The sequence below is a fragment of the Ambystoma mexicanum genome, chromosome 6q (assembly GCF_040938575.1).
Source record: "Ambystoma mexicanum isolate Mex_15411 chromosome 6q, UKY_AmexF1_1, whole genome shotgun sequence".
Lineage (NCBI taxonomy): Eukaryota > Metazoa > Chordata > Amphibia > Caudata > Ambystomatidae > Ambystoma > Ambystoma mexicanum.
In genome coordinates, this window is record NC_090937.1 from 532,589,662 (window position 1) to 532,733,840 (window position 144,179).

Below are 144,179 nucleotides of genomic sequence, written 5' to 3' on the forward strand. Positions count from 1 at the left end.
AATATTTAGAAAAAAGTGCAGGCGCATTTGCAAGAACATTTGCACACAGGCTCTATCACTCACAACCCCTTACATTCCAACCACCAGCCTTTTCACAGCCGGCCCTTAATTTATGATAGACATTTTCTAGCAGCACATGAGGACGAGGCATATGAAGGAAAGCAGACTATGGACAAACACTGCAGTAGTAGACATGATGATTAACTATACCTTAATGCACTAAACATCCCCTTTCTGTCATAGTTGCAGGTGACTTGCAAACAAGTAAGAGTAGGGAGATGAAATACTGACAGACGAAACAACATAGCCAAAATATTTCTGCATAGCACCTCTGCTAAACCTGACCTAGTTTCTAGTGCTTGAATTATAAGAATAATGTATGCAAATGTCATTGTGGCACCTCAGGTAACTGCTCTGTAGCCTCAGACCGCAGCAACCTTCTTATATAATGCGAAACATTTATTTGAACCTACTAGATTTACATGATGCAAGGGACAACCCATATGGCAATGGATGAAGTACTGGGTACCTACTGGGGGAAGCTATATAGTTGATGGCAAGTCTGGTAGAGAATTTGAATGGCTTAGAATGCACCACGACATGTGTGAGGGTTCTAGCAACATATAAAGGAAGTCCTTTTAGACCACCATCAGGGTCTCTGCGGGCATGTGGGGAAACGGAAGACTGATTTCCTTTGTTCCGACTTCAATAATCCAGGGGCAAGTGTCTTGGAGGGGTACAGTCTAGCATGACTGCACCCCTCCAAGACATATGCTTGTCAGAGGCTCGCCTCTGCATACGACTCCTCTCTGTTCAATTGAACTTCCTTGTTGCTTTGTTCATGCCGGCGTATTTCAAAGGGAATTGTTGTTGTTCAACAGCTGCCAAGCCCAAGGTGTTTCCAGCATTACCTTGAATCAAAGATATACAAGCTATGTCATTCTGTTTTATATGCCACACCGAGATGTCATGTGTTTTTTCCACTCCCATATATGATGACAGGGTGTTCCTTATAGAGAGTTCCTTATAGGAATTGGAGTCCTTGTACCCTAGAGGGGAGCCACTCCCAGTGAGGACTCGCTTTCACAGACCCCCTAGGAAGTGTCTTGCCTAGCAGCCTCACCTACCAAGCCTCAAAAGGGGTAGCTCCCCACTGAGAATTAGGGACACATTGTCCAGCTTTGTCACAACACCCACACTAATCAATCACTGCTGCATTCACTCACATCATGTTCAGAAAGACGCTGGTGGTGTTATTGAGGCCACATGTTATTACTGAGTCCTGAAGGTGGAGTGTCTCTAGAGAGAACTGGAAGAATTCCCAATAAATGACCCAATTGAGACATGCTAAAAGACATCATGTATGACCAGAAGCCAGTGCAAATATTGTTAGAGGGAGGATAGGATCTATGCCAGGGTCAACATATTTCTTAACACTCTTGTTTTTGCCCCTAATTAGTGGATGATTGCAGGCCAAGCCCCAATGTTGTTGTCCCTCCTCTCTTCCACCAGTTGCTATCAGACCGGAAATGTCACTTGTGTGTCCCATGAAATTGATTGTTAACATTGCTACCACTGCTCTACCCTTGTCTCCAAAAATATTTCAGTTACCAATGATAGTCAATGATTTCCAATCAAATTGATGTTTGGCCACGACACAAAGCTATCATCTGCAGTCACTGATAGTGTGGTTTTGGAGGTAGGGTAGCCAAGACTGCAGCCTTTGTTTTCAAGCAAGTGCTCAATCAAGCACGCCCATTAAAACATTTAAACCTGATCAACAAAGGACTACAGTTCAGAGGCTGTTTTTTCTCAGCAGCTGTCTCTAGCATACTTCTTTTCCACTTACAACATGTAACACTGATAACCAATGAGTCACTTACAATTGCCAGGTATTTGTGCACTCCTGCACATGAGAGCTTTTACATTAAAAGACATGATGACCATATCTACTCACATTATCAGATGTATTGCCGCTGCACAGCAGAATATGCTGCTGTTCAGTATTTCCAAATTGTAGCATTAGCAGACAAGCAGAGCATAACTGAAAAAATCAAAACTCATTTGTGTCCCTTTTTATGTGATCTTGCATAATGCACACATTGTTACACCCAAGGATCAGCAACCATTGGCGCACCAGATGTTATCGACCACAATTCCCATTAGCCCATTAGCCCATTAGCCCTAACAAGCTTTGGAAAAGGAAAGTGAAAGGGAACTTACAAGTTGTTGTTAAATAAAATCAGAAGAGCCTAAGGGCCCGAATCATGAAATTATTTGCATGGGAAATCAGGGATTTGCGCACCATTCTGCATGTGAAACCCTGTTTATCAATTCATGGAATCAACTGCATGTCACTTTTGCATAACGTGCAGGGACTTTGCACATGCTTGGCACTTATATGCCAGAGGTTGAGTGCCTTGCATGAGTACCATGCAGAACGTTGACAAAGCCTGTGCAGAGGGCGGAGTAGGTGGCGGAACTCAGAAAATGAGGAAGAACAATGGAAAAAGTGTGTGTTATGAGTGACAGTCCGCAGGCAGTCCACAGTATGCCCACAAATGTGCACAACAAAGAAATTCATGGATGTGACCGCTCAACCTCTCGCCTGCAAAATGCCCACGCAAATCCCTTCATCTCTCTGCCAGCCGGAGGCTGGTGTAAGAATACTTGTGCATAAGAATCTCAGCTCGGAGGCGGGTTTGCTTGTTGGATTTAGGTGTGCCTGTATGCAGTGTAGTGTGGTGCTGGAACGGTTTACGGCGATCGCATGTTTTCAGAGTTTTACCCAAGTTACAATACAACATAAGCATGGTGTCAGGGTGCCTCATTTATGGGGGGACCCCAAGTAGGTGACCCATACACTGTTTGAAGGGTACGTGTATTTGCGCTTGGGGTGCATGCAAAGGTAGCTGCTTTGGCTGTGTTTCCTTTGCATGGGAGCGTGTCAGGGGTGTTCCAGCCACGACTTGCATATTCGGTTACTTTGCGCAGGAAATTTCATGAACACGGCGGGCATGCATATTTTATTCTGCACGCAGGCTTGAGCAGTGTCGTTCCTGGTGCGTGGCCTTTGCAGGAAAAATGTGCACTTTTCCATGAATTGGGCCCTTAGGTTGCAAAAAATAATCTCTAATGAGTATGGTGTTTGCTTACTGTACATCATTGTTCATACTTTTTTATTTAATTTACTGTGTTTAACACAAGATAAAGTATACACAATACATAAAACAACGTATTACAAAACATCAATTCATCATAAAATACATACGAAATATCTTCACTAACTGATGTTCTTAAACAAACTCAAGGTTCAGAGCTTTCTCCACTATTACTCAAATTCGATATAAAGCAGCCTGTAAATGCACCAAACCCGAGTTTAAACAATAAAACCAAACATACTTGTAATGTTCTTATACTCTCCCACAAAAACTCCCAAATTACACATGTATACGCTTCCAAGTTGTGTATATCTTGACATTACCTGTCCAGGGGATTACAATATATGCAGCAATGTACATATCCTACAAAATCGTTTTTTAACCAGAAGGCTCTGCCTAGGTTCAATAATCGACATAACTGGGAGCTGCTTGGTATGGAATCTTAATATTAACCCTCTTCTTCCAAATCAGGTGATTGCTTAAGATATTTTTGAGGTGTCAAGAATGTAAATGAAATCCGCCCCACAGTTTGATATGAAGTTCTCTAAATGTGAGAAATTAAGATTCCAATCCCACAGCCAAATTATTTTATTGATAGAATATTTAAACACATACACGTCCTCCCTATCCTCGCTATTACAAGCAACAGGGGACCATTCAATAGTTATTTTTTTTTTGTAATGTAAAATGAACCCCTTTTTTTGGGTTGCTTGTCATAGCACCATGCCAGAAGAGCCAAGAGAGGACACTTGGTGGAATTTACCACCTTCAAATCTAACTTTCCTCTGCGTTTCAGAGCCATAGGGCCTCATTATAAGGCTGGCGCTCCCGGAATGAAGGGGGCTGGTACAGCACCGGCCCCCTTCATTCTGGGAGCGCCGATTACAAGCTTCCCTTCGCGGTCCCGGATCGCACGCGTGCTTTCCGGGTCGTGCGAGGGGAAAAGGGAGGCAATAACGGGCCAGATGTAATCTGCTCGTTATTACCTCCCTGCCCATTGCCATTGAGCCCTATGGGGGCTCAAATGGGAATGGGGATGGGTTCCTGCAAGGAGGAATTACCGGGTGTCCTATGTCGGAGTAACCCGTTAAGTCCCCATTGCAGGAACCCAGTAATGGAGCCCGGAACGGAGGCAGCCATGGAGCTAATAGCTCCATGGCTACCTCCATTCTCGTAATGAGGCCCATAGTCTTCAAAGAAGTTAAACCAAGTTTCAGCCTCAATATTTTCATGGGCACTGACCCGAGAAAGATTCACCAGTCATTTCCAAAAACGACCCTCCAGAACATTGAGCCAGTCACAGTTGGGCAATGCCAATGCCTCCAGTTCATACAATATGGCCTGGAAAAAACACTGTACATAAAGTTTCCTGAGGCTAGCCAAACTATAACCCCTCACCTACCATGCAAAGTTGTAAAATAAACCTGTCAACGGCCCCGCCTTCCTGGATTTCGTAGAGAGCAATTTGGCGTAATGTCCAGAAAGGCCTAGTTCCAAACCCAAGTCGGTATAACTAGTAACATATTCTATAACTTGTAGATCCAAAATAAGAGGCAGCTTTGATATTGATTGGAATTAATACAACATTGCTTCAGTTTTATCATAACTGAACTCAAGATAGTTCTCTCTGGCGTACGTACCTAGAGATTTTAGAGATTTTAGCATGCCTGTAAATGTATGATCCAATTTGACCAAATCATCCACATACATTAAGGAAGACACCTGGACCTTTCCTAGCTTTGGTGGACAAAGGAAGGCTCCATTCAGTCTTTGCGCTCCATCGGCCATACACACATTGAACAACATAGGGGTCAATAGGCATCCTCGTTTTACCCCCTAAGCAATATTTATCCAATCTGTAAAATGGCTGATTCTGTCTAATATGACTTGCAACTTCGTACCTCTATAAAGAAGTATAAAGAAGTATCATGATCTGTCAAAGATAGGCGGTACACCCCATACCCTCCAACTTACGCCAAAGTCGGGCCTGGTGAACTTTGTCCAACATTACTTCTGCTTATTAAACTATCGACTAAGTGCAAATTATGTGAGGTGGAACAACCTTGATGAAATCCAGTTCGAGATTCTCCCAGGATATGGAAAGTATCAGCCCACTGCTGAAGTTCACAGAGGACCAAAGATGCAAATAGCTTCCCTGTGACATCCAATATGGAAAGGAGGCGTTACTTTGATGGTAACGTATGCAAACATTTCTTATAGATTGGGATCAAGAATTCATTGCACCAAGACTCAGAAATAATTCGAGACTGGCAAACCTTATCGTACAATATCTCCAAAATAGAGGCTCTTTTTTAAGACGATATTGGCCAGTCCATTAGATCTTGGGGCTTTAGAACTTTAAAACCCTCCCACGCACAATGTAAACCCCCAAACAAATATGTCTGCAGTTTAAGGGGACGTTCAGTGCAGGGCAATGACGTGCAAGTTTCAACTGCTACCTACACTTTTATTTTAAAAAGGAAACCATTCAGGAACAGTTTCTTTCCAAAATAAAAGAATAGGAACAGTAAAACGTAAGAAAAAAATAATACAGGAGCATCGCCCCAAGCTGCCCCCACCCAATTCGACTACGGTTTGGGGGCAAACATAAAACTGATTTACATATGGTTTGCCACCATCTGTTTTTCCGCATACAGGTTCAACATGATGAAATGGAAGATTGTCCAAAACATCGGTAGTGGGTAAGATGAATTCAAAGCCTTACATCCATCAAATGTACAATTTACACCACTCTCCCCCCAAAAAATATATTTTGTATGTACTAAAAAATGTTTGTACATATTATTATGTAGGTAAATCCTTAGAATATAACATGTATCTGCGATTTATTTTGTAGCTCAAGCTGTTGAAGCAGCTGCTGGAGAGGTCTGTGCGCAAGCTGCAGGTCAAATGGTTGTTACTTTGATGCCAACAGCTGCTAGTAAGCTTAATCCCTAGTGGTGCTTTCCCCAGTCTCCAAGCAAGCACAAGTGTCAGCTGCACGCACGTGGCATACGTGTCATCTAGTGTGGGATGGAGAAGGGAAACCTATCCGTGTGTGGTAGACAGCTCTCATCTAGGCAAGCACACCTCGTTAGCGTGCCACGTTTGAGAACCCACATCACACACTTTTAGCAGGGTCTGCTGGATCTCGATCAATGTTGGGTGTCCCATCCCTCAGTGGGTCCCAAGGAGACTAACTCTCCTACAGTACCACATGTGCCAGCACCAGTGCCCTTTGGAGAATCTATCACAACACACTGACTCCGGCCATTTCAAGTTCGACTCCAATACCAGTAGCCCAGCACCAGCAGAATGGAGCAAACAGGAATTATTATATCCCAGAGATCAGAACACAATATGATTACTTGTGGAAAATCTCTCCCATCCACTAAATCGTAAAGTTACTATTTCTTTCCAAGACTTTAGAAATGTTTTTGAATGTGCTTCCCTCTGACTTAGTTCAGTCCATTCCATGTTGTTACCTTTATAGCCAGGGCCTGCAAAGACTGTGCCAGTATCATCATAATCCCAAAGGGCGGGTTTAATGGACATGTCTTTGGGGCCAATTTCTGGCAGTCAGACGAGGCAAACTCATTATACAAATTATATTTCTATTATTAGAAAGCTTAGACAATGAAGATTGCCCATGCTTTCTGCACACGTCAGTCTTGATTCTAGTAAATCCAGTCTGCAATGTCGTTCTGTGCTCCTGGAAGATACTCCACTGCTACCACTATCCGGTGCAATAGTGCCAGAAATCCTCTGCCAGCATTCTCGACTTGGTACCGCCGAGCTTGTTTATGTATCGTGCCGCTGAGATGTTGTCCATCTTCAACAGCATGCAGCACTGTCCTCTCTGCCTTTGGTGAAGGCCTGTACTGCAAAGGGACCTGCAAGTAATTTGAGACAGTTTATGTGTAGCTGTAACTCATCTTTGGAACATTTTCCCCTTGTCTCTGCCTGCTCGCATCTGGCCCCCATCCTGCCCTGCTTGCATCAGACTCTATTACTAAGTCTGGAACGTCGCCGAGGATGGCTCAACCATTCCAGGCCTCCATATTCTGCAACCACCAGTGCAGCTCTGTCGTAGCTTCGCTGTCTAGGCTTATCTTCTGGTGGTATCCTAGCCCCCCTTGCAGGTGCTTGATTTTAAGCCGCTGTAGTGCCCTGTAATGGTGTGGGCCTGTGAAGATGGCCTGGATGGAAGCTGCGAGCAGCCCCACTATCTTGTCTAGATTTCGAAACGAAATTACCTTCTTCGCTAGAACCGCTCTGATTTCCTTTTTGACCGCTCTCACTTTGTGACTCGGGAGCTCTAGAGTCGCTCTCAAAAGGGCTAGCATAAAACCCAGATATTCAATCTTCTGGACTGGCTGCAGCTGTGACTTGTCCAGATTCACTAGAAACCCCAGGGAGGATAACATAGAGAATATCCAACGCATGTCATTGGCTAGGGGGGCTCTGTCTGCTCTTAGCACTAGAATATCGTCCAGATATATTATGATCCAGATCCAGATCCCTCTCTGCCTTATGGCCGTGGCCACTGGTCTCATCAGTTTGGTAAACGCCCATGGCACGGACACGAGACCGAAAGGTAGGCACCTGAAGCGCCACAATTCCCCGTTCCAAAGAAATCGCAGGAATCTGCGATGCACTTCCGCTATAGGTATTGTTAGGTATGCATCTTTGAGGTTGAGGTGCACTACCCAATCTCCTTCACCTAGAAGGTCTCTGAGGAGATGGATCCCTTCCATCTTGAAATGATTGTATCTCAGCCATTCGTTTAGGGTCTTCAAATTGATAACCAGTCTGACCTTTTCCTTTCTGTGAACGAGGAACATGTTGCTGATGAACCCCAGTTCTACCCATGTCTCGCGCTCTATAGCATTCTTCTGCTGCAGCTTTATCAGCTTGCTTTGGAGCAGTGCCGCTTCTTGCACCGGCCTGTGGATCGCTTGAGGTTCCTGCCACTGAATGGGGTCGCCTAGGAAATCTATGCACAAACCTGCTAATGCGCGCAGCACCCATGCATCGCTGGATAAGGTATGCATGCGCTCAGAAACTGGAGGGTCCTGCTCCCCACCGGCGCACTGGTTGTACTCACCGCCAGAGGTTCCGGGTTGCCTTTATGCTCCTCTTTGCCTGCGTCCCCTTGAGAATCTCGCTCTAATAGGGAAGAAGGCGTCTTGCTGCCTCCCTTCCCAGTACTGGGCCGATGACCATGGGTCCTGCGATGGAAGGCAAAGCAACCGGACGTCTGACCCTGCTGATGTCTGCTCCTGGCAAAAACTCGCCCAGGGAATATCCTCCTTATAGAGCTCTCTGCTTTCTAAAGGGCAGAGTAGGTCTTTATGACTGAGTCATTTCCTTCACAAAAGCTTTGCCGAAGAGAAGCCTCTTGGTTCCTTGACCAGCTTCATAGGATGAGAGGTCCCTCAATTTTGAGTCGATCTTTAAAAAGTATGCCTCTCATCCTCTCTGACAAGAGGCCACAGTTTGCATTCCCCAACAAACACACTGCACACTGCGCCCAATTGGCTAAGGCGTGGGGGTCTACTGGGGTCCCGGTATCCTTGGCCTTCTCAGCAAGGTCCATGATCTTAGCCAGTGGCCCGGCTAAATCAAGGATTTTGTCCTGGCATCCTTTCCATGCCCTGTCCACACCCTTCTGGACGTCTCTGGAGGCCTTTGTCACAAAGGTGAACATTTTAGTGTCAAGGTCGGGGGTCTCTGATAATTCATCAGGCAATTCTGGACAGGGGCACTCTGCCCTCATTCATGAGCGTACTTCCTTGTCCAGAGGCTTTCTTACATGCTGCGGCATGTAGAACGCCACTCTGCTGAAGGCACCCACTCTGAGGACTTCAGGTGCCTGATGGCTTCTGGGTCGAATATGTCATTCGTATCCTCCTCCTCTTCGAGGGTCGGTGCGGCTGCTGCAGGGTGCCCAGGGAGGTCCTTGCCGTCCTCTCCTTCATCATCGGGTGACTAGCCCTCATCTATGTCCCATGAATTTTTCGCCCCTGGGGTATGGGGTCTGATCTGGCGCTCTGCTGTCTTCGCCAGGAAGACCTTCTTAAGTCTTGCGACTGGGTCGTCTGCCTTCTGGGGGTCAGAGTCGACCTTCCTCTCCTTGCTCACGGGGGGGTCAAAGAGTCTCTGCTCTTCCGAGCTGTACACCCCTGCTCAACCCCTCCCTGGGGGTATCTATCTGACGTACCTTCAGCTGGGCTAAACATCCAATTCTTCCTGGAGGATCTCTGGTCCCTTTTTAGCATCCACGCTTGCAGCAAGTCCAATCTTTGAGCAATTGGCTGCACGCCTTCTGAGACTGCTTGGGACAGCGAATCTCCAAACACCTTTTTAAATATAGGCGAAAGCTCTGTTTCTTGTGGGGAGGGCTCTTCCTCCCACTCCTCTTTGCTATATTCTGGTGTTGTGGATTGATCCTCCCTATATTGAGCCATGATGCTTTGTGTTGGCAGAGCCAACTGTTTTATGCCGGCTGAATGGGCTCACAGTATGCAGCAGCTTCATTGTATGGCTGCAGGCCTTCTGGGGTCTTCTGGGGCACGAGATCTAGATGGTGCTGCTGATTGTAGTGTCTCTCTGCAGCTGCAGCACTATAACTAGTCACCAATCTCGTTTTTCCACCTTTTTATAATCAGGGCCACACACCCTGCAGCTCGTCTACTCGCCGCGGGGAAACAGCGCGAATGAACTGACGGCGCGGGGAATTTTGGGAAGGCTTGTGGAACCTCCGCTCCCCTGTGTCCTAGACGCATCCAAGACGTTGTGGAGCAGGCTGCCTCTCACCAGCGAGTGAGCTTGCGGTTCCGGCCCCGCCTCCACGCTTCGAAACTGAAATGCAGAACGGTTTAGCTTGTGCGTTCGCGGCCACTGGCAATTGGGAGCGGCGTTGACTGTGCTCCTTCTCATCAAGCCATGAAAGACAATATCAAAACTTGCATATTACGTGAGCACTGCGCTAGTATATTTACATATATTTATATATACGGCTCAACAAATATGCGCCACACTAATATATATATATATACGTATATATATATATATATATATATATATATATATATATATGGCTCAACACATACACGCGATTCCCTCAGAATAGCCTGAAGTACTATAGGAAAAGAGAATCACTTAACTGACATATGGAAGCAAAAAGAAAGAGGAAGGAAACCAGACTTGGGGGACTCTAATACAGGTAGCAGGCACCGGATAGATGGAAGGGGTACAGCCTCAGGACTACCTAGCAGAGAGAGACTCATCGGATTTGCAGTTTTTGGCAGTTGGAGACATTTCAGACTGGAGTCAAACCTTTAAACTTTGGGAGTTTCTCCTTTTGCTGCCCCAAACAGAAAAATGTGTTAGTTTAAATGTTTGAAATTTGAAATGCTGGATTGGTGGCAATAAAGACAGGAAAGCATAATGCTTGCCTCCTGTCTTGTCATAGAATTGTAAACTGGATATTTCTAAACTGCATATATCTCTGTCTATTAAAAAAAACGGCTGCCCTAGTGTTCCCGGTTCTGGGCTCTTGGACAGTGACCTTGCTGGGTACTTCCACTTGACATGTGATTAAAAATGTTGCAGTTTTGGGTATCGAAAACTGCAACGTCGAATCCGGAAGATGGCAACGTATGGAACGAGGACGAATTTTCTTAGTTTCGGGTACTTGGCAGACCCAGTTGCCGCGTTTGCATTTCAATTAGAAAAACGAGTTGCCGTTGCAAAGACACAGCTTCCCGCCATCCAGCAGATTCTCCACAGTGTACATTGACACCCGGATTAGGACTTTGGGATATATGCTTTTAAAACAGCACAGCAGCTAATGGGGCACATGACCTAGCCCTGCCCTATAGCACCAAGAAATGAAGATTTTCACCTCTTTGCGCAAATATCGCCTTTACAGTGTCCACTGGTGGACTGTATGAAGTGTCAACTTAGACTATCTATCAGATGGTAACACGTGGACTGACAAAGTTCTTTTTTGTGGATGCATCTGTAATAGAAAATATGTGTAGCAAATTTACCTTACGCTATTACTTGTATTTCATTGTTGATAGTATGGAACTCTAAAGCACCCTGTTGAGGGGCTTGGCTTCTTTTATCTATCTTATAATCTATCTATATCATAATCAACAACATAGACTTGACCATCTTGACAGCTCCCTGATGAATTTCCCCACACTTGGTTTATACCCCTTTTTTGTTTGTTGGAAAGAAACATGTTGGATGATTTTGTGTTGAGAATGGTGTGTATGTAGCATTTTTAATGAAAGAATGAAATGTTGTTTGAAAAAACCTTGTTTGTTTGGTTAAACAGCTGCGTATTTGCACAAGCACAAGACACTTTATTTTGCAAATACCTTAGACCCTAGAGGGCAGTTACTTTGTCTAGCCCCTTACACCTACAAGACTGACTGTCTGTTCTATGTTTTGCACTGATGTTTTTTTTATTGGTGGAGCTGAAGAACAGGAGGGGCAGAGTAGAGTGGAAGTAAACCACACTGCTCCTTTTTCCAGAATTATTTTCTGTCAGTACAATATTAATAGTGTATTGTGTTGTTCTTTGTTTTTTTATATGTGTTTGACTTATGTACATCAATAAAAATCATGTATTGTTTTAGTCTGTTGACACTGCCTGTTAATTTAATGAAATAAGGGGCAGACTATCATCCAATAACATAGTTGGTCCTGAGGTTACCTGTGTGAACTGGAATCAAGATGCCCGTTTGACCCTAATGTTGTTCACTAAAGGTTGTTGACCTGTTGAGGGTTGGTTGAATACAGCTTTCTTTACCTTCTACCTCCTTTTTGTGTTGTTGGCAGTTTTGGGTAATTCATTTAGCCTGGGACTGCAGGATCAATTATTATTGTTCTCTGCTTTGCAAGATACCTGTAACATCTGATCCAACATGGCATCCCATTCTATCCCAGTCTTCCACATCCAATGACCTAGCAGGCATGGCGCTTTTCCTAACATCGCCATGTTCTTCAATATTTTGGGTTTTGCATATGCCATCAACATAGGGTTAAATATGTGCTATATGTTCTCGTACATATTGCCCTTTAAGGAACACTCCTAATATACACCATTTCTAAGACCATAGTCCCCAACCAACCCACTCAAATGCTGGATACTATTTAGAAACACCACGGCCACAGACCATAAGCCAGTTTTAATTTGTATGTATATTTAGAGTGTTGACTGGTCTGATTACTAATGAATTTTTTTCAATTTACTTCCAGTGTGTGGGTTATTATGGTTAGGAGAATACAATGTCAATATCAAAACAAGACCTTTGCCCAATTACCTCTTCACCTCTATCTACAGCTATTTCTAATTTGATGGTTATCGATGATGAAAAGTGTTCAGTCAATCATGTTTTTGATCGATTTAAGGTTGGCATTTCTACTGATATTGATTTTATACCAGCATTGCAGCTGAAATTGTAAATACCTACACCATCCACTCCTTGGTTTACTGAAGATCTTAACTGAAAATGCCAATTAGTTAGGTGTATGGAGTATATGCGGCATGCTGCATTGTCAACTAAAGCTATTCGAGTTTTAAAACAAGTCCATAGGTGCTACTCTACTTATATTTAGAGCAAGAAACAGCTGTATTTCTCTAAGGCAATTGAAGCTGCCCACAATGTAAAGCCCTCTTTTCCTTAGAGAAAGATATGACAAATCCATGCAAACCTAATCACCAATCACTATCAGAAGATAAATGCTGTAGATTTTCACAGTTTTTCTCCAATAAGAATCTTAATTTTCAGGAGTAGGCTCCTGGAAGTTGATCCTGGGAATCCTGTTGTACTAGGTTTAACTGAGGCAATCTTGGATACCTTTGAGAGCATTGATTTACGTAAGACTAAGTTGCTAATTCATAGAAAATGTGCTAAGTCCCTGCAAACTACATAGTGCCATAAACAACTTTGCGCCAACTTGTGCCTTTGAAAATGTGTGCGTGTTCCGCGTATTCATGGATTCAAAAGCACAAAGTAACCCGAGGTGCAAAAAAAACAGTTTGCGCCAGGAAGGCTCAAAACATGCCACCATGCAAACAAAAACTTGCACCAACAAACAACCTTTCTGCCAGACCTTGCCACGCCATCCAGCACCCTGGAAAAACTGAGTACTGTACCCCGTAACTCAAGGCAGCACCTGTGCAAAACTGTGTACTGTCCCCTGTAACTCAAAGCAGCACCAGTGGGTCTGCAGACTATCATCCCTAATGTCAAGAGGCACCCCTAAACCCAGGGGCCTATAAACTATAAACCACCACCCCTAAGTTGAAGCAGCACACAGGCGAAACCGCAAACCATCTCCTGCAAGACAAGCCGGCACTCCAGTGATCTGTGGATCCTCACTCCTAATTCCAAGCGGCACCCATAACTCCAAGCATCACCAAAACTGCAGAACGTCACCCTTAAGTTCAAGTGGCACCCCAGTGAAACTGAAAACCATCTCCCACAAGGCAAGCCAGCACACTGTCAGATATAGGGACCATTACCCCAAACAGCAAGCAGCACCTAAACTGCAAATGGTCACCCCTATCTCCAAGTGGCTCCTACACTAAATACTATCACCCCAAACACCAAGCAGCAACTAAACTATGTGCCATCACCCCTAAGATCAAGCTGCACCACAGCTAAACTGCAAACTGTCCCCTGCAAGGCAAGGCAGCACCCCAGCAAATCTGTGGACCGTCCCCTCTAGCTGAACGCAGCACCCTAGAAAAACTGGGACTGTCACCACTAGTTTAAAAGCACCTAAACCTATGGCCTACACCCCTAAGTCATAGCAGCCACCTCAATTCCTGACATCACACCTAAGCAACCTGCTTTAGTCCTGAGACCACCCTGTAACCCCATGAACCCTGCCAAAAACCCCAGGCAGCCCCCTGCTGGTACACCCACCTCCAAAAAAACCCCTGATTTTCTGTAGAACCCCAGACAGCCCCCTCAAGTCCTGACACCACCCTTCACCCCTCACCTCCCTGACCTCCACCACAACCCCCAGGCAGAACCCTGCTAGTACACCCCCTCTGAACACCCACTGATATACACCACAACCCCTAGGCAGCCCCTGCTAGTACTCCCCCTCCCAACACCACCTGATCTAGACCAAAACCCACAGTCAGCCCCATTCTAGTCCCCCCAAAACCCCTCCAAGCTTTGCCACAAACCCCATGCAGTCCCCTCAGGTCCTGACACTACCCCTCACCCCCTGACCTCCACCGCTTCCCGAGGGCCGCTCAAGTGCTGACACCACCCCTCACACCTGATCTCTGCCATAATCCACAGGCAGCCTCCTGCTAGTACACCCCCCTTCCAACAACCCCCTGACCTCCACCACAAACCCCAGGCAGCACCCTCAAGTCCTGACAATGCCGCTCTCACACCTGACTTCCAGAACCCTCAGGCAGCCCCCTCAAATACTGACACAACCCCTCACCCCCTGACCTCCACCACAACCCCAATCACCTCCCTGCTAGTACATTCCCCTCCCAACACCACCTGACCGCTGCCACAACCCTAGACAGCCCCCTCAAGTCCTGACACCACCCCTCACCTACCTGACTTGCACCACAACCCCCAGGGAGCCCCATCAACTCTTGACGCCACCCCTCACCCCCTGATGTCAGCCACAAACCACAGGCAGCCCCCTTAAGTCCTGACAACACCCCTCGCACTGTGACCTCTGCCAAAACCCCAGGCAGCCCTCTCCCAACAATCCACTGACCTCTGTCACAACCCAAAGGCAGCCCCCTGCTAGTACACACCCCTCTTAATAACCCTCTGATATCCACCAAAACCCCCAGGTATCCTTCTGCTTGTCCACACACCTACCAGTCAAATATGGAGAAACAACCTGCCGCTACCCTGCCACATATCCACCAACGACACACTCAACTGGTAGCATTGATGTTGAATCCAGGACTGTAGCTTCATCAATTACTTTGTGGTTCTCCACACTCAGCTGTACATCAACAGGAAAGCATACTGTTGCACCGCCTACACTTCGAGCACTCCATGTTCATGTGATATAGTAATGCTATGCAAAGCAATGTGGCATGTGAATAGTGCTGTACTGACATTGCAATTGCTTCAAAATGCTGTAGCAGAATGCCCTGGAGGACCCAAGTCTGAGGAATCACTGTTTGGTTTGAGTCATCAAGAATGCCTGTGTGCATTTCAGCCTGTACAAAGATAGGTAAGTAGGTCAGTAGGTAGGCAGGGGTGGCAACATTCATGCCAGTGGCCCGAGCCTCACAGGTCTGTGGATGTGTGATGTGAATGCTGTCAGGGAGTGTGCAACTCAAAGATACTGATACCGTGTCCAGCTAGCATTCTGGTGGCAGAGGTGTTGCATGATTTGATTTGCAGGATTTGACAGCAGGTAGTGGCTGATTGCAGATGTGGGTGGACGTAGCCTTGGAGATATACAGCGAACTCAAAGTGAGTGCACATATGCTTAGGGTAGCCTACTAATGCACAGTGAACACCCACAATGCACATTACCCATAACAGAAAATGAAGTGGCTCTTCCACATTGATAAGCAAGTGCCAAAGGAACACTGAACCATCAGTGAACCGGAAAGTAATGCAACATACAATAAACTCAAACTCCAGCAGAAAAATTTGCAGAGGTGAATGAGCTGTCACCAGATACAACACACAAATTAACCAAGTTGAACATTTGGCAATGCACATGATACATCTCCAATGAGAGTCCCAAACACAATCATTAAATATTTCACACATCACCACAACTAACCTAGCAAGCACACCATTAAACATACACAAAAAACCATCACTTCAACAACACCATCACACCAACAATGAAGACACAGTGACCCTGCACAGGGAACGGGATCCGATAAACATCCATTACCACCTCACGTCTTCTAATGGCCACACTCCTACAAGTGAAATGCATGTGCACATGTCCAAGTCCATTAAAAGAATGACAACATGTCAAGCACTGACAAAACACACAACATTAACAAAAAAACATGAACACATTCACCGATGGAGTACAAACCCAACCATGCCATATGACTATCACACACACACACACATCCACACCAGGTACAAAATTGGACAACCTGCCAATATTTCAAAGAGTACAAGTAGGCAAACAACACATGTGCATGAGGAACCTGGCAAAAATATCTATCCAAAAGCAATGCACCTCCACACCTTTACAAGAGCCCACGCATACATATCCAGCAGGGATGTGTAAGGATATTTAGCAAACAGCACAGAGTACAGCGCTACTGCACAAGTAGCAACATTTTTTTTGCAGCACCACCACAAGGGTGCGGTGCATTGCTATATGGGTTAGCAGATTAACAAGGAAAGACAGACTATTCAGTCAAAAACGATTTTAACATATAAGATGCAAATCTATTTTTACAGTTAAAAGCACACGTGTTCATTTAAAAATGCACACTATTTTTCACCTGAAATGCCTATATTGCTAGAGACACATTTGAAAATTAACAGCTAACATATTAACCATTAACCTGACTAATAAAACCTTATTTTAATATAAATCACTAATAAAATGTGTTCTCTACTGCAGAATTAGGCATACTTTAAAAACCATTTAAATGAGTGTGCAGATTTTTTTTTCTTCTCTTCTCTGCCTGATTATCCGTGTTGTTGTGCACAGTAACGGCAGGAAGGAGGAAGTCAGATTTGCAACAATTGCAAATGTATAAGCGAAGCTATTGTTGAAGAATAGGAGGATGAGAGATGATGGATTTCATTGGAACACGTCATAAAGAGGGCTGAGAGGAAAGTTTTAGTGGGCAGTAGCAGGGAAAAAGACAGGCAGACATCTTTCTGCACTACTGGGGAGAAGACCTGGCTGTGGGGGTGTCCTGCTGCAGTCGAGACTGGGGAAAGCTGAAAGAATTACCTTTCCACTGGCAGAGGCAGTCCTATCTGAAAAAGCTGAGAATTCCAGGCAATGACCCCGGCTTGAGAAGGCAAGCGTTCCTTTTTGCTGGAATTAAGCCAAGAGAGCCACATTCACAGAGAGAAGCCTCTGAACAGATAAGGTAATTACCTAACTGGGGGAGCTGTGTGTGTGCACGAAAGTATGCAGTCAGTGTAGAAAAATGAAAGTCCCGTGCGTGTCTTAATCAAGTGCTAATGTTGCAATTTAAGTTCTGTTCTCCGCCACTATAATTGCAGTGTGTCATTGAAAATGCTTTGATTGTTCCATTTTATTGCTGTAAAGAATGAGATCATGTCTAAATGCAACTTTTATAATACAGAAAATATTTGAAAACAGACGGGTGGTTTATTTTCTATTTACCATTACAATGCCAATGATGTGGGGAGATTTTTAAACAGTGCAATGGTCATTTTAAGACAGATGTGTGTATGTCAGAATCAGTATGAATAATTGTGAGTGACTGTAGTATAACTTGTTGGAGGTACATGAGCCAACGGGAAGAGAGACTCTCTGAACATAGCTCCCTACCGTATATAAGGTAGTGGAAATTACCACAAGACTACCACATATAGCTCTCTGTCGTAAATAAGTCAGTGAGTTTGCCCATGGTGGCGCACCAACACTATCACTGGAAATTGTGGTATCTCTAGAATGCAGGTCTGAGGTCTCTCTAGTGATCACACGAAAAATCTAAGCTAAGATAAGGGATTCTGGACATTGGGGCCACAAATATAACAAGGGAATTATGCTCACCAAAATACCACCAACCACGTATACCAAATATGCAGGTCTGGGTGCTGAAATAATGCATGTCCATTGTATTATTGTTGCACATGGCCAAATCTGAATACAAAGAGTGATTATTGCTAAGTTATTTTTCGGCGGTAATAAAATACCGTCAGGCCCCAAATCTCCATAAAATACCCTACATATTTATGGTGCGTTGCAGGCCGGGAAAGTGATCATAGAGTACCTACTGGGCGTGGCAAGCGTGTCTCACACTGCCATTTGCACATTAAAGGGAACCCATTTTATAATAGCAGTGTGCCACTAAAAACGAATTTCAGAATGTCACAAAGGGAAACCACATTCTCAGATCTAGTGCAATATTTAGAGGCAAAGTTATTTGCACATGGGAATTGGTCTTCGAACAGTACCTTAGAATGGAGTAACCGCATTCAGGGTGAGGTGCAGAAAGAAAAACTAGACAATATTTTTGCAGAAGGCAGCATAATTCAGGTCTGCCTTACAAGATTATTGAATGCAGCCGATAAAAGTGCAGAGAAAGACTGTTTAATACGGCTATGCGGCAAAATATGGTTTATTTTAAACAAGTCCCTGCGAATGCAGGAGAATGATACTCAGCTAATTAACAGGTTAAAGACTGAATTAGATGGGGCAAATAAAAATCAGGAAATGTTGAGAGCAGAATTGGATGTATGCCAAAAAGACATGCAATTAAAATGCAGAGACTTTGATACTCAGTTATCCAAAAGCAAGAAACAATTTGAAGATAGTGAGCAAGAATTGACACGCTTAAAAGCCTTAGTGGATCACATTAGGCAGGATAAAGATGAGGTTGTTTCAGAAATGCAGATTTTACAAAAAGAACATTGCGAAAAAGAAGGTGATCTCCAGAGTGCAGAACAAGAAATGATTAAAATGATCCAAGAAAGAGACAAGAGAAATAAAGAGTTCAATGAATGCCAAATGCAAATGTGCGATATGCAGGAGGCAATTAATAAAATGAGTGATGAAAATAATTATTTGCATGATGAAGCCAACAGACTCCTTAAAAAGTGTAAGGACTTAGAACAGCAAATGTGCATTCCCAGGTCCCAGGAGAGGCGGCAGGGTACCACATTCAATGGAGTGGAGGTGAATTCTAGCTCTGCCCAAAGAGCTAGTGCCCCAGTGACTGGGCCGGTGACTGAACTTGGTTGCAGCGCCCTTGGGGGATTTGATACTCCCATTGGGGGCAGCCACCAATCTCATACACCTGAAAACAGGATTGAATCACAAAATAGTGCAATTCCATGCATTGCAACAAGTAGCCCCATAAAAATAATGAAATCCATTAAAGCCCTGATCAAACCATTTAAAAAGGGAGGTGAATGCTGCATTGAGGATCACTTAGAAGCGGTGCATGACATTTTTAAAGCGCTCCAGATACCTAAGGAACAGTACAGACAATATTTTCATTTAACTTTAGATGCCCCGATGGCCAGCATCATAAGGGGATTAAATGAACAGCAGAATATGACATGGCTGGAGTTTGAAAAAGAAATTAGGCGTCATTTTTCTCCTTTTCAGTCATTACAGGAGGCAAAGAAAGTCGCGTACACTATTACTGCTGGACCTAATACATCACCTCGCCAATTTTTACAAGACTTAAAAAGAGCATTCTCTCGCTTTGATGTATCTTTTGACTCAAATTCCAATGAGTTTAAAACCGCATACTTCTATGGGCTACAGAAAGACATCATATCCCAATTGGTCCGTGAATTTGACCGTGACAAGTCCCTTGAATGGATTGTACATCAAAGCACCAAGCTATATGAGGTACTCTATTGTCAGGGTAGAGAAAGTGATAAAATGAAAGATACTAGGCCTAAATCTAAAGAACCCTCAGCCACAGTAATGGAAATCAGGTCAGCCAAAATGTCCCTTGAGTCTGCTCAAAGCCAAGGTAAAAATAATGTGACACCTGAACAAAGGGGTAATCAACAAAGATCGCCATTTCCTGTACCAATGTTCCAATCACATGATCCTAGTAATAGAGAGAGCTACATCAGCCCTAGATATTTAGGAGATAGACCCCGGGTAAGGTACCGGTCTGATATGGCAGGTATGAACAATAACCAGAGACAAAATCAAGATCAAAGAAATGATGGTCCCTACCAGTCATTGGGGACACAGAGCAGATTTGATCCCAGCACCATGATATATGGTAATCAGGATAGGCCCCGATATGTGGATCGATTTACTGATAATGGAAATCAATATAGGGGCCAGTACCCACAATCTGAGAGACAGGACATGAAGCAAAACGTGAACTACAGTCCACGCCAGTACAATGATTCCCCACCAGGGGACTATAATCAAAGGATGGGTGCAACCCGCTCCCCTCCACAAATGAATCAAGAGTTCAGAAACCATCCCAACCGGTATCAATCACCTGAGAGGTATCAGAATAGATCCAATCAGGGGGAAAACAACCAATATCGACCTAGGCCACAGAAAGAGGATCCTAGAGAGGTGGAAAGGTTCCAATGCCTTGAGGCCCAAGTGAAAATGTTAGCTGAGCAAATAGGAAAGCTCTATACAGCGCAAAAACAACCTTCCAAAGAGGGGGCTGATGGCCATAGCAATGACCGGGGGGCTTCCGAAAAGTGACTAAGTACTCATGATAACTGCAGTGCCAAAATGACAGATTGCTCTGATATAACTTTGCATAACGACTCTGAGATGACTAATGGATTAAAAATGAAAGTACCAGTAAATGAAATTGTGATGGAAAGTGTAAATACTTCTAAAAAAGAGGTACGGTTTAACTTAGAGCTAAATAAAACAGTAAAGATTTGCACAAATGAAAAAGAAACATTAGGAATTCCAAAAGAACAAAGGGACAGATTTAAGAAAAATGACTCATGCATGGGGAATACCAGTGAACAGGGAGTAAGTGGGGATGCCATAGCTCCTTCCCTGGGCAAGCAAAACAATGACCAAACACAGACAGAAAAAGGAAATACTCACAAGGAGGGTACAAGTCAATCACCTGAAAAATTCTTTGAGCCACATATTTTTGAAGAGGCTGAAAGGGCTGGTATTATACTAAATGATCACAAATGCACAGAATTAAAAAATGACAAATTGCTGAATGATGTTGTGACACATGTTCAGTTGGAAGGTTGTAATGTGGTCTCTGATGTTACCCAGATGGATGGGCGAACGGTGGCCACACTCCAAAAAACCTCTGAACATGGAGAAATGAATAAAATACCTCGCACAGAAATGGGTAAAAAGGAGGGAAAAATGTCTTTTCATTTACCAATGTGCTTAGCCAAAAGTGAAAAAGACCTGAGAAAGGTGAGCCCTGAAATCAGTAAGAATTCACATTTCTTATGTGTATTAGAGGAAGTTGAGGACAGATATTATGCACCCATCACTGTAGAAGAAAAATGCCACACCTTTGCTATGATTGACACCGGCGCACAGGCCACAATTATGTCCAAGGAGCTGGTAAAGAGTATCAATGAAGGGAGGCCTCCACAGAGTCAGATCACAGTGAAGGCAAATCAAGGCCCAGTGCATAACTTTAATGGGGAGGAGGTGCCCATCATAGGTGTAACTGAGGTTGACATAAAAATAGGAAAGCACAGAATGAAACAAGAGGTATTGATCACATCTATTTGTGAAATTCCATTTCTGATGGGGACAGATTGCCTGAAAAGATTGTCTCCTCTCATAGATGGGGTGAATGGAGTGCTGTGGTCCTTAACCAAAAAACCATTGAGGCCTAAGAAACTAAAATCACAAAACAGCAATATAAAAGAATGTCACACCGTTGCCAAAACAAATGATGCTGTGGAGGTATATCTCCAGAATAGCTGCATACCTAGTGTCACTGTTATATTAATGTGTCAAGACAAAGATCAGAGCGACAATGAAAAACTACCTGTACAAATATACTTGGACCCAAGGAAAGATTGGCAGACTGCCATAGACGAACACACATTACGTTTCTATTTAAAAGAGAATACATGCAAACAGAATATTGTTCCTAAAACAGATTCAGAAAAACACATTACCACTCTGGCAGAGATACACATGGAAGATGAGCAACCATGGGTTCACGCTGGTATAAATGATTATCTTAAAACAATAAAAGCCACTTTAGCGCTTGAACATGAAAGGAGTTTCATTAATGAGAAATTGTTGCAAAAAATTATGGAGAGGGAAGAAATCCCGAAATTTAGGATTAAAAACCAATATGTTTCTGGGTTGGACAGTCCAGACTTTGAAAACCGAATTACAGGCAGATGCATGCTTAAAATTAGCATTGGGCAGAAAACAATTTACCATAATGTATGGATAGTGAATGGAGCACAAAATGAATTTTACATGGGCAATGACATCATGCACAGAATGTGTATGGTGTTAGATTTCCTTAATCAAAAAATATGGTCACGCCTAGGTGGGCCGGCGCCTGAATTTGAAGACAAAAGAAGGGCTTATCATTGTGCACAACTAGTTCCTTATGCAGTCGAATTACAAATGAGGAAAAATACTATTGTTCCTGCATTTACAAAACAGTTTGCAATAACACTGAAATGCAAAAATGGACAGCAGATGAAAGGCTCTGATGCATTTGTATGCCTGAATGAATCCATAAAACAGCAAGGCCTGGATTATGAATACATTCCATTGGTAGACATTGGTGAAGGATCTGTAAAAATCATGGTAAATAATAAAGGTTGTCAGGACATTCATTTAGAGGAAAACTCCCCATTAGGAATGGCCATACAAAAATCACATTATACGGCAGATTTAAATAACATGGTGATTGGGAATATTCCTGAAAAATATGTAGATGCCAAGGGCGAGTTGCCAGAACACCTGGACTCTCAGCCCAAAGGAATATTTAAAATTCATTCTGTGTATCCTTATGATTCCAATGAGACAGTGTGCTGCCATCAAGAGGATTGCATAATATTTAATTTAAATGAAAATGAAACAGGAAATCAGCCCATTGAAGTGGAAGCTGATATGCCAAAATATTTGAAAGTGGCAGCTCTACAAAAAGACACAGCCACACAGTTAGAGGAAAGCGCTGAGATTCCTTTACCAGAAGAGTTTCCAGAATTTTCCAGAATGGTAGAAGAGCAGATCTCCTTAGCGGATGCATGTGACAGCGATGAGGATCGACGCAATCTGAGGGAAATATTTATGGAGTTTAAGGATGTATTTGCAAAAGATGCTTATGATTGTGGTTTAACTGATTTACATGTGGCCACACTACCAGAAGGTTGTAGCAGAAATCCAGTGTTTGTACGCCAGTATAGACTACCGCTGGCATGTTTAGAATCATTGGCAGAGATTATTAAAAATTTGGAATCACGGGGAATAATTAGGCCCATTCATAGCACATCCAATACGCCTATTTTAGGTGTGTTAAAGCCAAATGGTCAATGGCGGCTGTGTGCAGACTTAAGAGAGTTAAATAAAAGAGTACCAGTATCTAGATGGCCACTACCATTCATTGATCAGGGCCTAGCTCAGATACATGGTTCAAATGTATTTACCACGTTAGATCTCACATCTGGATATTGGTGTGTGCCATTGGCAGAGGAGATACAACATCTATTTTCCTTTACATTTGACAGGACTCAATATGCCTGGCTTAGAGCTCCGTTCGGGTACATCAATAGTGGGAGTGAATTTGGCATATTTTTGAGAAAGGCCATGCCAGATGCAGCGGAAAGAGGGACAATAGTTTATGTGGATGATGTCTTGATAAAAAATGAAAACCTTAAAAGCCATTTTGATGAAATAAGACATGTGCTTGGCCAATTGCAGAAAGCAGGCGCCAAAGTATCTTTGCAAAAAGCACAATGGTGCAAGAAAAAAGTGAACTTTCTAGGGCATGAAGTGACTGAACATGGGCTAAATCCACAAAGGAAGAAAATAGAGGCCATACAAAGATTAAAAGATCCTAAAAATGTGAAAGGAGTAAAAAGTTTATTAGGGATGACAGGCTATAACAGAAAGTTCATTGAGAATTATGCAGAAATCACTCAACCATTGACTAAACTGCTTAAACTAAATACTCCCTGGAGATGGGAAAGAGAGCAGTCTGATGCAGTGGCTAGATTGAAGGAATGTCTTGTAAAGGCACCATGTTTAGCATACCCCATAAAGGACAGGGATTTCTTTATAGAAATAGGCTTTTCTGAACATTGTATGTCAGCAGTGTTATCACAAAAACACGATTTGAATCACAAAACCATTGCATATGCAAGTAAGGCATTTTCCCAAGTTGAAATGAAATTTAATGAATGCGAAAAGGCCCTATTAACCACTGTGTGGGCGCTACAACATTTCCGCCCCATTGTTCAGGGAGAAAAGGTGATTATTGAAACAAATCATCAACCTTTGCAATTTTTAGAGAGTAAAAGAATTAGATCAGGCAATCTAGCGCAATCCAGAATCACTTCATGGACACTGGCATTACAAGGTTTTCCCGTAGAAGTAAGATATGGACAAAATAAAAAGAGCCCAATTGCTCAAGGGTTAGCTGACTTACATGACTGTGCAGCTGAACAAATAACAAATGAAATGGATGTGGAAGCTAGTTTACAGGAATTTGAACAATCACCACACAAAGCTTTTGATGAAAAAACATGCAAGGATTTGCCAACTGTATATGTGGATGGTTGTGCTTTTCACATTGAAAATGACAGTAATAAACAATTAGTGGCAGGAATAGGAAATGTCTGGTTGAAATGTGAAGGCGTTCCTAGTATAGGGATGAGGATTGGAGATAGGAGCAGTCAGGTGGCGGAATTGGCAGCCATCTATAAAGCAATTGCTACTGCAGTTGATAAAAAGTTCAGTGAAATTGTCCTGGTGACTGATTCTGACTATGCACGGAATAGCTTTGTGGAGTATTTGCCTGGTTGGAAAGCAAGAGGCATGGTTACATACAACAAAAAGCCACTTAAACATGGAAAAATGATACAAGCCATAGACAAATTGGTGTCAGAAAATAATTTAACAATATACTGGAGAAAAATTCGTGGGCATTTAAAAACACCAGGAGAGGATAAGGAGGGAAATGATAAGGCAGACCATCTGGCTAAGATTGGGGCTGTGATGGGAGAATTGCTACCTATTGATTATTTAATGGGTGAAATACAAATTGATGCAGTCACACGTTCTAAAGCACCAAAGGAGGTAGATCAACCGGTGGTGCAGTGGAGTCATGACACGCCAGACCAAGATTTGATTGAGGCACAAAAGAATGATCAAATTTTAGGAATCTATTATAATCATTTGATAGATCCTGAACAAAATCCTTTAACAGAAAATGATTGTATGGGAAAAGAAGAGTTGAGGGTGTTATTAAAGAACAAAACACGAATTAGATTACAGGATGGACTCATGATTAGAGAATCCATAACAGGGCAAATACAGTGGGTAGTACCCCTTTCATTCAGAGGACTAATGCTACACCATGCACACGATGCCATAACTGCAGGCCATAGAGGTTCACAAAAGACATTAGAAATACTAAAAGATTATGCTTACTGGCCACATATGTCCCAAGATGTGGAATTATATACTAGAGGATGTCTAGTATGCGCCCAATTTAAACCTGCTTCACCAATGCATAGAGCACCATTGATGAAAAGAGGCCTAACTCTCCCATGGTCAGATTTGCAAATAGACTATGTAGGTCCTTTAAAAAGGTCGAGCAGGGGACACCGTTATATTTTGAGTGTGGTATGTTTGATGTCCAAGTGGATTGAGTGCATTCCTGCACCAGATTGTAGTGCGCAAACAGCAGCCACATTGCTGGTGAACCATGTGTTCTCAAGGTTTGGGTTGCCACAAAGAATTGAGTCAGACAGAGGAAGTCATTTCACAAGTACTCTAATGAGTAAGGTATGGAAAATACTAGGTGTGAAAAGGAAACTACATATCGCATATCGGGCGGCGTCTTCAGGTACAGTTGAAAGAAGCAATAGGTCTGTTGTGGATATTTTAAAGAAATTTGTGGCAGAAGCAGGTTCCAGCTGGGATTTGCGTTTACCATTGGTTTTGATGGCAATCAGGTCGACTCCTGCCAAAGCAACAGGTGTTAGCCCCCATGAGGTCTTAACAGGTAGGAAAATGGTGTTACCACAACACCTACTATACAGAACACATGAGCAAACTCTAGTGAGTGCATCCACAGTTCATGAATATATTGATGAACTGAGGAGGCATTTGCAACATGCATTTGCTTTTGTGCAGAGAAATCTGGAAAGAGCTGCTGACAGTGCTAAGTCATATTATGACAAAAAGACATCAGTAAAGGAATACAATGTAGGGGATCAGGTGTACAAGTTTCATTTTGGAAAAAGTAAACAGAAAAATTCTAAATTTCTGGCAGCCTGGCAGGGGCCATTTCGAATTATAGATAAAGTCTCTCCTGTAGTGTATAAAATTTTGAAAAATGAAGGTGAAACAGCAATAGAGCAGTTTGTCCATGTAAATCAAATCAAACCATGCCATCCCAGACATGAGATCAGGCAGCTTGAGCATGTGGAAACGGATAGAGTCCCTTGAGAAAATAAATGGGTGTGATCAGGAGGCAGTGACAAAGAAGTTAAAAAAAAAAAAGTTGATTGTTAGGATGGCACATAAACACTGTAATATATGTGAAAATATATAATATAAATAAATAAATAAATAAATAAATAAATGCACATATAACGGAAGCTCGTGGTTGGTGTGCAGAGAGAAAGTGTATTAAATATTGAATGCTGTTTTATATGTGTTTGTTTTCTTTTAACTTGTGTTTAATTTCAGAAAAAAGAAAAAAAAACGAAGTATTTTTACCAAGCATGTTTTATTTTTGGCAAAAGGATGAAGTTAGTATTGTGCTATGTACTTAATCTGTTTATTTTCTATTTTGATTTAGACAATTAACATTATTTGATCGGAGGTTCCGGGATCAGAGGCCACGGGAGACGATGGAGTCCTGGAGTCCCCTGGATGAAGACCAAAAGATGCCTGCCTCCAGGTGGAGGTGAAGACAAAATAACCGGAATGCCAAAAGAGATGACTACTGTGGATTCAAGATTGCCAAGATGAAAGAGTACTCGAATGAACCGAATAACATCGCTGGTCGGGACATACCAAAAGAGACAAAACAAAAGTTCCGGCATATGAAGTTCCACGTATTTATTATTTTAATTATTTATTTTAACTTGTTATATTACTTATTTGTTTTAGTTAGTTGTTTTATTTCATTGTTTTTAATTGACTTGGAAAATTTAAACTTAAAGTAATGCCACTTCCACTGAGAAGGCAAATGTGGAACATTTTATGGACTTATGGACTCAGATGAAATATTGATTGCAAATTTTCATTGATGCACATGAATATTCATTTTGTTGGATTGATATATTGTATAAAAAAAAAAAAAAGAACAAGTTGTTTTTAGGAATTGGCTTGGATTATAGCCAAGTTCTAAAAACAAAAGGAGGGTATATGTAAGGATATTTAGCAAACAGCACAGAGTACAGCGCTACTGCACAAGTAGCAACATTTTTTTTGCAGCACCACCACAAGGGTGCGGTGCATTGCTATATGGGTTAGCAGATTAACAAGGAAAGACAGACTATTCAGTCAAAAACGATTTTAACATATAAGATGCAAATCTATTTTTACAGTTAAAAGCACACGTGTTCATTTAAAAATGCACACTATTTTTCACCTGAAATGCCTATATTGCTAGAGACACATTTGAAAATTAACAGCTAACATATTAACCATTAACCTGACTAATAAAACCTTATTTTAATATAAATCACTAATAAAATGTGTTCTCTACTGCAGAATTAGGCATACTTTAAAAACCATTTAAATGAGTGTGCAGATTTTTTTTTCTTCTCTTCTCTGCCTGATTATCCGTGTTGTTGTGCACAGTAACGGCAGGAAGGAGGAAGTCAGATTTGCAACAATTGCAAATGTATAAGCGAAGCTATTGTTGAAGAATAGGAGGATGAGAGATGATGGATTTCATTGGAACACGTCATAAAGAGGGCTGAGAGGAAAGTTTTAGTGGGCAGTAGCAGGGAAAAAGACAGGCAGACATCTTTCTGCACTACTGGGGAGAAGACCTGGCTGTGGGGGTGTCCTGCTGCAGTCGAGACTGGGGAAAGCTGAAAGAATTACCTTTCCACTGGCAGAGGCAGTCCTATCTGAAAAAGCTGATAATTCCAGGCAATGACCCCGGCTTGAGAAGGCAAGCGTTCCTTTTTGCTGGAATTAAGCCAAGAGAGCCACATTCACAGAGAGAAGCCTCTGAACAGATAAGGTAATTACCTAACTGGGGGAGCTGTGTGTGTGCACGAAAGTATGCAGTCAGTGTAGAAAAATGAAAGTCCCGTGCGTGTCTTAATCAAGTGCTAATGTTGCAATTTAAGTTCTGTTCTCCGCCACTATAATTGCAGTGTGTCATTGAAAATGCTTTGATTGTTCCATTTTATTGCTGTAAAGAATGAGATCATGTCTAAATGCAACTTTTATAATACAGAAAATATTTGAAAACAGACGGGTGGTTTATTTTCTATTTACCATTACAATGCCAATGATGTGGGGAGATTTTTAAACAGTGCAATGGTCATTTTAAGACAGATGTGTGTATGTCAGAATCAGTATGAATAATTGTGAGTGACTGTAGTATAACTTGTTGGAGGTACATGAGCCAACGGGAAGAGAGACTCTCTGAACATAGCTCCCTACCGTATATAAGGTAGTGGAAATTACCACAAGACTACCACATATAGCTCTCTGTCGTAAATAAGTCAGTGAGTTTGCCCATGGTGGCGCACCAACACTATCACTGGAAATTGTGGTATCTCTAGAATGCAGGTCTGAGGTCTCTCTAGTGATCACACGAAAAATCTAAGCTAAGATAAGGGATTCTGGACATTGGGGCCACAAATATAACAAGGGAATTATGCTCACCAAAATACCACCAACCACGTATACCAAATATGCAGGTCTGGGTGCTGAAATAATGCATGTCCATTGTATTATTGTTGCACATGGCCAAATCTGAATACAAAGAGTGATTATTGCTAAGTTATTTTTCGGCGGTAATAAAATACCGTCAGGCCCCAAATCTCCATAAAATACCCTACAGATGCAACATCCATCACACACAAGGAGCATACACACATGTATCCCAGCAAACATCACAGTAACAACATGACACAACATGACACACAAAGTGAGGCCCCAACCCACATGGATGTCCTTGGACTCATGCCCTTGGTGGACATGGGAAAAGAAAACATGCACATGGACAAAAAGACTGCAACACATGTGAAATGACAGACATGAAAGCTTATGTTTTATCTATTTACACACAAACAACGTGAAGGGAAAAATGTCCATGGTTGAAAATAAATAAAAGTCAAAAATGAATCCTAACACTTAGGAAATATGTACATTGGCAGTTGGATAGCCTGATGGCATGTTGGCAAGGGCTTCCACTAGGGCTTACTGAACAAAACAACATCCCCTTCCTGTGCGTGGGCCTTTGTACTTTCCTGGAGGTCTTGCAGGGTGTCCAAAAACTCCTCCTCTGCCTCCTCCACTTCCCTGCAGGACTCTCCCCAGGATGTCAGCCCGCCCCTTGCCATCTACTCATCTGCCTTGCCCCATGTCCTCTAAATGGCCACATGCCTTTGTGTGCTGCCTCTCCACCTCCTTCTGCCTTGCATTATGCACCCTGGCCAAAACCATATTAACCAGCTGGATCCAGACCCCCTGCCTTAATGTGTGCACTTGTGTGCTGTTTTGTCTCCTCTGTGTGGCGATGCCCTGTAAAATCCACCTGCTCACAGCCACCATCTGCTGCTGCCTGGGAGTGAGTGCTCGATGGCTGGACTTCCTCCATTCAGATGACAGTCAACGTCGGGGGAGTACGGCACCTGCACTGCCCTGAAGTGCCTGCTGTTCCTTCATTGCCTGTTTCTGTGTGAGCATCAGGGCAGGCTCAGTGACCACCTCTGCTGCTGATTTAGAGACATGGGCATATCCATACCGGGTGGTTGTGGGACTGGTGCACAGGGACCCTTGGTGGGAGGTGGCAGAGAAGCTACAGTAAAGGCCAGCTGGGCCACATAGCAGGAAGTGGTGGAGGGGGACATTGCATGGGCCAGTCTATAGAGATCACCCAGGAAGAGTGCAGTCATCATCCTGGCCATGGAAATGGACATCTGCTCGTAATGCTGTACAAGATATGTGTGATAAACCTGTACAACATACCAAATAACTGCCATCCGCCTGGCAATACGAGCCAGTCGGGGTGCACTATCGCTCAGATGGCCTCATGGCTGCAAGTGGGGAATTGGTCTGGTTGGAGGCATCACAGAAGGTGGTCACTGCTGCAGCAGATGTCCCAGAGACATGAGGTTGTGCAGACAGAACCCTCTACAGTGGACTGCATATCCTCATGCCTCAGGGCCAAGGGGTGCAGCTTGAACATCCTCAATAAATATCCCACTTTATCCCATCGGTTGGCCTGCAATGGACTCCTTCACCACATCCACCCCCAACACACCAGAAGCCCCCAGAGAGCCCTCCACCCAAGTTGGCTCCTGTGTGGATGCGCCCTGTGCTAACACTGCTGAGGAGTCCCCGACAACAACAACCTCCTCAGAGTTACCCGCAGCAGCCTCGCCTGATGGAATTTGCACTCCCACAGCCATATCACTCTCTGAAGGGGAGGTCTCAATTGTGTCTGGCTGTGTTTTCCACCTGGGTCTGCAGGCCCTGTCCCTGGTCCTCTGCTCCACAGCACTGATACTGCCCTCCTCACCAGCTGCAGCAACTGTGGAAAAGGGAACAAAGAACATAGATATCAGTCAACAGTGACAATGCATGTGTCACATACACCTCAATAACAGTACCTTGAATTCAGCATCATTCAATCATCAACTGACACACACCCGCACACATGCAATCAGCATGAATACTGACAAAACACCTGTAGGCACAATAATGATTCACCTTCTAGAAAAAAAAATCAGACTAGTGAATCCAAAAAAGAACGTCAGCTAATATCCAAATCCTATAAACTCGAAGAATTTACCCAGAAAGCAAATTCCCTCAACCTCTGCATTTCAAATACCACTTCGAATAGCAGAGAAGTGTTCTCCATCATTAAAGAATTAGAAACACCCATCCCTCGTCCAAGCATAGCCAAAGTGAGTAAAGTCCAGTGCACTACCATCCAGGACGCACTGGCCTCCTAAATAAATACTCTTCAAAACAAAATAGCACTGCAAAGAAAAGCACCCATTATGGATCCATCCCCCCTGGCATTGACAGATACTACAGCAAATATACCTGAATTCCACTTCATCCCATTGAGCACTGACCTGGTGCTAAAAACCATAGCTTCCCTTCAGCCCTCCAATTGCAAATGAGATAGTTTCCGTACCCTTATAGAATATCAAAGAAGCCTGTGCAACCCCTCTCCTCAAAAAACCCACCTTAGACCCCGCCAGCCTCACCATCTACAGACCCATCACCACAGCCCCCTTCCTCCTCAAAATCATAGCCAAAATTGCCTATACCCAAGTCCAATCTCACCTCGAAAATAATCAGCTACTAGGGGAAAAACAATCAGGTTTCCGCCCAAGACACAGTACCGTGACAGCCCTACTGGATCTAAAAAAACAGATGGACGCCATTCGGGACTAAGGGAAACTATGCATCCTGTTACTACTCAACCTGTCCGCGGCATTTGATTTAGTGGACCACAACAAATTGGTATTACCCAAATTGTTCAATTACAATTGTTTGAATTAACAATTGACCGAATTTAAAGGGTCACAATTGACCTTTTCACAATTGACCGAATATATATATGTATATATATATATATATCGGTTTGGTAATTACATGGGCACGTTAGTGGCCATGTAGTTATGGTTAAGTTGCTGTTTCCATAGGAAGAGCACTTTTTGGGCGGCTTATAACTTCGCTCTCCCTGGACGGATCCTCACCAAACTTTGCAAAAAAAGTAGTTGGGTCACTCTGAATTTATTTGCAAAGTTTGGTGAGGATTCGTCCAGGGGGGGCAAAGTTATAGGGGGGGTCCCAAAACTTTTTTTTTTTGCATAGACTGAATGGGAAAAAAATTTGCGCACGGCTACAGCCCGAACCGCTGGACGGATTTACACCAAATTTGCGGCAGGAGCGGCGGCCTGGTCCCAAAAGCGTGCTTTTGTAAATTTGGTGTAAATCTGTCCAGTAGTTTTTTTTAAAATGACTAAAATGTAAGGCAAAAAAATTAGTGATATCTGCGTTCGCTTCGCGGACGGACTTCTCTGTTCGCTCCGCGGACAGCACCCCGATTGGCCCGTGGGCTTGCGTCATGTCCGTGGACATGCAACGTGTTCGCTGATTGGACGGCGAGGGGCGTGGAGCACGTCAGATATTCTGTGGCGCCCGCCATCTTGTATTCGCAGTCGACCGCGTACAGCGCAGTGAAACGTGGATAAAAAATTGTATTTAGTGCCGTGTGTTGGTGCGTAAGAGTGTTTGGGGAGGGTGGGGGAGTATGAGATAGGTTCAATGCTTTGTTTTTTTATGTGCTAGACGTTTTTGTTGCGTTCGATTTGTCCGCGGAGAACACGGCTGTTCTGACATTTTGTAAATAAACTAAATGGTGGGGTGTTTAGAGGACGGAGTATGTGTCATTTTTGTTCGCAAGGAAGGTAAAAATGAGCTATGAACACTCGCGGTGTACTTAATTGTTCGTAAATACACAAACTGGGGGTGTCCTCAGGACGCTGTCCGTATTGTAATCTGTCTAGTTGAATGTGTTCTAAGAACACTCGCAGTGTCCCGAAATGGTTGCAATTACACAAAATGGGGGTGTTCTGAGAACGTTGTTTGTATTGTTCGTTGTCAGGGTGAAAGTGTTTTAAGAGCACTCCTTTTGTCCGCTAATAGTACAATTTCCTAGGGGCGTCAACCGACGTTTTGTTCACTAAAGAAACGATAAATCCGGCTGGTGTGCGTCGACATTATGTGATAATCCTATGACTGGCGCTATTGACCTGGCTGACTTGCTTTTGCGACACTAAATCATATCTCCCGCCACTAAGCCTGATATTATCAAAGCATTCATATTCCCCACCTCTCTCCGTGACGTTACAGGGTGCGTAATGAAACGCGCCCAGTCGTCTCCAGTACTACGCGACTTTACACAGAACCCGGAAGACAACACACATTATGTCACAACACAGCGCGCCACAATTCAGAATATGAAACTGTGATTTAAAAGCAAAGAGCAAGATTGTAAATGTTGTAAAGTACATTTATTTGACATCAAATGTTTAGAGAATATTCAGCAATTTGCATTTGTCTTTGTTGTCGATCTGCAAAAGTTCATGTTGAGACACGCGATGGTCCTTTGCGGTACAGAGAGTGTTAGATCAGGTTACAACTCAGTGCGCCACAATTCGGAATATGAAACTGTGGTTTAAAAGTAAACAGCAGGATTGTACACTTGGTAAAGTACATTTATTTCACATGAAATGTTTAGTGAATATTCAGCGATTTGCTATTGTCTCTGCTGTCGATCAGCAAAAGTTTATTTGGAGCCGCGCGTTGTTCCTTTGCGGTAGATAGGCTGTTGGTTTATGATAAAAGCAGTAAATGGTCTCTCTGATAATCGGAAGGTTGCTCCAACAACGAGCCATTAGACCACCGTATTGGTTGGTATGTTGTTTGTAGCCGCTAGTACTGCGTAAGGGCACATTGGTCCTTGGCGATTGTCCCATAAAATGGTGAGGGTCATGAAGTTGCATATTTGGACTTGCACCTGGCAGTTGAAGACCCCATCCGCTGGAGTCTGTAAATCGTGACATAGACAAAACGGGGCCACGTACCTGTTTTAAAAAACATAAATTAATCTCACCAACCGATCTTTATTAAAAATCATCATTTTATTTATTAGGGCGTGAAACTATTTGCTATCGAAGATAGTGCAACAGAGTATGTTAATAATAAAAAAATAATATTTTCCAATTCATATAGCGCTAAGAACTGTGAGGTATCTAAGCGGTGCCTATTATTAACCACGGTGTGAGGTGCTCATTTATCGACCACGGAAGGATGAAAGGCTGAGTTTGGGCTTGCCTGGATTCGAACTTGCGTTAGCAAGCTGTGCACGGATGTCAAAGCGAGCGCTGTACTCGCTGTGCCACTTGATAGGCTACAGTAAAGTGGCACAGCGAGTAGAGCGCTTGACCGCCTATAGACCGGTTAAATTATTTCTATTAACCCACTCTGTGTCGTCTGCCTTTTTCAGAGCCCTCTAAACGACAGGGGATCAATTCGGCGGTGATAGTACGCGGTAGAAAACATTATGCCACTTTCAACGAACAAGTTCAACTTCAGCGGTCTTTAATGCTACGCTATTGTAATTATATTTGGTATAAAGTAATGTAAAGGGTTACTTACAGTACAATTGCAATTTCCATTGTCTACGAGTGGTGCAGTCCGAAAAAACGACTCTGCGTGTGCCAACGATCTTTCGCCTAGTGATATAATATGTAAAAGTGGTTTCGTTTCAGAAATTTCATCTTTATCTTCTCTTACGTTTTAGCAACACTCCTTCAAGAGAAGTCTTTCATCACAATCTCTGTCTTTCAAGGTCAAAACACAATACAACCTTATAGTCTGCTTCGTGAGCCTCTCCGGGGCCCGAGAAAAAAATGAAGCAGCTGACCTTCACTGTGAACGAGCATAAATTCTTACTTTGCAACATTCTGTGTAAAGCCATCTGTAGAAGTTGGTTTTTGCACGCCATGTTGGTATATTGTTTGCGTGATATTAAAAAAAGTTTGTTTAAAGGACGTTATGGTTCTAAGTACAGCCGAAAGACCCCTGAAAATAGCAAGTTATGGTAAGCTATGAAAAATAACTCGTGCCAACACCATGCACTGCTAAGACTAACACCCAGGACATCAAAGATGACATCGCAAATGTCATTGATGAAATCACTGATGACATCACATGTGTATGTACTTTTCATGGAATTTGTGTACTAGGAATTTTCATTATAATGTTCCGAAAAAAGTGTCAAGGATATTGCAATAAATATCATACCGTTATTAGTGCTTTGAACGATGCATTTATATCAATAAATAGCATTGTATTATGGGGTTCTATGTAGTATACTCAGCTGCTAATGGAGAAAGATAGCATTGTGTGCAGAGTACAAGATAAAAGTATAATATTTGTAATGTTAATATGTAGAATAATGAAATGATAATTGTACTGAAATGTTGGAAAATTCACAAAATGGGGGTGTTCTGAGGACGTTATTCGTATTGTGTGATTGCTTAGCTGTATGCAATGAGGGAATGGTACAGAGAGTAAAGTGGACGCCGTCCGCGGACACCGCGGCTGTTCGTGGATAGGGCGTGGTAAATCCGGGTTTTTCCAGAAAATCCAACATGGAAAGAAGACTGTACGGATCAGCCAATCAGATGTCGAGGTTGTGGATTTGTGTTGAAAGAGACTGTGTGTGGTGAATATGGCAGAAGTGGAGAAAGTCAGGGTGTTGGTGCTCGGAGATATGTTTGTGAATGGTTTACAGCAGTACGCTGAATGCAGGCATGTTGCAAAGAACTTTGATGTCAAAGGAGTGGAGGTGGTGTGGAGCACTGTGCCTGATTGCAATGTACAGGGAATTGTACAAGTTTGTGCGCATATGGCCACGATGAACAGTCCGCATGTGGTAGTTTTGCACTATGGTGCTTTCCATTTGGGCAACGTCAGTGCCCCTACTTTGTTGGCTGATTTGGAACGCTTGGTTCAAGCCGTAGTGAAGATCCTTCCAAATGCGAAAGTAATTTTTTCTGGATTACTACCTAGGGCAATATGGGATAATAGTTCAGTTTTTTGTCCTCAGCAAAACATTGCTAGGTGTGTCATCAACCGAGGCATGTGTGCCTTCATGCTTAGAGCTGGTATGTTCTTCTGTAACAATGAGAATATTGATGCCAGTAATGCTGTTAATTTTAAAGAGGATTTCATTTCTTTATCTTTTACCGGAAATGCCTTTTTATTTTGGAATGTAAGGGTTGCTTTGGAGAAGGTTATGTGAAGATTTTAGGAGTAAAGTAAGAAAAAAACACAAGAAAAAAAATATAAAATAACAGGTGTCTGTCAAGCACCTGTAAAAAAAAAACGGCTCTTTTTAGAGCCAACTTCAAAGGGGAAATGGGGCACACTATTTAAATTTACATTCACCACGCTCAGATTTTCGATGTGTCCGCGGACATGGCGGTAGTCCGCGGACATGAAAATCACTACGAGGGTGTTAGTATGTTCTATGTTACATGTCAGGGATATTATGGTTAAGTTGTGTTACTAAAAACCTATGAAATTCAGTGAAAAAAACTTTGTTAAAGGGACGTTATGGTTAAGTTGTGCTACTAAAAACCTATGAAATTCAGTGAAAAAACTTTGTTAAAGGGACGTTATGGTTCCAAGTAAAACCGAAAAACCCCTGAAATTTCGGCAGTTATGGTAACATAAGCAACCATAACTCGCGCCACTGTGCACTGCTAATACTAACACCCAGGACATCAAAGATGACATCACAAATGTCATTGATGACATAACTGATTACATCACATGGCTGGCTCTCCCTTTTTATCCTTTAGTGACATATCGAAGCCCCATAGTTTTCTACAGTAACAGTCAGAAAGTAAAAATTGAAAAGGTACTATATTTGTAGACTTGGGTTCCTGTCACATCATATATGAAACATGTACGTAGCGGAAGATACAGGCTTGAAAGAGAGGAATCCTTTCTGTGCATGAAGATAATCATTATGGTATCAGCACTTTGTCATAGTTTTATTTTTATTACTCTACCTTCCCTCTATATGCTCATATTTGTATACATTATAGTCACTCTCCATAGAGTGAATGGGAAAAAAATTTGCTCGCGTCTGCAGCCCAAACCGCTGGACGGATTTCCACCAAATTTGGACCAGGAGCAGGGGCTTGGTCTCGAAAGCGTGCTCTTGCAAATTTGGTGAAAATTCGTCGAGTAGTTTTTTTTTTAAATGACCAAAAAGTAGGTAAAAAAAAATTAGTGATATCTGTGTTCGGTTTGCCGATACACTTCCCTGTTCGCTCCGCGGAAAGTGTCCTGATTGGCCAATCGTCTTGCGTGATGTTCACGGACATGCAAAGTGTTCGCTGATTGGACGGCGTGGAGCGTGAAGCACGTCAGATTTTTTGGTAGCGCCCGCCATATTCGATTCGCGGACGTCCCGGACAGCGCGGTGAAACTTTGTTCAAAATGTGTATTTTGTAGAGTGTGTTGGTGTGTAGGAGTGTTTGGGGAGGGTGGGAGTGTGTGAGATAGGATGAAAGTTGTGTTTTTTATGTGTTAGACGTTCTTTTTGTGTTCGATTTGTTTGCGGACATCACGGGTGTTCTGAAATTTTCTAAATAAACTGACTAGGTGGTGTTCTAAGGAGTCAAAATGTGTCTGTTTTGTTCGCAAGCAAATTGAAACTGTTCTAAGAACACTCGCGGTGTCCGGGGAGTGTTTGTAGGTGGTGTCCTGAGGACGCTGTCCGTATTGTTCTCTGTCAAGTTGAATATGTTCTAAGAACACGTGTGGTGTCCTGAAATGTTTGCAAATAAACAAAATGGGGGTGTTATGAAGACGCTTCTAAGAACACTCGCGGTGTCCGGGGAGTGTTCGTAGGGGGTGTCCTGAGGAGGCTGTCCGTATTGTTCTCTGTCAAGTTGAGTCTGTCCTAAGAACACTCGCGGTGTCCTGAAATGTTCGCAAATAAACAAAATGGGGGTGTTCTGAAGACGCTTCTAAGAACACTCGCAGTGTCCGGGGAGTGTTCGTAGGGGGTGTCCTGAGGATGCTGTCCGTATTGTTCTTTGTCAAGTTGAATGTGTCCTAAGAACACTCGCGGTGTCCTGAAATGTTCGCAAATAAACAAGATGGTGGTGTTCTGAAGACGCTTCTAAGAACACTCCCGGTGTCCGGGGGGTGTTCGTAGGGGGTGTCCTGAGGACGCTGTCCGTATTGTTCTTTGTCAAGTTGAATGTGTCCTAAGAACACTCGCGGTGTCCTGAAATGTTCGCAAATAAACAAGATGGGGGTGTTCTGAAGACGTTTTTGAGAACACTCCCGGTGTCCTGGAATGTTCGTAGGGGGTGTCCTGAGGACGCTGTCCGTATTGTTCTCTGTCAAGTTGAATGTGTCCTAAGAACACTCGCGGTGTCCTGAATTGTTCGCAAATAAACAAGATGGGGGTGTTCTGAAGACGTTTTTGAGAACACTCCCGGTGTCCTGGAATGTTCGTAGGGGGTGTCCTTACGACGGTGTCCGTATTGTTCGTTGTTAAGTTGAGAGTGTTCTAAGAACTTTCGCGTTGTTCTGAAATGTTCGTAGGGGGTGTCCTGAAAACGGTGTCCGTATTGTTCGCTGGCAAGCTCAAAGTGTTCTAAGAACACTCACATTGTTCGCGGACATTAAAAGTTTCCCATAGATCATAGTTGAAATGTTTGACTCTATGGATGTGATATGCTGCGGTGGTTGTTGCCAGGGCATAGAGTCTTGGGTGCATGGCACCCAAGACTCTATGCCCTGGCAACAACCACCGCAGCATATCACATTCATATTTGTTTATAACTTTGGGTGAAAAATAAATGTATAAGGAACAAAGGTATTAGATACTATGAATGTGATGTGCTGCTATGGTTGTCCTTATTATTGTATACTTACTGTTTGGTCTAGTAATGGGAGTCCATGTTTTTTTTCTTCATTTCTGTTATAAAAGAAAATAGCATGTTAGTATTAGTATTTTGTAATGACTTATTACATTGTATAAGCAATATACTTTTATTTTTTTTTACCCTCATATTTAGTAGAGTACAAATCAGAGTACTGTGCAATTTGCTCAGTTTCTGTATTTGTTGCTAAAATCATTGGGTCTGTGGGAGAAAAAAAAATCCATGTTGGATTTAAAAAAAACCCTTTTTCTGTTATGCTACAGTTTATTTGTTTGTTTGTTTTCATTGTTCACATGTTGTTTCTGGCTAATGCTTTATACTTTGCTTTGTTGTATTTCTTTTGGAACAGTAACAGATTCTTCATTTGTTTTGATATTATAAAATTTTGGAGCAGTTAGATACCAAATGGCATATTCTAACTGTCTATTTTTTTAATATATTGTAGTGGTTTTCATTTACCTATTTGGATATTGTTAAATTTTGGGACAGATAGATACCAATTGGCGTATTCTAACTGTGTATTTCTTGGCCTAATTTAGTGGTATTCATTTATCTGATTAGTTGTTGTAGAATCTTTGAGTGTTAGATAGCTTTTGGAGTATTCTAACAGTTTATATTACTTTAACACACATTTATAATTTTGGGACAGTTAGATACCAATTGGCGTATTCTAACTGTGTATTTGTTGGTCTAATTTAGTGGTATTCATTTATCTGATTAGTTGTTGTAGAATCTTTGAGCAGTTAGATAGGTTTTGGAGTATTCTAACAGTTTATATTTTTTAACACAAATTTACTTAAAGGTTTAAATACAGTTTATTTATCAAATTTTGGTTTTAAGAACATCAAATAAGCGTTTGTAAGATTTGCTGGTAATCTCTGCTTTAGAGTAATGGTACTATCATTGCATTCAAACCATCCACATTTCTTTTTTATGTATGCAGTCTAGTGCCCTGAATTGGTTGTGGCTCCTGCGTGGTAGATTATACCTATTGTTGTGAAGGTTTTCTTACCAAGTGATATTTGACCATGTGTGAATCCAGTCAGCTTGCAGTTGTTTTTGGTACCATCTGCATTGTAACGTAGAAGCATTAGTATTAGGTATTTACTATGTGTTTGTATTACTAACGTGGAGCGATTATCTGAATTGCAGGTAGAGCATAATCTACCATGGTTTGCATTTTGTACTAGTTGCTGAAATGGAATGGATTCACAATTTGGTATTGATATATATATGAAGCGTTCATTGGGTATTTCTTCTTGTGTCACATTGTTGCAGAGAGTGCATGTATGTTTCCACATGTATGAAATCTGAAAGATTTCATTCATGGGTATGTTTTTGTTTTCCAGTACTTGTAGTAAGTACATTAGAAATTCTTGTGGATCTTCCTGTGAGTTTATAGTGAATTTCACCCTTCCAGCACAGTAGTCCAATTGTCGTCTTATTCCAAAAACACTATATGTGTTGTCAGGATTGTTTGCTGAATTTCTGTGAAGTACTAACATTTGCAAACACAATGGGTTTGTACTGTGTGAGTAAATGTTGTCAACAATTGGTGGTAATTGAAATAGAATATTCATTGCTACATTTGCATAGCAACTTACACCAACTATATTTGAGAATTTAAATGGTCCAGGTAGTTCTGTATCTAACTGCTTTTTTTGGAGTTTGTCTTCCTTCTTTAAAGAAGTACCTGGTTTACTTTCTCTAATTGATTCTTTTTTGTTTGTGGTACTTGATGGAGTATTAGTTTCTTTTACTCTCTTTGGAGGATTTCCAGTGACGTCCTGTTGCATTTCAGTTTGATTTAGTTTTCTTTTACAACGTTTTAGTTTTTGTGGAACAGAATATATGTTTAGATGGGGAGTGTATAGTGAGCGAAGTCTATTATATTCTAAAATGCAAGGAATATCAGCGTTTACTTTACTTGCATCAAAGTTGATTAGAAATAGACCGTCAAGTGTACGTAAGCGTGATAGTGCTACGTAGCTCATGCCTTCTTTAAAGACTGTGTTACCAATATCTATCATTGCTTTGTCTAGGGTAAGACCTTGTGATTTATGAATTGTGACTCTGCGTATGCAAGAGTTAGAGAAAAATTGTTCTCTGCGTACATACATATCTTTGAAGAGAAGGAATCTAGCTGTTGAGCGTCCTATCCGTTTTACTTCTGAAAGTTTGTCAAAGAGTATATTGACAAACTGAATTTTGTTGTCACGTGGGTATGTTTGAAAGCCAACAACTGTACCCAGTGCTCCATTAACTAGTCCTTGGTCCACGTCAAGGTTACGTTTAAGCATTACTCTGCAATTTAAGGATAATTTTAACATCTTTTCGAAGCCTGCTGTGTTTGAGATTGATTTTTCTAAATTATTTAGTCTTGTTGTGGCTTGGTCACACATGGGTAGTGTCATACCATGTACATCTAGTTTGTCTGTGGCGCTAATTTCCATTATTGTTTGCATTTTTTTACTTAGCATGATTTCATTGAATTTGAAACAGCTTGCAAGAGTTGTCATTAAGGACATACAATTGACATTTTTGTGGGCTAATTGTTCCATAACATCTGTAGCACATGCATTATCGCCATAAAGTGCATTAATGTGCCGGGTTTTCAATGTTGCTTCTGCTTCTGTAGAAAGTATACCAACTCTCAAACTTTTTAAAATGTTGGCATAAGTGAGATCTGCAGATTGGCGCATGTTTTCTGTTAATTCTCTGTATTGGAAATGTTGCCAAAGGTTGACATTTCCAATGCTGCCAACAGTTTAACGGCAGAGTTTGTGCCCTAATGTTTTAAAAATAGGTTCACCTTTTACTGGTGTTAATTGAAGCAGATCTCCAAAAACAATAATGTGTTTTCCTGCAAAGAGCTCTTCATAGTCTGTTTTGAGTACTTCTTGTAATCTGAGGTGAATCAAAGCTAACATCAGGTTGGAGACCATGCTCACTTCATCTATTAGTAGCATTTTCATTTGTTTCAATACTCTGCAGAATTCCATTGCAGCTTCTGCAGAAAGTTTGTAATAGTCTAATTTGTTCTGGTGTTCTACTGGTAATAGTAGTAATCGGTGTAATGTAACACCACCTATGTTGTAGGCAGCTAAACCTGTGGGGGCAGTGACAACAGCTGACAGTTTGTTGTTTGTCAATTGTTGAAGGAACTTACTAATGATTTTGATTAGGAATGTTTTGCCAGAACCAGCTTCACCACTGACGTACAGTAGTATAGGTTTATAATTATGGCAGGAACATTCTTTATTTTCATGTTTTACACCATGTGCAATTTGTTGTGTTACTTCTTGAAAAATGCTACTTTGCTCATTGTTTAGTTTTGATTGTAGTATAGTTAAGTCTTCCTTATCTTCATACTGACACATGGGGTTTTCTACTTCTATCATAGCTAATTCTGCCTCATTTGTTATTAGTGGTTCTCCCAGTGGTTCTTGGCTTCCTGTTACAGAAGGTTGACTACTGTCAGGAGTATCCTTATCTAGTTGAGCTTGGAGTTCTTCTTCATGTTGCTGTTCATTGTGCAACATTGTTTTGTACTGTGTAAAGTTTAAATCAGTTATAGTGCTTTCATTTGCTTTGAAAGCATCCTCATATGAGTCATAGTTATCTAGTAATTGTTTTTCTTTTCTCCATGGTTTGAAGAGTTGTAGCAGGGACATGTAATATACTTCTTTATGTTGAGGAGTCTTCAATGACAATTTGATATGATTAATTAAATTTGCCTTCACAGTCTGTCACTCTATATTTACCTTTTTTTTCATCGGGTTTCACATTATTTTTGTATGTGTAGTTTTGGGCTATTTGGTATAGACACATGTTTTCCAAAGTATTACTTCTGTTTGGGTAGTATGTGTCCAATAAATTGTTTTTTAAAATGTCTTGGCTGTTGGGATCATGTTTGGCTATTGTTTCTATATCTTCATATGATTTTAGAACTCTTTTTCTAGATTTAGCTGGACCAAGACTTAGCCATACTATATTTTCAGATTAACCATACAATGAAGTACCAGTTAAACAATCAGCTGCTTCATAAGATCCACATTCTCTATGGGTGAGCATTTTTATGCCAAAGCTGTATAATTTCTGAGATACTGTTTTATCTGATGACAGGTCATTCCAGAGGTCTTGGAGCTCTGTCTTTTCTGTTTTATTTAAGTATGCTGTGACATATCGTGCAACTGCAGTAGAATTGTCTGCAATGTACTGAACATCTATGTTTGCATTCCATAAGTGGGCAATGATTGCATTATAATCATTGATATATTTATCTTCTTCTTTTCTTTTTATGTAATATGTATTTTTAGGTGACTTTCCTTTAACAGTATGTCTAACTGAAGACATGAGGTTGGTTACTTGACCTGTATTTGTAACTGGTCTAGGGAAACCAAATCGGCATTTGGTGTAGTATTTGCCTTTGTTTTTGTATTTGCGACGACAATATTTTCCACATTTGTGTCTTTGAAATTGTAAAATTTGTGCATGAAGATCACTATTTGTGGCTTCTGATGGAATTTGACAAGTGACATATTTTTCAATAAACTGTAAAACAGTGGCATCACTGTCTTGACCAAATCTAGGAGCATCTTTAATCCATAAAAGCATGTGGATATGTGGTGCTCCTCTGGCTTGGTATTCTTTTCTCCAAAAGAAGTGTTGCACTTCTCCAAGGGGAGGAACAGTTTTATTACAAATAAAATGTAGCATAGCAATGAAGCGATGGTGAAAATATCTTGAAACATTAACAGGATCCAAAGAACAAAGTTCTCCAGGTGTTAGAATATCTATGTTTGTTTTGTTTTTATTTGATATGCGTAGGAAATCATGTAAATCTTCCCATGCATATTCTGCACAACTTAATGTAACAAACCAAGTGGGTGGGCCAGGGTTTCTGATCATACAACGTACATCTCCATGACATCGAAACCAGTACTCTTTAGTACCACGCATATTTGCTAATAGATTTGTAATATTTGATTGTAAAACCTCATCCTTTTGTTGCACTTTCTCTAATAATTGTGTAGCTGTCATATTTTGAAAGTGTGATCCTGATTTTAATATGTGTGCAACTCCTTAACATAAAGTTGCTAGTTCACTTTCAAAGAGTAGGTGGAATATGTATTCCACATTTTGTCTAAATCTGGGATCTTCAGAATACATCCGTAATGAGCGGTATTCTGAAGCTGAAATTTGAATAGGTCTATCATCATATCTTCCTCCTTTGCCAGTTGGAAAGAGTAGAGGAAAAGCATGTGCTTCTATACTTTTTTCCCATATACTGATTGGCGATCCTTTTGTTTGACGCATTTGGTAAGTTTCCAGTACATCTTGTACGGTGTCATTACAGTGCAAAGGATGAATTGTATACTGGTCTAAAGTATTTGATATTGTAGCAGGATCTAGTAGCTCAAATTGACCAGCTTCTTGTGTTTCTTGAATTATTTCAGTTGTATCTTTCAAGTTTTCTTCAATATTAATTTCTTTGTAATATTCATTATTCTCTTTAAGATATTGGAAGGCTTGTCTAACTTTATATAAATCTACCAGCTGTTGCCATATGTTTTTGTCTTTTGTAGGTACTCCATTTACTAATATAATTAAAGATTGGTGCATTGGACGTTGCACTCCTAGAGTATGCACATTTTCTTTTAGATTTAATGGTAAATAAACTACTTTTCCACTAATGCCTTTTACCAATTCAGAGGGAGGTCATTTTGCTGTTTTTGGTTGAAGGCGTATTATTGCTTGAAATGGGTGCACTGTTTGAATTATGATGCTCTCATATAAATTAAGTTGTTGTAGAGGTTTTGGTACTGGGTATAATTCCAAATTATTTGTGATAGTACGTGAAGGAGTTTGGTTGTTGTCAAGTTTTGTGGTGCAATAACTGCAAAGTATTAAGGGCTCAGTTATTTCATATTTGTTTTCTGCTAGAAGGTAGAGAGCTAATTCAAACCATTTAGAATCTTCATTGTCTTCTATTTTGTATGATAGGTCCACAGTTTTTGTGTTACTTTTATAAAAAATTCTACGGCAACATACACATACATGGTTTGGTACTTCAGCTGATGTACTTTTAAATTTTAGTATTTCTTTTTTGTATGTGTTTAGCAAAAGGTTGCCATGTGTAGAATTGTTGCTTAATTGGTTTAAAGCTATTTCATTCTGTAAATGGCTTTCACTTCCAAAATATTTTTTCTGGATATAGTGAATTTCTTCAAGTAGGTCTTTTGCTGTACCATGTAGAAGGATGTTATTTAACTTTGCTAGTGCTAAAGCAGGACTTTTAGCATAGTACAGTTTTTAGACTAGATTTCTTATAGTTGAATGATGTGTTGATATCCTTTTGAAATCATGGAAAGTGGTTTTACAAGTAGGTCCTGTAATGCAGGCCAATGAATGTCCTTGTAGTCCTGTGTACTTGCGCACTGGACAGGTATCTATATTTTGCAGTAATTTAATTTTGATTTTGTCTTTGCTTTTTACATATTTATTGAGGAATTGGTGTAAAGATTTGAAACATTGTTTGGGAATGTTACACATTGACGTGCATGGCCATTTGTACACTAGACGTTCTGATTCAGTTGAATGGAGGGGTAATTCTAAGTTTTCAGGGCATATTTTTGTAAGGAGTACTTCTTGTTCCATTATGGTATTATTCACTTTTTCATTACCTCGACCACTGCTATTTATGGCAATTGTATTTGTTTGCTTTTGTTTGTACGCTTCTTCATTAAAATATGGTTCTGTGCTCGTAGTGTGATTCCATTCACCTCAGCAGATACTTAAGAAGTTCTTTCTGTTGACATTTCGCTTATTGAGAAGTCTTTTTTGTAATATAGTTATTACTTTTGTTAGTGGTTTCATTTTGTTTAACAGTAAAATAAATACATTTCTTTTGAGAAGAATTGCACTGTCCATCAATGCTTCTAAGATTAATTTCCTACGATAGGTTCTAAGCTTTGAACCTGATTTCTCTCCTGTTTTTATAAGATTTTGAAGGACTTTGTGACGGTATATTTTGGCTAAAATACTTTTCTTGGTATGTTTACTTTGCACTATATTAAAATTTGAAGAAGTACTTTTATCTGTACTGATAGCTGATTTTCTGTTAATTGTTTTTTGGTTTGTTTTACATTTTGATAGAGGAAGCAAAGTTGTTGTACTTGAAACTTCTTGTGTTTCACTAAATGATTGTATTAGCTGTTTTGTTTCAACTTTTTTTACAAATTCTGCTAGAGATGGATGCTTATGTTGGACTCCTTTATTTTTATTTGCTCTAATTTTGCGTTGCTTTCTACAGAGTTGTCTTTTGGTAGGCATTCTTTAGGGTCTGTTGAAAAAAATAAAGAAGATATGTGTTGGGGTGTTCTGGAATGTATGTGTGCTGTGTGCATGAGTGTTTGAGTAAGATGATAAAGATGTATGTAATGGTGTGTGATTGTGCATTGGGAACTAAAACTAGTAGGGATAGGTATTCTTGAATTTATGTGTCACTAAACTGGGGTTCAGATGACAAAAAAAAAGTAAGCTAGTGGTGTGGAAAAGTACAAATAGTAAATCTAATGTATACAATTAAAACAGTTGTTTGTACTATAATATGAAAATTGTAGTGGTTCAGTTGGCTAATTTGTGTGTCCAAAAATAGAAATTTGTGGGCCATTCTGGTTGTAAATCGCTGTTTGCGACATGGAAATTTTTGGACAAAATGGTACAAAATGGTACAAAATCTCTGGTATTAATGTTATAGTATATTTGATTAATAATATAAATATGATGGTGATATTTTACTTACTTTATTTTAAATTAACAGGTAACTGCTTAGTTTTTCTTTCTTCTTCGAATTCGGCTGCTTCTTTTCAGGAAACTGGTCTTCACTGCAACTGTAAAAGCTTCAAATTAGTAACTTTGTTTGTATATGGCACTGTTTTTAATTTAGATATTGATTTTTTTAATTGAAATCCTCAGTGCCTTCTGTAAAACTATTAAACTAATTTATTTACATAAGATACATTGCATCAGTTCAGTGTATATGATATGTTCTTAATGAACAAATTGTATTGAATGACTAACTGTAGCAAAAATAAAATATCTTTACTATGTCTTGTGAAATTTATAATATATTAGTGAATACCACTATTTCTGTTAGTAAACTGTTCTAGGTAATAGCGCCTCAATGTCATGTCTAATTTAAAGTAATTAAGTAAATAAATAAATAAAAACAAAAAATATGAAATTGTATAAGTATTTTTATAAAGGTTTAAACATAGATTGTGTTTGCATGCAATTTTGTTTGAATATATGTAGTCTATATATTTCATTTAAAAAATGTTAGTTTAACATGATTTGAGTGTGTGTGTTTAAAGAAAGTAAAAAGTATAAAGGTGTATAAGTGGTAGTTGATTTTAGGAAATTGAAAAAAGTACAGTAAATTCATTTAACAGATTTTACAAGGTAAAAGTCTGTTTGAAAATGTGTTCATCTACCATAGCTCTCAAGTCACACGCTTTTGGCGGGTGTCACACGCCTTGTAAAGGGCAGACTCACCCGCCAAGCCTCCTGCACGCCCATTCATTCCAATGGGCGTCTCACCCGCTAAAAACAAAATCGGGTGATTTCACCCGCCTGTAAAACAAAAATGGTTGAGAGCTATGTCATGTACTATACAGAAAATATGCATACCTGAAGTTTGTGTTCATGCATATGGATATGCGTGGAGCTGCAAGTAGAAATCTTGAAGACTTGTACAGTATTTCTGGTAGATGCTGCTTGCCAATGATATGACACTTGTACTCAGAGAGATTCAGAGTACATTTGCAGTGCTGATCTATGATGATGCAGTTAGATGTAGAGGTCTTGAATGTGATTGGTGCATGGTCATGTGATTTTTGAGGTACATCCAATGAGGGAATGGCAGAGAGAGTGTAGTGGAAATGGTAGAAGGGCTGTTCATGTTACGATATGTCCGCGGACATGGCGGTAGTTCCAGGACATCGGGAGTTACATCCGGGGATTTTTGGGTTCAGAAGTCATGCAAATGAGAATAAGCACTGAAAGGGATTGGTCAGGAAAGTTTGTTGGGTGTGTTGTGCCAGGAGAGATTTTTTGAGATACTCTTTGTGCTGAGAGAACAAAAGATAGCTATGGCTGTGTGTTTCAGAAAACAGATTGTTTGGATTTTAGGAGATTCGTGGATACATTGGTTGAAGGTGCATGCAGAAAGCTGTGGAGTAGCTGTAGATCTTGGATTCCCACATGTGGAAGTACACTGGCATGGAGTACATGGAATGAAGTGGTTGGATTTGCTACCTCTCTGTGCTACTTTGGAGACAGAGCAACATCCAGACATAATTGTAATTCATTGTGAAGGGAACAGTTTAGGGCATGTGACTGGAATTGTTTTGCAATTTGCTATGAAAGAAGGACTGAGGAAGGTTACGGACATGTTTCCTAATTCGCAAGTGATATTTTCACGGATTGCGCAGAGACAAATGTGGCTTTGTTCTTCTTAATTTGGTCCACAAATGGAAAAAGCAAGGTGCAATGTTAATAAGGCTGTTTGTGGCTTTCTAAGAGATTTTGGCATGTCTTCTTTTCACAATGAAAATATTAACAGGCCGATTCATGGAATAATTAGCGCGGCGCAAGTGGGCAAAAACGTGCGAATCGCAGTGGAATAGCAAAAATCGCAGTGCAAGTGCGAAAATCGCACGAAAAGCAGCGCACGTTGATTCATGGAAGGCCGTGCGCGAGAAAACCAGCGGATGTGCGATAAAAAAGTGCGCGGCGCACGTTGGTGCACAGGCCATCTAACAGCGTGCGCCAGGTCACAGCGAAAATAGCACAGGCCACAGCGAAATTCGCACATAGCGCGGCGCAGGCAACAAAAGTAGGCGGAACACGGGCGTAACACTCGGAATGGGGAACAACTTGCCAAAACGTGGGCGTCACGGGGGAAGTACAGGGCACAAGTGCGCGGAACGCCCACACGCTCGCCTACAACACGTATTCATGGAATAGAATAGGGGAAAAAAGCGCACGCTCAAACCAGCGCACAGGCACAAACACGACCGCCACAAGAAAGCAGGCGGTAGCGTCTCTGCGGCTGTAAGAAATGTGCGCCAAAAGATGCGCCAACAAATAGCACCTATATACTGCCATGATGAATGTCCCATACTGTGGCCCTCCAGGAAAAATGACGTGCAAAGGGGTACCCACAAACACGGACACCCGCTGACAAAAAATATGTGTGCGTGTATACCGGGGTGCGCGGGAAGTCTCACATGCGATTTCAGCAGGGTACGTGCATCACAGGGGTTCGCGTGAAGTAATTCACGCGATCGGGCCTGTGGGAGGGGGCTACGTGTATTTCAGGGGTTCGCGTGAAGTTTCTCACGCGATCGGGCCTGGGTGAGCGTGCTACGTGTATTTCAGGGGTTCGCGTGAAGTTTCACACGCGATCGGGCCTGGGGGAGCGGGCTGCGTGTATTACAGGGGTTCGCGTGAAGTTCCTCACGCGATCAGGCCTGGGGGAGCGTGCTACGTGTATTTCAGGGGTTCGCGTGAAGTTTCACACGCGATCGGGCCTGGGGGAGCGGGCTACGTGTATTACAGGGGTTCGCGTGAAGTTCCTCACACGATCGGGCCTGGGGGAGCGGGCTACGTGTATTCCAGGGGTGCGCGGGAAGTTCCACACGCGAATAGCCTGGGCGCGTGTATTTCAGGGGTGCGCGGGAAGTTCCACACGCGAATAGCCTGGGCGCGTGTATTTCAGGGGTGCGCGGGAAGTTCCACACGCGAATAGCCTGGGCGCGTGTATTTCAGGGGTGCGCGGGGAGTTCCACACGCGAATAGCCTGGGTGCGTGTATTTCAGGGGTGCGCGGGAAGTTCCACACGCAAATAGCCTGGGTGTGTGTATTTCAGGGGTGCGCGGGAAGTTCCACACGTGAATAGCCTGGGCGCGTGTATTTCAGGGGTGCGTGGGAAGTTCCACATGCGAATAGCCTGGGCGCGTGTATTTCAGGGGTGCGCGGGAAGTTTTACACGCGAATAGCCTGGGCGCGTGTATTTCAGGGGTGCGCGGGAAGTTCCACACGCGAATAGCCTGGGCGCGTGTATTTCAGGGGTGCGCGGGCAGTTTTACACGCGATTTCTGCACGGTACGTGTATTTCAGGGGTGCCGGGGAGTCCCACACGCGAATAGCCTGGGCGCGTGTATTTCAGGGGTGCGCGGGAAGTTCCACACGCGAATAGCCTGGGCGCGTGTATTTCAGGGGTGCGCGGGAAGTTTTACACGCGAATGGCCTGGGCGCGTGTATTTCAGGGGTGCGCGGGAAGTTCCACACACGAATAGCCTGGGCGCGTGTATTTCAGGGGGGCGCGGGAAGTTTTACACGCGATTTCTGCACGGTACGTGTATTTCAGGGGTGCCGGGGAGTCCCACATGTGATTTGACAGTGTGGGTCCTCCCAGGTGTACCCTGTACACCCTCCACGGCCCCTGCAGGCAGCCCACACCACAGGGGACTACCCTGCATCCCTGGTCATGTCCCGCAGGCAGCCCACCCAACATGGGCATGCCCCCCAGCAAAGGCACATGTCTCCTTGAACTAATGAACACCAACTCATGTCCCCTTGCACCCCCACCCCCCAGCACTGTGGGGCACCTGCCAGCAGGCCCCCACTCATGTCACCCACCACCCCCACCCCCCAGCCACCAGGGGCACCCTCCACCAGGCCCCCACTCATGTCTCCCACCACCCCCACCCCCCAGCAGTGCAGGGTCACCCTCCACCAGGCCCCCACTCATGTCTCCCACCACCCCCACACCCCAGCAGTGCAGGGGCAGCCTCCACCAGGCCCCCACTCATGTCTCCCACCACCCCCACCCCCCAGCCACCAGGGGCACCCTCCACCAGGCCCCCACTCATTTCTCCCACCACCCCCACACCCCAGCAGTGCAGGGGCAGCCTCCACCAGGCCCCCACTCATGTCCCCCACCACCCCCACCCCCCAGCCACCAGGGGCACCCTCCACCAGGCCCCCACTCATGTCACCCACCACCCCCACCTCCCAGCCACCAGGGTCACCCTCCACCAGGCCCCCACCCATGTCTCCCACCACCCCCACCCCCCAGCCACCAGGGGCTCCCTCCACCAGGCCCCCACTCATGTCTCCCACCACCCCCACACCCCAGCAGTGCAGGGGCACCCTCCACCAGGCCCCCACCCATGTCTCCCACCACCCCCACCCCCCAGCCACCAGGGTCACCCTCCACCAGGCCCCCACTCATGTCTCCCACCACCCCCACGCCCCAGCAGTGCAGGGCCACCCTCCACCAGGCCCCCACTCATGTCTCCCACCACCCCCACACCCCAGAAGTGCAGGGGCAGCCTCCACCAGGCCCCCACTCATGTCTCCCACCACCCCCACACCCCAGCAGTGCAGGGGCAGCCTCCACCAGGCCCCCACTCATGTCTCCCACCACCCCCACCCCCCAGCCACCAGGGGCACCCTCCACCAGGCCCCCACCCATGTCTCCCACCACCCCCACCCCCCAGCCACCAGGGGCACCCTCCACCAGGCCCCCACTCATGTCTCCCACCACCCCCACCCCCCAGCCACCAGGGGCACCCTCCACCAGGCCCCCACTCATGTCCCCCTGCCCCCAGGTCCTGACGATACTCAATCATGGCAGTAATGGGCAGCATACCCAGCACAAACACCCAGGCAAGGATTGCATCCACCCACATAGTGAATGCAATTACATGATACAACCCCAATGGCAAGTCTGTAAATGAACAAATGTCCGTCACACACACATACACAATGGGTGCAAGTCAATGTCAAAACCCATATCATGACATGTATGAAACCAATGAGAAAATACCACAAGTGAAAGTTAAAAAGAACATGTATTAAAGATGAAAAATAAGTAAAAAAATCAAACATACAACAATGGGGATAACAAAATAAATGGTCCATGTCCGAGAACAAATGTAAAAATAAAAAAAACAAAGTAATCCAAAAACAAATGTTGTCCAAAGCCAAATCATGTGGAAGTAAAATAATGAAAAACCATTTCCTCATGGTGAACACAATAATTAATAAAAAAAATGTTTCTTCAAAAAGCAAACTATATACACGAAAATTCCAGGGTCCATGAGCCCAACACCATAAATGAAACCTACTACTACCTAATGAAAGTAATATATACCAAAAAGTGGCCATTGTCCGAGCGGTCCAAAAAAACAAAAATTAATAAAGGAAACCTAACACTAACTAACTAAATAACTATATACAAAGGCAGCGGGCAAGTCCTGTGGCTCACTCGGTGATGTTGCTGGCCAGGGCATCATCGAACTCCATGTCGATGTCCTGGAGGCGGGACTCTGTCCTGGCCCCGAGGTCTCGCAGGGATAACCCCATGTCCAGCTCAAACTCCCTGCGAGCTTCCTCGAGGCACTCAGCCCGCCTCAACGCCCGACGCATGGAGAACTCCGCCCTGACCATGGTGAGCCGCTCCTCTTCCGCCCGCTGCCACTCCGCACCTATCCGCTGGACCAACTGCTCCCACACGGAAGACACCACCATCCCAGGGTTGCCCTGCCCTGCGGCCGATGCCTGCCCCTCTGATCTTGAAGGCCCCGAGCCATGATGCCTCCCACGTCGAGCCTGCTGCTGCCTCCGACGCCACTGCCTCTGCCAGCACGACGGCATCCAGGCTGATGGAAACCACCGACGCCGTCGTGCACGTGCCCTGCCTGATGATGCTGTCACATCTTCCACCTGCTGGGGTCCAGTTGCTGTGTTGTCCACCCCTGCTGGACCTCCGACTCCCAACTGTGGCAGGGATGGGATCCCCACCGAGCTGGCTGCATTGGTCGGGGCAGGTCCACAGGGGGCCCTGGTGGCATCTGGGCCGGAAGACGGCAAGGAGAACGACTGGTGTATAGCCTGCACAAAGGAGGAGAGGGCCGCCAGATTGGACAACACATGCAGAAAACCCCCGAACATGGCCGATCCCAATTGGGCCACGTCGGCACGGTGCACTTCGTGATGACGTGCGTCGTCCTCCCGGGAAGCACGCACGGCATCACGAATCACAGCCGTGCGCATCGCGACCCCAATCAGGACCTTCTCCACACGGCCAGGGGTTCCCACGTCCGCAGGTGGAGGGGAGTCAGGTGACATGGACATCCCCTCTACCTGCGGACGGGCCTGGGACGGGGCATCCCTGCTGGTGCATGGTGGTGCACTCACAGGGTCAGGGACAGCGACATGCACAGGCCCCTCCACGGTGACCTGTGCTGCCTCCTGCCCCTGGCCCTGGACTGCACCACTTGCACCAGCAGGGATGCCCCCACCAGGCCCCATGTGTGCCCCAGTGGCGGCCTCCTCCTCCTCTGTGCAAACCACCAACCTGGATGGCTCCTCACCGTCTCCCACCGTAGCAGGCCCCTGTGGGGGCTCACCCACCCCTTCCGCTGCAGCCGTGGGGGCATCCCCGCCGCCTTGCTCCACAGCGCCGTCTCCGCCCTCTTCTTCACTAGCCACTGCGTAGAGGGAGACAAAGAACACAAGCATCAGGGCACTGTACAATGGTCCCCTAGACAGGAAGCAATAGCAGATGAGCACCACTGTCAAAGTACACTTCCATCATGTCCCTCCACAACACATGGGTCAGTCCAGGCAAAACACACACAGTAACAGGCATGGTGCATGCCATGGACATTTCCATGCATGTCCAATGGACTCTTGAAACATTCAATGATATGTAACTCACATGCATCATGGCTCATGCCTATCACATGCACACACTTCACCTCAGTCACATCCATCTGGCCCCAAACACACCAAACACAGCGGATACAAGGGTAATTTGGCTGCTTCACTGAATCTGTGCATTGTCACACACATGTGTCATGCATCCATGGCATGCACAAGTCACAGACACGCAGGTCAGGCACACAGACATGGCTACCATATATGTACCTGGCATCAGCACCCATCCCTCACCCCCACCCATGTCCAGGTACAGAGACTGGCATGCTCTCATGTTCAAAATCTGCATAGGGCTCCCCATGCGGCATTTGAACACATGCAACAACCATGTGGGTCACACATCACTGGTCGCACATGCATTACCATGATGTCCCTGCACACATACATGCATACATGGCCTTTGGCACACATACAGGCAAGTATCATAGAACCAGCACACCGCAACATGCCCTGTCTCACACAGTAATGCTTGGACACTTACCGCTCAACTCCAGACGGGCCTCCCTCTCAAGGATCTGGGCATGGAGCGCTGGGCGTACGCGTTCCAGGACCCTCATCTGGATGGAACTCATGCGGCCCCGGCCCCCCTCCACGAGGCGCCGGGCCTTCACAAGGGTCCTGGACCTCAAGTCCTCCCAGCGCTTCTTGATCTTCAGGACGTTGCGGGTTGCCACCCCCTCCGCGTTGATGGCAACCACACAGTCGGCCCAGATCCTCTCCCGTCCTTCCTTGCTGGCGCGGGACGATCCAAAGAGGGCATCATACTGCCCCAGGACATGCTCCACCAGGACACCAACTTCGGTGGCAGTGAAGCTGGTGCCCCTCTGCCCCTCTGGCCTGGGGTTGCCACTGGTGCCAGATGTGGAAGTGCCCGACATGGCAACCCCAGAGGCAGGTGTGGGTGGGCAACTGGGTCCTGGGGCTGGGCTGTGGAGCGATGTAATCCCAGTCGGGAGTCTTCAGTTCCAGCAGGGGTGGACACAGCAACTGGACCCCTGCAGATGGCTGATGTGCAGGCACCAAATGGCAGGGCACGGTGGCAGCAGGCAGGCAGGCAGGCAGCAGCAGATGGCACGTGGGAGGCTGCTCGGGGCACTGGGGGGCAGTAACTCGGCCTTCTGGGCAGGAGCGTGGTCTTCCGTGTGTTTTCGCGTGGCCAGCTTGATACGGAGTGATTTGGCACGTGAAAATCCTGCACGTCAGCGTGAAATCCGAGGAAAGGCCCTTCGCGCATAAGCGCGTCAGCACGCATACGCGATTCTATTGGACCAGAGTCCCTCAGCGCGTAAGCGCGTCTGTGACGTGACCCGCACGGGTGTTCCCCACTCAGCACGTGATGACGGGGCACACGTGGAAATACTGCACGTCAGAGTGTCATCGCGTGTAATTGGACAAAAGTGCGCGTACACGCGATTGGCCTATGTACGTGTATTTCATGGGTGCGCGGGCACTTACACACGCAAGTACGTCAGCGAACCTGTATCCCGTGGTGCGTGTGAATTTCCACACGCTATTGGACTGGGAACTGGATTCCAGGGGTGCGCGGGTCACACGCTCGCCTAGAACACGCGCAAATCATAAATTTGCGCACTTTAACAATAACAAGCTCAGACGCCAGGATGAACATACCGTTCCTAGCAGCAGTGGCAGTGGGCTATCAAAGGAGGAGGAGGAGGATAGTCAGGGCCAGAATATTCACACCCAGAACCAGCCTTTTCGGGATGCCTGATGACCAGGTGTATGGGAGGTACAGGTTTCCACCACACATTATACTGGACCTGGTGAGTGAGTGGGAGGATGACCTCACATCACCCACCCTGTGCTCCCAAGCACTCAGCCCCCTGGAGAAGGTCCTCAATGTACTGCACTTCTTAGCCACTGGATCATTTCAGCGGACAAGTGCCATAGTGGGTGGGGTGTCACAGGCCACCCAGTCACGCTGCCTACACCAGGTCTTGAACATCATGACTGCACGCCCATCAGTCCGCAGGCACATATACCTGCCCAGAACACCTGCAGAAAGGCATGCTGCCGCCCTGGATTTTTACGGTGTGGCACGATTCCCCAAAGTGCTAGGTGCCATCGACTGCACCCATGTGGCTCTACGTCCCCCCAGGGCATCTGAGCACATCTATAGGAACCGCAAGCACTGGCATTCCATCAACGTGCAGGTAGCATGTAATGCCAAGGGAATCATCACCTCAGTATATGCCAACTATCCCGGCTCCACCCACGACAGCTTCATTTACCGAATGTCCACCCTAAGCCGGGACCTAGAAGCTGGGCGGCATGGCGATACATGGCTGCTTGGTGAGTATGTATGCCACTGCACATGCATGCATGTTGGATACTGAGCAAGGTCACAACCCCACCAATGATACCAATCACCACCTCCACAGGGGACAGTGCCTACCCTCTCAGCCCCCACATGATGACGCCAATTCGGAACCCCACCACGCCACCCGAGGTAAGATATAACACAGCCCACATTACGACCCGGGGCATAGTGGAGCGCACATTCGGAGTGCTAAAGTCACGCTTTCGCTCCCTTGACCGTTCTGGCGGGCAGCTGTTATACGCTCCCCCAGTAGTGTGCAGGATCATAGTGGCAGCATGTGTCCTGCACAACGTTGCAACACACCGGGGCCTGGCCGTGGACATGGTGGTGGCCCCACATCCCCAACCACATGCACAGCCGCTGCGCATGGGAGGGGAAAGGGCACGGGGGGAGGCAGCCCGTACACAGCTAGTGGCTAATTACTTCACATAGAAATCACACCCCTGTGGAGTGCACACTGGCCTGGCACATTCCATCTGACAATCAATGATGACTCAACCTGACACTGATCCTGAATGTCTGGAGAATGAACCGTGAATACCATATCAGCCTGAGATTGTTCACCTGGAAGTGTCACAATGTGTGCATCCCTACCCACACAGACACCACCAATGCAGTTTTGTGAAGTTACACATTCAAGCAGCTAAAATGAATACCCACTTGCAAAATGCAACAAGAGGACAGTGCCATGTCAGCCAACCCAACCCCAGCACCGCCACACGACACACCGTGCCATGTCATGCTAATTGCAGGTAAACAAAGTAATCCCCACAACATGACACTAGTCTCACTATGTACAATGTCCCTATTAGAAACCTGCAACACCTGAAATGCTCACAGCAATGCCGGACCAACAACATACTTGAGCACGTAGTACCATTAACATGACATCACAAATGTTACATATTAGTAGTCTCACCACCTGGAAATGCCTGCACTCCCACCACTACCAACTGTGCAGTGTTGGCGCCATGTAGAGTTGTAGGTGCACTGCTGCCAACATGGACCCCATCTCCAGACTAGAGGTCCTTGTGTAGACATGAGGAAGTTACCTGCAAATTGGGAGGTAGACACAGAAGAAGAGTTACACATCAATGCAACATGCAGTGTACAACACAACAGCAATATGCACTAGGAATGTATACACAGTATTGACTACAGACTGGCCACACAGCTCATGGGAGTCCAACGTCACTGTGTAATTCACTGTCACTTGGGCACACCCTTTGCAAGCCCATGGAAACGGGAAGCAGGAGGGGTGTGTGTGACTCAAACCCAAGCATCTGAACCAAATACATTACAAGCTTGCATGTGCCCAGCCACAATGCAGCGTATGCCCACAGGAACCACGGAGGCCAACAAATCGTCCCAAAAAAATTGGGAATAAAAGAAATCAAAATAAAAATAAAAATAAGAAACAATCAAAAATGGCCATTGATGGGCCCGGGGGGGTTGGGGAGGCCACCCAGGAGGTCCGAGGACAGGATGCACACCAGAACCCACCTGCGTGGATCCTGGGAAGATAAAACACCTCCATGGGCTCATGGCCCACACGGCTACCCTATTGTGGGAGTATCACTGCTGTCGCTATTATCACCCTGTGCAGCTGCATCCGGAGGTGGTTGCACTATGGGAGGCAGCCCACGCAAGGCCCTAGTCTGCTCCTCCATGGCTGCAAGCATGCGGGTGTGGTAGGTCTGGTTCTGGAGGATGAGTGTGCGGAGGTCCCCATGCAACAACTCACGGGATGCCCGGACCTCCGCCCTCGTTGCCTGCATCTCAGCTGAGAGCATACGGGTGAGACGCTCCAGCTGCTGTTCTGTCCTTTGGTGTGTTGAAGCCTCAATCTCAACAAGAGTCGTCCTAAGGTGAAGGAGCTCCTGCCTCAGGGCTTCCCTGTGGCCCTGGGACTCAATGGAGATGGCCTCCTGCAGAGTCGCCAGTGCCGCCCGCCTGTCCCTGTTGGACCCTAACATGTCCTCCCTGTGTGACTGGCAGATGGAGTCGGTTGCCTGCTCTAGTCGCTCCATCAGCCTTTCTGGGGGGACAATGGAAGTGGCCACCCTATCCATGGCCTGAGCCATCATCTCGGATGATGCAGCCTGTTGTGTTGCCATACCGTAAATGGATTGCTCCCATGCGGTATTGCCGGGTGGCGTACGGCCACCACGTCGGCGGGCACCACACCTGTCTGGGGCAAGGCGAACTGCGCCTTGCTGTGCTGGCACTGCCTGAGGCTGCAGGACTGCATTCCCCCTCTGATCTGCTGGCCCAGGAACAGGATCAGATGTCGCGAAGTGTGACCCTGCATCCGTAACCACCGAAGGCGTAGCTGCCAACACTGACATCCCCATGGAGGGTTCTGACCCTGGTGCAGGTGGGTGAGACAGAACAGAATCCCTCCCTGGAACACTCACCTGCGACGGCACGTAGGTCTCATCCGAATCAACACCTGAATACAGCTCGGGGGAGGTGCAGCCAGAGACACCCCTTGAGAGCACGACCTGCAGCACTTGTGGGTTCTCCCCCACCACCACACCACGTCCCTCACTGGTGGTTGGTCGGCCCTCGGACCCCTCCTGGGTCTGCACCATCTCCATAACCCCAGCAGTATCAGGTGCGTCTTCCCCTGCAAAGACATGAAAACAAAGAAATGGAAACAGGCATTAGCACCATGGCACACAATGAGGGCTGAGAAGCAAGAGAACCAGTACTTGATTGACACATGTCCCACATGACTGAAACCCTCCCATGCATGCACCCTCACTGCGTATGAAGTGCAGGCAAATGGCACACACTGATGACACCAAGATGGAAGATGAACACATTTTCTGCATGCTGCCTGGCAGTGGCATCACACATTGGCCTGTGATTGCCAGGTGATACACACATGCCATCACACAGATGGCATGTACCATTGCTATTGAGTGAAGATGGAGAGGAGGGCAGCACCTATTCATTCAGTCCAGTTCCCGCATGTAATCGCTTTTCTAATTCTAACAGGTCAGATTTTTCACCTGGAGCTGCCAGTCTGAAATGGTCCAATTGCACAGGGACATGTGTGTACAAATGATATCCAGGTAACAAAGTCACTCCACTTTACCATAGCCATGTCAGACATGTGACTAGTGGACAGCGACATGCCTAGTGAAAGTGGTGGAATGCAAACAAACTGACTGAATGAACAGTGAAAAATAAGCAACTATGTTGTGGCAAGGTGACACTTCAAGGGCAACTGGCGTGCAGTTGGGCTAGATGTCTACTCTTGGCAGAAGGGATACTGCTATGGCCAAATGCAGCTGCGCAGGAAGTATTGCATGAAGCACATGGCTGACCCATATGACTCAGGCGCACACACTCTCACCTGGCACACAAACAGAAGCCCTCACACACACACCATGCACATGGGTGACACACACATGCATGTGCACTCACCGGACAATGCCTCGTAATCAGCCAGATCTCCCACGCCTTGGATCTGTTCCTCCGTGACGTAGGTCCCAGCGACTGACTCATGTGGAGTGAGTTCCATGTCTACTACTGGAGACCCACCTCCAGTCACTAGAGTTGCGGCATGACTTGAGGCCAGCTTACTCTTTGCCCTGCGCTTTAGGTCATTCCAGCGCTTATAGCAATCATTGGCTGTGCGCCTCACGATTCCAAGGGCACTTACGATGTCCGCAACGGTCTGCCAGTGTGCCTGGCGTTGTGCAGGTGTGGTCTTGGATCCTGCAACAATGACCATCTCGTTGTCATGTCCGGACACATACTCGACAAGTGCATTCAGTTCGTCATCCGTGAAGCTGGGCTTCCTGGATGGGCCGGACTGTGTAGCCGTGTCTGGGGCATCAGCCTGTGCCGGACGAGCACTCTTCCTCTTCCGCTTGGAAGGTGGTGGTGATCCTGAGTGTCCTGCGCCGCTCTGGACACTAGGGGCAGGAGCCCTGGTGGACTCTGTATCAGGAGTGTGGGATTGCACACTCAGCATGGGAGTTGGTGCAGGCATTGGCTCTAGTGTGATGGTGTCAGGGGGAATGTCAGCAGCATGGACTAGGACCGACACTGTCCTGGCTGGGTGTGTGAGGGCTGGGGTGGATGGAGCCGCAGCTGCCCCTGCAGCCTCTCTGCCCTGCCTCCTTGGTGCAGCAGATGACCTTGCTGGCCCAGATGCACGTGGCATGGTGACATCAACGTGCACCAGCGCACGTGTCATAGGCCTGCTGACCTGGAAGTCAGCCATGGAGTCAGCCAGATCTGGTGCCACAATGGGCTGGTCCAACAAGGGCTGAGCATGGATGGTGTCAGCCACATCAGCCTCAACGGGAGGGGGGGGGGGATTATGGGTGCCCTTGACTGGTCCTCCACACATGGGGGGACAGGCTCACCCTGCAAGTAACGACCACGTCCCCTACTGGATCCACCACGGCCACCACTTGTGGCTCTTCCACCTTTGCCACCCTTACGGAATCCTCGCCTCCCAGCCATGGCACTGATGTAAATGTGCGTATGGGAGTGGCTTGAAACTATTGTCCTGGGCAATTGGAGGACAAAGGGGTTGGGTACCAGATGGTAATTGTACCCTAGTGCTCTTGCAAGGCTGATGGTAACCCCTGGGGAAAGATGACGGGTCACGCTACGCACAGGAGCCCCAAAAAAGGGAGATGACGTGCACGCAACCCCTCCTAGACCACGTGTGCAGAAAGATAAACCTGCACTACGCTGTGGCACCCAGTAACACAAGAATGAACGTATGCGTGTCACACGCAGCCTAGAATGACCTCTGAAGGGGTAGGCTACACACGGGGCAAGCACAGATGTTAGATACGTGCGTGACTCACCGTCTGCCTGGTAAACAAGCGTGTAAAAGGAGCACGTTTGGTTGGCAACACCCCCGCCAAAATAAGATTTGTACGCTGTCTGAGGAGACAGGACAACAGTAGAAGGGAACACTGTTTGAGGGAACAGGCCCAGGTAAACCAGTAAAAGCGAAAAAAGAGAAAAAGCTGTCAGAGGTAACAGGGAATACGAACTTGAAACGCCGTGAAGTAAATCGCGTGTGAAACGACAAGAAGTACAGAATTCACCCACTCGCTCTCCACGAAAAGCACGTACAAGGAAAACGTGTTCTACACATACCTTTTATACAGGGCCACACGTCCAGCGTCACTTACGTGGCGTGTACGCGCTAGGGCCATTTCCACCAATTACACGCTTTGTCACTTCTGCGTGTAGGGACATTTCCACCAATTACACGCTTTGTCACTTCTGCGTGTAGGGCCATTTCCACCAATTACACGCTTTGTCACTTCTGCGTGTAGGGCCATTTCCACCAATCACACGCGATGAGACTCTGACGTGCAGTCTTTCCACGTGTGCTCTGTCATCACGTGCTGTGTGGGAAACACCCGTGCGGGTCACGTCACAGACGCGCTTACGCGCTGAGGGCCTTTGGTCCAATAGAATCGCGTATGCGTGCTGACGCGCTTACGCGCTAAGGGCCTTTCCTCGATTTTCACGCTGACGTGCAGGATTTTCACGTGCCAAATCACTCCGTACCAAGCTGGCCACGCGTAAGCACACGGAAGACCACGCTCCTGCCCAGAAGGCCGAACTACTGCCCCCCAGAGCCCCGAGCACGCTCCCACCTACCATCTGCTGCTGCCTGACTGCCTGCTGCCCACGTGCACTGCCATTTGCTGCCTGCACATCAGCCAGGGGTGCTGTTGCTGTGACCACCCCTGCTGGAACCGAAGACTCCCGACTGGAATTCCATCGCTCCACAGCCCAGCCCCAGGACCCAGTTGCCCACCCACTCCTGCCTCTGGGGTTGTCATGTCGGGGCAAACACCATCTGTGACCACTGACAACCCCCGGCCAGAGAGGCAGAGGGGCACCAGCTTCAGTGCCACCGAAGTTGGTGTCCTGGTGGAGCAAGTCCTGGGGCAGTATGATGCCCTCTTCGGAAGTTCCCGCGCCGACAAGGAAGGACGGACTCGGATCTGGACTGACATCGTGACTGCCATCAACGCGGAGGGGGTGGCAGTCCGGGACTTACAACATGTCAGGAAGCGCTGGGAGGACTTCAGGTCCAGGACCCTGAACAAGGCCCGGCGCCTCTTGAAGGCAGCGGATGCCAAGGGGCGCCGGGGCCACTTGTCGGAAGAACAGATGGGGGTCCTGGAACGCATATCCCCAGCGCTCCACGTCCAGGTCCTGGAGAAGCAGACCCGTCTGGAGTCGAGCGGTGAGTGTACATGCATCCTGATTGTGAGCAGTGCGTGTGGTGATTATTCGGTATTGTGCAGGTTGCACATCTGTTTGTATGGGGTTGAGTATGGGTGGGGGTGTACATGGCCGTGGGGCTGACACATGCGAGGGCTGTAATGTGTGAGACATGGATGGTGCTTGTGTGTGTAGGCTTGCATGGCAAATGCAGTTGTGCGTGCACACATGTTTGTATGTATGTGTATGTAAGTAGACATGTCCGTGATGTCACGCATGTATGTTGTTTTGGGCTGCATGTATGAGCACTGTGTACATGTGCATGTGTGTGTATTTGACAAGGGTGCAACAGTGATGCAACATGGATGCATGTGACTGCGGTATGTGTAAGCCTGATTGGCAGATGTGACATGGATGCCCGTCTGAACAGTGCGACACTTGGCAGAGGTGTACACATGCATGCAAGTGTGGTGGTGTGTGTACATGTGTGGTGCACTTCCTGTGTTGCATGTGATGTCTGGGTCACCTTTGGCTGCTCATGCTGTTGTATGTGTATGGATGGTGGTGGCAGTTGCGATATGGCTGTGGTATGGCTCATGTGTGCGAGTTGCAATGACATGTGTGTTGGGGATTGTGATGACATGTCTGAGGTTTGCCAATGCCACTCATGTGCAACTGTCATGTGTGTATGTGTCCATTGTACAGTGCCCTGATGCCTGTGTTTTGTTTCTCCCTGTCTGCAGCGTCAACTGATGAAGAGGGCGGAGAAGGTGCTGTGGAGCACAGCGGCGGGGATCCGACCCCCAGCCGGAGACGCAAGGCCCGGCTCCCCTCCCGTGTTGTCATCTCGTCGGGGAGTGAGGAGTCCGGTGCCGCGTCCCAGGCCGCAGCTGCCGGGGGGAGGTCCAAGAGGCGGAGGTTGGAGTTGGACTCCTCGGCAGCAGAAGGGGCAGCTGGGACCCCACAGGGCCCAACAGGGGAAGATGGCACGGAGTCATCCAGGTTGGTGGGGGGTCTGGTGGAGGAGGAGGCCGTGCAAGCACCAGAGACGGGGTCTGGAGGTGGGGATCCCACTGGTGCTAGTGGTGCAGTCCAGGACCAGGGACAGGAGACAGCACAGGCCGCCGCGGAGGTGCCTGTGTGCAATCCTGTCCCCGATCCTGTCCCTGCATCATCTTGCACCAGCAGGGATACCTACGTCCAGACCCGTTTCCAGGCAGGGGATGAGCTGACGTCAACTGGCCTTCCTCTGCCTGCGGACGTGGCTATCCAGGTCCGGGTTGAGCCTGTCCTGGCTGGTGTGGCGTTGCGTCAACGGGCCATGCGAGGTGACCTGCAGTCTTTTCATGGAGAGACTGCACGTCATCTCGAATGGCTCGTTGACCACGTCAGCCTGCTGGGACAGGTCACCCAGACCGGATTCCTCCGTCTGATGGGGCTTGTTCCGACCCCCTCCTCAACTGGACCCCCTACACGCCAGTCGTCCTCTGTGCCATCTTCCCACCCATCAGTCACCTGGGTGCCCTGTGGAGCTGCCTCTGACAGTGCGGCCAGGCTGGTGGAGGAGGCATCCCTGCCACAGTCGGGAGTCGGACGTCCAGCAGGGGTGGCCACATCAACAACTGCACCCCAGCCGGCGGAGGATGTGCAGACAGCAGGAGGCAGTGCACGGGCAGAGGCAGAGCAGCAGCAGCAACATGGTGGGAGCCATGAAGGCTCGGGGCCTTCGACATCGGAGGGGCAGGCATCGGCCGGAGGCCAGGAGGACCCAGGACAGAGAGTGTCTTCCGTGTGGCAGCGGTTGGGCCACGCCATAGGTGCGGAGTGGCGGCGGGCGGAAGAGGCGCGGCTCACAATGGTCAGGGCGGAGAACTCCATGCGGAGGGCCCTGAGGCGGGCCGAGTGCCTCGAGGCAATCCGCAGGGGGTTGGAGGAGGACACGGCGTCGTCCCTGCGGACCCTCGGGGCCATGGAACTGGACCGCCTCCGGGACATCGAACAGGAGTTCGATGATGCCCTGGCCCGGAACACCACGGAGTGAGCCGCTGGACTTGCCCGCCGCCTTTGTATATAGTTCTTTTGTTTTAGGTTTCCTTTGGTTTTTCTTATGATTTGGAGTCGACGGACACTGCTCCACTTTTTGTATATAGTTGATATTTAGGTAGGTTTTTTAGGAGGTTTCCTTAGTTCAGTTGTGATGATGGACCCTTGTTATTTTTGTACATAGTTCTTTGTTGCATGGAGAGTTTTTACATTTCACTTTGGACAACATTTTTTGGATTTGATTTTCTAGTTTTGTGTTTTTATGCGGACATGCAGCTTATTTTTTCACATTTACATTGTAGTTAGTTTTCTTTCTTTAGCATTTGTATTTTTTTCCAATACATTTTTTTTCCATTGTTCACTGTGTGGTTTCATCTCATTGGTTTCATGCATGTCATGTTGTGTGTTTTCCCATTCAATTGGAAAATATGTGTGTGACGGACATGGGTTCATTTGCTTCATGAACATTGGGGGTGTAACATGTGATTTCCATTTCCATGTGGGTGAATGGGTTACTTGGTAGGGCTTTTTGGCTGTGGAGGCTGACCATTACGCACATGATTGGGGATTGTGAGGACCTGGTGGGGGCTGCACATGGTGGCAGGGGGGTGGGGGTGGTGGGAGACATGAGTGGGGGCCTGGTGGAGGCTGCCCCTGCACTGCTGGGGGTTGGGGGTGGTGGGAGACATGGGTGGGGGCCTGGTGGAGGGTGCCCCTGCACTGCTGGGGGGTGGGGGTGGTGGGAGACATGAGTGGGGGCCTGGTGGAGGTTGACCCTGCACTGCCGGGGGGTGGGGGTGGTGGGAGACATGAGTGGGGGCCTGGTGGAGGCTGCCCCTGCACTGCTGGGGGTTGGAGGTGGTGGGAGACATGGGTGGGGGCCTGGTGGAGGGTGCCCCTGCACTGCTGGGGGGTGGGGGTGGTGGGAGACATGAGTGGGGGCCTGGTGGAGGTTGACCCTGCACTGCCGGGGGGTGGGGGTGGTGGGAGCCATGAGTGGGGGCCTGGTGGAGGGTGACCCTGGATGCTGGGGTGTGGGGGTGCAGGGGGACATGAGTGGGGGCCTGGTGGAGGTTGACCCTGCACTGCTGGGGGGTGGGGGTGGTGGGAGACATGAGTGGGGGCATGGTGGAGGCTGCCCCTGCACTGCCGGGGGTGGGGGTGCAGGGGGACATGAGTGGGGGCCTGGTGGAGGCTGCACCTGCACTGCCGGGGGGTGGGGGTGGTGGGAGACATGAGTGGGGGCCTGGTGGAGGGTGACCCTGGATGCTGGGGTGTGGGGGTGCAGGGGGACATGAGTGGGGGCCTGGTGGAGGTTGACCCTGCACTGCTGGGGGTTGGGGGTGGTGGGAGACATGGGTGTGGGCCTGGTGGAGGTTGACCCTGCACTGCTGGGGGGTGGGGGTGGTGGGAGACATGAGTGGGGGCCTGGTGGGGGCTGCCCATGGTGGCAGGGGGGTGGGGGTGGTGGGAGACATGAGTGGGGGCCTGGTGGAGGCTGACCCTGCACTGCTGGGGGTTGGGGGTGGTGGGAGACATGGGTGGGGGCCTGGTGGAGGGTGCCCCTGCACTGCTGGGGGGTGGGGGTGGTGGGAGACATGAGTGGGGGCCTGGTGGAGGCTGCCCCTGCACTGCCGGGGGGTGGGGGTGGTGGGAGACATGAGTGGGGGCCTGGTGGAGGGTGACCCTGGATGCTGGGGTGTGGGGGTGCAGGGGGACATGAGTGGGGGCCTGGTGGAGGTTGACCCTGCACTGCTGGGGGGTGGGGGTGGTGGGAGACATGAGTGGGGGCCTGGTGGGGGCTGCCCATGGTGGCAGGGGGGTGGGGGTGGTGGGAGACATGAGTGGGGGCCTGGTGGAGGCTGCCCCTGCACTGCCGGGGGGTGGGGGTGGTGGGAGACATGAGTGGGGGCCTGGTGGAGGGTGACCCTGGATGCTGGGTTGTGGGGGTGCAGGGGGACATGAGTGGGGGCCTGGTGGAGGTTGACCCTGCACTGCTGGGGGGTGGGGGGGTGGGAGACATGAGTGGGGGCCTGGTGGGGGCTGCCCATGGTGGCAGGGGGGTGGGGGTGGTGGGAGACATGAGTGGGGGCCTGGTGGAGGCTGCCCCTGCACTGCTGGGGGTTGGGGGTGGTGGGAGACATGGGTGGGGGCCTGGTGGAGAGTGCCCCTGCACTGCTGGGGGGTGGGGGTGGTGGGAGACATGAGTGGGGGCCTGGTGGAGGTTGACCCTGCACTGCCGGGGGGTGGGGGTGGTGGGAGACATGAGTGGGGGCCTGGTGGAGGGTGACCCTGGATGCTGGGGTGTGGGGGTGCAGGGGGACATGAGTGGGGGCCTGGTGGAGGTTGACCCTGCACTGCTGGGGGTGGGGGGGTGGGAGACATGAGTGGAGGCCTGGTGGGGGCTGCCCATGGTGGCAGGGGGGTGTGGGTGGTGGGAGACATGAGTGGGGGCCTGGTGGAGGCTGCCCCTGCACTGCTGGGGGTTGGGGGTGGTGGGAGACATGGGTGGGGGCCTGGTGGAGGCTGCCCCTGCACTGCTGGGGGTTGGGGGTGGTGGGAGACATGGGTGGGGGCCTGGTGGAGGGTGCCCCTGCACTGCTGGGGGGTGGGGGTGGTGGGAGACATGAGTGGGGGCCTGGTGGAGGTTGACCCTGCACTGCCGGGGGGTGGGGGTGGTGGGAGACATTAGTGGGGGCCTGGTGGAGGGTGACCCTGGATGCTGGGGTGTGGGGGTGCAGGGGGATATGAGTGGGGGCCTGGTAGAGGTTGACCCTGCACTGCTGGGGGGTGGGGGTGGTGGGAGACATGAGTGGGGGCCTGGTGGAGGCTGCCCCTGCACTGCCGGGGGGTGGGGGTGCAGGGGGACATGAGTGGGGGCCTGGTGGAGGCTGCCCCTGCACTGCCGGGGGGTGGGGGTGGTGGGAGACATGAGTGGGGGCCTGGTGGAGGGTGACCCTGGATGCTGGGGTGTGGGGGTGCAGGGGGACATGAGTGGGGGCCTGGTGGAGGTTGACCCTGCACTGCTGGGGGGTGGGGGTGGTGGGAGACATGAGTGGGGGCCTGGTGGGGGCTGCCCATGGTGGCAGAGGGGTGGGGGTGGTGGGAGACATGAGTGGGGGCCTGGTGGAGGCTGCCCCTGCACTGCCGGGGGGTGGGGGTGGTGGGAGAGATGAGTGGGGGCCTGGTGGAGGGTGACCCTGGATGCTGGGGTGTGGGGTGCAGGGGGACATGAGTGGGGGCCTGGTGGAGGTTGACCCTGCACTGCTGGGGGGTGGGGGTGGTGGGAGACATGAGTGGGGGCCTGGTGGGGGCTGCCCATGGTGGCAGGGGGGTGGGGGTGGTTGGAGACATGAGTGGAGGCCTGGTGGAGGCTGCCCCTGCACTGCTGGGGGTTGGGGGTGGTGGGAGACATGGGTGGGGCCTGGTGGAGGGTGCCCCTGCACTGCTGGGGGTTGGGGGTGGTGGGAGACATGGGTGGGGGGCCTGGTGGAGGGTGCCCCTGCACTGCTGGGGGGTGGGGGTGGTGGGAGACATGAGTGGGGGCCTGGTGGAGGTTGACCCTGCACTGCTGGGGGTGGGGGTGGTGGGAGACATGAGTGGGGGCCTGGTGGAGGGTGACCCTGGATGCTGGGGTGTGGGGGTGCAGTGGAACATGAGTGGGGGCCTGGTGGAGGTTGACCCTGCACGGCTGGGGGTTGGGGGTGGTGGGAGACATAGGTGGGGGCCTGGTGGAGGGTGCCCCTGCACTGCTGGGGGTTGGGGGTGGTGGGAGACATGGGTGGGGGCCTGGTGGAGGGTGCCCCTGCACTGCTGGGGGGTGGGGGTGGTGGGAGACATGAGTGGGGGCCTGGTGGAGGGTGACCCTGGATGCTGGGGTGTGGGGGTGCAGGGGGACATGAGTGGGGGCCTGGTGGAGGTTGACCCTGCACTGCTGGGGGGTGGGGGGGGTGGGAGACATGGGTGGGGGCCTGGTGGAGGCTGCCCCTGCACTGCTGGGGGGTGGGGGTGCAGGGGGACATGAGCAGGTGTGCAGGGTAGTCCCCTGTTTTGTGGGCTGCCTGCAGGGGCCGTGGAGGGTGTACAGGGAACACCTGTGAGGACCCACCCAGCCTAATTGCGTGTGATAATTCCCGCACACCCCTGTAATACACGTACCTGGCCAAATCGCATGTGAGAATTCCCGCGCACCCCTGTGATACACGTACCCAGCCGAATCGCGTGTAGAACTTCCCGTGTACCCCTGTAATACACGTACCCAGCCAAATCGCGTGTGATAATTCCCACGTACCCCTGTAATACACGTACCCTGGCCAATCGCGTGTAGAACTTCCCACGCACCCCTGTAATACACGTACCAAGCCAAATCGCGTCTGATAATTCCCGCGCACCCCTGTAATACACGTACCTGGCCAAATCGCATGTGAGAATTCCCGCGCACCCCTATAATACACGTACCCAGCCGAATCGCGTGTAGGACTTCCCGTGTACCCCTGTAATACACCTACCCAGCCAAATCGCGTGTGATGATTCCCGCGCACCCCTGGAATACACGTACCCAGCCAAATCGCGTGTGATAATTCCCGCGCACCCCTGTAATACACGTACCCAGCCAAATCGCGTGTGATAATTCCCGCGCACCCCTGTAATACACGTACCCAGCCAAATCGCGTGTGATAATTCCTGCGTACCCCCGTGATACACGTGCCCTGGCTAATCGCGTGTGAAACTTCACGCGTACCCCTGTAATACACGTACCCTGGCTAATCGCGTGTATAACTTCACGCGTAGCCCTGATATGCACGTTACCCGCTTTGCGTTCCTTGTTTGGCAGCCCTGTGGACTGGTCCAGGGTTAGCGCTGCCCTTTGCGATGATTTAGCGATTTTGATGGCTTTTCCTTGCGCGACGGCGTTCTTGGGGGCGTTACTGGCGCTGCTGCAGGGTCGCTGCGATACTCTGCGCCACGGCTGGTTTGGGAGCCTAAAATCCATGAATACGCTGTGCGCGGAAATCGGTTTTAGCGCACGTGCCTGGCGCAGACAATCGCACGCGGACACTCTGCGCCAGCCGCTTGCGACACTTTTCTGCGAAATTCTATGAATTACCCTGTATGTTTTGTAGTACATACATTTTTCGCAGAGATGGAGTCCATCTTACTTATGCTGGTAATCAGATTTTTCTGAGAAATGTACAAAATGCATTGCGACCTTTTTTGGAATTACAACAACGATTTTGAAGTAGATGTTAAGCATTTACAATTTTTGAGTTACAAACACCACCCAAAGGCTCTTTTCAGAGCCACCACTTCTTTCCATAGAAAATTATAATGTTTGTGATGGAGTAGTAACTCCATTTTTATGTTCGCGAACTGTTCGCGGACTTCTCAAAAATACAAAGAGCCCTGCTTCATTTATTTTCACTTCTATTTTTTAACTAGGAAAGGCGGCTCTGAAAAGAGCCTTATTTTTTTTTGATTTTTGTAATTTTGTATTTTTTTTGGTTTTTCAGACACAACACAGTAGGAGAGGAGGGTAAAGGAGGGTAAAGGGGGGGACACCAACCACAGGGATAAGAAAGGCGAGCTGAGAGAGGAAGATGTAGAGTGGGTTTTATTTGGGTAGTGAGCAGGTCTTCTCGTGCTCTGAGACGATAGTCTCAAAAGCACTCCGAAGTCGCTCCCCCCTGCAGAGTACTGTGTCACAGTACATACATACAACTGTGACCCTCGAAAGGTAAGGGTCATCAGCATTCTGTATGGCCTGTGAGGCAGCTTCAGAAAGACGCTGTCCCACAGAGGTGGTCCTTGTGGTGACAGGATCAGAAACAGAGGATGAAGTAGAGGAAATCAACCTGCTACGTTCTTCGCAAGGTACAACCCTGCGAATAGCCCCCGAGTGAAATGACCTCAGGTGTCGCTTCATAGTAGTGGTCCCAAAGCTGTAGTTACCGTGCTTCCTGCGACTGAGTATCATTTTGCACTCATTGCAGGTAACATGGTTCGCACGAGCCTTAGGACCATTCCCATGAATGGTAAATAACCGCCACACCCAAGACTCACGCCTAGTGCGGGTAGTAGGGATTTCCTCTACCTCATTCTCATCATCCTCTTCTTCCTCCTCTGCATCCTCACTCCTGTTCCCTCTTCAGGCCCTTGGGGAGGTGGTGGTGGTGGAGGGGGTGGTGGTGGTGCTGAAGCAGGTGCAGCACCAAGTGGCAGTTCAGCAGCCAAGGATGCCATGTCGATGATGGTGTAGTCTGCAGGTGGCAGCAAAAATCACTGTGTTCTGAAGAATAGCCAGAAACACAATGGGAATAAGCTCTTGGTCGTGGTCTTTTATAGGGGGTGCTTGTGCGCGGTCCACGGACATGCGCACTGTGCGCGGACAGATCGAACACAAAAAAAGGATCGGAAAGTTTCAAAACGTATATAGAAAGCCAAGATTGCTATGTGGGACTTGTGGCATGGTGAGATTTTATTGAAAAATATTATAGATTAACTGAAAATGTACTTTTAAATTGTTCGGGGACACGAACAGTGTCCGCATTGCAGGACACACGATGAGCGTGGGGCGGTCATATGATCTGTTTGCGAACTAGTCTGCGAAGGAAGCGCCTGTCCGCAGGACACCAAGTGCACGGAGATTGGTTAGCGCATGCGCATTGATGTCCTACGGACACTGTTTGGGTTCTGAAGTAATTAAAAGTGCGTCACACGTGAAACGAATATTTCAGGACACCGCGTGTGTTCTTAGACAGTTTAAACTTGGTAGCGAACAGTAAGGACAGATATACAGGCCGATTCATGGAATAATTAGCGCGGCGCAAGTGGCCAAAAACGTGCGAATCGCAGTGGAATAGCGAAAATCGCAGTGCAAGTGCGAAAATCGCACGAAAAGCAGCGCACATCGATTCATGGAAGGCCGTGCGCGAGAAAACCATCGGATGTGCGATAAAAAAGTGCGCGGCGCACGTTGGCGCACAGGCCATCTAACTGCGTGCGCCAGGTCACAGTGAAAATCGCACAGGCCACAGCGAAAATCGCACATAGCGCGGCGCACGCAACAAAAGTAGGCGGAACACGGGGCGTAACACTCGGAATGGGGAACAACTTGCCAAAATGTGGGCGTCACGGTGGAAGTACAGGGCACAAGTGCGCGGAACGCCCACACGCTCGCCTACAACACGTATTCATGGAATAGAATAGGGCAAAAAAGCGCACGCTCAAACCAGCGCACAGGCACAAACACGACCGCCACAAGAAAGCAGGTGGTAGCGTCTCTGCGCGTGTAAGAAATGTGCGCCAAAAGGTGCGCCAACAAATGGCACCTATATACTGCCATGATGAATGTCCCATACTGTGGCCCTCCAGGACAAATGATGTGCAAAGGGGTACCCACAAACACGGTCACCCGCTGACAAAAAATACGTGTGCGTGTATACCGGGGTGCGCGGGAAGTCTCACACGCGATTTGGCCGTGTACGTGGATTTCAGGGGTGCGCGGGAATTTCCACACGCGATTTGGCGGGTACGTGGATTTCAGGGGTGCGCGGGAAGTTCCACACGCGATTTGGCCGGGTACGTGGATATCAGGGGTGCGCGGGAAGTTCCACACGCGATTTGGCCGGGTACGTGGATTTCAGGGGTGCGCGGGAAGTTCCACACGCGATTTGTCAGGGTACGTGAATTCAGGGGTTTGCGGGAAGTTCCACACGCGATTTGTCAGGGTACACGGATTACAGGGGTGCGCGGGAAAATCTACACGCGACTTGGCTGTGTGCTCCCAGGTATTCCCTGTACACCCTCCACGGCCCCTGCAGGCAGCACACACCACAGGGGACTACCCTGCACACCTGCTCATGTCACCCAGCACACCCCCCCCCAGCCACCAGGGGCAGCCTCCACCAGGCCCCCACTCATGTCTCCCACCACCCCCACCCCCCAGCAACCATGGGCAGCCCCCACCAGGCTCCCACCCATGTCTCCCACCACCCCCACCCCCCAGCAGTGCAGGGGCACCCTCCACCAGGCCCCCACTCATGTCCCCTATCACCACCCCCCCAGCAGTGCAGGGGCAGCCTCCACCAGGCCCCCACTCATGTCTCCCACCACCCCCACCCCCCAGCAGTGCAGGGGCACCCTCCACCAGGCCCCCACTCATGTCTCCCACCACCCCCTCCCCCCCAGCAGTGCAGGGGCAGCCTCCACCAGGCCACCACCCATGTCCCCTATCACCACCATCCCCCAGCAGTGCAGGGGCAGCCTCCACTAGGCCCCCACTCATGTCTCCCAGCACCCCCACCCCCCAGCAGTGCAGGGGCACCCTCCACCAGGCCCCCACTCATGTCTCCCACCACCCCCACCCCCCAGCCACCAGGGGCACCCACCACCAGGCCCCCACCCATGTCTCCCACCACCCCCACCCCCCAGCAGTGCAGGGGCAGCCTCCACCAGGCCCCCACCCATGTCCCCTATCACCCCCACCCCCCAGCAGTGCAGGGGCACCCTCCACCAGGCCCCCACTCATGTCTCCCACCACCCCACCCCCCAGGCCAGCAGGGGCACCCTCCACCAGGCCCCCACTCATGTCTCCCACCACCCCCACCCCCCAGCAGTGCAGGGGCAGCACCACCAGGCCCCCACTCATGTCCCCCTGCACCCCCACCCACCAGCATCCAGGAGCAGCCTCCACCAGGCCCCCACCCATGTCTCCCACCACCCCCACCCCCAGAAACCATGGGCAGCCCCCACCAGGCTCCCACCCATGTCTCCCACCACCCCACCCCCCAGCAACCATGGGCAGCCTCCACCAGGCCACCACCCATGTCTCCCACCACCCCCACCCCCAGCAGTGCAGGGGCACCCTCCACCAGGCCCCCACTCATGTCTCCCACCAACCCCACCCCCCAGCAGTGCAGGGCAGCCTCCACCAGGCCACCACCCATGTCCCCTATCACCACCACTCCCCAGCAGTGCAGGGGCAGCCTCCACCAGGCCCCCACTCATGTCTCCCACCACCCCCACCCCCCAGCCACCAGGGGCACCCTCCACCAGGCCCCCACTCATGTCTCCCACCACCCCCCACCCCCCAGCCAAGGGGCAGCCTCCACGAGGCCCCCACCCATGTCCCCTATCACCACCCCCCCAGCAAGTGCAGGGGCAGCCTTGACCAGGCCCCCACTCATGTCTCCCTCACCCCCACCCCCCAGCCACCAGGGGCAGCCTCCACCAGGCCCCCACCCATGTCCCCTATCACCCCCACCCCCCAGCCACCAGGGGCAGCCTCCACCAGGCCCCCACCCATGTCCCCTATCACCACCCCCCAGCAGTGCAGGGGCAGCCTCCACCAGGCCCCCACTCATGTCTCCCACCACCCCACCCCCAGCCACCAGGGGCAGCCTCCACCAGGCCCCCACCCATGTCCCCTATCACCACCCCCCAGCAGTGCAGGGCAGCCTCCACCAGGCCCCCACTCATGTCTCCCACCACCCCTACCCCCCAGCAACCGTGGGCAGCCCCACCAGGCTCCCACCCATGTCTCCCACCACCCCCACCCCCCAGCAGTGCAGGGGCACCCTCCACCAGGCCCCCACTCATGCTCCCAACACCCCCACCCCCCAGCAGTGCAGGGGCAGCCTCCACCAGGCTATCACCCATGTCCCCATCACCACCACCCCCCAGCAGTGCAGGGGCAGCCTCCACCAGGCCCCCACTCATGTCTCCCACCACCCCCACCCCCCCAGCCAGCAGGGGCACCCTCCACCAGGCCCCCACTCATGTCTCCCACCACCCCCACCCCCCAGCAGTGCACGGGAAGCACCACCAGGCCCCCACTCATGTCCCCCTGAACCCCCACCCCCCAGCATCCAGGGACAGCCTCCACCAGGCCCCCACCCATGTCTCCCACCACCCCCACCCCCCAGCAACCATGGGCAGCCCCCACCAGGCTCCCACCCATGTCTCCCACCACCCCCACCCCCACCCCCAGCAACCATGGGCAGCCTCCACCAGGCCACCACCCATGTCCCCTATCACCACCACCCCCCAGCAGTGCAGGGGCAGCCTCCACCAGGCCTCCACTCATGTCCCCTATCACCACCCCCCCAGCAGTGCAGGGGCAGCCTCCACCAGGCCCCACTCATGTCTCCCACCACCCCCACCCCCCAGTCACCAGGGGCAGCCTCCGCCAGGCCCCCACCCATGTCCCTATCACCACCCCCCAGCAGTGCAGGGGCAGCCTCCACCAGGCCCCACTCATGTCTCCCACCACCCTCACCCCCCAGCCACCAGGGGCAGCCTCCACCAGGCCCCCACTCATGTCTCCCACGACCCCCACCGCCCAGCCACCAGGGGCACCCACCACCAGGCCCCCACCCATGTCTCCCACCACCCCCACCCCCCAGCAGGCAGGGAGGGCAGCCTCCACCAGGCCCCCACCCATGTCCCCTATCACCCCCACCCCCCAGCAGTGCAGGGGCAGCCTCCACCAGGCCCCCACTCATGTCTCCCACCACTCCCACCCCCCCAGCCAGCAGGGGCACCCTCCACCAGGCCCCCACTCATGTCTCCCACCACCTCCACCCCCCAGCCACCAGGGGCAGCCTCCACCAGGCCCCCACCCATGTCCCCTATCACCACCCCCCCAGCAGTGCAGGGGCAGCCTCCACCAGGCCCCCACTCATGTCTCCCACCACCCCCACCCCCCAGCCACCAGGGGCAGCCTCCACCAGGCCCCCACCCATGTCCCCTATCACCCCCCCCAGCAGTGCAGGGGCAGCCTCCACCAGGCCCCCACTCATGTCTCCCACCACCCCCACCCCCCAGCCACCAGGGGCAGCCTCCACCAGGCCCCCACCCATGTCCCCTATCACCACCCCCCCAGCAGTGCAGGGGCAGCCTCCACCAGGCCCCCACTCATGTCTCCCACCACCCCAACCCCCCAGCCACCAGGGGCAGCCTCCACCAGGCCCCCACCCATGTCCCCTATCACCACCCCCCCCAGCAGTGCAGGGCAGCCTCCACCAGGCCCCCACTCAGGTCTCCGCCACCCCCACCCCCCAGCAACCATGGGCAGCCCCCACCAGGCTCCCACCCATGTCTCCCACCACCCCCACCCCCAGCAGTGCAGGGGCACCCTCCACCAGGCCCCCACTCATGTCTCCCACCACCCCCACCCCCCAGCAGTGTAGGGGCAGCCTCCACCAGGCCACCACCCATGTCCCCTATCACCACCACCCCCCAGCAGTGCAGGGGCAGACTCCACCAGGCCCCCACTCATGTCTCCCACCACCCCCACCCCCCAGCAGTGCAGGGGCACCCTCCACCAGGCCCCCACTCATGTCTCCCACCACCCCCACCCCCCAGCCACCAGGGGCAGCCTCCACCAGGCCCCCACCCATGTCTCCCACCACCCCCGCCCCCCAGCAACCATGGGCAGCCCCCACCAGGCTCCCACCCATGTCTCCCACCACCCCCACCCCCCAGCAACCATGGGCAGCCTCCACCAGGCCACCACCCATGTCCCCTATCACCACCACCCCCCAGCAGTGCAGGGGCAGCCTCCACCAGGCCCCCACTCATGTCCCCTATCACCACCCCCCCAGCAGTGCAGGGGCAGCCTCCACCAGGCCTCCACTCATGTCTCCCACCACCCCCACCCCCCAGCCACCAGGGGCAGCCTCCACCAGGCCCCCACCCATGTCCCCTATCACCACCCCCCCAGCAGTGCAGGGGCAGCCTCCACCAGGCCCCCACTCATGTCTCCCACCACCCTCACCCCCCAGCCACCAGGGGCAGCCTCCACCAGGCCCCCACTCATGTCTCCCACGACCCCCACCCCCAGCCACCAGGGGCACCCACCACCAGGCCCCCACCCATGTCTCCCACCACCCCCACCCCCCAGCAGCGCAGGGGCAGCCTCCACCAGGCCCCCACCCATGTCCCCTATCACCCCCACCCCCAGCAGTGCAGGGGCAGCCTCCACCAGGCCCCCACCCATGTCTCCCACCACCCCCACCCCCCAGCCAGCAGGGGCACCCTCCACCAGGCCCCCACTCATGTCTCCCACCACCCCCACCCCCCAGCCACCAGGGGCAGCCTCCACCAGGCCCCCACCCATGTCCCCTATCACCACCCCCCCAGCAGTGCAGGGGCAGCCTCCACCAGGCCCCCACTCATGTCTCCCACCACACCCACCCCCCAGCCACCAGGGGCAGCCTCCACCAGGCCCCCACCCATGTCCCCTATCACCCCCCCAGCAGTGCAGGGGCAGCCTCCACCAGGCCCCCACTCATGGTTCCCACCACCCCCACCCCCCAGCCACCAGGGGCAGCCTCCACCAGGCCCCCACCCATGTCCCCTATCACCACCCCCCCAGCAGTGCAGGGGCAGCCTCCACCAGGCCCCCACTCATGTCTCCCACCACCCCCACCCCCCAGCAACCAGGGGCAGCCTCCACCAGGCCCCCACTCATGTCTCCCACCACCCCCACCCCCCAGCCACCAGGGGCAGCCTCCACCAGGCCCCCACTCATGTCTCCCACCACCCCCACCCCCCAGCCAACAGGGGCAGCCTCCACCAGGCCCCCACCCATGTCCCCTATCACCACCACCCCCCAGCAGTGCAGGGGCAGCCTCCACCAGGCCCCCACTCATGTCTCCCACCACCCCCACACCCCAGCAACCATGGGCAGCCCGCACCAGGCTCCCACCCATGTCTCCCACCACCCCCACCCCCCAGCAGTGCAGGGGCACCCTCCACCAGGCCCCCACTCATGTCTCCCACCACCCCCACCCCCCAGCAGTGCAGGGGCAGCCTCCACCAGGCCACCACCCATGTCCCCTATCACCACCACTCCCCAGCAGTGCAGGGGCAGCCTCCACCAGGCCCCCACTCATGTCTCCCACCACCCCCACCCCCCAGCAGTGCAGGGGCACCCTCCACCAGGCCCCCACTCATGTCTCCCACCACCCCCACCCCCCAGCCAAGGGGCAGCCTCCACCAGGCCCCCACCCATGTCCCCTATTACCACCCCCCCAGCAGTGCAGGGGCAGCCTCGACCAGGCCCCCACTCATGTCTCCCATCACCCCCACCCCCCAGCCACCAGGGGCAGCCTCCACCAGGCCCCCACCCATGTCCCCTATCACCCCCACCCTCCAGCAGTGCAGGGGCAGCCTCCACCAGGCTCCCACCCATGTCTCCCACCACCCCCACCCCCCAGCAACCATGGGCAGCCCCCACCAGGCTCCCACCCATGTCTCCCACCACCCCCACCCCCCAGCAGTGCAGGGGCAGCCTCCACCAGGCCACCACCCATGTCCCCTATCACCACCCCCCCCAAGCAGTGCAGGGGCAGCCTCCACCAGGCCCCCACCCATGTCCCCTATCACCCCCACCCCCCAGCAGTGCAGGGGCACCCTCCACCAGGTCCCCACTCATGTCTCCCACCACCCCCACCCCCCAGCAGTGTGGGGCAGCCTCCACCAGGTTACCACTCATATCTCCCACCACCCCCACCCCCCAGCCACCAGGGGCAGCCTCCACCAGGCCCCCACCCATGTCCTCTATCACCCCCACCCCCCAGCAGTGCAGGGGCAGCCTCCACCAGGCCCCCACCCATGTCCCCTATCACCCCCACCCCCCAGCAGTGCAGGGGCACCCTCCACCAGGCCCCCACTCATGTCTCCCACCACCCCCGTCCCCCAGCCACCAGGGGCAGCCTCCACCAGGCCCCCACTCATGTCTCCCACCACCCCCACCCCCCAGCCACCATGGGCAGCCCCCACCAGGCCCCCACTCATGTCTCCCTCCACCCCCACCCCCCAGCAGTGCAGGGGCACCCTCCACCAGGCTCCCACCCATGTCTCCCACCACCCCCACCCCTCAGCAGTGCAGGGGCACCCTCCACCAGGCCCCCACTCATGTCTCCCACCACCCCCACCCCCCAGCAGTGCAGGGGCAGCCTCCACCAGGCCCCCACTCATGTCTCCCACCACCCCCACCCCCCAGCCAGCAGGGGCACCCTCCACCAGGCCCCCACTCATGTCTCCCACCACCCCCACCCCCCAGCCACCAGGGGCAGCCTCCACCAGGCCCCCACCCATGTCCCCTATCACCACCACCCCCCAGCAGTGCAGGGGCAGCCTCCACCAGGCCCCCACTCATGTCTCCCATCACCCCCACCCCCCCAGCCAGCAGGGGCACCCTCCACCAGGCCCCCACTCATGTCTCCCACCACCCCCACCCCCCAGCCACCAGGGGCAGCCTCCACCAGGCCCCCACCCATGTCCCCTATCACCACCCCCCCCCAGCAGTGCAGGGGCAGCCTCCACCAGGCCCCCACTCATGTCTCCCACCACCCCCACCCCCCAGCCACCAGGGGCAGCCTCCACCAGGCCCCCACCCATGTCCCCTATCACCACCCCCCCAGCAGTGCAGGGGCAGCCTCCACCAGGCCCCCACTCATGTCTCCCGCCACCCCCACCCCCCAGCAACCATGGGCAGCCCCCACCAGGCTCCCACCCATGTCTCCCACCACCCCCACCCCCCAGCAGTGCAGGGGCACCCTCCACCAGGCCCCCACTCATGTCTCCCACCACCCCCACCCCCCAGCAGTGCAGGGGCAGCCTCCACCAGGCCACCACTCATGTCTCCCACCACCCCCACCCCCCAGCAGTGCAGGGGCACCCTCCACCAGGCCCCCACTCATGTCTCCCACCACCCCCACCCCCCAGCCACCATGGGCAGCCTCCACCAGGTCCTCACAATCCCCAATCATGTGCGTCATGGTCAGCCTCCACAGCCAAAAAGCCCAACCAAGTAACCCATTCACCCACATGGAAAAGGAAATTACATGTTACACCCCCAATGTTCATAAAGCTAATGAACCCATGTCCGTCACACACAATGGTTGCAATTGAATGGGAAAACACCCAACATGACATGCATGAAAGCAATGAGATGATACCACACAGTGAAGTATGAAAACAAAATTGTATTAAAAAAATAAGAATGCAAATGAAATGAAACTAACTACAATGGGAATGAAAAAAAGATAAGCTGCATGTCTGTTTAAAAAATAAAAACACCAAATCCTAATCCAAAAAAATGTAGTCCAAAGTCAAATGAAAAATAAAATCAATCCAATGAAGAACTATGTACAAAACATCCAAGGGTCCATGAGCCCAACTGAACAAAGGAAACCTACAAAAAACCCTAACTAAAATGCAACTATATACAAAAAGTGGAGCAGTGTCCGTCGACTCCAAATCATAACAACAAACAAAGGAAACCTAAAACTAAAGAACTATATACAAAGGCGGCGGGCAAGTCCAGCGGCTCACTCCGTGGTGTTCCGGGCCAGGGCATCATCAAACTCCTGTTCGATGTCCCGGAGGCGGTCCTGTTCCATGGCCCCGAGGGTCCGCAGGGACGACGCCGTGTCCTCCTCCAACCCCCTGCGGATTGCCTCGAGGCACTCGGCCCGCCTCAGGGCCCTCCGCATGGAGTTCTCCGCCCTGACCATTGTGAGCCGCGCCTCTTCCGCCCGCCGCCGCTCCGCACCTATGGCGTGGCCCAACCGCTGCCACACGGAAGACATTCTCTGTCCTGGGTCCTCCTGCCCTCCGGCCGATGCCTGCCCCTCTGATGTCGAAGGCCCCGAGCCTTCATGGCTCCCACCATGTTGCTGCTGCTGCTCTGCCTCTGCCCATGCACTGCCTCCTGCTGCCTGCACATCCTCCGCCGGCTGGGGTGCAGTTGTTGATGTGGCCACCCCTGCTGGACGTCCGACTCCCGACTGTGGCAGGGATGCCTCCTCCACCAGCCTGGCCGCACCGTCAGAGGCAGCTCCACAGGGCACCCAGGTGACTGATGGGTGGGAAGATGGCACAGAGGACGACTGGCGCGTAGGGGGTGCAGTTGAGGAGGGGGTCGGAGCAAGCCCCATCAGACGGAGGAATCCGGCCTGGGTGACCTGTCCCAGCAGGCTGACGTGGTCAACGAGCCATTCGAGATGACGTGCAGTCTCTCCATGAAAAGACTGCAGGTCACCTCGCATGGCCCGTTGACGCAACGCCACACCAGCCAGGACAGGCTCAACCCGGACCTGGATGGCCACGTCCGCAGGCAGAGGAAGGCCAGTTGATGTCAGCTCATCCCCTGCCTGAAAACGGGTCTGGACGTAGGCATCCCTGCTGGTGCAAGATGATGCAGGGACAGGATCGGGGACAGGATTGCACACAGGCACCTCCGCGGCGACCTGTGCTGCCTCCTGTCCCTGGTCCTGCACTGCACCACTAGCACCAGTGGGATCCCCACCTCCAGACCCCGTCTCTGGTGCTTGCATGGCCTCCTCCTCCACCAAACCCCCCACCAACCTGGATGACTCCGTGCCATCTTCCCCTGTTGGGCCCTGTGGGGTCCCAGCTGCCCCTTCTGCTGCCGAGGAGTCCAACTCCAACCTCCGCCTCTTGGACCTCCCCCGGGCAGCTGCGGCCTGGGACGCGGCACCGGACTCCTCACTCCCCGACGAGATGACAACACGGGAGGGGAGCCGGGGCTTGCGTCTCCGGCTGGCGGTGGGATCCCCGCCGCTGTGCTCCACAGCACCTTCTCCGCCCTCTTCATCAGTTGACGCTGCAGACAGGGAGAAACAAAACACAGGCATCAGGGCACTGTACAATGGACACATACACACATGACAGTTGCACATGAGTGGCATTGGCAAACCTCAGACATGTCATCACAATCCCCAACACACATGTCATTACAACTCGCACACATGAGCCATACCACAGCCATATCGCAACTGCCACCACCATCCCTACACATACAACTGCATGAGCAGCCAAAGGGGAGCCAGACATCACATGCAACACAGGAAGTGCACCACACATGTACACACACCACCACACTTGCATGCATGTGTACACCTCTGCCAAGTGTCGCACTGTTCAGACAGGCATCCATGTCACATCTCCCAATCAGGCTTCCACATACCGCTGTCACATGCATCCATGTTGCATCACTGTTGCACCCTTGTCAAATACACACACATGCACATGTACACAGTGCTCATACATGCAGCCGAAAACAACATACATGCGTGACATCACGGACATGTCTACTTACATACACATTCATCCAAACATGTGTGCACACACAACTGCATTTGGCATGCAAGCCTACACACACAAGCACCATCCATGTCTCACACATTACAGCCCTCGCATGTGTCAGCCCCACGGCCCTGTACACCCCCACCCATACTCGACCCCATACAAACAGATGTGCAACCTGCACACTACCGAATAATCACCACACGCACTGCTCACAATCAGGATGCATGTACACTCACCGCTAGACTCCAGACGGGTCTGCTTCTCTAGGACCTGGACGTGGAGCGCTTGGCATCCGCTGCCTTCATGAGGCGCCGGGCCTTGTTCAGGGTCCTGGACCTGAAGTCCTCCCAGCGCTTCCTGACATGTTGTAAGTCCCAGACTGCCACCCCCTCCGCGTTGATGGCAGTCATGATGTCAGTCTAGATCCAAGTCCGTCCTTCCTTGTCGGCGCGGGAACTTCCAAAGAGGGCATCATAGTGCCCCAGGACTTGCTCCACCAGGACACCAACTTCGGTGGCACTGAAGCTGGTGCCCCTCTGCCTCTCTTGCCAAGGGTTGTCAGTGGTCACAGATGGTGTTTGCCCCGACATGACAACCCCAGAGGCAGGAGTGGGTGGGCAACTGGGTCCTGGGGCTGGGCTGTGGAGCGATGGAATCCCAGTCGGGAGTCTTCAGTTCCAGCAGGGGTGGTCACAGCAACAGCAACCCTGGCTGATGTGCAGGCAGCAAATGGCAGTGCACGTGGGCAGCAGGCAGTCAGGCAGCAGCAGATGGCAGGTGGGAGCGTGCTCGGGGCTCTGGGGGGCAGTAGTTCGGCCTTCTGGGCAGGAGCGTGGTCTTCCGTGTGCTTACGCGTGGCCAGCTTGATACGGAGTGATTTGGCACGTGAAAATCCTGCACGTCAGCGTGAAAATCAAGGAAAGGCCCTTAGCGCGTAAGCGCGTCAGCACGCATACGCGATTCTATTGGACCAAAGGCCCTCAGCGCGTAAGCGCGTCGCCAGCGTATGCGCGTCTATGAAGGCACATGCACGTTGAATTGGGCACACGTTTGAAAATGTTGCGTGTGAAAAAAATGAAAGACACGTCCGAGTGTCAAAGCGTGTAATTGGTGGGAATGGGCCTAGCGAGTACACGCGGCAGTGACAAAGCGTGTAATTGGTGGAAATGGCTCTACACGCAGAAGTGACAAAGCGTGTAATTGGTGGAAATGGCCCTAGCGCATACACGCCGCTTAAGTGACGCTGGACGTGTGGGCCTGTATAAAAGGTACGTGTAGAACACCATTTCCTTGTACGTGCTTTTCGTGGAGAGCGAGTGGGTGAATTCTGTACTTCTTGTCGTTTCACACGCGATTTACTTCACGGCGTTTCAAGTTCGTATTCCCTGTTACCTCTGACAGCTTTTTCTCTTTTTTCTCTTTTACTGGTTTACCTGGGCCTGTTCCCTCAAACAGTGTTCCCTTCTACTGTTGTCCTGTCTCCTCAGACAGCGTACAAATCTTCTTTTGGCGGGGGTATTGCCAACCAAACGCGCTCCTTTTTCACGCTTTTTTACCTGGCAGACAGTGAGTCACGCACGTATCTAACATCTGTGCTTGCCCCGTGTGTAGCCTACCCCTTCAGAGGTCATTCTAGGCTGTGTGTGACACGCATACGTTCATTCTTGTGTTACTGGGTGCCACAGCGTAGTGCAGGTTTTTCTTTCTGCACACGTGGTCTAGGAGGGGTTGCGTGCACGTCATCTCCCTTTTTTGGGGCTCCTGTGCGTAGCGTGACCCGTCATCTTTCCCCAGGGGTTACATTCAGCCTTGCTAGAGCACTAGGGTACAATTACCATCTGGTACCCAACCCCTTTGACCCCCAATTGCCCAGGACAATAGTTTACAGCCACTCCCATACGCACATTAACATCAGTGCCATGGCTGGGAGGCGAGGATTCCGTAAGGGTGGCAAAGGTGGAAGAGCCACAAGTGGTGGCGGTGGTGGATCCGGTAGGGGACGTGGTCGTTACTTGCAGGGTGAGCCTGTCCCCCCATGTGTGGAGGACCAGTCAAGGGCACCCATAATCCCCCCCCCTCCCGTTGAGGCTGATGTGGCTGACACCATCCATGCTCAGCCCTTGTTGGACCAGCCCATTGTGGCACCAGACCTGGCTGACTCCATGGCTGACTTCCAGGTCAGCAGGCCTATGACACGTGCGCTGGTGCACGTTGATGTCATCATGCCACGTGCATCTGGGGCAGCAAGGTCATCTGCTGCCCCAAGTAGGCAGGGCGGAGAGGCTGCAGGGGCAGCTGCGGCTCCATCCACCCCAGCTCTCACACACCCAGCCAGGACAGTGTTGGTCCTAGTCCATCTTGCTGACATTCCCCCTGACACCATTACACTTGAGCCAATGCCTGCACCAACTCCCATGCTGAATGTGCAATCCCACACTCCTGATACAGAGTCCACCAGGGCTCCTGCCCCTAGTGTCCAGAGCGGCGCAGGACACTCAGGATCACCACCACCTTCCAAGCTGAAGAGGAAGAGTGCTCGTCTGGCACAGGCTGATGCCCCAGACACGGCTACACAGTCCGGCCCGTCCAGGAAGCCCAGCTTCACGGATGAGGAACTGAATGCACTTGTCGAGTATGTGTCCGCACATGATAACGAGATGGTCATTGTTGCAGGATCCAAGACCACACCTGCACAACGCCAGGCACACTGGCAGACCGTTGCGGACATCGTAAGTGACCTTGGAATCGTGAGGCGCACAGCCAATTATTGCTATAAGCGGTGGAATGACCTAAAGCGCAGGGCAAAGAGTAAACTGGCCTCAAGTCATGCCGCAACTCTAGTGACTGGAGGTGGGTCTCCAGTAGTAGACATGGAACTCACTCCACATGAGTCAGTTGCTGGGACCTACGTCACGGAGGAACAGATCCAAGGCGTGGGAGATCTGCTTGATTACGAGGCATTGTCCGGTGAGTGCACATGCATGTGTGTGTCATCCATGTGCATGGTGTGTGTGTGAGGGCTTCTGTTTGTGTGCCAGGTGAGAGTGTGTGCGCCTGAATCGTATGGGTCAGCCATGTGCTTCATGCAATACATCCTGCGCAGCTGCATTTGGCCATAGCAGTATCCCTTCTGCCAACAGTAGACATCTAGCCCAACTGCACGCCAGTTGCCCTTGAAGTGTCACCTTGCCACAACATTGTTGCTTATTTTTCACTGTTCATTCAGGCAGATTGTTTGCATTCCACCACTTTTACTAGGCATTTCGCAGTCCTCTAGTCACATGTCTGACATGGCTATGGTAAAGTGGAGTGACTTTGTTACCTGGATATCATTTGTTCACACATGTCCCTGTGCAATTGGACCATTTTGGACTGGCAGCTCCAGGTGAAAAATCTGACCTGTTTGAATTAGAAAAGCTATTACATGCGGGAACTGGACTGAATGAATAGGTGCTGCCCTCCTCTCCATCTTCACTCAATAGCAATGGTACATGCCATCTGTGTGATGGCATGTGTGTTTCACCTGGCAATCACAGGCCATTGTGTGATGCCACTGCCAGGCAGCATGCAGAAAATGTGTTCATCTTCCATCTTGGTGTCATCAGTGTGTGCCATTTGCCTGCCCTTCATATGCAGTGAGGGTGCATGCATGGGAGGGTTTTAGTCATGTGGGACATGTGTCAATCAAGTACTGGTTCTCTTGCTTCTCAGCCCTCATTGTGTGCCATGGTGCTAATGCCTGTTTCCATTTCTTTGTTTTTATGTCTTTGCAGGGGAAGACGCACCTGATACTGCTGGGGTTGTGGAGATGGTGCAGACCCAGGAGGGGTCCGAGGGCCGACCAACCACCAGTGAGGGACGTGGTGTGGTGGTGGGTGAGAACCCACAAGTGCTGCAGGTCGTGCTCTCAAGGGGTGTCTCTGGCTGCACCTCCCCCGAGCTGTACTCAGGTGTTGATTCGGATGATGAGACCTACGTGCCGTCGCAGGTGAGTGTTCCAGGGAGGGATTCTGTTCTGTCCCACCCACCTGCACCAGGGTCAGAACCCTCAATGGGGATGTCAGTGTTGGCAGCTACGCCTTTGGTGGTTACGGATGCAGGGTCACACTCCGCGACATCTGATCCTGTTCCTGGGCCAGCAGATCAGAGGGGGAATGCAGTCCTGCAGCCTCAGGCAGTGCCGGCACAGCAAGGCGCACTTCCCCTTGCCCCAGACAGGTGTGGTGCCCGCCGACGTGGTGGCCGTACACCACCTGGCAATACCGCATGGGAGCAATCCATTTACGGTATGGCAACCCAACAGGCAGCATCATCCGAGATGATGGCTCAGGCCATGGATAGGGTGGCCACTTCCATTGTCCCCCCTGAAAGGCTGATGGAGCGACTACAGCAGGCAACCGACTCCATCTGCCAGTCTCACAGGGAGGACATGTTGGCGTCCAACAGGGACAGGCGGGCGGCACTGGCGACTCTGCAGGAGGCCATCTCCATAGAGTCCCAGGGCCACAGGGAAGCCCTGAGGCAGGAGCTCCTTCACCTCAGGACGACTCTTGTTGAGCTTGAGGCTTCAACACACCAAAGGACAGAACAGCAGCTGGAGCGTCTCACCCGTACGCTCTCAGCTGAGATGCAGGCAACGAGGGCGGAGGTCCGGGCATCCGTGAGTTGTTGCATGGGGACCTCCGCACACTCATCCTCCAGAACCAGACCTACCACACCCGCATGCTTGCAGCCATGGAGGAGCAGACTAGGGCCTTGCATGGGCTGCCTCCCATAGTGCAACCACCTCCGGATGCAGCTGCACAGGGTGATAATAGCAACAGCAGTGATACTCCCACAATAGGGTAGCCGTGTGGGCCATGAGCCCATGGAGGTGTTTTTTTTTCCCAGGATCCACACAGGTGGGTTTTGGTGTGCACCCTGTCCTCGGACCTCCTGGGTGGCCTCCCAAACCCCCCCGGGCCCATCAATGGCCATTTTTGATTTTTATTTTTATTTTTATTTTTAAATTTATTTTTCCCAATTTTTTTGGGACAATTTGTTGCCTTCCGTGGTTCCTGTGGGCATATGCTGCATTGTGGCTGTAGCAAAACAGAAAGTTGATGGCTGGAAGGTTTTGAACTAATCATAACCACGGGCAAAGCTCTGGGCAACCCTCCAGACCATCGTTTATCAGCCTGTCAAGCCATTACAGAAGGGGAAAAACCATATGCAAATCAGGCTTGGTCCTACCCCAAAAGGGGCAGTCCAGCCCAAACTGCTAGGTCACATCCCTTCTGCACGAGACCACAAGCATCCCCAGACATGTTTCAGCCTTGTTGGGCGTCATCAGTGAGGAGTAGCTTGGGTCTCTAGGCCCGGCAGACACGGGACCCACGTCTGGGCATATCCGTCCCACTCGGGGTGACTTTAGCAAAACAGAAAGTTGATGGCTGGAAGGTTTTGAACTAATCATAACCACGGGCAAAGCTCTGGGCAACCCTCCAGACCATCGTTTATCAGCCTGCCAAGCCATTACAGAAGGGGAAAAACCATATGCAAATCAGGCTTGGTCCTACCCCAAAAGGGGCAGTCCAGCCCAAACTGCTAGGTCACATCCCTTCTGCACGAGACCACAAGCATCCCCAGACATGTTTCAGCCTTGTTGGGCGTCATCAGTGAGGAGTAGCTTGGGTCTCTAGGCCCGGCAGACTCGGGACCCACGTCTGGGCATACCCGTCCCACTCGGGGTGACTTTAGCAAAACAGAAAGTTGATGGCTGGAAGGTTTTGAACTAATCATAACCACGGGCAAAGCTCTGGGCAACCCTCCAGACCATCGTTTATCAGCCTGCCAAGCCTTTACAGAAGGGGAAAAACCATATGCAAATCAGGCTTGGTCCTACCCCAAAAGGGGCAGACCAGCCCAAACTGCTAGGTCACATCCCTTCTGCACGAGACCACAAGCATCCCCAGACATGTTTCAGCCTTGTTGGGCGTCATCAGTGAGGAGTAGCTTGGGTCTCTAGGCCCGGCAGACTCAGGACCCACGTCTGGGCATACCCGTCCCACTCGGGGTGACTTTAGCAAAACAGAAAGTTGATGGCTGGAAGGTTTTGAACTAATCATAACCACGGGCAAAGCTCTGGGCAACCCTCCAGACCATCGTTTATCAGCCTGCCAAGCCATTACAGAAGGCGAAAAACCATATGCAAATCAGGCTTGGTCCTACCCCAAAAGGGGCAGTCCAGCCCAAACTGCTAGGTCACATCCCTTCTGCACGAGACCACAAGCATCCCCAGACATGTTTCAGCCTTGTTGGGCGTCATCAGTGAGGAGTAGCTTGGGTCTCTAGGCCCGGCAGACTCGGGACCCACGTCTGGGCATACCCGTCCCACTCGGGGTGACTTTAGCAAAACAGAAAGTTGATGGCTGGAAGGATTTGAACTAATCATAACCACGGGCAAAGCTCTGGGCAACCCTCCAGACCATCGTTTATCAGCCTGCCAAGCCATTACAGAAGGGGAAAAACCATATGCAAATCAGGCTTGGTCCTACCCCAAAAGGGGCAGTCCAGCCCAAACTGCTAGGTCACATCCCTTCTGCACGAGACCACAAGCATCCCCAGACATGTTTCAGCCTTGTTGGGCGTCATCAGTGAGGAGTAGCTTGGGTCTCTAGGCCCGGCAGACTCGGGACCCACGTCTGGGCATACCCGTCCCACTCGGGGTGACTTTAGCAAAACAGAAAGTTGATGGCTGGAAGGTTTTGAACTAATCATAACCACGGGCAAAGCTCTGGGCAACCCTCCAGACCATCGTTTATCAGCCTGCCAAGCCATTACAGAAGGGGAAAAACCATATGCAAATCAGGCTTGGTCCTGTATTTGGTTCAGATGCTTGGGTTTGAGTCACACACACCCCTCCTGCTTCCCGTTTCCATGGGCTTGCAAAGGGTGTGCCCAAGTGACATTGACGTACATGGTGACATTGGACTCCCACTACATGTGTGGGTAGTCTAGTCAATACTGTGTATACATTCCTAGTGCATATTGCAGTTGTGTTGTACACTGCATGTTGCATTGATGTGTAACTCATCATCTGTGTCTACCTCCCAACTTGCAGGTCCCTTCCTCATGTCTACACAAGGCCCTCTAGTTTGGAGATGGGGTCCATGTTGGCAGCAGTGCACTTACTACTCTACATGGCGCCAACACTGCACAGTTGGTAGTGGTGGGAGTGCAGGCATTTCCAGGTGGTGAGACTACTAATTTCTTACATTTGTGATGTCATGTTAATGGTAGTACCTGCTCAAGTTTGTTGTTGGTCCTGCATTTCTGTGAGCATTTCAGGTGTTGCAAGTTTAAATTAGGGACACTGTACATTGTGACACTAGTGTCATGTTGTGGGGATTACTTTGTTTACCTGCAAATGGCATGACATGGCACGGTGTGTCGTGTGGCGGTGCTGGGGATGGGTTGGCTGACATGGCACTGTCCTCTTGTTGCAATTTGCAAGTGGGTATTCATTTTAGCTGCTTGGATGTGTTTCTTCACAAAACTGCATTGGTGGTGTCTGTGTGGGTAGGGATGCACACATTGTAACACTTCCAGGTGAACAATCTCAGGCTGATATGGTTTTCACGGTTGATTCTCCAGACATTCAGGATCAGTGTCAGGTTGAGTCATCATTGATTGTCAGATGGAATGTGCCAGGGCAGTGTGCACTCCACAGGGGTGTGATTACTATGTGAAGTAATTAGCCACTAGCTGTGTACGGGCTGCCTCCCCCCGTGCCCTTTCCCCTCCCATGCGCAGCGGCTGTGCATGTGGTTGGGGATGTGGGGGCACCACCATGTCCACGGCCAGGCCCCGGCGTGTTGCAACGTTGTGCAGGACACATGCTGCCACTATGATCCTGCACACTACTGGGGGAGCGTACAACAGCTGCCCGCCAGAACGGTCAAGGGAGCGAAAGCGTGACTTTAGCACTCCGAATGTGCGCTCCATTATGCCCCGGGTTGTAATGTGGGCTGTGTTATATCTTACCTGGGGTGGCGTGGTGGGGTTCCGAATTGGCGTCATCATGTGGGGGCTGAGAGGGTAGGCACTGTCCCCTGTGGAGGTGGTGATTGGTATCATTGGTGGGGTTGTGACCTTGCTCAGTATCTGACATGCATGCATGTGCAGTGGCATTCATACTCACCAAGCAGCCATGTATCGCCATGCCGCCCAGCTTCTAGGTCCCGGCTTAGGGTGGACATTCGGTAAATGAAGCTGTCATGGGTGGACCCGGGATAGTTGGCATATACTGAGGTGATGATTCCCTTGGCATTACATACTACCTGCATGTTGATGGAATGCCAGTGCTTGCGGTTCCTATAGATGTGCTCTGATGCCCTGGGGGGACGTAGGGCCACATGGGTGCAGTCGATGGCACCTAGCACTTTGGGGAATCGTGCCACACCGTAAAAATCCAGGGTGGCAGCATGCCTTTCTGCAGGTGTTCTGGGCAGGTATATGTGCCTGCGGACTGATGGGCGTGCAGTGATGATGTTCAAGACCTGGTGTAGGCAGCGTGACTGGGTGGCCTGTGATACCCCACCCACTATGGCACTTGTCCGCTGAAATGATCCAGTGGCTAAGAAGTGCAGTACATTGAGGACCTTCTCCAGGGGGCTGAGTGCTTGGGAGCACAGGGTGGGTGATGTGAGGTCATCCTCCCACTCACTCACCAGGTCCAGTATTATGTGTGGTGGAAACCTGTACCTCCCATACACCTGGTCATCAGGCATCCCGAAAAGGCTGGTTCTGGGTGTGAATATTCTGGCCCTGACTATCCTCCTCCTCCTCCTTTGGTAGCCCACGCCCACTGCTGCTAGGAACGGTATGTTCATCCTGGGTCTGAGCTTGTTATTTTGTGTGCGCGCAAATTTATGCGTTGCGCGTGTTGTAGGCGAGCGTGTGACCCGCGCACCCCTGAAATCCAGTACCCAGTCCAATAGCGTGTGGAAATTCCTGCGCACCCCGGGATACAGGTGCGCTGACGTACTTGCGTGTGTAAGTGCCCGCGCACCCCTGATAAACACGTACATAGGCCATTGCGTGTACGCGCCCTTTTGTCCAATTACACGCGATGACACTCTGACGTGCCGTCCAATTACACGCGATGACACTCTGACGTGCAGACTTTCCACGTGTGCTCTGTCATCACGTGCTGTGTGGGAAACACCCGTGCGGGTCACATCACAGACGCGCTTACGCGCTGAGGGCCTTTGGTCCAATAGAATCGCGTATGCGTGCTGACGCGCTTACGCGCTGAGGGCCTTTGGTCCAATAGAATCGTGTATGCGTGCTGACGCGCTTACGCGCTAAGGGCCTTTCCTCGATTTTCACGCTGACGTGCAGGATTTTCACGTGCCAAATCACTCCGTATCAAGCTGGCCACGCGTAAGCACACGGAAGACCACGCTCCTGCCCAGAAGGCCGAACTACTGCCCCCCAGAGCCCCGAGCACGCTCCCACCTGCCATCTGCTGCTGCCTGACTGCCTGCTGCCCACGTGCACTGCCATTTGCTGCCTGCACATCAGCCAGGGGTGCTGTTGCTGTGACCACCCCTGCTGGAACTGAAGACTCCCGACTGGGATTCCATCGCTCCACAGCCCAGCCCCAGGACCCAGTTGCCCACCCACTCCTGCCTCTGGGGTTGTCATGTCGGGGCAAACACCATCTGTGACCACTGACAACCCCCGGCCAGAGAGGCAGAGGGGCACCAGCTTCAGTGCCACCGAAGTTGGTGTCCTGGTGGAGCAAGTCCTGGGGCAGTATGATGCCCTCTTTGGAAGTTCCCGTGCCGACAAGGAAGGACGGACTCGGATCTGGACTGACATCGTGACTGCCATCAACGCGGAGGGGGTGGCAGTCCGGGATTTACAACATGTCAGGAAGCGCTGGGAGGCCCGGTGCCTCATGAAGGCAGCGGATGCCAAGGGGCGCAGGGGCCACTTGTCGGAAGAACAGATGAGGGTCCTGGAACGCATATCCCCAGCGCTCCACGTCCAGGTCCTAGAGAAGCAGACCCTTCTGGAGTCGAGCGGTGAGTGTACATGCATCCTGATTGTGAGCAGTGCGTGTGGTGATTATTCGGTAGTGTGCAGGTTGCACATCTGTTTGTATGGGGTCGAGTATGGGTGGGTGTGTACAGGGCCGTGGGGCTGACACATGCGAGGGCTGCAATGTGTGAGACATGGATGGTGCTTGTGTGTGTAGGCTTGCATGCCAAATGCAGTTGTGTGTGCACACATGTTTGGATGAATGTGTATGTAAGTAGACATGTCCGTGATGTCACGCATGTATGTTGTTTTCGGCTGCATGTATGAGCACTGTGTACATGTGCATGTGTGTGTATTTGACAAGGGTGCAACAGTGATGCAACATGGATGCATGTGACAGCGGTATGTGGAAGCCTGATTGGCAGATGTGACATGGATGCCCGTCTGAACAGTGCGACACTTGGCAGAGGTGTACACATGCATGCAAGTGTGGTGGTGTGTGTACATGTGTGGTGCACTTCCTGTGTTGCATGTGATGTCTGGCTCCCCTTTGGCTGCTCATGCAGTTGTATGTGTAGGGATGGTGGTGGCAGTTGCGATATGGCTGTGGTATGGCTCATGTGTGCGAGTTGTAATGACATGTGTGTTGGGGATTGTGATGACATGTCTGAGGTTTGCCAATGCCACTCATGTGCAACTGTCATGTGTGTATGTGTCCATTGTACAGTGCCCTGATGCCTGTGTTTTGTTTCTCCCTGTCTGCAGCGTCAACTGATGAAGAGGGCGGAGAAGGTGCTGTGGAGCACAGCGGCGGGGATCCCACCGCCAGCCGGAGACGCAAGCCCCGGCTCCCCTCCCGTGTTGTCATCTCGTCGGGGAGTGAGGAGTCCGGTGCCGCGTCCCAGGCCGCAGCTGCCCGGGGGAGGTCCAAGAGGCGGAGGTTGGAGTTGGACTCCTCGGCAGCAGAAGGGGCAGCTGGGACCCCACAGGGCCCAACAGGGGAAGATGGCACGGAGTCATCCAGGTTGGTGGGGGGTTTGGTGGAGGAGGAGGCCATGCAAGCACCAGAGACGGGGTCTGGAGGTGGGGATCCCACTGGTGCTAGTGGTGCAGTGCAGGACCAGGGACAGGAGGCAGCACAGGTCGCCGCGGAGGTGCCTGTGTGCAATCCTGTCCCCGATCCTGTCCCTGCATCATCTTGCACCAGCAGGGATGCCTACGTCCAGACCCGTTTTCAGGCAGGGGATGAGCTGACGTCAACTGGCCTTCCTCTGCCTGCGGACGTGGCCATCCAGGTCCGGGTTGAGCCTGTCCTGGCTGGTGTGGCGTTGCGTCAACGGGCCATGCGAGGTGACCTGCAGTCTTTTCATGGAGAGACTGCACGTCATCTCGAATGGCTCATTGACCACGTCAGCCTGCTGGGACAGGTCACCCAGGCCGGATTCCTCCGTCTGATGGGGCTTGCTCCGACCCCCTCCTCAACTGGACCCCCTACGCACCAGTCGTCCTCTGTGCCATCTTCCCACCCATCAGTCACCTGGGTGCCCTGTGGAGCTGCCTCTGACGGTGCGGCCAGGCTGGTGGAGGAGGCATCCCTGCCACAGTCGGGAGTCGGACGTCCAGCAGGGGTGGCCACATCAACAACTGCACCCCAGCCGGCGGAGGATGTGCAGGCAGCAGGAGGCAGTGCACGGGCAGAGGCAGAGCAGCAGCAGCAACATGGTGGGAGCCATGAAGGCTCGGGGCCTTCGACATCGGAGGGGCAGGCATCGGCCGGAGGGCAGGAGGACCCAGGACAGAGAGTGTCTTCCGTGTGGCAGCGGTTGGGCCACGCCATAGGTGCGGAGCGGCAGCGGGCGGAAGAGGCGCGGCTCACAATGGTCAGGGCGGAGAACTCCATGTGGAGGGCCCTGAGGCGGGCCGAGTGCCTCGAGGCAATCCGCAGGGGGTTGGAGGAGGACACGGCGTCGTCCCTGCGGACCCTCGGGGCCATGGAACAGGACCGCCTCCGGGATATCGAACAGGAGTTCGATGATGCCCTGGCCCGGAACACCACGGAGTGAGCCGCTGGACTTGCCCGCTGCCTTTGTATATAGTTCTTTAGTTTTAGGTTTCCTTTGTTTGTTGTTATGATTTGGAGTCGACGGACACTGCTCCACTTTTTGTATATAGTTGCATTTTAGTTAGGGTTTTTTGTAGGTTTCCTTTGTTCAGTTGGGCTCATGGACCCTTGGATGTTTTGTACATAGTTCTTCATTGGATTGATTTTATTTTTCATTTGACTTTGGACTACATTTTTTTGGATTAGGATTTGGTGTTTTTATTTTTTAAACAGACATGCAGCTTATCTTTTTTTCATTCCCATTGTAGTTAGTTTCATTTCATTTGCATTCTTATTTTTTTAATACAATTTTGTTTTCATACTTCACTGTGTGGTATCATCTCATTGCTTTCATGCATGTCATGTTGGGTGTTTTCCCATTCAATTGCAACCATTGTGTGTGACGGACATGGGTTCATTAGCTTTATGAACATTGGGGGTGTAACATGTAATTTCCTTTAACATGTGGGTGAATGGGTTACTTGGTTGGGCTTTTTGGCTGTGGAGGCTGACCATGACGCACATGATTGGGGATTGTGAGGACCTGGTGGAGGCTGCCCATGGTGGCTGGGGGGTGGGGGTGGTGGGAGACATGAGTGGGGGCCTGGTGGAGGGTGCCCCTGCACTGCTGGGGGGTGGGGGTGGTGGGAGACATGAGTGGGGGCCTGGTGGAGGCTGCCCCTGCACTGCTGGGGGGTGGTGGTGATAGGGGACATGGGTGGGGGCCTGGTGGAGGCTGCCCCTGGTGGCTGGGGGGTGGGGGTGGTGGGAGACATGAGTGGGGGCCTGGTGGGGGCTGCCCATGGTTGCTGGGGGTGGTGGGAGAGATGAGTGGGGGCCTGGTGGAGGGTGCCCCTGCACTGCTGGGGGGTGGGGGTGGTGGGAGACATGGGTGGGAGCCTGGTGGGGGCTGCCCATGGTTGCTGGGGGTGGTGGGAGAGATGAGTGGGGGCCTGGTGGAGGCTGCCCCTGCACTGCTGGGGGGGGTGGTGATAGGGGACATGGGTGGGGGCCTGGTGGAGGCTGCCCCTGGTGGCTGGGGGGTGGGGGTGGTGGGAGACATGAGTGGGGGCCTGGTGGAGGCTGCCCCTGCACTGCTGGGGGGGGGGTGGTGATAGGGGACATGGGTGGGGGCCTGGTGGAGGCTGCCCCTGGTGGCTGGGGGGTGGGGGTGGTGGGAGACATGAGTGGGGGCCTGGTGGAGGGTGCCCCTGCTGGCTGGGGGGTGGGGGTGGTGGGAGACATGAGTGGGGCCTGGTGGAGGCTGCCCCTGCACTGCTGGGGGGTGGTGGTGATAGGGGACATGGGTGGGGGCCTGGTGGAGGCTGCCCCTGGTGGCCGGGGGGTTGGGGTGGTGGGAGACATGAGTGGGGGCCTGGTGGAGGGTGCCCCTGCTGGCTGGGGGGTGGGGGTGGTGGGAGACATGAGTGGGGGCCTGGTGGAGGCTGCCCCTGCACTGCTGGGGGGTGGGGGTGGTGGGAGACATGAGTGGGGGCCTGGTGGAGGGTGCCCCTGCACTGCTGGGGGGTGGGGGTGGTGGGAGACACGGGTGGGAGCCTGGTGGAGGGTGCCCCTGCACTGCTGGGGGGTGGGGGTGGTGGAAGACATGAGTTGGGGCCTGGTGGGGGCTGCCCATGGTGGCTGGGGGGTGGGGGTTTTGGGAGACATGAGTGGGGGCCTGGTGGAGACTGCCCCTGGTGGCTGGGGGGTGGGGGTGGTGGGAGACATGAGTGGGGGCCTGGTGGAGGGTGCCCCTGCACTGCTGGGGGGTGGGGGTGATAGGGGACATGGGTGGGGGCCTGGTGGAGGCTGACCCTGCACTGCTGGGGGGTGGGGGTGATAGGGGACATGGGTGGGGGCCTGGTGGAGGCTGCCCCTAGTGGCTGGGGGGTGGGGGTGGTGGGAGACATGAGTGGTGGCCTGGTGGAGGCTGCCCCACACTGCTGGGGGGTGGTGGGAGACATGATTGGGTGCCTGGTGGAGGGTGCCCCTGCACTGCTGGGGGGTGGGGGTGATAGGGGACATGGGTGGGGGCCTGGTGGAGGCTGCCTCTGCACTGCTGGGGGGGGTGGTGATAGGGGACATGGGTGGTGGCCTGGTGGAGGCTGCCCCTGCACTGCTGGGGGGTGGGGGTGGTGGGAGACATGGGTGGGAGCCTGGTGGGGGCTGCCCATGGTTGCTGGGGGTTGGGGGTGGTGGGAGACATGGGTGGTGGCCTGGTGGAGGCTGCCCCTGCACTGCTGGGGGGTGGGGGTGGTGGGAGACATGGGTGGGAGCCTGGTGGAGGCTGCCCCTGCACTGCTGGGGGGTGGGGGTGATAGGGGACATGGGTGGGGGCCTGGTGGAGGCTGCCCCTGGTGGTTGGGGGGTGGGGGTGGTGGGAGACATGAGTGGGGGCCTGGTGGAGGGTGCCCCTGCACTGCTGGGGGGTGGGGGTGGTGGGAGACATGAGTGGGGGCCTGGTGGGGGCTGCCCATGGTGGCTGGGGGGTGGGGGTGGTGGGAGACATGAGTGGGGGCCTGGTGGAGGCTGCCCCTGGTGGCTGGGGGGTGTGGGTGGTGGGAGACATGAGTGGGGGCCTGGTGGAGGGTGCCCCTGCACTGCTGGGGGGTGGGGGTGGTGGGAGACATGAGTGGTGGCCTGGTGGAGGCTGCCCCTGCACTGCTGGGGGGTGGTGGTGATAGGGGACATGGGTGGGGGCCTGGTGGAGGCTGCCCCTGGTGGCTGGGGGGTGGGGGTGGTGGGAGACATGAGTGGTGGCCTGGTGGAGGCTGCCCCACACTGCTGGGGGGTGGGGTGGTGGGAGACATGAGTGGGGGCCTGGTGGAGGGTGCTCCTGCACTGCTGGGGGGTGGGGGTGATAGGGGACATGGGTGGGGGCCTGGTGGAGGCTGCCCCTGCACTGCTGGGGGGTGGTGGTGATAGGGGACATGGGTGGTGGCCTGGTGGAGGCTGCCCCTGCACTGCTGGGGGGTGGGGGTGGGTGGGAGACATGAGTGGGGGCCTGGTGGAGGGTGCCCCTGCACTGCTGGGGGTGGGGGTGGTGGGAGACATGAGTGGGGGCCTGGTGGAGGGTGCCCATGGTGGCTGGGGGGTGGGGGTGATGGGAGACATGAGTGGTGGCCTGGTGGAGGCTGCCCCACACTGCTGGGGGGTGGGGGTGGTGGGAGACATGGGTGGGAGCCTGGTGGGGGCTGCCCATGGTTGCAGGGGGGTGGGGGTGGTGGGAGACATGAGTGGGGGCCTGGTGGAGGGTGCCCCTGCACTGCTGGGGGGTGGGGGTGGTGGGAGACATGGGTGGGAGCCTGGTGGAGGGTACCCCTGCACTGCTGGGGGGTGGGGGTGGTGGAAGACATGAGTTGGGGCCTGGTGGGGGCTGCCCATGGTGGCTGGGGGGTGGGGGTTTTGGGAGACATGAGTGGGGGCCTGGTGGAGACTGCCCCTGGTGGCTGGGGGGTGGGGGTGGTGGGAGACATGAGTGGGGGCCTGGTGGAGGGTGCCCCTGCACTGCTGGGGGGTGGGGGTGATAGGGGACATGGGTGGGGGCCTGGTGGAGGCTGACCCTGCACTGCTGGGGGGTGGGGGTGATAGGGGACCTGGGTGGGGGCCTGGTGGAGGCTGCCCCTAGTGGCTGGGGGGTGGGGGTGGTGGGAGACATGAGTGGTGGCCTGGTGGAGGCTGCCCCACACTGCTGGGGGGTGGGGGTGGTGGGAGACATGATTGGGTGCCTGGTGGAGGGTGCCCCTGCACTGCTGGGGGGTGGGGGTGATAGGGGACATGGGTGGGGGCCTGGTGGAGGCTGCCTCTGCACTGCTGGGGGGGTGGTGATAGGGGACATGGGTGGTGGCCTGGTGGAGGCTGCCCCTGCACTGCTGGGGGGTGGGGGTGGTGGGAGACATGGGTGGGAGCCTGATGGGGGCTGCCCATGGTTGCTGGGGGTTGGGGGTGGTGGGAGACATGGGTGGTGGCCTGGTGGAGGCTGCCCCTGCACTGCTGGGGGGTGGGGGTGGTGGGAGACATGGGTGGGAGCCTGGTGGAGGCTGCCCCTGCACTGCTGGGGGGTGGGGGTGATAGGGGACATGGGTGGGGGCCTGGTGGAGGCTGCCCCTGGTGGTTGGGGGGTGGGGGTGGTGGGAGACATGAGTGGGGGCCTGGTGGAGGGTGCCCCTGCACTGCTGGGGGGTGGGGGTGGTGGGAGACATGAGTGGGGGCCTGGTGGGGGCTGCCCATGGTGGCTGGGGGGTGGTGGGAGACATGAGTGGGGGCCTGGTGGAGGCTGCCCCTGGTGGCTGGGGGGTGTGGGTGGTGGGAGACATGAGTGGGGGCCTGGTGGAGGGTGCCCCTGCACTGCTGGGGGGTGGGGGTGGTGGGAGACATGAGTGGTGGCCTGGTGGAGGCTGCCCCTGCACTGCTGGGGGGTGGTGGTGATAGGGGACATGGGTGGGGGCCTGGTGGAGGCTGCCCCTGGTGGCTGGGGGGTGGGGGTGGTGGGAGACATGAGTGGTGGCCTGGTGGAGGCTGCCCCACACTGCTGGGGGGTGGAGGTGGTGGGAGACATGAGTGGGGGCCTGGTGGAGGGTGCTCCTGCACTGCTGAGGGGTGGGGGTGATAGGGGACATGGGTGGGGGCCTGGTGGAGGCTGCCCCTGCACTGCTGGGGGGTGGTGGTGATAGGGGACATGGGTGGTGGCCTGGTGGAGGCTGCCCCTGCACTGCTGGGGGGTGGGGGTGGGTGGGAGACATGAGTGGGGGCCTGGTGGAGGGTGCCCCTGCACTGCTGGGGGTGGGGGTGGTGGGAGACATGAGTGGGGGCCTGGTGGAGGGTGCCCATGGTGGCTGGGGGGTGGGGGTGATGGGAGACATGAGTGGTGGCCTGGTGGAGGCTGCCCCACACTGCTGGGGGGTGGGGGTGGTGGGAGACATGGGTGGGAGCCTGGTGGGGGCTGCCCATGGTTGCAGGGGGGTGGGGGTGGTGGGAGACATGGGTGGGGGCCTGGTGGAGGCTGCCCCTGGATGCTGGGGGGTGGGGGTGCAGGGGGACATGGGTGGTGGCCTGGTGGAGGCTGCCCATGGTGGCTGGGGGGTGGGGGTGATGGTTGACATGAGTGGGGGCCTGGTGGGGGCTGCCCATGGTGGCTGGGGGGTGGGGGTGGGTGGGAGACATGGGTGGGGGCCTGGTGGAGGGTGCCCCTGCACTGCTGGGGGGTGGGGGTGGTGGGAGACATGCATTGTTGATCAGTAGTGCAAGGTGACATGTGGGTTGGCTGGGGGCATGCCCATGGTGGATGGGCTGCCTGCGGGACATGAGCAGGGGTGCAGGGTAGTCCCCCGTGGTGTGGGCTGCCTGCAGGGGCCGTGGAGGTTGTGGAGCGTACACCTGGGAGGACCCACACGGCCAATTCACGTGTAGTACTCCCCAGAACCCCTGAAATACACATACCCTGCTGACATCGCGTGTGGAACTTCCCGCGCACACCTGAAATACACGTACCCTGCTGAAATCGCGTGTGGAACTTCCCACGCACCCCTGAAATACACGTACCCTGCTTGCACGGGGCCAATCGCGTGTGGAACTTCCCGCGCACCCCAGAAATACACGTACCCTGCTTGCACGGAGCCAATCGCATGTGGAACTTCCCGCGCACCCCTGAAATACACGTACCCTGCTCGCACTGGGACAATCGCGTGTGGAACTTCCCACGCACCCCTGAAATACACGTACCCTGATGAAATCGCGTGTGGAACTTCCCGCGCACCTATGGAATACACGTACCCTGCTCGCACTGGCCCATTCGCGTGTGGAACTTCCCGCGCACCCCTGAAATACACGTACCCTGCTAAAATCGCGTGTGGAACTTCCCGCGCACCCATGGAATACACGTACCCTGCTCGCACTGGGCCAATCGCGCGTGGAACTTCCCGCGCACCCCTGAAATACACGTACCCTGCTGAAATCGCGTGTGGAACTTCCCGCGCACCCCTGAAATACACGTACCCTGCTTGCATGGGGCCAATCGCGTGTGGAACTTCCCGCGCACCCCTGAAATACACGTTCCCCGCTTGGCGTTTGCTGTTTGCCAGCCCGGTGAACTGGTCCAGGGTTAGCGCAGCCCTTTGCGATGATTTAGCGATTTTGATGGCTTTTCCTTGCGCGAGGGCGTTCTTGGGGGCGTTACTGGCGCTGCTGCAGGGCGCTGCGATTCTCTGCGCCACGGCTGGTTTGGGAGCCTAAAATCCATGAATACGCTGTGCGCGGAAATCGGTTTTAGCGCACGTGCCTGGCGCAGTCAATCGCACGCGGACACTCTGCGCCAGCCGCTTTCGACACTTTTCTGCGAAATTCTATGAATTACCTTGATAGTGTTCTTCAGGACACGTGTAATTTAGTTTATGTAGGAACATTTCAGGACACCAATTGTGTTCTTAGAACACTTTCAATTGGGTAGCGAACACTACGAACAGTTGTACTGTTGTTCATGACACATCATTTTCGTGTATTTAGGAACATTTCAGGACAGCAATTGTGTTCTTGGGACAGTTTTAAGTTGATAGCGAACATTAAGGACAGATATAGTGTTCTTTTGAACACTTTAATTTTTGTTTCTTTACGAACATTTCAGGACACCACGTGTGTTCTTAGAACAGTTTCAACTTGCTAGCGAACAGTACGAACAGGTGTGGTGTTCTTTAGGACACCTCCATTTTCGTTTATGTACGAACATTTCAGAACACTCGCACTGTCCGCGGACACTTTTATTGTTTTTTTAAAAAAAACGGAAACTGTTCACAATACAATATAAAAATTAAACTTTATTTAACATATATTAATAATTTATGACAGAGAAGGTGAGGCTGAAACAGAAACAAAAACAGGAGAATTTGGGGTTTCAACATGATTGGTATTAGGTGAGGAAGGGATGGAAATCTCATCAAAGCGTTTTGGATTATAGAGAGGGTTTGGGGATAATTGACTGGGATATGGTGAGGAGGGACAAGTACATGTGGGGCAATTTTATGACGTTTTTGTTTTAAAATGATTTTCAACAAAAGTTTTTAAATTATTAAAATTGGTCAACAGTAAATCAATTTTTTCTTTTATGTTGTCAAGCGTGTTTTCCATAACAGCTTCTTCAGAGGTAGTTTCTATTTTGTTATGCTCTGTATAAAAAATAATATATATGTTAAATGTATACAAAATAATAATATTTAAATGGTTTATATTATAAAGTGTTTACCATTAGTTTCACTATCTTGTGACATTTCTTCATGTGGGAAATTGTCCTCTAGCCATTCCAGAGTACTAGACATTTCTGTGAGAAAAAAAAAGATAATATATTTTTTAATCTAATACAGAAAGTTTATAAATATATGAGTAAAATGAAGTACACTTACTATTTCTGGTAAGATAACTCCTATGTATTCAGTGGGTCTGGTCTTGTTCTCAGTTCTGTTGTGTCTGTGAGGTAATTATGTTGGAAGCCAATTTATCTTCATGTGGTATATTCCATTTCAGAACATATTGTATTTAAATGAATGGTTAGTGTGTTACATATATGGGTTACATTTCTTATGTATTACTATATATAATGTGTCTATGTGCTGCTTTTTGAATTTGTTAAATGTTCCTATATTATGATATAACAATCAAACATACCCCCCCACCCCCTCCCCCACAGTTTTTAGGTAGTGGTACTGTTCTCCGAACATGTCTGCGAACATCAAATAAGTTCGCGGACATCAAGTTCATAAGAAGAGATCTAGTCAGTTCCATATGACATGCATATAAAGTCAAAGTCATTATTGTTAAGTTGTGCTACTAAAAAACTATGAATTTCAGTGAAAAAACTTTGTTAAAGGGACGTTATGGTTAAGTTGCGCTACTAAAAACCTATGAAATTCAGTGAAAAAAACGTTGTTAAAGGGACGTTATGGTTAAGTTGCGCTACTAAAAACCTATGAAATTCAGTGAAAAAACTTTGTTAAAGGGACGTTATGGTTCCAAGTAAAACCGAAAAACCCTTGAAATTCACCAGTTATGGTAAGCTAAGCAACCATAACTCGCGCCACCACCGTGCACTGCTAAGACTAACACCCAGGACATCAAAGATGACATCACAAATGTCATTGATGACATCCCCCCACATATATGGTACAATTGACCTTCACAATTCGGTCAATTGTGAAAAGGTCAATTGTCATTCGAACAGTTGTAAAACAAACAATTCGTATGCAACCCAACAAATTATGTCTAACTCTACCAAATAACTTTCACTTCTCAAAGGAAGCAACCACCAGGATTAACTCATTCCTCACAGACCACACATCTAGAGTAGCTATAGGCGATGTAGCATCAGACCCTATAACTCCCCCATTGGGAGTTCCTCAGGGATCCTGCTTCTCCCCGATGCTCAACAATGCGTACACCAGACTCCTTTTTACAGCACTAGACACATTGGGAGTGATATATACCAACTTCTTAGACGACACACAAATACTTATCCCAATCTCAGGCAACCTTGAACAAGATACCATATATTTAAATACAATGTACTCAATCTCCAGGATTGGAGGTCGGCTAATAGCCTCTGTCTCAACAAAGAAAAAAAAGAGATCCTCATATTAGGTTCCCCCACCAGACTAAGCAAGCTTCACCCACAATACACAGATATAGTTATAGACGGTGCCCCAATTACCATATCCAACCAAGTCAAAACCTTACGAGTCAGCTGGACTCAAGCCTTACCTTGTGCAAACACATTAGCGCACTCGCCTCATCCACAGCTTACACTGCTAAACTTATTGCACTGAGCCAACCTTTTCTCACACCACAAAATTGCATCGCACTCTCCAGAGCCCTTATCCTGGCGAAGATTAACTATTGTAATATACTTCTACTAGAGACGTAAAAAAATAAATAAACAAAATGCAGCTACTGCAGAACAAAGCACTGAGAGCAGCGTTAGGCATAACAAAGATGGCTCATATCTCACAGGAGAGAGGTTCATTGTCTGCCCATACAAGCCAGAATACTTCATATAACCCTTACCCTCACACATAAATGTATATCGGGTAAATCCCCAGCTTTCTCGATCAAAGTCTTAGCTGAAAAACCACAACCAGAACACTCTGATCCAATGCCGATACACACTTACTCATCCCCCGATTAAAAAAGGAAAGAACAGGTAGCTCCAGTTTTCCTGTAGCATCCCCCAGAATCTGGAACTCACTCCCAACTAATATTTGCAATGAGCCTTCCCATCCTAAATTCAAGAAACTCCTCAAAACCTGACTTTTAAACACATTTGTATCCTACCCCAGCTTCATACAATGACACCGACGAACCCCTGACCCAGCCTTCATCCTTTGCATAATCCGCCTATAATACTAATGTGAAACCACTGCAAATCACTATAAACGTGTAAATCTGTTTTTACCATGTAACTATTAAGATTGTAAGTATGCTTGAAACGTTAATCTGTACCATTGTTAAACCATTCTACCATGCAACTAAGTACCTCTGCCTAAGCATCAAGACCGTATATCTGTAAATCTGTTAACATGCAATTACTAAGACTCTAGGTATACCTAGCACATTCACATGTGGCCACATGCACATTTAACCAAAACATCACATGCCACTACACCAACACGATAGTTACCCAAGTTGGATATACAGGGAGGACCATGGGAACACAGAACTGGGTACATATCTCAGTACCACCAATGCATGACTCACAAATACTCCTTGTCCGCTCGGCCTAGACCTGCAGTGTTGGAAAGGATAAAAACAGGGTGGCCAAAAGGAGTCATGCACGTGACAGGGAAACTTGACAGCCATGGCCTATACAGTTGCACAGAATTGTGGGGCCACAATGTGCACAGCTGAGTCCATGCCATTGACGCCCCATAATAGTACACTCCAGAGAGTCCAATGGACCCCAACTGCATTATGGATCCCCACTAGCACCGTCCTGGGAAACCTACCAGATCACATGTCTTGGCTGACCCTTTAAATGCTGGCTTTGCCTAGCCACTCCCACAGCAGACATGCCTGCAATAACACATCTTCTCTGCTGTCCTGGCACAGAGAAGCCCATCAATCCCCCATGCCACATGCCCTTCACACAGACGAAAATGTGCACTAAGTGGTGTTTTTGGAGTTTTGCTGTCAACAAATGTGACTCCCAACTCAGTCAGCTATGACTCAGTGCAGCTGGTGGGACATGGCCAGTGACATGTGAACTTGGGCCTGACTAAAGGAACTGGCAGAAGTAACAGATGGATGAGTGGCCATGAGGCAGGGCCACCCATGAGGACACAATCCTGAATCCGTCCTGGGGCCAGCAAAGCTGTGACTGTGTCTGCTAGTGGCATAACATTGTCTGTGGGGTCACCTCCATCAAAAATGCCAGTGCCCCCTGAGCATTGCTGGGATGTTGGTCACATTTCACCTCATTCCACATGTTCGCTATTGGATGTGAAAATAGCACTGTGGATGTCCCACAACACTCAGGGTAGCATAAAGTCTCCTGGGCATGTTATGATGACCCACTAAAGTAACTTGTCTGAAAATTGCAGTACGCCACCTCTAACATGATTGTGTATACATGTGGTCACAGCCCAGGTGGCTGGGCTTGGGATGGGCATCATGGCCTTGACACTCTCTGTGTGACCTCAGAGTCAGTGAACATCCAAATGTTGCAGGTTGGGTTGTCCTGTTTGTCAGTCATGTACCAAGGGGATAGCTGCATGGGTGGGAGGGAGAACCCGGGCCCAAGCACCAATCTTGTGAGAAGGGGGTGGCTGCTACACATGCCCACTCTGCCGGTGTGGGGAAGGGTTGACTGCTACCATTTGAAGCTGTCATCACCCTAGATTGCATTTTAGAAATGAGTCAATTTGAGAGGTTTAAGGGAATGGCTTTGTGGTCCCACAACCACTGTGTTGATCAGGTCTTTTGGTCAGACCTCCATTATTGTACTCTCAGATGACCACTGGGTTATGGATGTGATGTCCTGCCTCTGCACTGCTTGAAGGGGAGAGACCCCCATGTAAGTGGGCCCTGGAGGGGGCATACTCCTGAGGCAACATTGTTCCAAAACAGGTGGCATGTTGATGCCTGTCTCAATGGTCATGGCTGGACAAGCAGTCCAACACAAGTTTAACCAAGTGTACAAAATAAACCTGTGGATTGCAGGCAGCCAGATGGGCAGGATGCCAATGTGGTGCAAGTCATCAGAGGACGTATTGGCAGCCAGGCACCCTGTAGAGCCACTAATGAACTGCCAGGCTCTGGTAGAGAGGAACCCATGTGGTAGGCATGGAGATGGGTGCTGAGAAATATCATGAGAGCTAGCAACTCGCTATGTGTTCAGCATACCCAAAATTGCTATATGTCTGTGCTGCGTTCTATGTCAGAGGTGTTGATGCATAGTCTGGTGTAAGTAGGCAGAGAATTATGTAAACAGCACAACCACATTTTGTCATAGTCCTTGCTGTATACTGATGTGCGTGAATAGCCATGCCTGCAGTGGTGTGTTATATGTATCTTGCCAAAATCAATGCCAATTTGTTGTTTGGGCACTCGCTCAGGAACTTACCATCTTCTGTCGGTTCATGCTGCTGTGATGAACCTGTTAGCAACAGTCTATGCTCCAACTATTTTCCACAAAGGCCCATGGGTTGTACTTCCAGATTTTTCTAGGTGAATAGGGTTGTGAGTCTACCCAGATCTCAGATGCTTACTGAACATTTTATAAAGTTACCTTTAACAAGGAGGACCCATTCTATGGTTCATACATGTGCAATACCTGCCCAACCCCCATTTCTTCCACAGCGATGCTGGAATGGTTCTTGAATGCCCCCTGTAGTGTTGCATGGGGGACCCCCACATGGCTTGCTGGTTTGGAAATGGCCCTAGTTGGCACAAACTCCAATGCCAATACCCTGCAGTTCATCCTAATCTATCCTATTGTGATGGTGGTGGTTCTATCAACTATTGTACTGTGCTTCTACCACTATGTTTGCAATTTGCCTGTTTTTCCATACATTCTGGTGTAGTGATTCATCAATCTGGTGAAATTACATATATGAGGACTGTGATTCAGCTAGTGGTGCTTCAGGGACCAGGGTCATGATAGGTGTATAATAGTGTGTGTGGTCCGGGCCCCTGTGAAACCAGCCAGCACCATCAGTTTCTTGGAGGTGGTGTCTCCGCGAATGCAGCTGGCACCACCTGGGTTTATAACAACACAGCCTAGGCCGGAGAATTAACAACAAGACATGCAACGTGGTGACAAAAAATTGCTGATTTTGTAGCAGATAACAGAGGTGAAATGACAGCAAATGCTACAGGTTATTCACACCTTCCTGGCCTCTGATTGGGCATTGTAATTTGCACTATAGGTGAATCTATACAATACTTAGCCCTATTGGCTTATTCTATCCTCGTGACCGAAGCAGGACATCAGTTTATTAATCAATTGGCATTGACATCATCTCCTTTCCCCTGATGCTGATTGGACGTTACACTTTTTATTATGTGTCATCTAAACTTGGTACTTGTTTGTTGTTCCAAGAGGAGTATGTGTGGAGTGACTGACTTGATAGATTTCAAACAATCACTGTGTGAAATGTGATAGTGTAAGAAATAAAATAATACTGTTTGCATCCTCATCGTAAAAGACACCATTGGTTTGCACCGTTTTACCATTGCCATCATTGTGAACTGTTCATCACCAGTTCAACTTTGCAACTTCTCGTTGGAAACATTACTTGCTTCACCTTCCTTCCTCATGATTCCATTTGCCCTGCCTCTGAATTTATGAGCTGGGGGCTTAGATGCTTGCAAACTTAATTCTCTTACAATGTTATATATACATTTGTATGTAGCTTGCAATATTATAAACATACTCTTCACTAATATTGTGCATGTGCTGTGAGGGCTGTTCATAGGTTTCCATAAAAGTCACTGGTACCTGATTAAATCTATTCTATCTGTGATAGTGTTCTGTATGGTTCCTATCTTAGATATTTGGTCACTTTCGATTAGGTTTTTCCCACAGAGGGCAGTGATGCTCGTTGATCAGTCTGTCTTGGCAGGCATGATCCTAGCTGTTCATAGTTCGTTTCCTAGCAACTTGTGACCTTCATTTTCATATGTATTGATGCACTGACTAGGAACACATCTTATATGTCATTTGAAAACATGCTTGAGAAGTTGACCAATCCCTGTGCGGTGTTTGTCCTTTAGTTATGGGGTCTGATACGTCTTTGTTGCTTTTTCATGACCTCACTACTGCAATTCAGGCCTGGGAATGTGTTTGTCCAACTTGCCTTAACCAATCACTGCACGCCATTCAAACTTGCTGTGGGAAGTTGCAGCTTGGTATGTGTGCGCCTCTTTGCAATGGCCTGGCTGACATAATCTGTTGGGGGGGGGGTGAGGGTTTTATGCTTCATAGATGGCTAACTGGGTCGGGAGGCTTACATGCGTTGTTCATTCGATTAGTGTAAAGGTTCAATGCCATTTGCTATTGTTCTGAGTGCCCCTAAATGTTTCCCTGGCTATGGTTAGGTGCTACTATACTTGTTAAGGATACGTGGTTCAAGTGTAAGGTCTGTGCTTTATGGTTTACTTGCATCTGAGAAATATGGCTTACTGAAGCATGGCAACTAGTGTCTTGTTCAGCATTCACAGGGAATTATTTATGTGTGTGGCTGCTTTCTTTATGCTGTGTGTCTTTTCACAGAGACTTTCAAAGCTTCTATGTTCATGCACGTTAGGGGAGTTGGATCTACTCCCCAACAGGTGGAATAGCGAACTAATTAAATGCAGTATTTATTTTTCTTTCTTGCTCTGTCACTCTCTTAGGAAGTTTTATATGATTACATTGGCCCTCATTACGACCCTGGCGGATTTCGCGGTGCAAAATGCACCGCGGAGCATGGCGGAAAGCCGCCGATAGCGCCATGGGGGTTGGCGGATTTACCACCCCATGCCGACCTTGGCGGAGCGGTAAATCCCCAATCCCCATTTTACCCTTCCCCATTCCCATTCTTGCCCCATAGGGTATAATGGGAGTGGGGAAGGAGTTAATTACGCCACCGTAAAGTACGGCGGCGTAATTAACAACGAGGTCCCTTAGCGCCATGGTTTTCTCCGCCCGGTAAAACCAGGCGGAGAAAACCTCCATGGCGCTAAGGGAACTCGTAGTACGGCGGACGGGTCCGCCGCGATTACCGCTGGCGGTATCCCACTCCGCCAGGGTCGTAATGAGGGCCATTGTGTGCAGTTTATTTTATGGAATTTGTTGTACATGTTTACTGTATCTATGACATGTGCTAAGTTGTAACGTGATCAGATTCAATTGTTGCCATGTTTGCACTCCATGAATATGTATAATAAAATAACTTGAAATTAAATAGGACAAAGAGTGAGAGTAGAAGAATCTGTGCTGTGGTCTCTTTTTTCCCCCCTTTGCTGTTAACAGGCAGCTGTGACCCACACGTGATTATGCCATGTGCAACACACATGCTAAGAAATAATTTGTCCAGTCATGGGCCACTATTTAAATTGTCAGTATTGTTATCATATTTAATGAAATATCAAGGGTCAAGTAAATTATTATTATTATTATTATTATTATTATTATTATTATTGTTATTATTATTATAATAATATTTGGAACACACACTGTATTCTGCAAAACTACATGTGTGGAGATTTCTGTTTGTTTAATTTTCAATTAACAATATCACTACTAAGTTATTCCAATTTTAAGAAAAGAAGGCCCACGTGTGATAGAGTAGTTTGCCCTGGGTCACACAGAGTGGTCAAGTGGAAAAACTCAGCTGTGCACCCAGATTTTCTGGCAGCAAACTTTACAAATGTTTCGTTTTTCATTCTGCACTTCCCCCTATTGCTTCTTTAGTTGTGCACCAACATGCAATGTTGTCTTCATGCTAACCCAGCAATAATTCTACTATTTCTCTATGCATGGGTGCCATCTTTTTGCTTTGACTTGTTGGTGGTGCATTTTACAGAGCCAAAATAGGCATCCTACAGAAGGGCAATATGCCCCCAAAAGTAATGGTGAAGATACGAAGGGTGAGTGCACATTAAATAGCACGTGTCTGGATTTCTAATTGATCATTTTTTAAACTGCACATGAAAATGTTGTCTGGTCATCCATCTTGCACATTCATTAATAAAGGAAACATGCAAAAACAATGTTTGCAACTGTCCTGGTTAGGTTTTATATATTTTACAAGTTTTGCTTTTAGCTTGCACAACTGTATGTTAGTGTGCAGTCGTGTTTGCCACTAAGAATGCACAATCTCACTGAAAAAAAGCTGATGCCAGCTGCCCTTCTGGAGATGCTGTCTTATCATTCAGGCAGGTGGTATAATGGTTCCCCACTGAGACACAACCAAGGATCTGGATCTGCGTCTGCCTCAGTTATGCCAACCCTCCCCTCTATGCTATAGCACTGATCTTGGCACACATATTGGTATAAGTATAAGGCGCAGGGTGCATTATTTGGAAAGTAAATGTCTGCAATGGGTCTTTGAAAGGGGCTGCCAGGCACAGGGACACCTGAGATGGAAACCTCCACTGGCATGCAGGATTTTTCATCGAGGGATGAAAGGTACCCATCACGCAGTGCCATTGCAGTTGTCACTGTCAGTAAACTTTACTCATCAGTAATTCGGGCAGACAGTATGCTGGCACACTGACCCCTCGCTCGAATTTTTTATTAGCAATTTGTGTTTTTTTTTATTTATTTTTTTTAGATTTGCGAAAGATGAAGCCACCGTGCTCTTTAATTTCTAGGCCTGAAATGTCCATTTATTTACAGTCCTAATTAGCCTCGTTGTTTTTTTCTTCTGCAGCACACATTTCTGTCGGAGACAGCTTGGCTCATTTCAGCTGCAGGAGCCAGGCTTCACATTCCACGCGATACTGGGGTTTCTGTGCCGCACCAGCTCGGTACTTAGAGCTTGGCATGGATGTACAAACCAGGCAGGCGCATTGATGCTTCATAAAATATGTAGAGGGACCTACTTTTTGTAGGAACGTATCCAGTTTAAAAACGTCAATAAAAAGTCATTATGTAAATGTAGGTTGTGTTTTTACAGCTGCCGCGTACAAATTGAAAATGATCTAAATGTGTTGATGCGTAGGGGTGGAATACTTGGGTACTGGTGTTTTGAGGTCATTATACAGCCTGAAAAGCATGTCTCTGTAATTAACTGTGATAGCAGCGTCTTGTCTGGCAAGATTGTAGCCTGGGGATTCACTCGCAATTGCACCTGTGAAAGATTTCAGCATTCACAATAGCACACGTATTATTTTGCAATGCCGTGTTTTGTTTTTTTTTTTTTTAAGGGCAAACACACATACCGAGTATTTGAAGATGTTGCGAATCTTGAATCAGTACAAACACGAAACATCTCGTGTGATTGATGCACATCCTTGGAAGGAAGAAGGGGACACTTGAGGAGTAACAGTGATGGAGAGTGGCACACCTGTACTACAGATACAGCAGTAATGTGAATATGGGAAGGGAGTGGGCGAGGTGACATGTTCTGTGGCATTTGTGGCAGATGGCAAAGTGGAAACCCGTTGATTTAGATGTCGTAATTCTTTCTGTGCTGGAGTCCATGCTGCATAGTCAGTAAAACACATGTTCTTGCTTTTGATTTAGTCATTTCCCCAGAAGGGTTGTACATATATGTTCTCAGAAGATGTTAATAAGCAACACTGACCATATCATGACAAACGTTCCCCCATTAGCAATTTGATTTTGCATCCATGGTTACCGAGAGTACCCATGTGTTTGTATATTATTCAGGTGCCCTATTGTTGCGATTTACAGCTACTTTGAACTGGTACTAAGTCCGCTGTTATGCTTAAATCGTAGATCCAGGCATGAGATTACCCTTCGGGATGATTTGTTCCTAATGCTGTGGCTTCCATTTCATGGTGATTGTGTTTTTTTTACAGTGTCTTCGACTGATATGACTGTCAATAATCCCCAAAGTGTGCGTATTGCGTTTGCCTGAGGGACCGCCCTGAACGGTGTCCATCTCTTTTTCATCCTGGCTTACTGTGTTACTAGCATCCACGTCGCCTGGACTCTCAGAGGTCCAATCCAAGCTGGTTCATTTGAATAGTTGGAGTGTGTCTAAGAGTTCCAGACAGGGCCGCTAGTAGGCAAACAACGGTTTATTTGACCAATATGTCAGTGCCATTGCTTCGCTGTCGGTGGTGTGGCTCTGCAATTGTGTCTTTGTGTGTTGATGGACGTATGGAACCGTCAGATGTTGGACAGTGCTGTTTTAACTGGTATTCATCTAGAGGCGTGATACATTATATCTGCAGAATTATTCACAGCTATTTCTGCATCCTTTTCTACAATATTATTAGAATTAAGCCCAGTTATCCAGTGGTGGCTCGTTATTGAGGGCATCTGTGGGCTTGGAAGGGTGCTTTTTCTGAGCAGCTCTCCCTAGTCCCACATGCATGAATCAGGAAGCTTGCACAGACGTGCAAAATCACATGTTAGCAGTGTGAGTCAGGGCCTCGCGCCACTGTTTTATGGGACTAATGGCTCGCCCTCTTTACTTTCCTCTCATTAGTTGGGGGTGACCCCACCCCAGCATGTGACGGGGATGGGCAATGGCAGAGGGTGGGGCCACCCAGTCTGGAAGGCGTGCCTGCACTCCCCATGAGGCAGGAGCATGATTCTCGACTCTCGAGAGACGTGTGATACGCAGGAGTCCTAGCTGCTCTGTGACCATGCTGGCTGTTGGAACTGGTGCTGGCAGTGTCACAAGGTAAGTCAGTCCCCCACTTACTCACATACATTTAGTTTCAAGTTTGCTGGGCTCTTCCGGCTCAGGGGAGCCCATGAAACTTAAAATGAAAATCATGGCAAATTTGAATACTCTACGGTGGCGTATTCATAATTGCCATGATTTTCGTTTTAAGTTTCCTCCTGGCCTGTCGGCTCCCCCGGCTTAAAACAAACATCATGGCAATTTCATTTTATGTTTCTGTTTCCTCCTTAAAATGATGGCAATCATGAATTATCTGCCACGGAATATTCATAATTGCCATCATTTTATTTTCATTTCCTCCTGTGCTCGCCAGGGCTGGGTTAGACCAGGAAACTTAAACCAAAAATCATGGAAACTATGATTACTCCGCCTGAGTCTACCGTAATTCTACATTAATGGACTTGGGTTCTCCGAGTTCATTAATATGGAATTGCATCAGAGATGACGACTATTCATAATGAGATGATTTGGTTTACGTTTACTTTCCAGTGGGCCCACTGCAACCGTCCTGTAAGGATATTTGGCGTGTTACAGCACAGAGTACAGCACTACTGCACAGGTAGCATTTTGTTTTTTGATGCAGCACCACCACCTGGGTGTGGTGCATTGCTATATGTGTTGCCAGAGTAACATGGACATATAAGTAAAGACAGGCTATTCAGTCAAAAACGATTTTTACATATAAGATGCAAATCTATTTTTACAGTTAAAAGCACACATGTGCACATTCAAAATGCACACTATTTTTCACCTGAAATGCCTATGTTGCAAGAGACACATTTGAAAATTAATAACTAACCTTATTAATAACTAACCTGACTAATAAAACTTCATTTAACAAAACCCACTAAGAAAAATGTGTCTCCACTGCAGAATTAGGTCTACTCTGAAAGTGAACTTTTAAACGCACATTCATTTTTTTTTCTCTGCTGCTCTGTCCACATAACTACAGGAAGCAAAGAGCTTGAAGGAACAGGAAATCAGTTTGTTACAATTGTTACTGTAGAAATGAGCCATTGTGTAGTGAGGGAGGAGATGACATGATTGATTCTGATTGGAGCAGCATCATAGCAAGTATCATGCTAGAGGCTGTGATTAGAACTTTGCTGGAGAAGCTTGAGGGGAGGGGGAGATCAATCGAGATCTTGCAGAGCTGGGAGAAGGACCTGTTTCCTGGTGGAGGCATTCCTGCTGCAAAAGCTGAGAGTTCCAGGCACTTACAATAACCCCGGTTTGAGAATGGCAGACGCTTGTTTTCACTGGGGTTAATCTTCAAGGGAGCCAAATTCAGAAAGAGAATAGCCGGAGAAAACTCATGCTGAACAGATAAGGTAATTACAGAAGCATGTGGGAGCTGTGCGAAAGTGTGCGAAACTGTTCAGTCAGTGTATTCGAGGGAGTCCCAGTCACTTATCAGCATATTTAATGTTACCAATTGAATATATTCTCGCAGCTCTCTGTTCATTTTATCACAAATAATGTTGTACCATTTCATTTATTTCTGTAAAAAAAGTTAAACTGTGTTTAAAATTTTTTTTCTATAATACAAAAATATCTGAAAACAGATAGCTAGTGTGTATTATTTCTCTCTTTCATTTTTCATGGGAAAAGGTGTAAACGTGGGTAGATTTTTAAACAGTGCAATTGTCATTTTAAAGCAGATGTGTGCATGATTATATTCAGTATGGACAGTTGTGAGTGACTGTTTGTAGCATAGCCTGTTGGAGGTACATGAGCCAACGGGAAGAGAGACTCTCTGGACATAGTTCCATACCGTATATAAGGTAGTGGAAATTACCACACAAATACCACAATAGCCCATGGTGGCACACAACACTAACACAACACTAACACTGATATTAATACAATACATACATACTAATACATTGCATTATTTCAGAATTCAGACCTATTTAGATGATGTGCGCTGTAATTTGCGTGGTTGGTTTATTTGTGGCCCCGATATCCAACAGTCCTCGGGGCTTACTGTCAGAATCAGCATTTATTAGTTTTGATTTCGTTCCCCCAGTCCAGGGAACGAAAACACAACTTTTGAAAATGCTGATGGCAGTAAAAGAGATGATGCACAGCACATTATAAAGCACATTTGATAAAGTGATCAGATATTTCTATGGGATCCGCTGCAGGTTCTTTCCATGCAAGTACCATAACAGCATGTTTCATTTCTACACATTTTGCAATGTCTCTTACTCCTAGTCCTAACTTTCGTCTCGAATGGATCTCCAGATGTTTTGGACTATATCACCCATCAGCCTTAGCCAGTAAAGGCAATTTTGAGGAACAATGGGAGTTGTAGCCAAACACGTCTAGAAAGCTGCAAGTTGCAAGCCCATGGAAAGCAGTGTATTGCAAGAGCTCTGCAAAAGCCTCAGCCCTATGCCTTAGTGCTTGCCCCGTTAATTGATACCTGTTAATGTTCTCATTATTAGCAGATCTGGAGCAACCAACCTAACACTCCCCACATTGGGCAGATGGCAAAATAGAAGGGTCATGAATGGCAGAGGGACCTCAGGTGGACTGTACTAGACTTGCCAATGTCATTTTCTTTCCATCCGATGACAGACAGTTTTCAGCGATAAAGTCTAGTTTTGGTTTTCATGGGAGTGCTACAAAGTTCCTCGATAAGTGATAAAAGGGTGTGCAGATGCTGCCGAGTTCGCAGCCACTTTTAATTTTCGTGGACATAGTTTTGATTGCATGGGGCTTCAGGACAAGTTTTGTTATTTGAGGGTGTATTGTACGCAATTGTTATATGGTTTAATTCTATTGTGATGGCTGTGGTCAGTGGCCAGCTTCTTGGGGGCATGGCCTTAAGGTAATGTCTCTCCCTAGCTCTCATGCTCTGGATCGTTTCATCCATGGTTGTTGTTCTTCTTCTTAGACTTTATGTTCTCATTGCATCAAATCGTCATCTCTTAGACGGGAAGAGATCTCACTCCAGCAGGTCTGAATGTCTCTAATGTGGTACATTTTTTGTGACAGTGTTTTGTCAGATGACATATGATCCCAGAGGTCTTATAGCTCTGTTTTCTCATCGTTGGTGGCTATGACATATCTTGCAACTGCAGTTGAATTGTCTGCAATGTATTGTATGTCCATGCTTGCATTCCACAAGAGGGCAATAATTGCATTGTAATCATTGATCAACTTGGATGCTTGGTCCCTTTTAAAGTTGTTTTTAGGTGATTTGTTTTTTACACTGTGTCTAACAGAAGACATCACGCTATTTACTTGTCCTTTTTTGCAAACTGGTCCCAAGCAACATTTAGTATAGTATTTATGTTTGCTTTTTTATCTATGTAGGCAGTATTTGCAACATTTATGTTTTTGGAAGCGTAAGATTTCTGTACGTAGATGACTATCTGTGGTTATCAGAGGAGATGTATGTTTTAATAAACTGTAAAACAGTATCATCACTGTCATGGCCAAATTTGGGAGCATCTTTTATCCACAAAAGCATGTGGATGTGCGGTGCTCCTCTGGATTGATATCCTTTTCTCCAAAATAAGTGTTGCACTTCTCTGAGCGGAGGGGTAGTTTTATTGCAGATGAAGTGCAGCATGGCAATGAAGCAATGGCAATGGCGAAAGTACCTTCATACAATAATAGGCTCAAGAGAACAGAGTCCTCATGGTTTTTTTATATCTAATTCATCATACCATGCACCGTGCATCAGGATGTATGTGGTACCACAATTCTTGCAACACACATGTCTGGCAATAGATTTGTGATACTTGACTGCAAAACCTTATCTTTGTCTTTTATTTTTTGAATCAGTTTTGTAGCAGACATGTTAAAAAAAATTAGAGCCTTTTTTTAACGTGTGCAACTCCATATGATAAAATTGCTAGTTCTCTTTCGAACAGGAGGTATACAATGTATTCTACATTTTTTCTGAATTTGGGGTCTTCAGAATACATTTGTAAAGAGTGATATTCTCATGCAGTCATTTGTGTGGACCTTTCATCATATCTTCCTCCTTTTCCAGTAGGAAAGAGTAGAGGAAAATAATGTGCTTCTACACTTTTTCCCAATATGTTCATTGGGGATCCTTAGGCTTGATGCATTTAATATGTTCCTAATGCATCTTCAATGGTGCCTTTGGCGTGTAGTGGGTGAATTGTATACTGGTCTACAATTTTGGCTGCAGTAACAGGACCTACACGTTAAAATTTGCAGTTGCTTGTGAATATGAATGTATTTGGGTGCTTTCTCTTAAGTTGTCCTCTATGTTTATATCTTTGTAGTATTGATTGTCTTCTTTCAGATACTGTAGAGCTTGCCTAACTTTAAGTTGACTAGTTGTTGTCACATGTTTTGTCTTTTGTTGGTACACCATTAACTAGTACAATCAGGATTGAACTCTTGGTCGCTGTACTCCTAGAGTTTATACATTTTCTTTAAGAACTAAAGGCAAATATATTACTTTGCCTTGGAAGCCCTTTCGTAACGCAGAGGTAATTTCACTGTTTTCGATTGAAGGTGTATCCTAGTTTGAAATGGGTGTACTGTTTGGATTAGAATGCGTTCAAATAAGTTAAGCCTTTGGAAGTGGGACTGTTTCTAATTTATTAGTGCTAGCTGGTGATGGCATTTGGTTATTGTCAAGCTTTGTTTTGCAGTACGAGCAAAAAATTCAGGTGTCAGTTATTTTGTACTAATTTTCTGCTGTTAGATTTAAAGCTAATTGAAACCATTGGGATTCTTCATTGTCCTCTATTTTGTAGGCCGTATCAATTTTGTTGCGCTCTTTATTTTAAAATGACTGTGACAACAGGCACATACATGGTCTTGTATTTCCGCAGATGTGTTCTGAAACTTAGCTGTTTCTTTTTTGTTTGTGTTTGTTAGGAGTTTGGTGTTTGTGAGGTTTTCGGTAATGTTTTCTGACGTTACTGAATTTTCGAAATCATCTTCAGTTCCAAATTATTTACTTTGGAAGTGCTCTATTTTTTTAAGAAGTTCTTTGGCTGTTCAATGTGGGAGAATGTTATTTAAATGTTGTAGTTCTAGAGCAGAACTTTTTGCATAGTATAGTCTATGCTCAAGATTCCATGTAGCAGAATGGTGTGTTGTTAACATTTTAATGTTGTGGAAGGATCTTTTGCAAGCAGTTCTTAAAATGGAGGCTAATGGATGTTCTCAAAGTCCAGAGTGGCTGTGCACTGGACAGGAGTCCATGGTATGTACATTTTTCATTTTAATTGTGTCTGTTAGTTTCACATAGTTATTGAGGAAGTGTCATAAATATTTAAAGAATTGTTGGTGTATGTTACACATTGTGCAGCATATTCATTTGTACACTGGGTGGTTTGTTTGGGTGAAAGGAATGTTTGGTTGCAAGTTTGTTGGGGTCATTTCTTCTATAAAGGGGTTATATTGCCATAATGGTGTCTCCTACCATCATTGTTTCTCTTTAGTAGAAATGTGCTGCCAATAAGAGCTTCAAGGATTAGTCTTCTGCTGTAGTTTTTAAGTGTAGATAGTGACTTTTCAGCTTTTGTTATAAAATTGTGAAGAACTCTACGGTGGAACATATTTTGTAACATTCATTTCTTGGATTGTTTCATAGTGGCTACATTAACACTGGTAGATATGGTTTAGGTTCAATAGTAGGTCTGCTTTTCTTTGTACATGTTTTTAATTGCAGTTTCTAGAAGAGGGGGCTCACCTTTTTTAGTCGTGGCTGGTTTAGTTTTGTTGAGTGAGGTTACTAGCTCTTTCAATAAAATGTTTTCTATAAATTGCTTGAGAGGTGGATGACTATCTGGCTTGGTTTTGGTTCTTATCTGCTCTATTTTTTCTTCCTTTTCTCTGGAGTTACTTTTTAGTAGGCATTTTGTTGTGTCTGTCGGGAAAAAAATAAAGTTTGGTTTGAAAGTTGTGGAATTTATATCCATGTATTGTGCATGGGTATGTGGGTGTGATTGTAGAGATTAATAGAGTGATGTTTGATAGTGAAGTGGCATACTAGGAGTGGGTGGGAAGGTTGGAAGAGTAGGAGTTTGTAGATGTGTGATGGGCGTGGGTTAGTGAGGAAGGAAGTGGTGGTCTGATTGAATAAGTAGTGACAATCTGATTTTTGGAAGAAAACAGTGGGTGTTGTAATGGTGGTGTTGAGATGGGATTAGAACGGGTGTGAATGGTGCAATATATTGAGTTCGAGCGAAATAATTGTTGATTTGAAAATAATGCTCTGGGCTAATATATAGTGGAAGTATAGTGTTACAATTACAGAAATATATATGGTACATTAATGTACTCACTTTGTAGGATATTAAGGGAATTCTTTTTTTTGGCAGCTGGTTTTGGTCATGTTTCCTGTTTTCCCATTGTAAAATAAAGCTAGTGGGTATATGTGGTAATGCTCAAGTTCTTTAATAAGTCAGATTGTTATTTATTAAGGTAGGAAGATTTCTTGGGAAACAGAGGTAATTAAGTTGTGTTATGGATGGTTTACTAAAGTATGTTAACTATGTTCTTAGAAGAATTGGAGTGTAAATAGTTGTGTTTTGGACCTTGGAGGGAGCAGGGCAAACATGTACGTGAGGAAAAAGTGCATATCTAGGTTATTGTTTCAATAAAGGAAGTGCTCTGTTTTTGTGTAATGTATTTGAATTGTGTTGCAGTGGTTTTAAAGAATAGGAAAACTGTGGCCTAGGGGTGATGCAATGGCAGAATGTTGTTGCAGCAGTGTGTGGTGTTTTATAGTAGAGATTTGGAAAGAAGAGTGCTTTATATGTAAAGTGAATTGTTGTATATAGATACTCTGGTGGTATACAGATATGTGTGAACAGATGGAGAATGGTGGTAGTGTAAGTGATGTAATGAGCGAGGTTGGAACGTGTGACATGTATATTTAATGAAAAATGGAAAATGTTGACCGTTTAAAAAAAATATTTTTAGGAATATTTTCATGAAAGTAAAGAAATGCAAATGTGCATTTATAGGAGCTCTGTGTTCAACTGTTTTATAAAATAAAATAAAAGCAGATGAAAAAGATATATAGCACTTGGTGCGTGTATGTTTAATATGTTTAGCCAGAAAGAAACGGAGAGGGAACCTCCCTGTCAGACCCTGTGCTCCTCCTCGCTTCACTACTGAAGCTTCTATTTCAGTTTTTAGTCATTAGTCAATCATGCGTTCAACACATTATGTAATGCATTCTTTGAATCGTTTTTCAATATTTTTTCAATGCTGCGCTTCCAATTTTCTTTTCAAATGTTCATCAATAATTCTTCCCAAGCGTGGTGTAAAAAGACAATTCTGTGTTTATTCACACATCTTTCGAATCATTGATTCCTCAAATCAGAACTTAAGCTAATTGTGCCAATGCATTTCGGTGCTGTGCACCATCATCAGGGCTATGATATGTACAGAAATGTATTATAATGCAATAAATACCAAATGTATATGCATTTTAAAAGAATTCATCAACAAGATATATATACCGCCAGGTAAATGAAAATTGCAATCATTTATTAACCAGCAATACATACCCACTGATAGTTGAAATTACAAGAATCGGTTTGTCCATTCGTGTGGATAAGTAAAAGCAAAAGGAAAACAAAATCACTCATTAGCATCTCCGTGATTGTCAATCAAACAATACTTACTATGTGTATGTATTTAAAATGCAGTATTACCTTAGCTTTCATTCAGGGCATCAAATGGATTTTTTTCTACCTATCTGCATTACGGGAGGACTTCCCAGTAAAGTTAAACATGCCGTAAGGTACTACTTCTTTAGGCCACTGCAGAGCATTCTAATAATATTAGGCGTGTGAGCTTAGCGAAGCTTACCTGAATGCAAATGCCGCCTCACATCTCGAAGGACCGAACGCCAATGCGGGCGCCTGCAAGAGGATCTGTTATACCATTGCCATGGCAAACAAGGCAGCGTCATTGGTTCCTGATTGGACCAAATGAACCTGCCTCCAGTCCCACCCTTCAACAGGCTGTCGAAGGACGGGAATGAGCGCCATGGCAACGGAGACGGAATCACTCGGGTACTTGTATTTAAAATGCAAATCTCTCATATATATTCAGTGGCAGCAGCTCAAATAAACAAAATGACAAAAGCGGAATCTAGTGTGTCACAGACGTTATAGCTAAGTGAACACACCTACGTTTATGTCTAAATTACTTAAAGTCATAGTGCCACTTCAAACATGAAATGCAGAACCAGATCTCCCTCGCACGCTGTGAGGTGGCTCTAGATGTGACTGTAGTGTACTGCAAACTCAGATACAAACCGCAAGATGTTTTGAAGATAGAGATACTTGATAACACAGCTAGTTCTGTTATAGAATAGTCAACATAGATTCATATTGTCCATGTTCATTATTAAACGTACCTATAAGTTCACTAACTCCCATAATCATTTACCAAAACACACAAAAGTCTCCCAATAAGAGCCCCAAGGTAGTTACTCACTGATTTCTCAAGACCCACACTGATCTCCAAGCTGGAATCACAAGGCAATTGCTCACTAATTTGCCAAAACCCACATTGGTTTTACAGTTGATATTTTCATTGTAATTCATCAATCAATCACTCATTCCTAATGTAAATGTTAAAAAAGGGGGTACATATAACACTGAATTCCTCTTCTAAAATCTATTCAGATCTCCTCTATTTGTAATGTAAACACCCTTGTGGTTGTTAAAGAAAACATGCATAATTGATCTCCTGATTCCGTCCCTTCGGTGTAAGTGTTCCAAGTCTGTCGATCTAGAATGTTTCTCTCTGGTCCAGTCTCTGTTGCAGATTCATGTGTGGTTCTCTTTTTTGCACTACTTCCAGAATTTGAAATCTTATTTGTGACAGATTGTGCTTTTTCAGATTCCAATGTCTGGCCACCGCCAAATTTTTATTATGGTTCCGTATGCATGAGCGGTGCTCATTCCCTCTCATCTTTGCAGATCTTATAGTCTGGCCCACATAATAAAGCCCACGTGGGCATTTTATTGAGTAGATAATGTTGGTACAATTGCAGGTCCCAAAATTTCTGAGTTTTATTTTTTCACCAGTATGTGGATGATTAACTGTGTTTCCTTTCAGTATGTATCCACAGTTAGAACAACTAAGACATGGGAAAGTTCCAGTTCTGGTTGTGTTGTGCTTCGTCCTGAGTTCCCTTGTCCTTACTAGTTTGTCTTTTAAACTTTGACTCCTTTTATAGGCAAAAATAGGTGGTTCCTTAAATAATGTTTCAACCCTCTCATCCAATACTAGAATATTCCAATTATTTTTGATGATCTATTTGATCCGCTTACTTTGCTTCAAAAATTTAGAGACAAATACTAGCGGAGGTGTTTCAATATTTTTTTCTTTAGTCATGAGTCGTTCTTCTCTCTTTTTCTTATCAAGTCTCTTTTCCTATTCAGAAATTTCTGCAGCAGTATAACCTCTATTTAAAAAATGTTTCTCCCATCTTGTTTATTGCTTCTTCAAAATCTCTGGGATCACTGATGATTCTTTTCACTCTTAACATTTGACTATAAGGCAAATTTCTAATTAGACTTCGTTGATGGAAGCTCAACTTGTGTAAAATGTTGTTCCTATCCGTCGGTTTCTGATAAATGTTAGTTCTGTATCCCAAGATCTCTTTGTTGACCTCTACGTCCAGAAAATGAATGCTTTTTCTGGAGAATTCTGATGTAAATTGGATGCTTTCATCTATCTTGTTCAAATACTCTAAGAATTGCGTCAATTCTTCTTCATTACCATGCCATGTTCCGAAAATGTCATTGATGTAACGGATCCATAATCCTATTTTGCTTTACCACTCTTCGTGTTTCATTACATGCTCCACTTCAAAGTGGTGCATAAATGCATTGGCATAGGACGGTGCCATCGTCGCACCCATTGAGGTCCCAGCTGTTTGTAAAAAGAATTCATCTTTGTATTGAAAATAAGAATGTTCACTAATAAATTCTAAAAGGGTCATTATGAATTCTTTCTGAGCCGGAATGTCACCTTCCTGAAGAAGCAACCACTCGACCGCTGCTCTCCCGTGGTCATGCGGGATAGACGTATAAAGACTTTTTACGTCAATAGTAAAGAGAATGTCTGTTGCTATGTATTCAGTTTCCCTTAGGTATTTCAAAAAATGACTGGTTTCCTTAACATAGGTTGCAGTCTTTTGTATTATTGGTTGCAAAAAGTGGTCAATATATATGCCCAATGGTTGTAATATGCTGTTAGTTCCTGCAACAATTGGTCTGCCAGGTGGATTCGTGAGATCTTTATGCACCTTTGGGAGTGTGTAGAAGTGTGGAATCTTTGGAAAGTAATTAGTCAAAAACCTCTTGTTATGGTGATTTATCCAACTCAATTCTTCTGCCTTGGTAAGTAACTCCTCCAAGTTTTGTTTTATTTCTACAGTGGGTTCTTTCTCCAATTTAGCATATGTGTTGTAGTCGTTCAACTGCCTCCTGCATTCTGTATCGTACTTCTCTGTATCTAGAATTACCAGTGTTCCCCCTTTGTCTGCACTCCTTATAGTTAGTTTTTCATCAGTATACAGTTTTTTGATCAGTTCCCATTCGTGCGGTTTAATATGTTGGCAGTACATGCATACTTGCCAACATAATCTATTCCAATCTGCAGGTGCTTATGTAGTCCTGTTTTTTTTATTTTTGCGTTCTTGGACTTGTAGTTCAAAATTTTCAAAATGTATTGAAGCCGTTTCTGTAATTACATAAAATATGGATTCAAGTATTTGTTAGATGTTGCATTAAATAAACAGGAAAAATAGAACACAAATATTTAAAAGTCAAAAATACAAAAAAAGGTTCTTTTAAGAGTCACCATTTTTGTGCGAAAAACAATTTAAATGATTTTCATTCCCCAACCCCATGTCTGGAACTTTCCAGATGTCTTTGGACTTCTGCGTTGTCCATGGACTATGAAGGCTGCAAAGGTTCCTGTGATTTTTTTCAAGTTCTTTCTTTTAACTGTGAAAGGTGGCTGCTAAAGGAACCTTTTTTCTGTGTTTTTTTGATTTTGTTCATTTTTCAGCTTTTCAGTTGAGGCAAGGTAAGGTTGGAGGAGGGAAGGGAAATAAGGGTATTAACCACAGAGACAGAGGGGCAGGTAGACAGAGAAAGATGTTGGGCGGGCCTTAAATTTAAGGCGGGGAGCAGGGTTTCTTGTGCTCCTTGACCACAGCCTCAAAAGTACTAAGAAATGGCTCCCCCCTACAGATTGTTCCATTGCAATACATGCATAAACCTCCGACCCTCGGAAGCTGAGGAGCAAGGGCCTGAAAGGTAGCCGTTGGGATCCTCTGCCCAAAAGGAGTACTGTGTGTGGCAGGAGGCATGGCTGTGGAAGATGGGGTAGTGGAAGATAGACTACTTCTCCTGGAAAAAGGAACAGCCTTTTTAAGAACACCAAGGTGGTTGGATTTGGTGTGGTGCCACATGGAGATGGTCCCGTAGGAGTACGGCCCAGGTTTTAGGCAACTGAATACCACCTTGCACTTATTGCATCTCACTTCGGGGGCAAGAGCCTTTGGTACACCCCCAAGGGTCGTGAAAAACGGACCCCACCGTGACTCACTCAGGGTCGTGGAGACAGGCACTTCCTCTATCTCATCTTCACCTTCCTCTTGATCCTCTGTTTATAGCACTGCACCTGTCCCCCTCTCCAGGCCCTCCAGATGGTTGTGGTGGTAGCTGGGGAAGAGGAACGGCCATAGCAGATGCCATTGATGCAAGATTGCAGGTAATTTCTACAGCAAGTGTGTCCTTCTGCTCTCTCCTGGATAGCCAGATTGATAATGCGGAAAAATAATGGTGAGCCCCTTCAGAGGAACTGTCCACAGACAGTTTTGCTGTTTGTGGGCTACCGAGTAACAAATAGGCATTGAAAAGTTGTTAAAACTAGCAAGATCAACCATGAATCGGTCTAGGAACTCTGGAAGGGTAAACTTTCAACCTGAAACACTCTAGATTGGTGGAAAATCCAGTTGTAAACTATCCACACAGCATGGACACTGATAGCGGTAAGGCCATCACGCTGCATGGGTGTGGTCACATGATGATGTCTGGAGATGTCCGCGGCCATGACGGCCATCCATGGACACCAATCAGGTGGGAGACACAGGGTGCGCTGTCTGCTGACTAATTCAAAGTGTGTCATGCAAAACAGATATGTTACACCGCACGTGTCCGCGGGCACCTCCATTTTGAGTGTGGACAACCCGGACAGTTGCGGCATCCGTGGACACTTAATTGGGCTTTTAAAAACAAAATATGAGAGAGCATTACCCAAGATATTGATAGTATAAAATATGCATCTATTTAAGAAAGGTATGGAGTATACAAATGAGAAACATAAATGGGAGAATTAGGATTTTCAGTACAATAATGATCAGGGGAAGAAGGGAGTGAGGTTTCATCAAAACAGGTTTCATTAAAATGTTCAGAATTTGATGGGGGTGATTGCTTGGGACAAGGGGGACAGGTACAAAATTACAGTTATAATAAACATTTTTATTCACATGATTGTTGACATAATTTAAAAGTTCCTTAAAGTCATTACTGATTTCATCCAATTTTGTAGACAACATCATCTTTTCATTATGTACAGTTGGGGATAAGGCTTCCCTTTCTGACTGTTGAGGTTCTGCATAATTAAATTGGGGGGTTGTTTCATCGTGAAAACCATGTACTATAAAAAAAAATGTTTATTTCAGTGAGGTATAATTACATTTTTATTTAAATCAAAAGATGTATTGCATTCTATTAGAGATGCTATCATCTCTAATTTCTTCTTTTGGAAGGTTTCTTCCAACCACTGAAGTGTGTTTGCCATTTCTGTGAAAATAAATAAAATAGTGCTTTTAGATTATAAGAAATGTTTGTATAATAAATAGTAATAATACAGAAATAAATGCAGTGTACTTACTATTACATGAGAGCGTGTTCTTCAATAAGTACCTGCTGTATGTGTTTCTGTATGCAGAGTTGTATTTAGGTCATAATATGAGGTGTAAAGTTATGGTTTGTGCTTGGTACATTCCATTATGTTGTGTGCTGCATGAAAACATGATGTGTATATTTTCAAATGGTCACTTTCTACAAAAGGTAGATTTGGGTGTAGTAAATGTATGTAATGTTGTTATATTTATATGTCTTTCTTGGTTGAAGGGTAGAGCATTTTTGTTCTCCCCTGTGCTTCTGGGCTTTCTGAATGCTACCTGATGTCTGAAGGGACATTATGGTTAAGTTGCACTAATAAAAACCTATGAAATTCAGTGAAAAAATGCTGTTAAATGGACGCTATGGTTACAACTAAAACCAAAAACCGCAGGATTTCACCAGTTATGGTAAGCTAAGCAACCATAACTCATGCCACCACTGTGCACTGCTAAGTCTAACACCTACAACATCAAAGATGACATCGCAAATGGCATTGGCTACCCTCTGCCCCTCCTCCACGCTCATCCCTGATTATCTATGCGCAATTCAGGCTTGGTGTGCTGCTAACGATCTCTGCCTGAATGCCGGTAAGACAGAAATCATACTCATTGTGACCCCCACTCCTGCTTTCCTACTTTCGCACTGGCCTGCCTGCCGTGGGCCTGTGCTCTTGCCACTAATGAGGCAAAACATCTTGGGGTCCTTTTCCACGACACCCTCTCCTTCTCCTCTCACTTTCAGACATCTCCAAAAAGTACAACTATGCCTCCTCAGAGGTATTCTACCTTTTCTCACTTTCCCCCAGAGGCTCATCACTTTGAGAGCCCTGGTTCTCCCTAGGCTGGACTATTGCAATAGCTTCTTTCTCAATCTTCCTACTTCTACTCTTTGTCCTCTACAACTCATCCAGAACAGAACCGCAACACTCATCCTTGGCCTGAAGCCCTGAGAATACATCTCTCTTGCACTGAAATCCCCCCACTGGCTCCCTGTGGCTGCAAGGATCAAGTTCAAGATGCTCTGTATAATCCACAAGGCGTTCTGGGGCTGGGGCCTCGCTATCTACAATGCTCTCTTCCTTAATACTCTCCCTCTAGAGTCCTCTGCTTGTCCTCCTCCAACTCTCTGTGGGTGAGCTGCTTTCACAAAAAGCAATTTGGGGGGTAGAGCTTTATCCTCTGCAGATGCCTCCCTATGGAATAACCTCCCTGCCTCCCTCCGTCTAGAGCAAGAGCGCCTTCAGTTCCAGAAACTCCTTCAGACCTTCCTTTTCTCCTCCTCCTTCTCTCTCCCTCTCCCTTGTTAACCTCCTTCTTTTCTCTTCACCCTCCTTCTACCCACTAACTCTGTTCAGTTTTTCTGACTAGTCTCCTGGTTCACCTCCAGAGCCTACATGTCCCAGGCTCCCCCACCAGTCTTTTGTCCTTGCCTCCGGGCCGCTGCACTTTGTTCAGCATTACTGCAAATGGTGGGGAAACCCAGGCACTTAAACAGACTTGTTTGTTCCCCCTAACCCCCATCCATGCACCCTTGTCTTTATGTATGCATTACCTAAATGTACTAGCACCAGTTTGTCTGAACTGTCCCCCCCCACTGTTTCTCTTCCCCCGAGCCTGGTCTCAACTGTAACACTTCATGCACTTGCAATAGGAGAATTTCTTTTACGCCTGGTACTCTAGTATTTTCTGATTAGATAATTCGGAATCTTCAAGGTCTAAGAATGATTACTGTATTCCCTTGTTCCCTTCCTGCCTTGAAGAGCTTTGAAGCACTTCATCTGTGTATAAGCACTGTATAAATAAACAATAAATAAATAAATAAATAAATAAATAAATTGATAAAATCATTGAAATTAATTTTGTTGAAAAGGCCCTACAAGAGGTTGTATTTATAATGTTGGCAACAAGATGTTAGGAGTGAACGGGATCCCTATCATGAACTACTTAATGATTTAAAGAATATACTCATGTAAACAAAACATTATATTGGAAAGTTGTTGGTAATAAAAAAATATAATCATACATACACATCAGCAATGGCGCCAGCATGCACCGTACAAGTACAACATTTGTAATCTGGTAATTTTTGATAGTAAAATAATGCTACCTTATCCAAATTGTAAGTAATGTTAAACATGGAATACATAGCTAACTATTCAAGACTTACTATACACGTCTGTTAGTACAAACGATACATATGAAGACCCACAATGCATACAAATTACAGGCACATAGAAGGAAATGTAAGTAAAGAAGAAACAAACAACAGTATGACAAAATGTTAATAACATTAAACTTTATCTTCATGTATACAAATTAATTGTGTGTTTGAGGCCTGCTGTTTGCTACGTGCATGTGCACCATGAGCTGAGACCAAACCCTAAGGAAAGTAGTTTAAGAGCATACAACAAGGTTAATGTCTAAATATATAGCAGCTTAAAATTGTTCATATTCTGACTGTCCGTAAACAAAACCACCTGGCCTAGATATGTCAGTGAACTAAAACAAGTGGCATAGAGATGTGATGCCATCAGTGATGTCATCAATGACATTAGTAATGTCATTGTTGGTGTCCTGGGTGTTAGTTTTAGCAGTTTACAGTGGTGGCGCGAGTTATGGTTGCTTACCTTACAATAACTTGCACATGTCTGGGGTGTTTCGTTTTTTCTTGCAATGATAACATCCCTTTAACAACGTTTTTTCACTGAATTTCAAACGGTTGTATTAGTGCAAATTAACAATAACTTTGCTTTAACAAAAAAATGTTCAGTGTATAAGTAATATATTGTTTCAGCTTTTTTAGTGTAAATGTAGACAACTTATGTAGTGTGCAACCAACGTAAGTGCTTTATGGCTTTTGTTTAAGTAACTGATCTGTAAAGGTTGGCATGGCAAATAAACAAGTAAACTACAGGCATTAAGCTCTTTCTGAAAACAAGAGATAGTTGATCTGTTATGTGTGAGGCCATAGTTGCTGACATATTAGCCAGACACAAACATTGCAATTGTCACTGCAGCGTCTGTCCTATCAAAGGTTTACTTCTTATTTTCGTTTTAACAGACAAAGAAGTAGCCAGTCAGCACCATCACAAGAGCGATAGTATCAATTCGCATTATCAATTTACTGTCTGACAAAATGAATACAGTTGATCAGTTATTAATATAGCCATTTGTGGGCTTAACTGCTCAGGAGAAACAGGAAGTTAAACGGTTGGGACCCAATCAGCTTAAAATAAATATTGAACAAGCTGCAAAAGATCGGGGTGAAAAGTATACATGCAAGTTTTCAGCGACCTTGTATGGGAAAAAGTCTTGGCTTACATGTAGCTCTTCTAAAAATGCATTATTCTGCTTTCCCTGCTTTCTATTCGCTGGTGAGGCTGCTTGGACAAAAATAGGCATTACTGACTTAAAACATCTGTCTGAGAAAATTAAAAAACAAAATGACATCAGTGTCCTACCCATGATCAGCACCCCAGGAAGGTGCAACAGAAAACATATGGACACTAGGTTTTGGACACCAGTTGCGCTTCGCTTTGTTTATTTTATACTCTTGTGTGAGAATTGGTTGCTTGTGTCTAGCAGCATGGTCACAGGTGAGTAGAGGATCTGCCCACACCTCTTTGGGAAGAGAATTTGTCTAAACCCAGTTACCTTACATAAAATGATTGATATCTCCACAAAAAGTTGTGACTTTGGTGTGGTTTAATTAGTGTTTACAAGTAGTCAGCTGACACGTGTTTCAAACCCTCAGAGTTGTGTCCCCACCACGTCTGCTCCCGATCTGCAACAGGCCGTTATGGAAAGGAAGAAGGGACTACATGTAGTCCCTTCTCTCCTTTCCATGGCGGCCATTTTTTTGTTTCATATTTATGTCCGCCACGGAAAAAGAGAAGGGACTGCATGTAGTTCCTTCCCCCATTTCGATGGCGGCCACTATTTTTGTTTAGTTTACATGGAAAGGGAAAACAGACTTTTTCCGAAACACTTTAGCGTTTCAGAACAGAAAATAAATGTTTTTAGTACACTCGTCTTATGGGCCGTTGTACTAATAGCAATAGGCCCCTCGAAGGGGGGCATTACCACTTCAGGTATTCAATGGCCACCATCGAAAGGGAAAACAGACTTTTCCCTCCCCGCAGACATTTTTTAATATATTTTTTTTTCTGTTCCGAAACACTGGAGCGTTTCAGAACAGAAAATACATGCTTTTAATACACTGGTTTTATGGGCTGCCGTACTAATAGCAATCGGCCCATCGCAGGGGGGCATTACTACTTCAGGTAATGCCCCAGGCCTTCGCTGAGGCCCTTGCTTCGCTCAGGCCTGTAACTGTTGGCATGCTCGGGGCCTATTGCTTGAATAGCATTCACAGCATGAGGATGGAGTGTTTGCTTATCAATTATTAATTTAACAAATATCTTCTTAATGTATTTTCATTGCCCTTATCAAATTGATACATTGTGTCACACAGTGTTCTTAAAGATCTCAACAATAAGGTGTAGGGCCAATTGGGATAAGTGATAAATCAATAAAGAAGAATGGTGGCCTGCATTTACAATTTCTTTATAAACTGTTGCAGTAGTAATCCTAAACAGATCTTGTTATGCTGATCAGACTGTTATCTTGGAAAGGAGTTACTACACCCATATTCCTATCAGTGTGGTACAATAATGCTACTTTCATGTTTTACTTGAATACATAAGGGCATTTTTTCAGTCATTTTAAACCTTTCTTAGACTTTCATCTCCTGCTTTTCTAATGAATTCCTATTCCAAGTATCACATGCACATTTTCAGGTAACCTGACATTATATGATACATATCCCAAACTCTGTATGTTGAAAAGACGTTCAGCTCAGCATCTGGTGTTTTAACTGCATTTCCTGTGCTGCCTTTTAAAAGGACCGCTCAGGAAACACTACCTAAATGACAGAGTACAGTAAGCAGTACTAATAGGGAATTTGCAGGCTGAAGGGAGCAGGCAAGAGTGCAAGAACCTCTACCTTGTTTTCTTTCACAAGGTGTCCATTAAAGAAGGTCCCAGTCGTATGCCACTCAGGATAATTGTGTGTCTCCCTAAAATGACGAAAACACACTTTTATTTGTATTTGGCTACACCATATACACATGAATGTTCTCTTTACTGGGTTTTTCAAATATTTCAGATGGATACTGAATGGATGAACACTTTTGGAATGTAGAATTATATACATTAATGTGAACTTTTTCGTCTTTGTAAACTGAGATATTAGGGTTGCTGTTCTAGAATCCCTGACAAATCTCTTGCACTGAATGGTCCCAAAAGTGAACATTGTTGGTTGTGATTTTGAAAATGGGGTATTACAGATAAGGAATTTCTAGAGGCATTTTGACAAATGTTTACAATGTTTTTAAAAGTGAGTGCTTTTAAAAGATATGTAGGATTATTTAGCGTGTTTTTAGAGTGCAGCGCCACTACATGGGATCAATATATAGCGTGTTTTTGGAGTGCAGCACCACTGCATGGGATCAATGTATTGCTATAATGTGGTACAGCAAGCCATGTGTTGCCAATGTGACATGGACATGTAAATGAAGACAGGCTACTCAGTCAAAAACACAGCAATTTTTATCACATTTAAAAACACATTTATTTTTCTTCTCTCTCACCTGAAATGCCTCTGTTGCAGGAGCCACATTAGAGGATTAATGAACTAATACAATTAACAGTACTAACATGATTCTAATCGAATAACATCATAATGTGTTCTCCAGTCCAAAATGAGGTGGAAAAGACAGGCTATGAAAGTCATTTTAAACGTGCACTTGGATTAATTTTTTTTCTTCTCTGTTCACTGTGTTAGCTGGATGCGAAATCTGCATGCCAGGAAATGAGTAGATACAGTTTCTAAACCGTATAAACTAAGCCATTGTTGAAAGAGGATGATAGATTATTGTGTATTTTGATTGGTGACACGTCACCTTAAGGGCTGTAACAGAGGTTTCCTGAAGATTCTCGGGGAGAGAGAAAGGCGGTGGACATTTTTACACAGCTTGGGTGAGAAGCCTGAGGGGAGTTGCTGTTGTGGGGCTGTCTGATTGAGGGGCGTCATTCCAGTGTATTGCTGACCTTCACAGGCTGGAGATTCCAGTCAATTGGCACCGGTTTGAGGACCAAAGAGTGCAGATTGGAACTGCATGTCCTCGCCGGGTGTTACAAAGGGAAGCCCCGAGCCATTTAAAGAAGGCGACCTGTCCAGGGAGTTCGCGTGCTGATCTGCTACAATTTTGCTGGTAATTATCTTGCACAAAGCGAGAATGCGCTGTGTGAATGAAAGCTATTTCAGTCAGGCAGCGTAGCGATAGCTGCGTTCTAATGTTGCTATTCAGAAATGCAAGTCAACTGATGCACTGCTCTTTTTATTGTTGCAAAGAAATGCCATGTATTTTGCAATTGCTTCTCTTATGTTTATTCTAGAAAAGACTGCCTCGCAAAACTGGTAATGTATGATTTTGAAATGAAATTGATGTAAAAAACAATCCGTGTAAAAGCTTCTATTTGCTTCTGTTTTTCTCTGGTACCGTTAGCCCATAGCACCTGATAAAAGGGGAGGTTATTAGGTAATATATGTCAAGCATCCCATGTGGAAAAAGTTATGTTATGAGTAATTATAAATAGCTGTGTGCGTGGTTCCACTCAGTGTATGTGTGTGTGACTTCTGAGTGGAACACAATCTGATAGTCTGTTGGACGTACATGAGTCAGCAGAGAAAGAGGCCTCTGGAAATAGTTTCACTAATGTAAATAAATTAGTGATTATACCACATGTTATTGTGAATACTTTATGGAAGCATAGCTCACTGGTGTAGATAAATTAGTGATAACAGCCATATGTGGCACTCCATATGAAAATGTGGTGTTCTTGAATAATGTAGAAGCCTGAGGCCTCTAGAGATCACAAGAACAGTCTAAACAAAAGAAAGGGGTTTTGTATGTTGGGGCCACGAATAAAACAAAGAAATTATGCTCATCACTATACCACAACGAAATGCATACCACCTAAATGTATCTGTGTACTGAAATAATGCATAGCCACGATACCACCATAATACCAAACCCAATCTGAATGCAAGGGGTGATTGTTGCTAAATTATTTTTATTCTTGGTCTTAAGAAAATTCCGCTAGGCCCAAATCTACACAAAATACCCTACAGGTGTCACTTTACAAGCGGTGGCACACAAAAGTAAGGCATACATGCAAGGTGTTAGCCATGTACACCTTACTTTACATTCCAGGGTATTTTAGTGCCATAGAGAATGAGCACCAGACAGAATTAAAATTGTCACCATTCGTTCCTTCTCCGACTTCATAGAGCACATAGGTTAACGTCTAAATGAATTTGTAATGCGCAGGTTATACCTGTTTTTAACACCTGATGCAAGCAAAAGATGCCATAGCAATCCATTTACAAAAATGTCTGCAAAGCACAATTTGCATATAGCAATAATTAATGTTCCAAAAAGGGAGCAAAAGTGAGGGTAAAGACAATGTTGCTTCATTGTACCCTTTTATCCGCTTAGTAATCCTATGCAGCTCTTAAAGGAAAGGTACTTTCAAGGCGGAGTAGGAAAGCACTGCCCAGATGTTAGCTCTGCTTCGTGCCCCTTCTTTGTCTTGAAAGCAATTGGAAATTGGCCTGCGCTGTAAATGAAGGTGCACACGCACTGCACCTTGCTTCTATGCCTTCGTTTACTGCTTAACTCCAAATAAAAGGACCCCTGAAGAATGTTCAAACACTTCAAAACTTCAATATTTTCGGACATCCATTTCACATTTTCTTCTCAGTGGATGTCCAAGAAGTTAGATATTGCAAGCTGTACATCTAAGGAAAATCAGAACGAACCAAAGGATGCGAAATAGAGAAAAGGTGCTTTAAAATGAAAATGAAGCATGTCAACTGGGATGCAATGATCCCTGGCTTCATCTGAGGCCTTGACATGTCTCCACTGACAAGAGCTTCAACACAAATGCAAAATAAAAGTTCTCTCTAGTAAACCTAAAGTGAAGGCCCTCTGCTCTTCACACAATTCCCCGGATAAAAGCTCTGGTGCTACTCTCACTGTATGACAAGTTATTAAAATGTCCATTTACTTAGAGTCACTAAAGGCTGACATACACACCCTTTGGCTTGTAAGACTGTTTGCATGTTTATTAATGAGTCATTGTGTAGCACTCTCTGCAGTTACATAGCTTGTTTGGCCTTTGTTATCATTTGATCTACATTGGTCCAACAAGTTACAGTACACAGTATTTGGAAAGGAGCATTTACTTAAGTGGACTTTTTGCAAATTGTATAGTTTGCTGATGGGCAGTCAACACCCTTGAGGGGACATCGTGATTAAGCATTGGAGAATAGCAACTCCGATTCTGGACATCTCAAATGAGTCGGTTTCTCATCTGAAAAGATTAAGGGCTATTCATTTTACTTTAAAATATATTTCAAATCTGGTTGTTTTCCAGATGTTGCTCTCTCTACAACATTTTAAACTATGCTGTACAAATACCTGTTCTCCATTAGGTGGAGACTCTGACACAGGACTGGAACATCTGTTTTTCACCTTCCAGAATTGGTGCAATTTGCAAATGCAGTTGTTCTGAAGCATATGGCTATTTTATGTCAGCTCATCGAAATGTATGGCAACAATGTCATATTTGGAGCGAAAGTCAGGCATTTCTGTCTGGGTGCATCATTAATTGATAGAGGGGTGGTTTTCACTTAAATCTTAATATCTAGTGGATACAAAAGGGGCACTGTCCCTAAATGCTTCAATTGCTTCGACAAATGTGCCTATGCCTTTTATATTGAACAGATAATATGTGATAATGCTTTAGCGGGGAGATTAGATAGACTCGCAGATGTTCTCTTTACAGATATCCTTTATGAAAACTGAGTAGGGATTGATGTCCAGTAGTTTTTGATGAGTGTTTTCATGTTTGCATGTAAAAACTTATTGATTATCTGTCACGTCAATAGTTCATTAATATTGATCTTTTGTATATCTATTTTGCCAATAAGGACTGCTGGTATAATGCAGTGCACAAATTTCATCTGTGCACTAATTTCAACGGTTCCACTAATTTCCACAGAGACAGCTGCACCAGTTTAAAATGACATCATCTGTTGTGTATGTGATTAAGTATACTGGAACTGATGTGTGGCATTGAGGATAACCTAAAGAGGGGGTTGATTTGGTGGCTTAGCATAGTGCAGTGTAGGGTGTTAGTGATAGCAATATTAACACAAGTAATTGCTAACAATACATATTTTTAACAATACTGACATAATATTTATGATTTGATTTATGATTAGGGAAACAAGCAGGAAACCTGCATCTATGAGCAGATATGCAATCTAATGCTGCCTAAACCATTACCAGGGAGAAAAACAAGGAACTGACTGAAAAAGATGTGTCTTCAATTTTTTTTTTTTTTAAGGTCAATGGCTCAATGAAAGATAGATTCTGTAACTCGGCTGGTAGTGCATTCCGGAGGCAAGCACCCCTGATGACATTGGTCACCCCCCGGAAACAAAATGAGATGGAGGGACAACCAACAGATTTTTTCCAGCCGATCAAAATTAAGAGGATTGATAATAAAGCCTGATTTTAGAGACCAAATAATTGTGCCACACCTTGTTTACATTTATGTATTGGCCACAGTTGTCTAAGTTCAATCTGCTTCTGTACAGGCAGCAAATTCAACATTCTCCGATAATCTGAGATTAGTATATTTTTTGACAGATCAAAAACAAGTCTAACGGTACCAATCTTGGCCACATGGAGCCAATGTAGCTGTCTCTCTGGTGCGTCTGTAAGAAGGAGACCACAATAATCAAGTTTGGAATTTACCCTGGTTCCCACAACCACAGCACGATCAGGTTCAGGAACATATGGCAAGATAGTTTTTAATAACCTAGTTGACAAAAAAACAGATCTAACGACTTCTGAAACATTACAGCCCAAAGAGGCCTGCCATACACAACCTAAATTGTTAACCTTAGATGAAAAGGAGGGTGCAGCATCAAACATGGCAGGACAAGGAGTAGTCACATGAAAGTCACATAACACATTATTTGGGCCCAAACCTAAGACTTCGGTCCTGGATGTATTAAGTTAGAATTTACTATCAAGCATCCAATTTTGTTTTGTGTTAGCACAGGCTTGAATAAGTTGTGTGGCTTCCGGTGCAGATTTTAATCTAAAATAGATTTGTCTGTCATCCAAGTTGTAATGAAAGTTCAATCCAAACCTGGTAAAAATGTCCATCAAAGACCTGAGATAAACATTAAAAAAAATCGGGGACTGACAAGACCCCTGCAGTACTCCACATAACAGAGTGAGTTTATCAGAGCAGCAACTTCCAAATTTAACTTCTTGGGGCTGATCTTTTAAAACAGAAGAAAACCACTTTCACACAACCTCCGAAATCTGCCACCTCAGTGAGTCTAGTCAGCAGTTGGCTGAAATCCACTGTATCAAAGGCCGCTGATGGATCGAGCATGACCGGCATGCTCATATCTCCTCCATCAGCGACCCTGAGGATGTCATCCCACTCAAGCACCAGAGCTGTCTCAGTCCCAAGACCAGGTCTGAAACCAGACTGGAAGTCGTGAAAAATAGAATTTTCTTCCAGATATCTCTGCAGATTTGTGATAACAGCATTTTTTCAGGATCTTAGAGGACCAAGATAAGCCAGCAATTGCACTGTATTGTGCAGGAACTTGATGGTCTAATGCAGGTTTCTTTGGTAGTGGCGGTGAGATAAGATTTGTTTTAGATCTTGAGGTACACTTCCCTCTCGTAATGCAGCATTCATAAAATATGACAAAAACAGTTTAAGGCCTGAGGAAAGTTGCACTACCAGTTAGCCTGGTATGGGGTCATAGTCATGATTCTTTGGGTTAAGTTTACGAATCATGGTTTGAATATCATCTGATTTTTAAGGTGAAAAGGAAAAGCTTGACAATAAAGTAGTGGGAATTATTGCAAAATCCTGATTCAGGCCAGATTATTGAGGATTTGCTGTTTGTAAATCAATAATTAAATGGATAGTGTTAACATTCTAATTAGCAATTAGACTGGGGTCAGAGTGGGTTTGATTATGCCATAGGCCGTGTCGCAGGATGTAGGTGCATGGAAATTCACACTGCTATGCCGGTTTAAATGTTCAAGCTAGTCCAAGCCAGGAAACAGAAAGGACGTACATGATTCACATTTCATGTGGGCTAAATGGAATGTTCAACACAGGTTCTGTAGAAAGGTCACTTTGAAAAGGACCAGAAAAGGTTGGAGAGTTAATGGGGATGATAGCTAAAAGGGTGGTGATTGACCAGAGTCATCAATCATGATATCACAATTGATTGCATGAGAATGGGTGGAGAAAGAATAAAGAGTCTATATGAAAATGTGGTTTTATGGGAGGTGAAGGAAAAGGAGCTTAATAGGTGATGAGAGAGGAGAGTAAAGGGGGGAGGACACAAAGAAAGAGAGCAGAAAAAATGGATAGGGAAGAAAAATGAAAATTAAGGAGGTTGGTTTGGGTGCTGGCTGGCTGAGCTGTGAGCTGTGAAGCTGGAGAGAGAGAAGTGCTTGCCGCAGAGGCGGCAGACGGGCATGGAGGGGAGCTCATTGTAATCCTTGAGGCAGCAGATGGAGGTAGACGAATGATGGGACTGGAGGAGAGCTTTCTGTATTCCTAGAGGCAGTAGATCGTGGGAGTGAGAGCAAGCAGCCATGAAATGAGTGTCCGTCTGTGTAAACAGAGTGTCACTAAACTCTTGGTGAGCATAAGTGAAGTGTTGATGTATAAACAAAAAGGAAAAATCCCATTTGTCCTCGAGGTACTGAAGCAAAAATGTGTTGGCCTGTGCAAAAATGGTAATTTGTTGGAAAGGGGGAGTTGCAGCAGTGCAAATATTTTGTCACTTATAATTCCAAGGTTAAGTATAAAGAATCCACATAGTCTGCCAAGTTGTCCAATAAGTAGCTAGTTTTGCTTAAGAGAAAGATAAATCACTGTCTTGGGTGTGTGAGAAACCAGAAGGTGTCTCACCCGCTAGTCCCCGGGGATCTGTCATCCATGTGGCCAGGACACGGCCATCGCCTTTGGATACAGTTTATGGAGGTGCACCACTGCAGGAGGATCAACTAGATGAAGTTTTTTTGGGCAGAGGGAGTGGGACACTGGGTAGTGAGATACGGTATCCCCTTCCCTGTTTCACCTTTTCCCCATCCTACCAGGTAGGATACCTTGGAAGTCAACCCCCCCTTTCCCGACACAAACATTTTCGTCAGTCAATTACTGATAATTACACACACCTGACTTCCATCACACGTCCCTACACAGATAAAAGGTGGAGAAAAAAAGCACACTCTGAGCAAGGCAAAACACTTGAGGAATCAGCAGTTCCAAGATGTCAGTTTAATACATGGAGAAAGACCAGAGGGCATTAGAAGGAATGAAGTGCCCTTGACCTTTTCGGAGAAAAAAGGCTACTTTCACAAGCTTCTGAGAATAAGAAACATAAGACCTGAAATTAAAGCTGAAGAAGCGTGCATTTTGTGTCGGGACACCCAGGGCTCTCCTGTGTCGATAAAAAAGGCAGAGAGGAACATTTGCCACTGTGGTACTGTCCTTGGCTCAAACAACAAAACAGCACCAGTAAAGTTAGCACAGCCGGTGAGTCTGGGAGACTGATAGCAAACTAGTCTGTGTGAGAACCAAGGTTACAAGTGGCAACATTGTATGAAGAAATCTAATTTAACATCCAAGGAGTGACTGAACTTTTGAAGCCAAGATAGATACCATAATCAAAGTTGTCTGGCACCACGTGGGTGCTCATTCGTGGGTCTCTGTTAGGTATCCAACTGAGAGGTGGCAAATGTAAATTGTGAATTGTGAAATTGAAGTGGTCCTGAGACGGGTCAAGCTAAACCCTGTGCACGTTCAAAAGTCTTCAACAGCTAATTTGATCAGCAATTGGTCCGAGCCCATCTGAGTGAGACTAATTGCGTAAGAGTCAGGATCTGAGCCTGGCTGAAGGACTTCTGGGTTGAACCATAAGTCACCCAAGAAAGAATATTCTTTGAACATTGGAGAAGGGGATCTGAGCCAGAAGAGGGAGATCCAAAGTAACGTTTGTGGCATAAAAAGGGATCTCAACCCGGCTGAGGGAGAGCCAAGGTGAATCACCCAAATTGACTACTTATAAGAGGTAAATAACTTTGTGTTTTTGATACATCAAGCACTCTGAATCAAGACACTTTGATAAGTAAGAGACTTGGGCACAGAAGGCACAAATGCTGGTACCGGAAGCGTAGCCTCGTGTCAAAGAAGCCAGAGTGTGTGCTTTGCTTGAGTGAACTGCCTTGTCCCATGCTGAAAACGTGGGGAAGGGAGGCCAACGGTCTGAACATCCTGAAATATCAATTTTATGAATAATTCTTTCTTTTTCATGAACACTACCCCACACTATTCGTATTTAGAGGTAAGGATTTGAAATACTTTTTTTTTGTTTTTTAGTATAGGCCCTTTTATTTTGACAAGACTCCACTAGGACTGCATTATTATTATCTGATGGTCATAGCCTGCTCCCATCATTAGATTTAAGATTAGATAGGTGTTTATCACTCCCTTGTTGAGGTTCAATAAACACCATTGAACTGTGGTCATGTGTGTCTGCCCTACTATTGATACTATGCCTTCCTTAAATATGGTGTTAGGAATGGGATGTGACTCAATTGAAACAAATTGGGGAACCCTACAATTCTAGAAGCTTAGCCATCGAGACTTAGACCCCTCTGTGGCCATGAAAGAATCAATAGGCTTTGATATCTGCAGCAGCAGAGAGTCTACTAACCCTCCTGGGAAAAGAAGAATGATGCCAACAGACTTAGTTGGTGTACCCCCTTCTTGGTGTCATATAAGATTGGCTACAACATCTGGCCTGACCTGGAACTTCAGTTTAGACATTCTAGCAGGCGTCTTTGATCCCGACTTCCGGGGAGACATAAGGGTTTCTTACAGATTCATGGTGAAATCCCATTGAAAGTACATTGTGGGGACCAAATTGCACACGGAATTCTTGAAAAAGCTCTATTTCCTCAGTTTAAATAGAATAAACTAGAGAAAACAGAGAGGGGTACCTTAGGCTATGGGAAAGCTGATAAACCATCTACCACTGAAGAGAAAAGGGAAGATCATACCATCTTACCCAACCTGGCCTTCGCCCAGCGAAATGACCCAGCTGTTGCTGAGGCTTTCTTACAAGCAAGTCCTGAAGGAGAGAAAGTATAGAAGGCAAGTCCTTTTGTCTTCTTAAAACAAGGATTTCTATATATAAATGAAACATCCACAGAAGGCCTAAGTAAAACTCAGTTAGTAATCCCCAAAACCCACCTGAAGATCATACTAGAGATTGCGCATTCCCATCTGACAGGGGGACACTTAGGACAATACAAGACCCAGGCACAAATCAGTTTTACTGGCCAGGTATCCATGCTAATATCAAACCTTTATTCAAACATGTGGAATCTGTCAGAAAACCAGCACTCACATCCCATTGCCTGCCCCTCTGAATCCTCTACCAATAATGGAATATCCTTTCTCAAGAAATGGGATGGACATTATTGGATGTTTAGAAATGTCTAGACTGGGTAACAAAAATATCCTCGTGATTGCCAACTACGCAACCAGGTACCAGAGGAATTCCCTATGCAGAACAATACTGCCCAGCAGCACCTAAAGCACCGCCTACCATATTATTCCAGAGTTGGCTTTCCTAAGAAAATCTTAACGGATCACAGATCCAATTTCATGAGCAAATGAATGGCTGAATTCAAGGAGCAGCTCCATATTACCATTTTACAAACTTCAGTCTGCCATCCCCAAACAGTCATATTGGTAAAAAGATTCAACAAAACACTCAAAATGATCGTAACAAAGTTAGTAGATAAGGACGGGAAGGACACGCAACGTATGATCGCCTGGGCACTATTTGCAGTAAGGAACACCTCTCAATCATCCACTGGATTGCCTCCTTTTAAACTACTTTATGGTAGGTAGCCTAGAGATGTCCTCGACAGGCTCCTGAAGACCTGCGAAGAAAGAGAAGAGGCACCCATTCCCCTTTCGCAAACTGCTACCAGATTGCTAAAACATATGAGACTTCTTCGAGATCTACTCTATACTCATATGGAAAATGCCCAAATTCAACAAACTTTTACCTATGACAAAAAGGCATACTTAATATTGTTTTCTGTAGGACAAAAAGTATTGGTCCTCTTGCCTACCTAAACAAACTCATCTACAAGTGGCATGGGCCATATGAGATACTGCAACAAACAGGAACCTGTACCTATAGGGTAGCTCAAACTGACAGGAAACAAAAGATCCATCTATATCGCGTAAATCTCTTAAAAGAGTGGAAGGAAAACCCATCTGCCACCAATGACACAATACTATCCTGTTTGGTACCAGAAGAAATAGATAACTTTGAACTAATTCCTGAAGAGCTATCTAATCAACAACAAGAAGATTTAAATGATTTAGTTACATAATTTCCTGATGTATTCTCGGACAAACCGGGAAAAGTGAAAGGCACTTATCACTACATTAGAACACCCAATGGAAAAGTGGTCCACCTGAATCCTTATAGATTCCCAGAAGCACGCAAACAGATAGTGGTTGAGGAAGTGAATACAATTTTAAGAGCAAATATTATCGAACCCTCTTCAAGCACATGGTCCTCCCTCATCGTATTGCTCACCAAACCTGACCATTCCTTGAGGTTTTACATAGACCTCCGTCACTTCAATGCCATTTCCGATTTCAATTCTTATACCATGACACGCATCGACGACATGATGGATAAACTCAGACATGCCACTTTTATCTTAACCCTAGACTTAAAATAAGGGTACTGGCAGGTCTCAGTGTGTGGACCTGATAAGGAAAAGACAGATTTCTCAAAGCCCCTGGGACGGTTCCAGTTCAAAGTCCTCTCTTTTGGCTTACATAGTGCTTTAGCCACTTTCCAACAACTTATGGACAAAATAATTATTTAAGTGTAGCTTATATTGACAATATCATCATTTATAGTAAAACCTGGGAAGACCATCTTTTCCATCTCTTTACTATTATGAGATCCCTTAGAGAAGCTGGCCTAACAGCCAATCCATCCAAATTCACATTAGCCCAATCAGCCGTTAAATATCTCGGCTTCTTTGTAGGAAATGATAGTGTGCAACCTCAACACGAGAAAGTGAAGGTTGTCTTAGATACCCCTACACCTAAAACTAAAAGAGATTTCATAGCATTCCTAGGGCTAATCAGATATTAATCAGATCATTCCTCATACAGAATTAATCTCTCTCAGCCAGGCATGTATAATTTGCAGTTTGCATTAGCTATCGAAGACTTTCAAATGTGCACAGGGATTAGCTTGACCCATCAAAGAACCACTTTGATTTCACAATTCACAATTTACATGTGCCACCTCTCAGTTGGATACCTAACAGACCCCTTCACATGATGACAGACGTTGTGCCGGACCACTCTGTATATGGTATCTATCTTGGCTTCAAACGTTCAGTCACTCCTTATATGTTCAATGATATTTGTATTGCTCATCACATACTGTTTACCACTGTTCTCTTTTGATTTCTTCATACAATGTTGCCACTTGCAACCTTGGTTCTAACAGAGACCGGTCTGCTATCAGTCTCCCTGTGCTGATTGTGATGGTGCTGCTTTCTTGTAGAAGCCAAGGACAGTACCACAGCAACAAACGCTCCTCCCTGCCTTGGTTATCGAATCAGGAGAGCCCCGGGTACCTCCGAACACTTTTTGGGTGGCTTATAACTTCGCTCTCCCTGGACGGATCCTCACCAAACTCCGACACACAATGCATGCTTCTTCAGCTTTAATTCCAGGTCTTATGTTTCTTATTCTCGGGGGCTTGTGAAAGTAGCCTTTTTTCTCCGAAAAAGGTCAAGTGCACTGACCGCTTTGTAACCCTCTCCTCTCTTGCCTTCTTTCTCCTCTTATTAAAGTGCCATCTTGGAACTGGTGCTTCCTTGTTTGTTTTGCCTTGCTCAGAGTGTGCGTTTGTGCTCCCCCTTTTATCCATGTGGGGAAGTGAGATGAATGTCAGATGTGTCTAATTATTTGTAATTGCCTGACTCTGCCTGTCCCTTGTGAGGGGGCATGCCATGTATACGGCTCTGGTGTTAGTCCGTTTTTCCGGACAGTGAGATGTCTGGGAGAAAGTGTTTGTGTCTGGAAAAGGGGCGGGGAGTTGACTTCCTAAGTATCCTACCTAATAGGATGAGGAAAAAGTGTTACAGGGAAGGGGATACCACGTCTCACCATCTGGTGTCCCAATCCCACTACCCGAAGACCCCTCATGCAGGTGATACTCTTGCCCTGGTCCACCTCCATAAACTGGATCCCTGAGGACTAGCAGGTGAGACACCTCCGGTTTCTCACATACACTTTCCCTATGTGATGTAGCCGCATCTGTTACACAAGGGAACCGAAAGAGGAAATCCACGTGTCCTTGGTCTTTGCCCTTTCGGTGCTCCACAGTGAAACAGTAGGGTTGCAGGTCTAAGAACTATAGCATAACTCAATGGTTAGAGTCTTTTTGCTGGTTAATCCAAACTAGTGGAGAATGATCCCTGACGAGTGTACATTTTCTTCCAAGGAAGTATTATGTAAAGTGGATAATGGCCCACCTGATGGCATGGGTATCTAATTCCAAAACAAATTTTTGTTTTTTCATGTGGGAAAAGTGTGTGACTCATAAATAAGATGGGATGTTCCAATCCGTCTTAAATGTGTGACAAGACTGCTCCCAACCCAGTAAGGGAGGCGTCTGTTTGTAATACAAATTCCATTTAGAAATCTACTACCTTAGGGATTGGGTTCTGGCACAGGGTTTGTTTTAGGACACCCTGAACATTCTCTCCTGTATGCCACCCAATGACTTCTTTTTTAACTTGCATTGATCTTGCCTCTGCCTTCTTCTCTGCCCCATCCACCAGGAATCTCAGAATCTCTTTGCATACACTTACAAGGGATGTCAGCTCACCTACAGGTCACTTCCAATGGGCTTTATTGACACCCCATCTCTCTTCTCCCAGATTATGCAGGAAGCTCTCCAGGATGTCACCTCCCCGGGGGGCTCCATTATGATCCAATACATGGATGATCTACTGTTAACATCAACTTCCTTTCAACTCTCCCTCACCGACTCCCAAGTGTTCCTTACTGCCCTAGTAGCAAAAGGTCACAAAGTGAACAAAGCAAAATTGCAGTTCTTCCTCCCTCATCAATAAAAAATACCTGGTCAGCTCTGACGGGTCAAAGATTGCTGGTTGCAAGCAAAACAAGTCTGAATCTCCCTCTGACTACCTATCTAGATTGACTGACTCTTTCACTAAATACACCGGTACTGCAAATGCTGGGAACAACCTAAACCTGCATTCGTTTCTCATTTTATGAATGTTCTCCTTCCTGAAATTTCAAACAATATTCAAAATGTTCAGATTGGGTGACAAGCTGAATCTATTGAAAAAGAAATACAAGCAGCTCAACATTTCTTAGACAAGCTCAAAAACCAGGAGCAAGAGGTTGCTACCTGCCTCATGGCATTGCAGATACAGCATGTTCAATATGACTGATTCTGAGGTCCAGGGGGTACTTCATGCAGCCCTATGCCCAATAGAATTGTCTGCCAACATTTTCACCAGGGCCACCAGCCACAACAAACTGTTGCACACCCATTTTTGCCTGTCCAGCAACACCTGCCAGGGCAACATTTCTGCAGATATTGTAAGCAGACAGGCCATCTCATCCAGCAATGTCCTTCCAAACCTGCCAGACCAAGGGAATATGGAGAATTGTGTCATTCATCCTAACAGTTCTAATTGCTACACTACAGCCGCACAACCACACCCTCCGGGAGGCGGGCGATTTGTTTGTTTGACACTGGTGCCAAGTGCTCCAAGCAGCGACAGCTGAATATCCAAATGTGGATGTCTCAAAGGAAATGGTCAATGATGTTGGGATATCTGGCACCACTATGCCACACCCGGTGTCAAATGAAGTGTCTGTTTCTATTGGTCCCATTTCTGAACATTATTACTTTCTGTTAAGTCCTTGCTCACCTGCAAATAAATCTGTTGGGTATAAATCTGCAATGCAAATTCAATTGTACCATTTATTGTTCCACTGACAGTATTTATCTTGTGGTTCCACAAACTAGGCAAGCTGAATGTTTGTTTCTCCTCCAACAACCCACTCACCCAGAGCTTTTTACAGAGCCTTCTGCACTCCTCATGCCCACCCAATCTACACAGGTATAGCACCTTATTGATTCAGTGCCACTGGCCCCCTGGAAAGCACATGCCAATGAGGTAGGCCACATTCTCTCTGCTAAAGCTGTTTGCATCACTCTGAATCCGGAGGTCCCTCTCCCACGTGTGTCACAGCATAGAATATCCCCTTGAGCAAAGGACAGTGTCAAGCCTGTCATCTATTCCCTCATTGATCAGGGCATCCTCTGCTACACCACTAGCACTAGTATTGATCCGCTATTCCCAATTGAGAAAAAGGGCACAGGCAATTTCTGTTTTGCTCACAATCTGCGTGTCCTTAATAAGGCAGTAATGCCCTCACATCTGGAGGTCCCAGACCCCCTGACCATTCTCTACTGTATCCCACCGCATGGCCACTATTTTTACTTGCATTGATATTACCTCTGCCTTTTTATCTGCCCCCATCCACCAGGAATTTCAGTATCTCTTTGCATTCACTTAAGTAAAGCATTAACACCATACATGGGAGATAACAGTAGGGTTACTGTGAATGCTGCTTATCCATATACAACACAGTGGCCCTCATTAGGACCCTGGCGGTAAGGGGTTTACGCCAGCGTTAGCTGC